The following is a 104,964-nucleotide window of genomic DNA, read 5'->3' on the forward strand; positions in this document are numbered from 1 at the left end:
TATAATTTGAGGATCGTCCTAAACACCCCTATCCAAATCATAATGTCGATAGTCGATACTGAACCAGGCAGTAGGAGTAGAGAGTGGAGAATGTGATCCTACTGAATTTCAAATAGTTTTAAGAATGCTCATCACCTTGCTAAGCACCCGAAAGAAGACCAAACTCTCACTTTTTCACTATAGTTTGGGCTCAATTTAGTTCGCATTTCATCACACATTCTAGAAGTGAGAAGTTCAATATTAAAATGAAGAAAGCAGATAAAATGTTTCGGTTTGGCGAGAAGTTGAGAGTTCTAGTTGAAGTCTTCTTGGTGTGTTATAATCGAATACTCTTCTTGACAATTAATCAATGACCATAAATATTAATTTCTCTGCCATAATTTGTTATGGTATTTGAATTAACATGCGTGGAATGGTATGAATGTTTAAATTAAATTATTGTGTGCTTGTGGCGGTGTGTGGTTGTGGTGGGATGTGTGTGGTGTGTCGTGCAGGTGTGTGTCGTGTTGGTGGTACAGATGTGTGCTGCAAGTGGTGGCTCAGATGTGTGTAGGTGGTTGGGCTGCTGGTGTGTGACTGTGTGGGCTACGATTGTCTTTGCTGGTGTGTCTTGGCATGGTGTGTGATCTTTGCAACCAAGAAAACAGAAGAATATACGCATAAGGTCATTTTTTTTTCTCATCTCTGTTTTATTTGTTTCTTATAATATGAATTTGATTTCAATGCTATGAATATTTGATTTAGTTTATCTTATCTAGGATTAAGATATTTGTGTTGGATGAGTATTGTATGATAGGATTAAGATATTTCTTATAATATGAATTTACTTATTGCTTTAGTTGAAAGAGTGGTGCCTTATGTCAAGTATGAATCTCATGTTCATTCCTTTCACCATGAAAATATACAGAGAACCATCAGAAGCCAAGAAATTCCTGCGACTTGCCAGCTTTGCCACCGCAGGAGGATGAACACAGATGCCAGGAAAGCAATCTTATGCGTCTTAATGGGTGCGGAGGACTATTTAGATGCTTTTGAGAAGCTTTTGAAGTTGGATTTATCCGGGAAGCAAGTCAGCATTCTTTGCCCGTCTTAATCTTCTCCTGATCTTGACTAGCGCTTCAGTTACTTCTTGTTTAAATGAAATTATGATCTCATCTCCACAGGAGAAAATTTTCAACAAGTATTATAGTATTTTGGCCTCCAAATTTTGTAGTCATGACAAGAATTAGAAATTCACGTTACAGGTATCTGATTTCTCGTTATTTCTTTATTTGATGACTATTGAATTAGTATGGAAGTGTTTGTGGAAAGACAAATAACAAATAATATGGTTTCCATAATACTTCTTTTTAACACCTGAATGTTTCACACTGATTCATTGGTGAAGATATTATGACGGAGCCGACAGGCGAAGGGATAATCTTTTGTGAATATTTGGCCACAAAGTTCATCTCGTTCTCTCTGTGATTCTGTATGTGCGTATTGTGAGGATATGTTAGTTGTAAATGTAATCTGACAGAAATTGCGCTTAACCACACCAGATTTTTTTTTTAAAAAAAAGGCTAAACTAGAGCTTCTTTGAACCTTACATGTTCATTGTTTTCCACTGTGTTCTAATTTTTCAGTATTGCTTGTGGGACTATTACAAAGAACTCGACTCAATGGAGCTAATTCAGTTAAAGAACCTTGCGACATTCACTGCAGAAATGCTCATGTCTTTCTCCCTTTCTCGCAGTCTTGAAGGCTGTTGACTTGACTGACCTTAAGCAGCTGACTCTAAATAGAGTTATGCACTTTCAGATGCTTTTCGAGGCCATCTTTAAAAATCCAGAAGCTACTGTTTGGAATATCTTCACACGTGTCGGTGTTACCCCTGAGCTTGAACCTCTACGGAATGGTCTTCAGTTCTTCATCAAGCAATATGTTGTGAATGCCGACCATGCCGATAAAAGCGTCTCCAACAAATTCAAGATTGCTAGAAAGGCCTCGAGTAACATGGAAGGAATTTTGATGTGAACTTTCACTAGACTTTGAAATGGAAATCGATATATTTGTAACCTCTCCCACTCTTTATGGTTACAGTTGCTAGGTGGCCTTCAAGTTTTGTTATTATTGTACTTTTAAGTTACATGTTTCAAATTACATTATTTTAAAACTATTATGTTATGTAAACAGCCAATGAATACGATACTCTTTTGGTAAATTCGAGATATTAGATTAATCTATGTTAGCTCTCTGGGTTAATCATGGGATTTTCACCATGGAATTTCAAGCTATTTTGTGAATTCCTAATATGTACATTTATCTTTCTACCCTGCCCTCCAGTTAGATATGCCCTTTCACAGCCACAAAATCCTAGTTAGCAAACTCTGGCTAAGAAAGCTTAAAGTGAAGCAGGTTCGATAACTTCTCTTTTCACATTTTTTCTGCAAGTCGTTGTTTTTTTAATCAAAATACACTTAAAACCCACAAAATCTAAAAACACACCATCTATTGAAGAGCATAGAGGATCTACAGTCTCAACTAAAATGAAACAAATAAAGGGTAATAGTGCTTGTCAAACAAAACGATTATAGATTAATTGGTTGTTCTGCAAGTTGTTTAGCAGAGGCTTGCGCTTGGTATCTTCCATGTCATAATCAGGATCCTATATCTCATCTGCATCTTCTTCATCTTCATCTGCCTCTAGGAATCTCCCTCGTCTTAATAAGGACCATAGAAGAAATTTCTTCAGCAGCAAAAGTCTTCTCTTCACCCTTGTAATTTGTCCATCATGATCCCTGCAAATCACAGCTAATAACGCATACGAACCAACATGAGTGTTAAGTAGACATTCTGGAGTTCTGGTCCCTCGAAATGGTGAAGAAAATAGGACGCCGCCAGAACTAAGGACTGATCATTAGGGAACTAGTGTTGTTAGATATTTATAACAAAAGAAAAATATACAATTTATACAGGCATGTCAGACTATTATAAAGTACATGAACTGGTATTTTACAAAAAAATTCAAAAGAAATGCCTTAAGCCACTTCGAGAGCATTCAACAAAGCAACAAAGACACCCTTCCCGAAGTTTGAGAAACTTCTCAAATCCGCTAGTCCTATCATTGCTGCTCCTTCATCTGTTTTGCGGGAAGCGTAGTTTTCTGTTGAAAATGAAATATACAAATTTGTCGTAAGGAAGATAATTAGTGATAATATTTTGTAGTCCCCTCACCCAACCTTTAAGAATATAAATAAAAAAAAGACAAAAAAAAAAAAAAAAAAAAATTGGCAAAGTAACATGTTAAAATGGACTGATAAGCTTGAGTACCTGATTAGCCATAGTAGCAAAAATCCAAAAGAACTGCCTTAAATCAGACAAGTGCATTACATGTACCATAATAGCAAAAATCCAAAAGAAGTGGCTTGAAGGTTGTCTAAAAACCACTCCTTCCTAAGATCTTCATCATCAAAACTCAAAAAGATCTCACCCATGTTTTCTTTAGACAACTCGAGACCTTTCAAGGCATCATGAACTTTTTGCATCATGCTAGGAGGTCGCTTCAAATTGTCCGCCATTGCCTTAGCAAATTTCTACGCAAGATGTTGAATGTCTTAGCTATCTTCTCGCCGTTCACATCTATGCGAGTTTTTTTTTTCTTTTGCCCATTCGAATTTTGACGCGGTGATTCTTCTTCAACATTCACCCCTGAGCCTTGGGTAGCATCTCCGGTATTGTCAACATATTCATTTACATTAACGGGGTCATTATCATCAGTTTCATCTATTAAAATAAACACAACATATATAGTTATGAGCTTAGTAGTATCTTATCGCATAAAGAAAAACCACAGATAAAAAACATTTCGCTTTAACGCATTCATCCAATATGGGTATAGCATCAGGATCATGCGCATTAAAGTTTCCACTTCCATTTGCAGAATCATTTCCATATATTAAGTCAAGCATCTCATAGTTTGGAAGCCACTTGGTTTTATAACTTGTTGCAGCTGGGTGAGCCTACAATGATAATGTGACTCATGGTAAGTCCTCTAGGAAGCTAGCTTCCCTTCAATGACAAATATATTAAAGCGAAATATATATAAAATGGCTAAATCAAGATCATTTACCTGAATATACTTCTCCCATACATCAGCATCAGCCTGAATGTACTTAGTTTGATGGTTAAAGGAGAAGCCACTCTGGCCTAGCAACTCTGCAGCAACTGTGTAGGCACCCCTTAATGACCTTAGCCTAGAGCGCACATGATTCCAATCCACTTTTTGAGAACCAGAATTGGTTACCACACTTGCAACTTGAACTAGAGTATCTTTCTTTGGAAACGTTAGAATTCTGAGAACCCTTCCCTTGAACAGTAATGATGTCAAACAAAGTTCCGACAAGGACCTTGTCCATTCCATCGTTCCAACGTATTTGACGCTTCCCCTGAACAACTTCTGGAATTGGCGGAGGCGGGGGTGGAGGACGTGGTGCTTGGCTTCTTGCATTGTTATGTGACATTGTTCTGAATATAATAAACCAAAAGAGAATAATATAATAATCAGTGTTCTATATCGACACGAAACCAAAATGTGATAGTGAACTTCGTAGTGGTAGGACTTGAAACCAAAACAAGGTTTAGATATTCATACACAAATCTAAACAAAGAGTTACTAATATAAGGAAAGCTACAAGGAACCATATTGTCATATAGATTAACAAAAGTCATAAGCCAGAATAATACAAGTATCCCAGAGGCAAAACACATCATTCAACATTAATGCCAAAACAACGACAACAAAAAACATAAAGTTAAACCACTATTGCCAACAACACACTAGTTATTCTTCTCCATTTCATTCATCTCGACGCTCCCACATGTCCGCCGTCAACCCATCTCTCCACATTGTCCAACCATCACTCGGAGTCATGGTTATCCCCACATCATCGCCTACTTCTCCATTTCCTTCCTCTTCAATAGTCGCTCTTTCTTCTTCCCATATATCATCATTATTATCGAGCAAAAAGTTATGCAACCCACAACATGCACAAATTATCTTTGCTTGTGTCTCAACGTCATGGTGTGGAGCGTGCCTAAGATACGCAAATCTTTTCTTCAACACACCAATTGTCCTTTCAACAACATTCCACAAAGATGAATGACAGAAGTTATACATTTCTTTTGCATTCCGGGCATCGTTGTATCTAGAGTTATGTTGTTGGTCACTGAGATGATATCTTACAGCACGATATGGTGTAAGGAAGTGTGGAACTAGCATGAACCCAGTATCAGTGAGATAATACTTACCTATGTGAAAAAATTAATTAGAATGATTGATGAATTTTAATAATACTCCAAAACAGTTGGGATTTGAAATGTTTTAAGGATACGTACCATATGGTACAGTTAGTTTGTGCTCTGGCCGACTCACTGCACATCTCAGCAAACGACCATCATGGGCGGAACCCTCCTAACCAGTAAGTACATAGGTGGATTTCATACCAAATGTACATGCCACTAAGACATTCTGAGTAACCTGGCCCTTTCGATTACGATACCTAACTTGATCTTGAGGTGGTACGTAAGCTTCAAAGTGGGTGCCATCAATTGCACCCACAACATCCTAATTAATATAGCATCATCAGTAAAAGAATTACTAATTAACATTATGTACATTAGATATATAACTAACAAACCTGGAAAAAATGGTGCCAAGATTTAGGTGTTCCACCACAGTCGGCTGGAGAGTTTTCTATGGTGGCAAGTCGTACTTCGTCTCTATGTAGCCTAAGCAGTGCATTTAAGACTCGGTGAAAGTACCGGTTAATTGTTTCTGTTGATCTAAAAAAGTAAACCTCAAAAGTCCGATTCCTTAAATCGTGCCCAATTGTGTGTAAGAAAATGGCTACTTGTTCTTCAACCTTAACGGACCAACTATCAACTAACCCATAACCCCGCAATCGAGTGCATAGACGTTCAAATGTAAATATCCTCATTCTCAACTGTTCGTAGCATATACGGTCACTACACCTGAACATTCGCTTGAAAACAATATTTCTCTAAGCGTCCCAATTTCTAATGAGGGCCTTAGGAACTATAACCCTCCGCTTATTTCTCCTATACCATTGGTACCACATCATAGCCTGCATGATTGTTAGCATCATGGTAACTGCAGCTAATTTACGCTCTTCTTCAGTCGGCATTCTACCTAATTAAATGGACAATCATGCATGAGACGAAATAAGACAAAGCAAAAGCATGGAATGAGCAAAGAATGACAACAATTTAATTTACCAGTAAAGAAACCAAATTCATAACCCAATCAAAAGCATGTCAACTAGATTACTAACACAAGCGACAAAAAAATAACTTTATACCAAATTCAACTACAATGAATCCAAATTTGATGAATTATCCAATTACTTATTAAATTGAACAAAAAGGCAGAAAATATTATTTGGGCATTCAATATTTGACTTTGTACATGAATTAATTATCAAAGTTATTAATTCCCATAGTTTGCAACCCTTCATCTTATTTCAGAAATCACAATTCAGAGTGTTCAATAGTTCACAGTAACATTGTACCATACAAAATAAATCCAGTATATTTTACGATCTATTTTTCATTTCTTTTTCGGAATAAATAAAAACAGAGCCAAATACTCAACAATCATGCACTGAATTAACAATCTAAATAAACAAAAAAAATAAAATTGAAATCATTATATATATTTGAACCCTAACCCTAACATAAAAGAATGAGAGAATGAAAATTAACATGCACACACATGAGAGAGATTGAGAGAGAGAAAGAGATGAACAAACCTCCTCAGTCAAGTTGTGGAAGTCGATGATTATGTTGCTTGTCTCCAAATCAATACACAACTGTGTGAGGAGAGAAATTAATGAGAGTGTGAGAGAAGAAGAGATTAATGGCAAATAGGAGAGAAACTAATGAGAGTAGAAAGAGGGATTGAGAGAAAATGGGAAGAAGACGAACCTGGTTGAGCGCTCCAATGAGAGTGCTTTTTCTTTTCTTTTTTGTCGGGCTCTTTTTTTTGGTGGCAAATTTGTGTACAAATTTGTCGTGGTAAAATTTACTCAGCTCCCCCCAGAGTAAATTTTGCCACCAAAATCATGGCAAATGACAACTTGTGGCAAATCCAAAAAAAATTTGACATGACTCAAAAAACACATCAAACAGTAGTGAATAGTGCAATTTATTTGCATTTGCCATGGCAAATGGGGCTATCAAACATAGCCTAAATCCAATTGTTTTACAACCTAATTATAAAATTCACCTTAATTTGTATGATTTGAATCAACTTACCAATTGATTTATAACCTAATAAAAAAAAATTAAACCTTTTAACATGTTCGCACGATACCAATTGTTTTACAACCTCATATTGAATAAACTAAACCTCGGCCTAGATTCAATTCTCTATCTCTATGTCAATTGAATCTAGACATGTAAAACTACTAAGTCTTCTATCTCTATATGGACTTAACAATTTATAGGATAGGTTATCCTCCTATATCTCTATATTAGCATGAGGAAAACCTTAATAAAACACAAGCATAAACAACTTTAAACAAACCTACTAATTTAGTCCTCATGGAGGCTGCATTCAACGCCCTATTAAGGGTGATTAGCTCATGATCATTGGACTAAAAATAATGTTGGAATGAAAAACATAACTAAATCACTTAAGAAGACAATAATGAAATTTGAATTGAATTAAAACTAAGAACTATTAATATTTTATATCTTAAATCCTACATATGTGGCCAAAATTTCACTCATTTAATTATATATATTTATAGAGAATATAGAGAAGGAAGTACAATGTCATAAAACTTTTCATCCTTATCTTTGATCTTCATCTTCAATCTCTATCTTTATTCTTCATCCTTATCTTATTTTGACTTCTAGAAGGTCCCAAAGGAGGCAGATCGAAACCCTAGTTAGGTCAGAAACCCTAAATAAGATGGGGCCTTGTGGCCCATTTTTGCCGATTTTGGATTTGTATGGAATTTCAACCAAAGGTTCTCCATCAAACACTATCTTGTGATATATCATAACATAGATCTTGTCGCGATGATCATTTTGATAGATCACATGCCTCAAACGGACTTACGATTCAAAAGATAAGCAATTCGGAAGTTTTGTCTCTCTTTTTCACATATTAAGACCAGTTTGACCCGCGTTTAACCAGACTTTTAAGGTTTGACTTGACATTCTTGGGCTTCTCTTTGACTCTTTTGCTCCTAGGCTTAGCCTACACCATCTTCCTTGCTAAAATTCAGGTTTTTGCTTTAATTTCATGAAATGAAGGATGAAACCTAAAAAAGCAAAGAAATAGTATTTATTCATATTATCTATTCATATAATTGGTCTAAATGAGATATTATTAGTAGGGGTGACTTCGGATCGGATCGGATCAGATTAACCTCCTTCGGAATTTTTCCAAATTTTTTTCTGAACCTAATATGCTAGCCAAATCCGATCTAATTTATTTTCGGATTCAAAATATATTTCCAATTTCGGAACTTTCGGAAATTTCAGAATAACTCGAAAATTTCAGAATACTTGGTAAATTTTCAAAGATCTCTTTACTTTCAATTATTTTTGGAATATCATACCAATGTTCATGTAGGGAGAGAAAACCATGTCCACAACACCAATGTACCAACAACAATACGACGACTTGTTTCTCGAGAAAACCCATTTTCATTCAAACAAGTGATCCAAGAAAAACGAGAAAAGAACCGCGACCACCAATAGCAAGCATTGCATTTTGTTGAGGTCTACGATTTGTAATGTTTCAATCTTTTTTTCGTGTGGAAATTGAAGCGTGAAGTGTCTCCGTGATAAATAATGGATTATGGTCTTGGACTTTAAATAGCTTTACATAATATTCTATCTATTGGAATTTGGCTTTTGGATTGGTCCGAAGTCATTGTATGACTCAATGACATTTTTTTTTCATATCATTGTTGTTATGGCAGACGGTAATAATAACAAAGAGTGGTCCAATTCAAGTGGGGAAGTAGCGGCTAGGTTATGTTTTGTTTTGTTTTTGGAAGTAAAAAACTAGAAAATGAATGAACGGTCGAAATCTAATCAAGTGGATAGTGAGAGAAGTATATATTTTCGGAATAAACTGGAAATAATATCGGAAATTTCGGATCGGATTTTAGAATTATATCCAAATCCGATCCAATTTTTTTTCGGAATTTTCGGAAATCGAAAAATCGGAAAATTGGCCCATAAAAACTATACCCAGAGCCAGACCAATTTCGGGTCGGATTTCGGAAAAATCGGAAATTCGGCAAAAAGAGACACTCCTAATTATTAGGGAGCTAAATAGGCACTTTTGGGCACTTATCAATGATTGTTTAGGCTAATGAGTTTTCTTTTAGGAGGATAAGATTTGCTATTCAAAAGAGACTCAGGGTGCAATTTGTGTGGCGCTTGTCACATCCCACAATGTAATTTGTTTATATATCAATAAAATATTCATTTGTCTAAAAAAATAAAATAAAAATAAAAGTCATTATTGTCTTTGATGGTCTTGGATTTGGTGATCTCCAATGGCATCTGTCTACACTTCTATTACGTCATGGTGGTCTCGGCATCTACTGTGCAATAGATCTCATCAATTATACATTTATTTGTAGTCTCACGGGTTCAAAATGGAGAGCTTTAGAACCATAGTCTTATTAGAAGCTGCAGCAATCCCTATGTGGATCTTGTCATTGATAATGTCATTACGGGACTACAATTCTGCCTTCGTAATTTTGACCTTAGTCAAAATTACAACATGTTTTAGCGGAAGCTTACTATGGCAAGATTAATGTCACAAGTTTTTGCAGGGAATTCGAGTTGTCTGCTGTTGCTAATTGCTTGAGGTATGGGTAGGGATGCAAGTGGATATCCAAATATTTGAATCCGATTCGAATTCGTATTCGAAAAATGAGATATTATCCAAAAATTTTGGATTCGGATAATTTTTTATGTATGAACTAGTTTCGTACTGCTATATCCACATCCAATAATATTCGATCTGATTTAAAAAATTAATAATTATTATATATAATTTATTTATTTTTTTTATTGTATAAAATATTATACAAAATCATAAACTAATAATATAAAACTATAATAACAAAATAATAATAATAAATGACAAATATATATATTTATACTGGTTTTTATAGTGGTAAAATAAATTATTCAAATCATATAAAATTTTAATTAATTTTAATTTTCGAATAAGATATTATCGGATATCCGAAATCAGATTCGGATTAAAATTTTAATATCTATCGGATCGGATTCGGGATATTAGTATAAATTTTTGAATTCGAATTCGGATACAGGCATATCCGAATCCGAACCTATCCGTTTGCACCCCTAAGTCTGGGCATCCCAAAGATTTTATCCTTGCCATTTCTATGGAAGGTCATGAGTAGCACATTTCACCAGTTCTGTATCGTGTCACCCACCGTCCGAAGAGGTGATGGGGATGCTGAGGTCGATATATTTGGAAAATATCATATGATATTTTGATAGTTAAGGTAAATGTCGATAAGAGACAATTAAAAAAAACGTTTTATGTGTGTTGATAATTTGGCATTCGGTAATTGGCTTAGTTTGTCTACCAAATGAGCCGATTCAATCGAAGTTCAGTATGAGGCTCGATTCATGTTGCAACATGAATGAACTACCACGTAAATACTCTATTGGGAAAATACTGATTGTTCTGGGTAGAATTGGTGCACCTCGTAAATTCATCAATTGGGTCAAGATATGCATTGAGACTCCTACATAGTACATACTCTATTATGGTCAATGGAGCACCCCATGGTTATTTTCAAGGAAAAAGAGGAATTTGGCAGGGGGATCCATGTCACCCTACCTGTTTGTTCTTGTTATGGATTTGTTCACTGAGATGATGGCACACAATGTGGAAACAGGGCAATACAAACTACACCAGAAGTGTCGAGACCCAGTAATCACACATCTGTCATTTGCGGATGATTTGATAGCATTTATGGGTGGAGATGTACTTTCAGCCACAACTCTGAAGACTACACTTGAGGTGTTCAAAGGGTGTACAGGGTTAGAAGTAAATCTGACAAAGAGCTCACTCTTCTTTTCAGGCATTGATCAAGATACTTGTGATGATATCACTGCCATCATGGGTTTCAGTGTAGGGAACTTACCAGTAAAGTATTTGGGGCTACCTCTCATAACCTCTAGATAGACTCAAGGCTAATGACTGCATTCTGTTGCTCACAAAGGTAACAAGTAGAGTACAAAGCTGGAAAGGAAAGCTTCTATCCTATGCTGGCCGTCTGCAGCTTGTCAAAGCTGTTTTGAACCAATTAAGTGTATACTGGCTATCGGCTTTCATTATTCCTAAAAGTACTATTAAAACTATTAACAGTCTATGCAGGAATTTCCTATGGGGAGGTCCATACTGCACCCAATCACATGCACTCATAAGCTGGGAAGAAGTTTGCTACCCTTACAGTGAGGGTGGCTTAGGCATCAGGGATTTAGAAGCATGCAATACATCAGCCATCATATATGATGGAAGTTGGTCAACAAGCAAGACACTCTATGGGTAAAGTGGGTGCACAACATTCTCATCAAGAAGAAGAATTTTTGGCATCTTAAAGTTCCAAATGACTCATATTGGAGCTGGAGGAACCTTTTCAACTCTAGGAAGGAGGCAGCTGAAATTATAATGTATCAAATAGGAGATGGGCATCAAACAAAATTCTGGCTTGACCCATGGCACCCTGTTGGAATCTTGGTGGATTACTTTCCCCAAGCACTGATTCACAACTCACACTGCAGACTCTCATCAACTGTAAGTTCTCTGATACAAGATGGGAAATAGGAATTCCCCCTCTCATACGCAGACATCTTCCCGATATAGTTCTTCTGATGGAGGATGTAGCCAGCATTATTGGTGGAGAAGATATAAGCCTATCTAGACGGTGGCACTGAAGGGAGACTACACGATGAAAGATACGTATGAACATCTTAGAAGCACAAAACAAAGTATCAACTGGTACAAGTTATTGGTGTGGTTTACTAACAGAATACCACGGCATGCGTTTATTACATGGCTAGCCGTCAAGGAGGGATTAAAGACTCTGTAAAATGAAAGAATTATTGGATGTTGTCTCTTCTGACACTTGCGTGCTTTGTTGGAGGCAACAAGAGACTGAAGCACATCTGTTCTTTGAATGCACCATGGCACAATATATCTGGGCTGCACTTCTAGCACAAGCTGGGTACAATAAACCGAGTCCGAATAGCTGGAACGAGGAAGTTCAATGGCTTATGGATGTCAGTGAAGGGAAAGGGGGTAAACAAGATGCTATATGACTGGTCATGAATGGGTTCATATACTGGATTTGGAGAGAACGAAACTCGAGAATATTTAAGAACAAACATAACAGTGCAGACTACATCATCCTAGAGGTTCTACAAGACACAAAAACCAAACTGAGCTCTTTACATTTCAAGATGGAGAGAGAACCTGAAAGTCAAGAATTCGGCACAAGATAGAACCTAAACATTGAGGATAGAGAAAAGATGCCAGAAAATGTAGATGGGAAACTGATGAAGCAGATGTTGCAATTATGAACACTGACGGTACATTGCAAGGGAATGAGAGTTCTTGGCCTGCAGTTATCCGCAACAAACAATGAGATCGACGTGATTGCTGCAGCACATGGCGCACAAGTCTGGTTTCCTTACCATCGCACTCATTGATCGAGTTACAAGGTGTTGAACAAGGGCTCAGGCTTATTGCTAAGAGACATAATGTCAGTAGAGTGAACGCACAAACTGGCTCCACCAACGTAGTCTCCTTCATCAATAAAGATAGCTACCCTTGGGAAGCAAATGGCCTTATGAGGAGTATTAACGTGATGAAACTTCAGATGGAACTGTTCACTATATCTCACATATTCAGAGAAGCTAACAGGTTGGCTGATGCGTTGGCTTCAACTATACCTAACTTGCTATGTTTTGATATTGATCCTATTACCTTTTCTGAGGAATGTAGGACAATTATTGAAGAACTCGGGTAAAGAATATGTAAGACTATGAGCGTTTGTAAATAACTTTTCTCCCTTTATTTTATGAAAAGGGGTAGGGGACTCCTAAAACAACCTCGCTTACCTATCAAAAAAATAAAATAATAAGAGCAGAACTGGTAAGGATTGCAAAAAGTTGGATATCATAAACCAAATTGTTCAATATACAATTTTTTAAGTATATTATACTGAGACTACAAAAATTATGAAGGATAATATTAACAAGTCAATTCATTATAATGCACAAGATGAAACACCTCTGTGGCTCTATTCACCCATCCAACGCTTCACTTGGTGGCATAGGAATGAGTGCAAACTTGGAGGAAAAACTCCTAATATATGCAATGGGTTCCGCACAGGCCTGCATAAAACTGGAGAATGTGGCTATCTAGCAATGTTTTGCCTGAGGCTGAAAACCTCGAGCTTTTACCTCCTCAGCCAGAGGAGTGGTTACCTCCACCTCCAGGGTGGATTGAATTAAACTTTGGTGTTTGTTATATGTGCTGTGATTGCCAGGGACCACAATGGAACTTACAAGAGGGGCATCTCTCAAGCTCGATCACACGTTCTAAGCAAGGAGTATGCAAAGCTGCGCTTTGACGGCATAAATAACAGTCATCTTTGGCAGACAACAAGGCTTCAACTGTATAGTGTTGGAAGGGGATTCTTTACTTATCAATACCATTATTGGAAATAAGGAATCCTCATGCATCTGGCAATGGAGGACTATTGTGGACAGCATTAGAATAGTCTCCTCATCTTTTGATTCTTGTTTATTCAGAAGCACTTCTGCTTTTGGTAATAGTAAAGCCAATGGATTAGCCATGTGAGCTAAAAACCAATGTCTTGCTGAACTAGTCATGTATGATGGAGATTTCCTCTCCAGTTTTTAAATTAATGAACTACAGTTTCCATTAAAAAATAAAATAAAATAAAATCCAACGCTTCACCATGCCAAAACAAAATTGTACAAACTAGACAAACAAAAACCAAACACGCACCCTGAAAATCATACTAGTAACAACAAATTCAATCTAAGGACGACTAACCATGAGCTTGTTTCAACCATGCTTGAAGCCTTTCAGATAACTACATAATAGCCAGAGAAGCTTCAAAGCACTTCATCTATGTACTGGCGTAGACGAGGCATTCTCCATAATTCTGTTCCCTTGTCTACTTGGATTCGACCGAAGACCTCTAATCATGGGCTTCACGTTTTCAGTAGTCTTTATAATGCCGAAAAACATGAGCCTATATAGAACCACCATCCCTAACAAAACAGATAGATCGACCCATTTAGAATATCCCATCTGCATTTGCCATTCATCCCTCAAAATTGCCTCACCACTGATGGTAGGAGCCCCTCCTATTTGATTGTTAAGAAAAGTTTGTCCTTCAAATTCATTCTTGTAGAGTCCCTGATTTGCATATTTATGGAATGCTATGTAGTACATTGGGTATTTCCAGAATGGATTGGGGAGGTCATTTGGCAATCGAAAGAAACCACCATTCAATATCATGACGCCTTGAATTCCAGCTCCTGTAATGATACCCATGAGGAAGTCTGGTACGATACTCGCAACAATCATCATTAAGCTCTCAACTAACATCGTACATGCGAACAGTACTAGAGCAAAGTACACAAAATGATCAATTCCCTTTGAAGGCCGACAAGGAAATAAGCTATGGCTCCAGGAGTCAGAGAAATTAGGAGCAAGTACGGAATAGAAGAAAAAGTGTTGCCAAAGACGAAAGCAGCAACCCCGTAGTGTCCATTTAATCTTTCACGTTCGAAGATCTGACCAAATAGAGGGAAAAAATGACACATCAGGACTCTCGCTGAAGTAATGATACATTCATACCAGCCCAGGTGTGTTAGAGATGCTATTAGTAAAAAAAATTCACAATTTTATAAAGTTTCAACTGTACGTAACTAGCTAAAAATTCTCTGCATAGATAGGAATAACAAAATGTAGGGATCTAGAAAAGACAGATAATTATACACATGATGAAATGTCTCAATCAAGTCCTATACCTTCATGTCCTCTACGAACGAAGGGAATCCCCGATTGACATGAAAGCCAAGAATGCGGCTACAAACATAAGCATTGATCCTCTGGCCTGGAAATATAGAAATTCAATGATATATGATAGTAAGCTACGGCACTTTAAGTGCTACTAGGCCTTACTCCAACACTAAGGAATAAGCTAGAGTACTATCTACTATTCCATCAAATCTTGTTCATGTCACGGCAAATAATATACCTGAATTGAGCCATAAGAATGACCAATATCATAGAAGATAGTTCCCAAACATAAACACAGAGCGATGATGATTGCAAGGCGCAACCAATAGTACCCTAGATCACGATTCATATTCACCAAGGACCTTCTTGTAAGAACCATGGACTGGGTAGTGAAGCTAGCTTGGCTGCCCTTCTCCAATACTCCCCCTCCCTACATCGAGAAAAGTTATTTAAATTAGTTCATAACTTCTATACATTAGGTGTCAGATTCATACTAGAAATTGCAATAGCATGTTCCTTACATACTAGCTGTAAGATTATTTAAAAAAGTATGCATGTAAGATTAGCTCAATTACCTTCTTATGTATCTCAGCTATTTGTGCACCAAGTTGCTGGCCAATTTGAGATGATTTGTATGAGTTAGCAAGTGAGTTAATTGCTTCCTCAGTGCTTATCGACTTGCCATATCCCTGTTCAATGTCCTAGAGATATATCAAGAAAATTAAGCTTCAGTTACATATTTATCTCGTTAATAGATAGAAGATTGTGCAAAGTCTTGAATTAATGAAGGATTACTGGATCAAAATCTTTATTGATGGTTCTAAGGTAATGATCTGATGGATTCCTCATAGTTGGGCATGGGAAACCATTCAATGAGAAAAACTGCACAAATTGACCAAAAGTTGTATTAGTGCAAACATCTCTTGTAAACATGAAACTAACGCAATGTCTAATTTGGCCTAAAAAGTAAACAGGATTACCTCCTCTGCCGCAGAAGCTGGACCAAAGTACACTGTTTTACCATATGACAGTAGACAAAGATTGTGAAAAAGTTCAAAAACTTCACTACTAGGTTGGTGGATGGCTACTACTACAGTTCTTCCATCTTGTTTAGCAAGACCTACAATTCTTTTCATGATGTGATATGAAGCAGCACTATCTAGTCCACTCGTCGGCTCATCTAGAAACAGAAGTTTTGGTCGCATTAAGATCTCGATACATATACCAACCCTTCTCTTTTGTCCACCACTTAGTCCTTTATTTCCCCATCCTCCTATTCTTGTGTTCATTGCATCTTGTAATCCCATCTCTTTTATTGTAGTATCTGCTCTCTCTCTCTTCTCTGATCTTGACATGGAATCAGGTAGTTGTAGCAGAGCTGAGTAGTAAACAGCTTCTCTTACTGTCAATGTTGTCATTAGAATATCGTCTTGGGTCACATAAGCCTGTTGACAAATAAATGAATTAAAAATAAAAACTACGTTAGATTGACATCAATACCATATTATACATTGGTGTTTTGTAAGTGGTTGAAAATCTTCTTGAACAGAATAGATTTGAATTGTTGAAAAGGCAATCATAGTTTCTATGCGTTTATGTGTGTTCAGGCCACGCATATAATGCAATAAATTAAATCCCCAGTCGCCATTGCTAAAATCAGAAAGCGCGCTTTGATTAATTTGTAGCTTACTTTTTTTTTTCCCGTTTTTTTGGGTAAATATACTTATATTTATTTATTGAAATACCAAACCTCTGTACAAAAGCCTTGAACATCAGACAAGATCATGTGAGATACAAATGATGGACATTGATTCCACCAGAATGAGGTAAAAGGATTGGACAAATGTTTAACTTCCATAGGCTGACCAGGTTGATGAGGAAATAGGTGGCATGGTCGCATGGAACAAGGTATGTAAGCCTGGATCTGAAGGAGGTTTGGGTATCAGAAAGCTGAAAGAGACGAATTTAGCACTCTTGATGAAGCTGGTTTGGCATATGTATAACAAAGAAGATGACTTCTCTGTGTTCATGAGAAGTAAATACTTCACAAGGGATGGTGACCCTATCGGCTACAATACAAAACCCACCATTTGGCCAGGATTGAAAAGGCGTTGAAAGAAGTCAGAACTAGTTGCAAGTCTTCTAACTTTCAACTTCTTGTTCCTGAGTTCAAGTCTTCTCAAGTTCAAGTCTCAGGGCCGCCCCTGACAAGCAGCACGTATTCATCAATTGCCCAAAATCAACACAAACTCAGTGGACTACTTGATTTGGAAGCCATACCAGAAAGGAAAGTTTACAGTCAGCTTAGCTCATGAAGACACCAGAAGAAAGAATCAGAAAGTGTGGTGGCATAAATTCATATGGAATACTTATGCAAATCCGAAAAAAGGCCGCCATGGCAAGGAAGCTTTTACACAGATGTGCAACTACAGAAATGCTTTTAAACAGAAAAAAAAACTTTAAGTTTGCTTCTAGATGCTACCTTGGATGTCACTCAGAGGTGGGAATGCAATTCTTAAAAGACTTGTGGGATTGGTTGTCTGATATGTTCGGCTTTAGTAGAGGCTTAAAGAATTTTAAAGAGGTTATGCTACAGGGAAGACAATAAAGTTCTATCATCAGACACGCTTGGAATGCAACAGTGGCCGGTCGATGGGACAATAGCCTTATTATGGCAACAGAGAAATGGCATAGTTTTTTACAACAAGAAACAAAATCCACTGGCCTGCAAAAATGACATTCGAAGACAAGTACACTATTCTTACCCGCTCTCGAAAGGAACAAGTTGGATCTCAGATTTTGTAGTGCTCGGGACTCGGACTGAAATTGCCAAGAGTACCAAAGATTAAGGAATGTAAGTGGGACCCTCCAGATGAAGAAATTATATAGATAAACACTAATGGTTCCTCTCAAGTAAATCCAGGACCAACCGGATATGGTGCAACTTATAGAAATAGTGAATGTGAAGTACTACAAGTCCTTTGCAAAAATATGTAGCTGAAGTCATGGGCACCATAGAAAGTGTAGAAGTGGCACTGTGTAATAGATGGAACAAAGTTTGGGTCAAGTCAGACTCGAGAGTAGCTGTCACTGCCTTTGGCACCTCAGAACTTCGGTGGGAAGTAAAACCTAGATGGGAAAGATGTAAGGAGAAACTCAGCTATGTGAAGGCGACAAGCACGTGGCGTGAAGTCAATTTTGCAACAAATAAAGCTGCAAAACGACAGTATTAGCTTAAACACACAAGAGTAGTATGTATATCTAGGGACACCAACATGGATTTCTAAGTGGGAATCACCTGATGTAACTTACTACATACTGATTTGAATCCGGTTAGTTGGGAAATGTACTCCTAATTAAGCAACCTTCTTGTAACCTCTTCTTCATTTGAATACAACCTACTAACTTGTAAAAAAAAATGGTGAGCGAGGAACCGGGTTATCCATACATGCATCCTTCATCTGCAGTGTAAAGGAGCGTTTTAGTTTCACCTTTACATACAAGGTAGGAAGGAGAATGGAATTGAATGTGGGGAAGACCGAGTTCGTTGATGAGCAAACTGCCTACGTATCTATCTTTCGATTCTGAGGGGAGAGAAGAATCAGGTCTGGCGTAGTTCATATGGGAGGTATTTATAGATGGTGAAGGTGAATCTTAGCCCAACACGTGTAAAAATTCATCCAAATGTATGGTTGAGATTGAGGAGTATGAGAACGGTCTTGGTAGGAGTACTGTAATGATGGGGATCAGTAGCTGTGGTTAGTAGCTTGTGGTAGTGGTTTGTGAAAGTGCATCTTTGGTAATGATTACTTCTAGAAGATAAGCTGAGTCATGATATAGAACGATCTGTGTAGTGAGGTGCGAGTCGATCTGTTCTAGAGCAATCTCGCAGCTCGTAGAAGTGAGCTGATGATGTAGGTCGCTCTGAAGGTAGTTCGGAGAACTAAGTCAGAGGTCAGTGTGGTATTTCCATTATGCTGCGCGCGTGCTTGATATTCTAGAATGAGAATATCACTCCCTCACACAGCCCCCTCTCAGTATGTCGTATAGCTCATTGAAGCGACCTGCTGAGAGAACATGGTAGCGCGTGTTGAGCATGAATGAAGAGGTGGACTGATGTAGATGGAAATACCCAATGAAGTACCGAGGTCGTCTCATCTTTGTCGAATTTAACGGGTGTACGGTGATAACCAACACATGGATGGCACGTGAGAAAATCTGGCAGCTGTTGAGGAAACGTGTCACCGCGTTTTCCGAATTTGGTGAAAAGACGGGTCCTTGGTACACGTGTGTGGGCTAGGGCGTAGGTTGTAATCATATTGCATTGGGAACTGAAGGGGCGGTTATTCAAAATCAAACTTTGGAGAACTGAAAAGTTAGTTTTCGTTTTCTTCTTTAACACCAAGGCAAGGTAGGGTTTCTCAGGTTAGTGTTTTTGCTACTGCTGCTTTTTTGTTTTTCCATTTCCTTATTCTTGTTCAGGTGTTATGTGTTTAATAGCTAGATTGGTGTTAGGTTTTATTGTTTAATTTTGGGCATTTGATAAGGAAAACACGAGATGTCTGACTCTGATGATACTCAGTCGGAAGAGGTTCGGGAAGTGTCTTTAAGTTGTGGTGAATATGAGGAAGACAAAGAGGATTTGGTGGGTTTTGAAAGTGGACTTGAGGATGATGAGGCTGAGGTTAGGGATGATGAGGATAGGGCACGCTCTGGTTCTATGGGTGCTGTAGCTAGCACTTCAGGTCGTGAAGAGGGGTCGTCCTCTAGTGGGTTGCCCCCTAGGACGGTGGATTGTCTTACCGCGAAGGTGTTCCCCGAACTGAGGGCAGCTTATGGGATAGAAGTAAATGACTTAGAGATACACGACCCAGGCCAGAACGAAAATGTGCGGAGTGAGGAGTACAACCCTCCGAACTGTGGGATAATAATCTGTAAAGAGGCGGTGAGGTATCTGGTATGAAGATATCGTTCTCGAAACTGGTTTGTGACTTTTTAAATTTCTGCTGGAAGTCCCCCTGTTAGTTTGTTGGTAACACTTGGCAACTATTCAAGGTGTTCGATTTACTGAATGCGAGTAGTGAGTACTGCATATGGGTAGGTGATATTATTGAGCATTTTGTGGTGAAGCAATCTCGTAATTTCAATTTTAGCTTGCAAACCCTGACGGAGAATTCTAGTGTGTTGGATGGTGTAAGCAATGAGGCTTGGAAGAAGAGACCGTTCGCATTAGTTGGGAATTCACGTGCTAGAGGATGTAGTTTGCAAACTAGGGTTTGTAATATTGCTGGTGGGTAGGAGTGTATTGCTATTGTCGTTTTGATGGTTGGATTGTTGTTATTTTAACTGACTTAGGCCTTTGTTGTGTTTGCAGAGCTCGCTATAGAGAAGCGAACGAAGCGGCAGGAAATAGAGAAGTTTGCAAGGTTGACTTGGGCTTAGAAACAAGCGAAACTGCCTGAGGTCGTGCATTTCTTTGTGGAAAAAGGAGGTCCCGTGATTAGGGAGAAACGAAGGGGTTAGAAGGAAAGGGCTCGGGGTCAAACTAGTGAGACAGCAATGGATAAGCAAAAGAGTGATCTGGTGACCAGGGAGGATAAGAACCGAGGTTGTACTGCTCCTAGGCGATCCACAGGAGGTGTTGGTGCCTCGGGGTGTGGTGGGCCGGGTGGGCGACCTGAAGGGGGGTCGTTTGGTGCACCTGTAGAGCTGGATATGGTGACCTTCAATCCTCGTGAGCGGAGTCGCTCATTGAAGAGAAAGGCTGACGCACCTGAGCAAGATGCTGAAAAGATTGTCAAAGCTACGAAGCATGTGCTTGGTGAAAGTTCTAGTACTGGGGGCAATTCTGATGGTGGGTGAGTTGGTGGTAATGCCACTCGCAGTACCAGGTCGAGGCCTGAACCCGTCATGGACCTGGAGACTTTTGGGGTCGGGCGGAGTTCGCCCCCTGTATCTCGAAAGCCTACCCCGTTGGCTCAAGGCGAATGCCCCAACTAAGTTGAGTGCGAACTAACTATTATTGTATGTGTGCTAATGCAGCTTGTGAGTGGGTTCCAAAAGCTGAAGGAGATCGCCCAGTTGGCTGAATCAGATAGAGAGAACGTGGTGAAGCTGAAAGACGAGCTGAAGGATGTTCAGGATTGCTTATAGCATAGATCGTCGGGAGTTTGCGGAGGTGAAGAAAGAGCACCAGGTGCTTAAGTTGGTGAAGTTTTTGAAAGATACCGTGGTGGAAGACCTTAAGTTGAAATTACAAGCCGCTGAGGAGAACGTTTCTGCTGCGACTGGAGAAATTGGTAGGTTAAATGACTATGCCCAGCACTGCAAAGAAGTTGCTCAAAAAGTTACTAAAGCATATGACGATCTGGATGCTGATTTCCTTGAGCTAGAGGCAGATTACAAAGCCTTGAAAGAGGAGCATGAACGCGGGGCTCCCAGTACATCAGTTGTACCTGTACAGGGAGATGCATGTGATGCTCCTACTTCTGCGGTATCTGCTCAAGAGGTCATTGAATCCCGAACTGAAGGTGTTACGCCAGATGCGTTTGTGAATTTGGGTGCAGATGGTCGTTCGATTGTGATTGAAGGGTGATGTAGAGGTTGAAGACCCTCTGGCTGTTGAAAATTTAGCTGTACTTCCTGGAGTTTGAGAGTTGTGAGGGTATTTTCTTGATTCTGATGTTTGTAAGTTGTGATACATTAGAGCTGGTTTTCTGGGGTAACCTGGACAGTTCGACTTTCTTTTTATGGTTGTCAAAACACTGAGCGAACTGGCTCCCCGTATTGTTATGGGGAGCTCGTCGTATGATGAATGATGATTAGCCGAGCTGGATTTCCTGAGTAGACTCAGCAGCTCGGCTAGTAGACGAACTGGGCCTGAATTTGGTTGAACAATGCGGCCTTTTGCTTTTATGAAATGCTGGTTTCTGCTTCTCCGCTCTGTTTAACTTTTGTTTGTGTGAATGTATGATTCTTGATATTGTTGTAATGGTCTGTCTGTGTGAGCGACTTTTGGTATGAGTGGGGTGGCTAAGTAGCGTGTGATCCTGGATGAGCGTTCTGATCTTTATGCGTTATTAGCGTTGTAGGTCGTGAGTATCCTTAGTATGTCTTAAGCGTTCTAGGCTTTAGATCAGAAAAACTACAGTGTGTGCATGGCACATGTAGGAATATGAGCGATCGAAGATATAAAATGATGGCTGCCAAGTGGCCTGTCATTTGGCGTCTCGATGTAATTATTGCGTGCCTTGGGAAGGGACATTACTTGAGCATAAGTAGAACTGTTAAGAAAAACTCAAGGGTATTTGCTCTCCTTCGTCTCCAAGCTGCTCAGCTCCAAAGTTCTTGCGCTTTTACCTTTTGATCGACTGAGGTACAAGTTCTTCTTTACTTAGTTTTTCGTTGGATAGGAATGCTTTGCTTTTGTGTTAGTTCAATGATCTTTTGGTTTCGTTTGTAGACTCGAGTATGGCCAGGCGCCATGGAAATTCTGCTGGTGGTGATGAGGGGACGAGGGAAACCTCTCCCCTTGTGATGGAGGAGATGGAGTTTAGACCCCATCCGCATGGGAACCATGGTAAGCGCAAAGTTGTTGGCTCTGGTTCAAAGAAAGGCAACGTGCGTTAAGGTGGAGGGCGAGGCGACTGGAGGTATCGCGGTTCAGTCTCCCGGTCGAGGAGGGGTAGCGACTGAACCGGGGAGGAACATGGCAACCGGGACAAGGTCACAAATCTTTGCGGCTAGCGATTCGTCAAGGCGTCCCCGGTGATGTGGGGAGCAACTTCTTTTATGTTGGGAAAACGGGGAAGAAGCGCATGGTGAAACGTTCTGATTGCAGCTTCCATTCGGCCTCTGTAGCGACCTGCCTCCTGGAAAGAATGGTTCTAGATGGTGATAAAGCTAAGATGGAAGATGAAAGTTTGGAAACGACCCTGAAGACCACAAACTTGACTTGTTGTTTGGTGAGCTTTATACTTGTACTGATTTCTTGTGGTGTGAATGACGACTGCTAACATTGGTGTTCCCATTGCAGTTTTTGGCGGGGTATGATAAACTGAAGAGAGCTGTGAAACCTTCCGATAATGTCGATGGTGGCGCTGCCGAATTTTTGGTTAGGATCGCGATCGCACGGGAGGCTGATAAGAAGAAAATGAAGGCTCTGAGGAAAGAACATCAGGACGCGCTGGAGGAGAAAATTGTGTTGGTTAGTTCAATGAAGGACCTGCGTGAAAAGTTGGCGTCCGTGATTGAGTACGCCAAGCAGTGTCAAATTGTGGCACGAAAAGCGCAAAGGGAATATGATCGAGTTTGTGAAGATTATGATGTGCTGGCGGAACTGTACTTTGAACTACTAGAAAAGGTAGATCGTGAGGCTGAAGAAACTACTGCACTTGTCGTAGCACGCGATGCGAGTAATGTCCCTTCTACCGCCCGCTCCAATCGATAAACATGTTGCCGTCTTTGGATGATGATTGCTGGCCTTGTCTTTGTAAGTGATGAATTTTTTTTTTGGGTGTTTTCTTAGTTCTCCTCTCTGTGAGAGAGTTAAACAATAGAACTGGTTTCTCAAGTTCGCCTTTTTGGTACAAATACATAACGAATTGGTTTCCATGAAAGTGGCAGTTCGCTTTTCACAAAAACTTGTAAGAATGCCGATCTGAATTTCCTGGGTAGACCCAACAAATCGGTGTATTAGTGGACTGGCTTCCTGAGTTTATTCAGGCAGTTCAATTGATGGAAGGTTATGTAATACATGTTTCTTATTTATGCTTGACTGTTTGTTCTTATCGTTTTGTTCATAATGAATGCATTATAAAGGCCTACTAAGCTTGAGATTTAGCTTAAGGCAGTGTATTGCTTATGGATAACATTCTCACTAAGTTGATCCTAGGATTATAGGTCATCAACTAGTGAGAATTGGAGAGGTTATGGAGCATGTAAACTCAAGAGAGCGTGCTGCTCACGGAGAGCGCGCGTGTTAGCTTATGAAAGCGTACTACTCGTTGATAGCGTTCTAACTGAGTTGATCCTAGAAGTATAGGTCCTCAACTAGTGAGAATTGGATAGGCTATGGAGCCTGTAAGCTCAAGAGAGTGTGCTGCTCACGGAAAGCGTGTTAGCTTATGAAAGCGTACTGCTCGCTGAGAGCGTTCTCACTGAGTTGATCCTAGAAGTATAGGTCCTCAACTAGTGAGAATTGGAGAGGCTATGGAGCCTGTAAGCTCAAGAGAGCGTGCTACTCACGGAGAGCGTGTTAGCTTATGAAAGCGTACTGCTTGCTGAGAGCGTTCTTAGTGAGTTGATCCTAGAAGTATAGGTCCTCAACTAGTGAGAATTGGAGAGGCTATGAAGCATGTAAGCTCAAGAGAGCGTGTTGCTCATAGAGAGCATGTTAGCTTATGAAAGCGTACTGCTTGCTGAGAGCGTTCTCACTGAGTTTATCCTAGAAGTATAGGTCCTCAACTAGTGAGAATTGGAGAGGCTATGGAGCCTATAAGCTCAAGAGAGCGTACTGCTCACGGAGAGCGTATTAGCTTATGAAAGCGTACTGCTTGCTGAGAGTGTTGAAACTCATGAGAGTGCTGGAAGTGTGCGTATACTGGTGGTGCTTTCCGTGCGAGTTCGGTGCTTTGTTGATGAGATTGAACGGAGTAGGTTGTAATACAAACATAAGTAAACTAAACCTGAATTTACAGCAAGTAAAAACATGGAATGTACAACACTGCTTTTTATTAATAAAATTTCTTTAACAAATACGTGTTCCAAAAGTGTGGCAATGGTTTTCCTTCTTGGGTCTTGATCCAGTACGCTCCATTGTCAACAACTCGTTACACTATGTATGGTCCTTCTCATGTTGGTGCTAGCTTGGAGTCATCTTGAGTCTTTTTCAGAACTAGGTCACCAGGTTGAAAAGATCGAGGATTTACTCATTTGTTGTAGGACTTCTTCAGAGTTTGCTGGTAAGATGCCACTCTGATGGCTGCTAGGTCGCGGCGTTCTTCTAGTAAGTTGACCTCTTGAGCTAGGACGGAGTCATTATGTCCAGACTCAACGAGTTCTGATCAAGTCGTAGTGACCATAAGTTTGGTGGGAATCACCGCTTCTGGCCATAACATAAAGAGAATAGTGATTCGCCTGTGCTGGAGCTAGCTGTGGTGCGATGAACCCACAAAATGTTTTCTAACTGATTTGGTCATTGACTCTTGTTCTTTTCAATCTTTTTCTTCAAAATCTCCAAAATTACTTTGTTGCTAGCTTCGGCTTGGCCATTGCTTTGAGCGTACTGGGGGGTGGAAAATGCATGACAGACCTTCCACTTGGCCAGAAACTCCTTGACTGTTTTCCCCTTGAATTGGGAGCCATTGTCTATCACCAATGTGTGTGGCAAACCAAATCTAGTGATGATATGAGTCCAGATGAAGTTTCTGACGTGTGATTCCTTGGCATGTGCTAAAGGAATTGCTTCGACCTACTTGGTGAAATAATCAGTTGCAGCTAGGATGAACCGAAAACCGGTACTTTTTTGTGGGATGAACGGTCCCATGATGTCCAAGCCCCACATGTGAAATGGCCAAGTATCGGCAATGTTGATTAACTCGCTGGCCGGCCGGATTATATCATGGGCCAAAAGGTCCGCATTTGATGCACTTGAGTACATACTTTTGGCATCGACTTGCATTCTTGGCCAGAGGTACCCCTAGGAGATTGCTTTGTGAGCCAAAGAGCGACCTCTAGCGTGGTTACCGCATTCGCCCTCATGAATTTCAGCAAAAATTAACTGACCTTGTTCTGGGCTTATACACCTCAAGTGAGGGCCGCCAACATTTGTGGAATAATTTGTCATTGACCAAGCAGTAACGACTTGCCTGGTATGGAATTTGACTGGCTTTGGCACGTTCTGCTGGGAGTGTACCATGTTAGATGAACTCTATGATAGGCTGCATCCATGTTTGGCTCATCTGATCTTCAGAGAGTGGGGACAGGTCGCTGATTTCTAAGATGTGCTGAACTTGGTAAGCAGGTCAGTTAATTACTTCAATGAGTAACTACCTAGGGGCGCAGTTCGGTGTTTGTGTAGCCAAGTAAGCTAAACTATCTGTGTGATGATTTTTGTCACGCAAAAAATGGTGTATTGTGGTTTTCTTGAAAGAAGGAAGTAACTGATAAACAACTTGAAGATATTTAGAAAGGTTACCTTCGTGGGTAGTGTACTCTTTAACAATCTGGCGAACAACCAGTTGCAAGTCACTAAAGACTTGAAGTTCTTGTACACCGAGCTGTAGCGCCATTCTAAGCCCCATGATTAATGCTTCATATTCCACCTCATTGTTGGAGGTCGCAAAGTCGATGCGAACTGATTTCTCCATCATTGCTCCATTTGGGGACACTAAGACAACTTCGATTCCACTACCTCCGGGGTTGCTAAAGCCGTCCACAAAGAGAGACGAGACGGTCTTTTCATTTTTCTTTGTGGATGGGACATATGTTTCTGGTTCCCAATTTAGGTCGTCAACAGGGAAGTCTATTAGGAAATCTGCAACGACCTGCCCTTTCTGAGAGGTGCATGGGGTGAACTCGATATGGTGTTCCCTGAGTTCTTCAACCCATACTGCCATGCGAGTTGTCTTATTCTCCTTGAGAAGAATTTTTTTCAATGGGAAGTCGGTGAGTACCTTGATTGGATGTGTTTGAAAGTAAGGCCTGAACTTCCTTGCGGAATATAAGAATGCGAGTGGTGCTCTTTTAATGTAAGAGTAGTTCTTTTCAGCCGAAGTTAGCATCTTACTTGTAAAATAGATCGGTTTCTCTGAGTTGTTGTCTTCCTTGAAGAGAACCAAACTGATAGCAAAGTCGGAGATTGCCAGATAAAGCCCTAACGTTTCTCCATCTGTTGGTTTTGCTAGGACGGGAGGTGTTGTCAGATATTCTTTGAGGGTGGAGAACGCTTGGTGGCACTGGTCATTCCACGAGAACTGCTTACCTTTTTTAAGAAGTTGTAGGAACGGTCGGCACTTGTCTGACGCTCTTGATATGAATCGGTTGAGTGTTGCCACCATTCCTGACAGCTTCTATATTTGCTTCTTTGTTTGTGGATCGGGCATATCCAAGAACGCTCGTATTTGGTCTGGGTTAGCCTCGATCCCCCACTGTGATACCTGGTATCCTAGAAACTTTCCAGAGGACGCTCTAAAAAGACACTTTTCTGGATTCAGTTTCGTCCGAGTTCGGCGTAACCTGGAGAACGCTTGCTCAAGGTGAGTGAGGTGGTCCCCTGCTTGTTTGCTCTTGACGACCATATTGTCGATATAGACTTCCATGGTATCTCCTAACATGTCCTGAAACATGTCAGTGACCAGCTGTTGATAAGTCGTTCCAGCGTTCTTGAGGCCGAACGAGAGGACATTGTAGCAATAAATGCCCTGTTCGGTTATGAATGACGTTTTCTCTTGGTCTTCTTCAGTGAATGGGATCTGGTTGTATCCACTGTACGCATCCATGAATGACAAGAGATCGTGGCCACAGGTTTGGTCCACAAGTCGGTCGATTCGAGGCAAAGAGAAGCTATCCTTAAGTGTTTCTTGGTTGACATTGGTGAAGTCAACGCAGAGGCGGACTGTGTCATTCTTCTTTGGAACTGCTACGATGTTAGCGATCCAGTCTGGGTAATCGACCTTTCTGATGAAACCGACTTGCTTGAGTTTGTCAACTTCATCATTGATTACTTTTTGAAATCTCAGTGATAATCTCCTAGGTCGCTATCGAACTGGTCTAGCATTAGGGTTTACGTTTAGTTTATGACAGGCAACATTTGGATCTATACCCGGGATTTCAATATACAACCAAGCGAAAACATTTTTATTCATGGATAAAAAGTTTACAAGCTAGGCCTTGAATGTAGGGTCAAGGTTAGCCCCTACATAGACGAATTTAGGATCGTCGTCGGTTCCTAAGTTCACTCGCTGCCTTTCTTAAGCTTGTTCTTTGGCTAGTAGTGGTTGAGCGTCCTTTGGAGGAGTGACTCCTGGAGACGTTTTGTCGATCAGAGGAATAGTGGGGGTGGCCACAGGAACTGGAGCGACCTCTGTGGTTACGACAACATGGGCTGGTGCGATCGCTGTGGTCATGACAACAGGTGCTGGAGTGATCCCCTAAAGTTGTATTGGTTGTATAAGACAAGATGGGGCGACCTCTGGGGTCCTGACATGTGGAGCAACAACTACTGGAGCGACCTCCGGGGTCTTGACTGATGGAGCAATAACTGCTGGAGCGATCTCTGGAGTCTTTTCAGACGAAGAGACTTTCTTGCTGGAACCACCAGCATTCTACTTTGGTGCTTTGTACGACCCTCGAAACCAAGTCTTTGGCCATTAGGTAGTTGGTGGGGCTCGTTCCTTCAGGCCGATAGGTGAGTCGATTGGTCTTGTTATTTGAGAGGATCTGGTTACAATAATAAGCTTCAAGTTGATTGCTTCGAAGCTCCATCATGCCCCTAGGGCCTGGAAAATTGAGTACTTGATGCAGTGTGGATGGTATGGCTTGCATTTGATGAATCCAACGTCATCTTAGGATGGCGTTATAGGATGATTTGATGTCAAGAACGCTGAAATGCATGTTGAAGCTGACTTTGTCCTCTCTAGATCCCACAGAGACTGAGAGTATGATATCACCTATTGAGTCGGCTCTGGAGCCATTAAACCTGTATAGGGGAGCAATTGGATCTATGAAGACTGACTTGGGCAACTTCATCTCTTGGATGGTATGGTAGAACAAAATGTCACACGAACTACCAGGGTCTATCAGAACACGCTTGACCATCCAATCACTGATTTTGACATGGACTACTAGTGCATCGTTGTGCGGGAGGCAAACCTTGTTGAGGTCGGCCTCCATGAAAGTGATATCCCCTGAGCTGCGACCTGAACTTCAAGGGGCAGGTGCTGCTTGTGAAGAAAAGTGGTAAACTTCTTGAAGGGCGCCTACGCGCCTTCTTTTCTTTCTAGACGAGGTAATTGAATCATCTGGGAAAGTGATCATATGAATGGTTCTTTCATTATCACGATCAGACAAGTGCTGGTGTCGATCATGTCGAGAACGGTCTCGGGGACGTCCTCTGCTACGGGAGCGAGCTTGGGCACTGTGGCGATCATGGTGAGGTGGAGATTGACTGCGCACCCTGCGAGCCATGAGCTTATGGCGCAGATCGCCATCAGCGATGTTGGTGTATTTCTTGATATGGCCTACTTCGACGAGATCTTGGGGGTAATGATTGAGCCCCCATCACACGTCGGTCTCGTGACATTTGGCTCAGTGAAAGGCGCAGCAAGGCTTGCCAGATCGATCTTCTAGCTGTCATACATTAGGTCGGTGGTATACAACTTTCTTGATCTTGTTCAATATGTAACTGGGAGATCGTGTGAGAACAGCGAACTCACGGTCACTGTTCGTTCTGTTCCCCGCCTTCCGTTCTTGCTGTCGGGGTCACTTTTTTGAAGCTAGGGGGTCGTCAGAAATTGCTGCGACTTCTTCTTCTTCTGATAGGCCTTGCCTCTTCAGGCCTTCCTATAACTTAATGTATTTGTCTACTCGAGCGTATAGCTCAGACAACATCTCAGGGCGTTCCTTCATCAACGATCTGGGGAGTGTCGTGTTGCGCACATGGCAGGCGTTGGAGAATGCCAAGGTGGCGAATGACTCCTTGAGACCAGTTTTCATGCATAGTAGTTCGACTTTGAACCGACCTAGGAATTCACGAATGGTTTCATCTTCACCTAGGGAGAGCTGGAATAGCGAATCAAGATCAGCTTTTTTACGCCTGTTGTGGACGTATTGACTGTTGGAGTTATCCCTCACATGAGGAGAGAAACCGAGTCGACGTAAACGGGCTTAATCGGCATCGCCGACAAGTCGTCGCAAGCGCTCGATAGAAGCGCGACTTCGGCGCTTCGAGTTCCAAGAACATAGGGCGACCAAAAAAAGTGAAGCGCGCGCCCGGCGCCAGCCTCCAGTCTTCAGCGACTTCGCTCAAAGGGGCGCGCCGGCCAGCATAAATTTTGTGGGCCTTGCTACATTACCCTTCGAAATTTGGTTTTGGAGATAAAAACCAAAAATCAAGGTTTTGGAAAACCTAAGCTAACGTAACCAAACAAGTCGAAGGATTGGAATCCGCACTAAAACAAAAGAGATAACCTTTACGGAGATACAACCCTCAGAAAGAGATAAGAGTGATCTAGTAAGGTGAGAGATCAGAAAAGGAGAGATTGTAATCTTCCTTCCCATTTTATTAAGAACTGGCTCTTGTGGAAGTAGGCATCATTGGCCGAACCACGGTAAATCTTTGTGTTGTGGTTTGTTGTTTAACTGCTTTACATTATTATTTGTTGTTGATAGTTGTTTAGCGAGTTGGGCATGTTAGTATAGGTTGTAGTTGATATTTAGAATTTATCTGGAGTTGAATTGTGTTCATACAAGTTATCTGTGTAGTGGGGAACCGATTGGTATTGGTGTGATCCCCAACAAGTGGTATCAGAGCCTTGGTTAGAATAGCCTAGGTTGTTATCCGAATCTTTGTCAGAAGGTGTTTGACGAAATTCCTGAGAGAAGATTTGAGGTTAAATAACTTGTAGAGATGGACCATTCCGTGAACACTGCATTTGATGAGTCCGAATAGGAAGAACTACACCATCCGGAAAGCCAAGATGGAAGACTTGCTTTTACCGCAAAGGACTTGGCACTTCCCATTGAGAATGAGGGAGTAAAACCGAAAAAGACCGATGAGGCCGAAAGTGGAAAAAGCTTGAAAAAAAGCTATGGGTACATTCGACAATGGATAGACGGCGGTGTCTTTCACCATGTGTCTAAGAGACTACGACCTCGGGCCTATGGAAGAAACTCGAAGACCTTTATGAGAGGAAGTCGGGTGGAAACAAAGTGCTAGTCGTTAAGAAGTTTGCGCACACGGTACCAAGAAGGTTCTTCAATGTCCGAAAGCATCTTAATGAAGTACGTAATATCATCAATCGATGCATTTGATGAAGATCAATTTGGGAGACGAAGTTGAGGCTTTGTTTCTATTAGGCTCTCTACCCGAAAGTTGGGAGACATTAGCAGTTTCTCTACATGGAGCAGCCAAGGATGGAATTGTTACCATGGAGATGGCTACCACGTCTTTGTTGAACGAGGAGACTAGAAGGAGTGCAAGAAGCGCTCTTCTAAACTCGAGAGGTCCTTTCACGAGAAACGGGGAGAGGTGAAGCAGTAAAACCATCTCGCTCTAGAGGTGATGACAATAAATCTAGGGGTGAAGCTAGAACTCCTAAGGCGAGAGAGGCAATGTTACTATTGTGCCACCAAAGGCCACTTCAGATATGAGTGAACGCAAACAATCAAGAGGGATGAGAAGAATAAGCGGTACATGAAGACATGGTGCGAGAGGAACGGAAACACAGCAGAGATACTACCGCACTAGTCGGCGACCCAGTGGGAATTGCGGTCGATTGTGGTGTGTCCGCCCGAAAGTACCTCATGTCGATACGAGTGGGTGATAGATACTGGGGGAGCATCCTATCACGCCACAATCGAGGGGATTCTTCACTACCTACAGTTGTGGTGAATATGGTGAAGTGAGGACGGGTAAATGCTGGCGCCTCAAGATTATAGGCATGGAGATGTTCATGTAGAAACCAATGTCGGCTACACCTTGACACTCAAGGATGTAAGACATGTCCCCCGACATACGGTTAAGCCTAATTTATTTTGGGAAATTAGATGATGACGGCTTTGTAAACTCGTTTGGTAACGGGGGTATGGAACCGAAAGCAGAGGTTCCATTGTAGCAGCCGAGGAAAGAAAAACTTGCTCTCTTTACAAAAACACAGGCTAGTTTTGTAAAGCGGTTTAAACGCGCGTAAGAAGAAGCTTCATCCGAACCGCGGGCACAAGAGACCGTGGTCACATGGGCATAAAAGGGATGGAAGTTCTTGCTAAGCAAAAGGCCATGCCGGACATTAGAGGTACACATTTAAATACATGTACTCATTGTTTGGTAGAAAGCAACACGTGGTGTCTTTCCAAAGATTCCCGTCTCACGAAAAGGACATCGCCCCCTTGAGCTAGTGCAACACGACTTATGTGGTCCTATGAGAGTGAAGTCCCACCGTGGAGTTTTTCGCATTTTGACATTCATTGATGACGCGCCAAGAAAGATATGGGCCTATAGTCCCAAGACAAGGATGAAGTACTTGGCGTGTTTGAGAAATTCCACAAAGATGGTGGAAAGAGAGACCGGAAGTTGTTGAAGTGTATTCGCCGATAACGGGGGTGAGTACATTGGGCCATTTGAAGAGTATTGCCTAGAGTCATGGGATTCGCCATGAGCGCACCGTTCCCAAGACACCGCAATGAGAATGGAATAGCAGAGAGAATGAACCGCACATCATTGAGAGGATAAGATGCATGCTATCTCACTCTAAGCTACCTAGAAGCTACCGGGTAGAATGCGCGCGCATGGTACCGTGCATGTGATCAACCCGTCACCAAAGAAAGCCTCTCGAATAGTGATTATCCGAGAGAGTATGGTCGGCAGAGATGTTGATTATGGATACTTGGTGGTATTTGGGTGCGGGGCATTTGTGCATATTCCGGGCGATGAGAGATTCAAGCTTGATGACAAAGCCAAGCAAATTGCATTTTTCTGGGTTATGGAGATGAAAAGTTTGGTTACAAACTCTATGATCCGATTAACAAGAAGGTAATCCGAAGTCGAGATGTTGCGGTTCTTAGAAGACCAAACCATAGCAGACTTTGAGGAGGGTGAGAAGCTACTGTGCTTTCACCAATGATCTTGTTGATTCGAGAACCGTAAGTTCCTACCGTGGAACGCGTAAGGCATTGAGAATGCAGAGAACCATGAGTTTGAAGCTCATGATGAGAATCCTATTGCTCATGATGGGATAGAACCTATTGGTATAGAAGATGCGCAGATGAGATGCATGAACCACCACCGTGAGCAAGCGTAAGTGTATCCCCCCGAGGCACCGCCAGATGGGGCAAGGAGGTCCGACAGAGGAGAATAGCTTCAACCCGGTATCCACCACATAATGACGTGCTACCATCGGATGGTGGAGAACCTATGTACTATCAAGAGGCACTTGAAGGTACGACATAAAGAAAAGTGGTTGAAGGCCATGCATGACGAGATGGATTCTTTGCATAAGAATCACACTTATGAAGTTAGTCGAGAAACCCACGGGAGAAAAGTTCTCAAGAATAAGTGGATATACAAAGTCAAGCATGAGGAGAACAATCCTCACCCAAGGCACAAAGCTCGCCTTTGTCATGGAAGCGGATTCGGTCAAAGGAAAGGGATCGACTTTGATGAGATTTTTCTCCGTAGTGAAGATGACTTCTATCCGGGTGGTATTGGGTATGGCCGCAAGTATGAACCTAGAGGTTGAAAGCAAAGCTAGATGTTAAGACAGCTTTTCTTCATGGAGACCTTGAAGAAGATGTCTACATGGACCAGCCAGAGGGGTTTGAGGTCAAAGGCAAGGAGCACCTAGTATGCAAGCTGATAAAGAGCTTGTATGGGTTGAAGCAAGCACCGAGACAGTGGTACATAAAGTTTGACTCCTTTATGGTGAAGCAAGGATACAAGAAGTCTGCTTCCGATCATTGTGCGTTTGTTCAGAGATTTCCAGATGGGGATTTCATAGTGCTATTGCTGTATGTGGATGATATGTTGATAGTTGGCCCAAACATCAACAAGATATCCAAGTTGAAGAAAGACTTGAGTAAGTCCTTTGAGATGAAGGATTTGGGTCAAGCAAAGCAGATACTTGGGACGCGGATCACCGTGACGTAAAGAGTGGAAAGTTGTGGCTTTTCAAGAAAGCTACATCGGAAGGTGTCAAGAGATTCAACATGGATCGCCGGCCCGGCCGGTTGTCCGCTTGGTGGCCGCCCGCATGACCAAAGAGATGTGTCCTAAGGGTGAGCATGAGCAGAGTCGATGGAAAAGATTCCTTATGCATCCACAAAGGGGCGCTTTGATGTATGCCATGGTGTGTACTAGACCGGATATTGCTTTCGCCGTTGGGGTGGTAAGCAGATTGGCCAACGGGTAAAGAACATTGGGAAGGTGTTAAGTGGATATTGAGATATCTCAAAGGCACTTCCAAATCATGTTTGTGCTTTGGTGGAAGTAAGCCCTTACTTGAAGGCTACTAACCGATGCGCATTATGGCAGGTGATGTCGACTCGATGAAGTCCACCTCCCAGGTTATCCGGGTTACTTTTGCGGGGGGAGCAGTTTTGGCAATCTAAGTTGCAAAAGTGTGTTGCCCTCTCCACTACAGAAGCCGAAAGTATATTGCAGCCACCGAAGTGTTGCAAAGAGTTGCTATGGATGAAGAGGTTCTTCGACTAACCGGGCTAAAACAGTAAACAGATTTGTAGTTCTATGTGATACCGTGAGCCATCCACTTGAGCAAGAATCCGAAGTTTTCATTCTAGATCCAAGCACATACACGCGGCGCTATCATCGATTAGAGAAGTACTCAAGACAAGCATTTGTGTATCGAGAAGATCCATACCGACAAGAACGGGTCGGATATGATGACCAAAGTCTTACCGAAAGGTAAGTTTGATGTTTGTTGTGCTATTGCCGAATGGCAAAGACACTCCTCCCGCTGATTTGGCAATTGCATTGAGGTAGCCCCCTCACCGCTCGAGGGGAGATTGTGGAGTTATCCCTCACATGAGGAGAGAAACCGAGTCGACGTAAATCGGCTTAATTCGCATCGATAAAGTCGAAGCCACCGCTCGATAGCGACTTCGCCGAAGTTCCAGAGAATAGGGCTTAATCAAAAAGTGACCGGCCTCAGCCTTCCAGTCTTCACTACGCGCCAAAGGGAGCGCCAGCATAAATTTTGTGGGCCTTGCTACAAGATCCGCTGAAATTTGGTTTTGGAGATAAAACCAAAAATCAAGGTTTTGGAAAACCTAAGCTATGAGTAACCAAACAAGTCGGAAGGATTGGAATCCGCACTAAAACAAAAGAGATAACCTTTACGAGATACAACCCCAGAAAGAGATAAGAGTGATCTAGTAAGGTGAGAGATCAGAAAGGAGAGATTGTAATCTTCCTTCCCATTTTATTAAGAACTCGCTCTTGTGGAAGTAGGCATCATCATTGGCGAACCACGGTAAATCTTTGTGTTGTGGTTTGTTGTTTAACCGCTTTACATTATTATTTGTTGTTGATAGTTGTTTAGCGAAGTTGGGCATGTTAGTATAGGTTGTAGTTGATATTTAGAATTTATCCGAGTCAATCAGGTTCATACAAGTTATCCGTGGTAGTGGGAACCGATTGGTATTGGTGTGATCCCCAACATTGACCGGCAAAAAGTCGGTGAGTCGCTTTCGAAGGTCTTATTATCGAAGTCTAGCTCGAAAGTGAAAAAAGAACCGGCCGAGCCCTGCTTTGAGACCGGCCGGAAAAATCGACAATGCTGAAAATGATCGAACTCTGGTGCACTATAAAGTGCAAGACTTTGGATGTAGCGAGCCATATGTTGACTAGGGCATGTGCTGCCATCATACATTCGAAAACGTGGTTGAATAAAATCTAGAGGAGAAGCTTTACTAAGTACCTCAGCAGCGAACAGGGACGCACGGTATGTCTTCAACATCTTTGAACAATCTGCGAAGCGTCTTTCTTGATTGCACTTTGGTCGATCTTTTATGACAGCTCATTAATCTGTTGATTAACCTCGTTGATACCGTCCTCTGCTAAGGTACCAGGTGGATTCTGTGTGTCCACTTGCGCGCATAGTGTGACATTCTCCTGCCTGAGCAGTGTGATCTATTCATTCATTGTACCTAACTGACTTGCTAGACTCTGGATTTGAGCTTTGAAACTTGCCATGCTTCGTGGGCTTGTGAAGTTTTCGTTTTGGTTTTGGGAGTGGTTAAGTGGTTTCTCAAGAAATCAAGACCACAGACGGCGCCAATGTAAAAGAGCATTTTAGTTTCACCTTTACATACAAGGTAGGAAGGAGAATGGGATTGAATGTGGGGAAGATCGAGTTCGTTGATGAGCAAACTGCCTACGTATCTATCTCTCAATTCTGGGGGGAGAGAAGAATCAGGTCTGGCGTAGTTCATATGGGAGGTATTTATAGATAGTGAAGGTGAATCTTAGCCCAACACGCGGTAAAAATTCATCCAAATGTATGGTTGAGATTGAGAAGCGAGTATGAGAACGGTCTTGGTAGAGAAATCGTAATGATGGGGATCGATAAGAGTCGTGGTTAGTAGCTTGCGGCAGTGGTTTGTGAAAGTGCAGCTTTGGTAATGATTGCTTCTAGAAGATAAACTGAGTCATGATATAAAACGATCCGTAGTAGTGAGGTGCGAAGTCGATCCGTTTCTAGAATGATCTACCGGTAATTTGAGCCGATGATGTAGGTCGCCCGAAAGTAGTTCGGGAACTAAGTCGCAGAGGTCGGTGTGGTATTTCCATTATGCTGCACGCGTGCTTGATATTCTAGAATGAGAATATCACTCCCTCACATGCAGCTAGATTGGAAGCATACTCCTTTGTGATCATTCCCTAGTTTTGGACTCATGCCAGGTCTAAATTATCGCCCATTAAGTGTGGCTAGAAGATGAGTGCACTAAATTTCAATAGTTTTCAACCACCGTACCCGTTATTTAATTTTGACTGCAACTTATGTGTTGGAAGCATGCTACTGTAGATCTTTAGGATTTCGGCGACCAACTGGTGCATAAGTCAATGCAAGGCCCAAAATATCGATATCGATGAATATATCGGTATACTCAAAAACCGATATATATCAGATATATCTATTTTTTTGGTGACCAATCCAAACTATTTAAAATATCAAAAATATAATATCAGAAATATCATAAATATATTTAAAAATAGTCAAAAAGTCAACCGATATATATTATAAATATCGGATATATCGATTATATCGGCGATATAAAGTTTTATATCAGAAATTCCGATATATATCGGGGAAAAAAGGGTTTTATATTCGGTGGATATATATTGGAAATATCAATATCGGTGTACTAAAATACCGATATATATCGGATATATCGGCGATATTTTGGTCCATGAGTCAATGACATTAAGAATTAACAGTATTTTGACGAGTTGATGATTTGTTCCAAATCCAATATTAAACTGGAAAACATCGTACTGAATGTTCTACCAACTTGTTATGATTTGAGTCAATTTGAGACAATAGATATATAGAAATAAAAGAAGACCACATTTTTCTCACCGAAGTTCCATAAGCTAGTTTTTGTTTGTGACCGTTTACAAGAATCTGACCCGATTGCCTTGTTTTTGAATCTAATAATCTTCCTGCAATCAGTAAGTGTTCCTTAATTAGTCACAAATTGGCATATTTGCAAAACGAAGCATGCTAAGAAGCAAATGGACTAAAGGGTCGCACACTTGCACCATGCAATTATTTGTTATTTATGTAAAGTGTTTCAAATTAAATTAATGATACTTAATCAATGGAACAAATACTTGGGGCATGCCATGAAATCAGTGGCGGAGTCAAGAATTTGTTCCAGAGTGAGCCAGTGCATCACCACAAATTTTCAACACAACTAAAATATTGTGTTCACGACGCTTATGTTTTTCTGTCTCCGATCCGTTGAATTTTCTATTTCAATTGGAAAGTGTTGGAATGTGGATAACTAATTATGTTAATTATGTTATAGGTCTCATTATATTATCTTATGTTCCAACACTCATTATCTGAAGGAAAAAAAAGTTTATTATAAGATTAAACAAGATAAATATTTATCTAATAAAAAGGTTTGGTGAGGGGGTCGTAGGCTACCATTGTATTTCACAAGTTGCGACATGGCAAATCCAAAATCTTATAGAGTATGTAAAGTTTACAATGTTAATTTGAAAGAGTACTGGATCATTGTTGATTTGGTCGATCAACAATGACTGTTTTGTGGGCTGCACTTTTATCATTCGATTGATTGGGGTTTTTTTGGGCCTAATTTGAAACAGTGTCGTAGAGATGACCTTTATGGTATATAGGTAATACCCACAAAAAAAATTAGAATTGAATTCATTTTCTAGGTGTTGTTTTACTTAGGTACTTATTTTAACTTTAAAATAAGTATGTACATCTAAAATCAGGCCTATATATATATATGTGTGGAACTTTGTCAAAAATAGTGTTTTAAGTTTGCAATTTTATCTAACGGTCTAGAAATAATTTTAAGTTTGACAAGGCTAGAAATATCGAATTGAGCTAATTTTTTGTAGAGATATAATCCATGGTGGGTAGAATATATCTACAAAAAATCAGCCACTAATTCATTGTTGAAATGCACTTTTTGATAGGATGTACAATAAATATGTCATTATAAGGATGTCACTCTAGCCAAGGCGATATATATATATATATATATATATATATATAGAAAACTAAACATACTATACTAAAAAAAAAACTATAAGCTCATCAATTGATCGATATAGTTTTTACAAATAAAGTGTGTAATTGTCTATAAAGCAATATTTTCTACTGTAAAGTTGTAAACTAATAACTATCTCAGCGTTTTTTTTTTCCGATAACATATTTAAATTGAAGCTGGTTTCCCATTTTTGGAGCATGCAAGTATTAAAATCTCAAGCTTACTATGACAGTACAAACTTTCTTTCATTGTATTCCTGACATTTGAATCGGTGTGTACCCTTTTTGTTCCCTGGTGCTAACAATGAAGTTACTGAATGGCTTTTAGACCTATAATATATAGTTCTAATCCTTGCAATAAATTAAATTTTTACTATATAGGCAAAAGAGAGAATTCAAGCAAAAGTGGTTGTGGTGTCAAGTGAAGTACCCTAACCGAGAGAGAGTTTCCCTTTAACAGTTTTACAAATAGTATACTAGTAGGTTTGCCAAAATCCATGGAGAGCCGGGGCGTAACTGGCACCCCACCCCCTGGCTCCTCGCCAATGATGAACTCATGAAATGCTGTAAATAAATTAAATGTGAATGGTATTACCTGCCAAGGCATCAAGTAGTGTAGACTTGCCGCAACCAGAAGGACCCATTATAGCCAAGACCTCACTCGGTTGCACATAACCGGTGAGCCCTTGAAGTATTGGATGACTTCCATTTTTACCAGCTGAAACAGTCACCCATAGATCCTCCCACGTCAAGAACACACCTTCACTTTGCGAACCGAGACCGCCCGCGTCATGTTTAACATAATTTATTGCTTCTCTTGCATTCAAGAGGTTAACAGTCTCAGACCCTATAGGACTGTTAATCTTGTTACCAATCTGTAAAGTTGGCGCGCCTGGAATATATTCAGGTTGAGTTTGAGTATGGTGATGAGGAGGAGGAGGTGCAGAGAAACTGGTAAATTGATAGAACATTGTTGGGATTTGAGAGGGTATATTATGTTCTACTCGAGAGCTGAAACTATTCATCTCAAGATCATCATTTTTCACCTTAGGTGGTGATCTTGTTGGGCTTGCAGAAGGGGTCCAACTAGGAATATTAACAGGCGGTGAATCCATGATGAGCTGTTCTCCTTTTGCAAAAATTGTTCAACCACTTCAAAGTTCAAACTTGTTAAAGATAAATAAAGAAGGTATGAGTGTTTATATAAAGAGAAGAGGTCCGGTTAACCAGAGATCGACAATGAAGAATTGCAGAGACAATGAGGAGTTAATGAGGAGTTAATGAGGAAATGAGAACTAGAAGCTTGTCTTTAAAGCTTTGCTGCTGCCAATTCTTGTCCGGTCGTCGTCCTACACGTACATGGTGTTACACTCACAAATATTTAGCAAGACTTCACTTTCTTTTTAGGGTTATATTGACATACCCCCCACCAGTAGTTGCAATTAGGAATACCCCCCATAATAATTGAAATTAGGATTTCCCCCCCAACTTGACAGTCAATATGAGTCAACTAACAGTTGTCGTCAGTTGACTGGTCAAGAATCATGAATTGTCTTAAATACCTTTTTTCTGTGAAAATTACGAAATTAGCCATTGACACTGTTCAAAACCAACAACACACTGTTCAAAATCGAAATTAGACACTGTTCAAAATCGAAATTTTCCTTAAGCTCATACTTTGAAGTATTAGGTCCAAACTTGATTAAGACCAATAAACGAAAAAACAATGTAAGCACGTAGAGCAGGAAGCCGTTGGTGATTTTAAAACTTTTGCATCAAGGGAGGCGACTAAATCGGAAGCCATTGCGGCATTGAGAGCTGATGAAAACAGCCTTAGTCGGGGATATATGGGATCTTAGGGAGTTGGCAAGACCATGTTGATGAAAGCAAAGTAATGGCCCAACTGAAAAAGGAGAAAGTCTTTGATGAGGTTGTGATGGTTGTCGTGTCTTCTTAGAAGCCCGACTTGGAAAAGATCCAAGATGCTATTGCAGAGAAATTGGACCTGAAATTTACAGGAAATCTCAGGTCTACAAGAAATTTACAGGAAATTAGCCCGACAGTGTCAATGGCTAATTTCGTAATTTCCACAGAAAAAGGGTATTTAGGACAATTTATAATCCTTGACCAGTCAACTGACGACAACTGTTAGTTGACTCCTATTGACTGTCAAATTGGAGAGAAAATCCTAATTTCAATTATTATCGGGGGTAATCCTAATTGCAACTACTGGTGGGGGGTATGTCAATATACCCCTTCCCCTTCTTTTTATAGAAAATCCTACCCCCCTCCCCGGCCCACACACACTTTCAACTTCCATTGGTCAATGGTTAGTTGACCTGTCAAAACGCCAAAAAAAATGAAAAATTTGACCTCGTTAAATCGTGGAGGTTACCAAATATATCTCAAACTGAAACTGACCACTGACACATCAGATTGATCAACACACTTATTAGCACAGAAATATATTGGAACTAGTAATGCCGGTAACCCCTAACTAACCCTAATTATTTTCAAAGTGGCCCCAGCCCCCAAGAAGTCGGACTCGAAACACACAACTGTGTACACGTGGGAGAATTTGGTACAACATTCAAACTCCTAATTCCAAATGTCCCCGGCTGTCTTTTTCACGTACACTCTATTGGGAACAGCGTGGGCCTCAAAGTTAAATAATGCAAATAATATTTGCTCTCTTTACAAATGTAGGTGCAACCTAACCTGTTGGATCATTATGCATCCTCTTTTATCTCCAAGTGAAATTAAAAGAATAAAAGGCCTAAATTCAATTGTTATTACTATCTATAAAATGTATAATAAATTCACATTACAAAAAAAAAAAAAAAAAATTATATTGAACATTAATTATATTAAAAAATGTGAAACTTAAGAAATATTATTCTTCATATAAAATTTTTTTTATAAAACACGCATGGCTTGAATCGTCTAAGTATACTTTAAAGATTTTTGTTAGGAAATTAAAACGTTGGAATTAAAACAATACAAACTACTGAAATTAAATTCGATTTTGTCATCCATTCAAGAAGTGGTGGCGACTCATGGGACCAAATTTAAGTATCTAGCTAACTACTATAGTACGGCTTGATTAGCCAAACAGTACCCATTCCAAATCTTCAAAGAATCGTGATAAGGAGAGATCATTCTCTCTAAATTTTGGAGAGATCAAGCCAAATAGCCGTTGGATGGAGAAATTCCTTCTCGAAATCGAAGTTGTTGTATGACCCACAACTAACAAACCACACCAAACTGTATGATCATGTCATCCAATGGCCGATATGAAGTGCGCACGAAATTTAGAGAGAATAATCTCTTCTTATCATTTGCCATCTTCAAATATTCTCCGTAAATGCTATTAGCAATCTTATAGGAGGACAGTTTGACATTATTCTATTTTTTTAATCTATTGCAGCTTATTCTCAGCTGAAATTAGGTTGACTCAATTGTCACTTGGCAGCTAACAAATGAGTGGGACTAGGCATTGATTTGTGCTGTTAAATGTCAAACAACTGATATACTGGAGGCTTGGATTTTTTCAATACAAATCAACTAAAACCACAAAACTTTGAAGAGCCCACCAATTAAAAACATCATTGTACCACACAAGTCAAGTGGATGAAACCACCAAGTGGGGTGTTTGGATCTCATTTTTTTCAAAAAATTATTTTTTCTTAAGAAATATTTCTTCAAAAATATATTTTTGAAAAAATATTTATTCTAAAAATAGTTTTTAAATAAACATATTTGTTTGTAATTTTTCTTAAAAGCTATTTTATCAAACCAACAGATTTCACACGATATTTCTCGACATATTTTAGCACACCGCGACATTTAGCACTAAAACATCTCAATAGTTCATTTCCCTTGAGCGCCTAAAAAAAAACATTTTTTTAAGTTAAAAAACAAGTTTTTTGGACCAATAAATATTTTTTGGGTGAAAAGCTACTTTTTAGAAAAATGGAGAAAACAATTTTTTCACAAATAAATAAAGAGTGTTTCTACAGCAACACACACTTTGAACCGAATTTGTGAACACCATTAATGAAGAAAGCAGAAAAGTGCCTCGATTTGCAAAAAGACTTTTTGAGAATACACACGCACCCATGCCTGATGAGTGCCACGTCATTGTGTTCACAAATTTTGGTTCATTTTGTGTGTTGCTAAAGAATTGCGGATAAATAAATAGTATCCAAACAACCGTCCCCCGAATCTACCGATGAATTACTTATTTTCTAAATTACAAAAAAAACAAAAAGGAAAAAAAAACTAAATATGAAATCCTTCTCCTTTCTTCGTTAATTGTTCACAATTTAAACTCAAAGAACATCATTAATTGTTCATTGAAGGAATCTCAAACGGGAGATTGATCGCTCATCATACAAAATCTCCATTAAAGCTAAGATCTTAAAAAAACTGGACTCTCCATATTAAAAAACTTCACAACTTAAACTTGTATATGTAAACATTACAAGTACATTGATGAAGACGATATATAATGATATTAACATAATAGGTTTTTTTTTTTTTTTTTTGAAAATTGTCTATATTTCTTGTGAAATAGAAATCCATTGTCGTATTTTAGATGTATTGTTAAGCTTCCTCCGTTTAGCATCAAGCATATATTCCAATTAGGCTTTGAGGGGTAGATGGATGGAAAACACATGCGACATAAACAGACCCACTTATCGGTGAAAAATCTTGGATAATTTAAAGCACTTTAGCACTCTCTCCTTTCGTACAAGTTAAATGAAACAAGACACAACCTTGTCAAAGTTCACAATTTGAGATTCTCCTAATATAATACAGAAAACGTCACTGCTGCAGCAATTAACCTCAAAAGGTTTGAATTTCAAGAACTCAATCCCATCAGCCAAACATGTAGTAGTTATTAATTCGGCGGATTGAGAGACTGACAGTTTCAAAGGAAGACGGTTATCATTGATCTTGTGAGGATGAGTGGTCGATAACGAGTGGAACGATTCGCAGTTTAAGATTTCAAGTTTGAGATTTCTTTATTGGAGATCGTTTTGTATTTGTTTGGTTTTGGGTAGAAGAAGAAGAGATGGGGAAAAAACAGGGATTTCATTTTTTTATTGTTTCATTTTTTTCAGTAAAATTAGTGGAGCTGGTACCTCTTTTGAGACATCAGTTAGATTGAATTAGTAGGTCTGTGTAACTACTCCGATGAAACACCTCAATCTTCGATGGGCTTCCCTTAAAAAAAAAAAAAAAAAAAAAGAAAAAAACTAACTTAAATCTTTTTCATTTCACATGCTCATGGGCCTATTTTACATTAATACATGTTTAAACTCATTACTCATTAGGTTTAATTTAATCCCATGATTATCATGCAAATTAAAATAAGGGTATCCTAAAATATATATGCCCCATTCAAAATCTAGTTAATATTTGGGTTATTAGGTTTTAGTTCTACTTTTTATGGCGTATTTAGGCTTTTGTCCTAAAATCCTAGTTAAATCTGAGCCTACATTTGGTCGGGGTGTTGAACAAGTGTTGAGAGATCGAGCACTGGACTCAAATCTTGGAGCAAGATCAAGTTGTTAGTAGTTTTACTCAAGCTAGCCCATCCAGACGACCAGCTACTCCAACTCTGATTGGTAATAACTTTACTATACTCGGGACAGAAGAACAGGAACCTATGTCACATGTAGTACAAGGTAATGCAATGGCTAAGGTAACTGAGAAAAATGAGAAGAAGAAAGTTGAAAAGAAGAGTAACAAGGCCGGATCACTTGGAAGGTTCTACAACCCATAGGCATGGGACTAGATCTCAAGCAAAGGTGCAAGACAACTCTCTCTATATTTCTAAATGAGGATCTTTTTTTTTGGAATATTAGGGGACTAGTTCAAAAATAAAGCTAGAGATAGACTGTGAGAACTCATTAAGTCTCATAATCCATATATTGTTTGCTTGGCTGAACCTCTAGTTAGGCCACAAGTAAATATTTTTGATTTGTTTGGTTTGAATTGCTTTGAGAGTACCTTGATTCATAACGATTCTCATAATAGGATTGGTAACCTCTGAGTTTTTTTGGAAAAGAGGCATCTCTGCTTCAGTGCTTATGGCATCTGATCAACATATTATTGTTTTGGTGGATGGTTGTTTTATATATTTTGTGCATTAAACTATTGGTTAGGTAATAGAAGAGATTTGTGGGGTGATCTGAGCAGTTTCAACCCCACTATGTCGTGGTTGGTGATTGGTGACTTCAATGTTGTTCTAAGAAATAATGAAAAAAAAAGATCGAGGTAGACAACCTAATAGAGTGGCTATGCAGAAGTTTAATGTTTTTGTCAATACAGCAGAGCTGATGGAAAGTAATTGGGATGGCAATAAATATACTTAGTGTAACAATCAAAGATGTGTTAAAAGGGTTCGTTGCAAACTGGATAGAGCCTTTTATAATGAAGCTTGGAACTTTATATTTGGTGGATGAAAGTGTAAGGCATGAGCGCGACATGCATTTGATCACTCTCCTTTGTTGGGCATGCACCCTAATATTCCTAAACCTAAGAATACTCCTTTCATATTCAATAAAATGTGGCTCTCTCACCCCCACCTTTTTTGAATTAGTGAATACTAGCTGGACACAAATGTTTGAGTGAAGACAACTCCCTCCTCTCCTCAAGGTTATGCACAAGCTACAAAGACTGAAAACTGACTTAAAGAAATGGAATCTGGAGTGAGGTTTTGGGGCACACAAATGTCTCCATAAGAAAAGCAGAGGTTGAACTCCTTCAAATGCTGCAACTGGTTGATCAAACAATGGATAGATGATGAACTTCTTATAGCAAAGGTAATACAGAAAGAGTTTGAATTGGTTACAGCCAGAGGTAATAGGTCTTCTCTATTGAGACAAAATAGTTAAACTTGTTTTGAGGATGAGGGTGACATAAACACTGCATATTTCCATAATATATGTAAGGTCAAACAGGGGGCTTCTATGATCACTGAGTTGGTAACAGAGGATGACAATGTTCTTGATGACCAAGAACAGATTAAACAGTATGTAATAAGTTACTATGAAGAGAAATACAGGGAGGTCCATGTTCAAGAAGATCTAGAATTATTGAGTATTATACCCAAGATGATTAATGAGGAAGAAAACTACAATCTGACAAGAGTGTCATCTTATGAAGAAATTCAAAAGATTGTTTTTAGCATGAAAATGGATAGCTCACCTGGACCTGATGGATTCCAAGGACATTTTCTACTTCAAATGTTGGGGAATCATAAAAGCAAGATGTGTGCTTGGCAACACTACACCATAACAGCTTTTGTAACGGATATACATCCGTTACAAGAAAATATTAGTAACGGTTATCTTGCGTTGACACAATAATATCCGTTACTAATATTTGTCACGATTGTCAAGTGTTACTAAAATTAATTTCAATAACGGATACCCAACCATTACAAATGTATTACTAACGCTTGCTAATTTAGTTTGCAACTGCTCAATTATTGGCAATTATCCATTTGTAACGGATACTCATCCGTTACTAAATCTGGAATGAAGCATCTGAAAAAAAAAAACATTTAGGTTACCTACACCTGCTTCTAGTATACATCCCACATATGTTACACAACCTTTCTATCCCATCCCATTAAAGGCCTGCTAAGCATGCATACACTTCAATACACAATAAGCAAAAAATAGCAAGAAAGAAAAGCACTTAAACCAATAAACCAAATGTATTCCATAATTCATTCATATGTCACATGTCTTAACTCTAATTACATTTTATTCAACAATGAAAAAATATTCAAGAATATAATAACTAATAAAATTCATTAAGCCTTTTGTAAACAAAATATATGGATAGAATAAGTCATCGTAGCTCTCAAACGAAACATTTGATCTCTTAGATCACATCATCTTTCCTCTAGCAATCATGAAAGTCATTGCATTAACACCTGCAACCAGCCCAATGACACCAAATAGAAATGATCAATACATAATAATGAATAAAATTTGTCCAAGTTATATTCATAAAAACAAGACGTTAAGAAACTATAAAATATTAGCCACAAGATATTAACTAGATGTTGGGCAGTCTCTTATGAGATGGTCTGGAGAACCACACATGTTCTATTTACATATTCTCTCTAAGAAATGTCAGATGGAGTAGCAAGGACAACTTGTCCCCAAACGCGAATATATATAATCACCATATAGCTTAGCATAGCATCTATCGAAGAATCAAATGCTTGTTTCACTCCAATATAGAATATCTATTTCTAAGTAGTAAATAAAACATCTATGCCAGACTACCCAAAGTGAATTAGAGCACAAAAAAAATCAGCACAAGTTTTTCAAGACCAAAGGAAGATTGATGAGCTTACCAAGTGAAGTATCTCCTCCTTATATATTCTCCTATGTCCGCAAATATTCTCCCCTCTAAACTTACTGCAACATAAGAACACCCTAAATTCAGTTCATTGGAATATGTCCTAATCCAATGAAATCAAATGCCAAGTTTAATTCGATCTACATTAACTAACTAAGAAAAAGAACCGTACTCGCATCGATTCATTAAGCGCTAAAAATGATATTCAAATCTGCTAGGCCGTAAGGAGAACATTTGGACAACCAAAATCTAGGCCTATAGTCTTATATCATGTAGGAAATACTCATCTAGAAAATACAAGAGGTATAATGTTCCCTTAATTAATAACTTGGGAAGAAAATCAGTCGAGAGATTGGGTTTAATTCCTTAACCCAATCCAATACGTCATAAAAATTCCAAAAGAAACTTCAAATGTTCAACTGATAATCAAAATTGGGTGAAAACAATATATCTAATCAAGTGTATTTTGGATGCTTCTCTACATGAATAAGGAAAAACTAGGTGAATACCACTTGATCTTGACCTAATGAGCGTGAGCGTGAGGTGAAAAAGTCCCGCCCTTAAATTTTCGCCCTCTTTTTCTTTTGTTTTTGTTTCAATTCAATTTTTCGATTTACACTTTAACATTAGTCACAGTTGTATATATATCCGTTAGTTTAAATCTCGATAAACGTCACAAAATAATTCGGGTAATTTAGTGACGGTTAGGTAATAATTCAATCTAGACTAAATATTTAGATAGCTATAAAATAAGGGGCTTTTTAGACTTTGGTCCTACGCATAGTTGGTTTATTAGACTTTGGTCCAGAAAAGCTTGAATATTAGACTTTATAGTTACATTTTGTTCACCGTTAGTCAACTCAGTTGACTAACAAATCAACGTGGTCAATCTGCCTACATACGATCGAAGTTGATTGTTAGTCAACCGAGTCGACAACGGGTGACTAAAACGTAACTAGGACTAAAGTCTAATATTCAAGCTTTTCTCGACCAAAAGTCTAATAAACCAATCTTAGGGACCAAAGTCTAAAAAACCCTAAAATAAGTTAGACCACTTACCTTCGATGGCATATATTACACGAGTTTGGTCTTATCAGTACAGACAAGCTAGCTCGACTAGATCAGATTTCCTTGGGAGTGAACTCCTTTGAACACAGTCTCTCTTCCATATCATATAACTCAACCCTGTTTGTGCTTACTTAGAATGTGCCAACCAACTAAACACCTCAAAATTAAGGGATCCAGTACGGTTAGTTCAAGTATAAGATATTCAAAAGAAATGGAATATGTACTCCAAATTTCAGCAAGGATGGCTACAAGTTAAGGGTGAGTACTTTCAATGCTATGTAGTGAAGATTATTCTAAATCTATATGCACCAGGGAAGGTGCAAGAACAGTTTAATAAGTCCAAGCAAATAATTAACATAAGGACAGACATAAAGTATACATACACTTTTTTGTTTTTGGTACACTCTTCAATTAGCTAAACAAACCTTGGCCATTTAATTAAACCATCTTATTTGGTATTTGGTAGTACGTCAAGTAGACGAATAATCTCCCCCTTTCCACCAGGATCAGTATTATTTGTTACCTCAATTAAGAAATAATCTAATGTCATACATGTATGTAAAAAGAGAAGGAACATCACTTTATATCAAAATCTTGATTCAAAGTTAACCACTACATATATCAAATTAGCTCTCTCAAGAAATGATAAAGAATTTCCATCCAATGTTCTACTACTTAAAAAATAATGAAGGGTAGTAATTGGATCAGCAAGAACAACATCTATTCACAATCCAAACTTTAGTAGTAAATTACCCACAAGCACTTAATTGAAAGAGACATATACTAGACTTCCCGTTTTAATCAACTAACCTTTAACTTACCTTCGAGGTAGACGAATACATGGAGAAGGAATGATATCACAAAAGATGGGTGTTGCCCTTTGTACATAGTCTTTCAGCAAAAAGAATGGGTAGTAGGCTTCCCATTTTAAATTGAGACCCTTCCTCTTTTTGCTTCCTTTTCTTTCCCTTTATTTTTACTGAAAATCCCCCCTCTAGAAAAAACGGTGGGCTTCCTCCTGTTAAGATAAGTTGTGGCCTGTCCCCCCAAAAGAAGAAGTGGCATCAAGGGTAACAACAATTAAGATCCCTAAGAGTTCTCTAGATTGTAAATGAACCCTAAAGCAAAAGACCTTAGGCAGTGGGTTGCCATCAGAAGAAGTTAACTGTTGTTTTGCGGGCGAAGTAAGTAAGCGACAGTAGCACGATTAAGATTTCCCTTTTTTCCTTATTAGTCAAACACATCCCAAATATAAGAATCCAGACATTTGTAAGCTGGGCCTAATTATGAGTAGATGGTTGTCGAATTTTGTCAGCAATCGGAGCTATTGCTCAAACCAACCTCATGAAGTAACTTCTGCAGGGCTAAATGCTTAGGAAAAACTTACACTGTAACATGCTTATTCGGCATTGTGGGGTATGGAAAAGATTCAAAAAAAGGATCAGACACAACTTAAAATGATGACTTTAGACCCAGAATACAAGTTTTAAGCATGCAAGTATCTATCTACGATGCGAAAGAAATTACCAGCAATGGCATGTTCTGCTTGACCATCTCCTCAAGAATGGGCAGACAACTCCCAATAAGATCTGTGACACCATCTTGAGAATTTCTAGTTGCGCTGCCCCAGCAGGGCACAACTCTACAACGAATACCACGCCACTATTCCTTGTCAATCAATTTGTACCTTCAGCTAACCACCTTAAATAAATATGATCTTGGTGCATCTCATAAAAATAGGAAACTAACACACAAGTCTGATATAGCCATTAAATGGAAAAGCTCTTATCTTGTCCGATATTTGAATTAGAACCTTAAGAAACAGAGATAAACATGTTACTTAGAAAACTTAGAAATCAATCTTCAACGAGATAACAATAAAAATCTATTTTTTTCATTTTAAAACAATCTTGTACTAGATTCTTTAAAAATTAAACCCCAACCGTGACCAACAATTACTTACCTCTGTTAAAGAGAACCCTTCTTTCAGTAGATCAAACAATTACGCCAAAATCTCGAAACCTTAGCCATAGAAAACAAAAATCAAAATCAAAACTAACCCTGGCCAAACAAAACCAAAATCAAAATTCAAGACAATTTGTGCAAGGAGGAAAAAAAAAATGAAGAGGAGAGGAGAGGGATGACTCACCGACTGAGGAACAACCCCACTCTTTAGGGCAATCTGTTTTCCACTTTTCCCTTCCTTTCGATGAACGCAAGTGGTGAAAAACTCTTGCTTTTAAGTTTTCTTTTTTTTTACTTTCTTAATTTCTAACGCATAGAGAAACTTCACTAAATATCTAAATAAATGTTACATAGTTATTCAAGTATTTCAGCAACGGTTGATCGTATTTCCAACGGATCATAACTGTGAATAATTTTCGAACGGATGAATAAGTGTTAGTAATGAAAAATCTCAACTGTTACCTAGAGGATTAAATTTGAACTTTATTGCTTTAATTCCAAAGGATAATAATACCAAAAAACTCAGCCAATATAGGCTTATTTGTATGGGAAATTTTCTCTTCAAGATTATTACTAAGCTTCTGCAGCTGCGTCTCAATGTATTGGCTGATGATATAATCACTAAGGAGTAAACTGGTTTTGTACCTACAAGATGCTATCAGACAAGCATTTCCATGGCATTTGAACTGATAAATGAGTTGAAGAAGGATAGATTTGGTGGATCTTTAGCTGTTTAGTTAGACATAACGCAAGCTTATGATACAATGAGTTGGATTTTTCTCTTCCAAGTTATGCAAAGAATGGGTTTCTCAAAAATCTGGATAAATTGGATAAGAACTATTATGAGCTCGATCGGCACAAATCTCTGTGTTAATTAATGGTGGACCTGTTCGTTTCTTTGATATGCATTGAGGGCTTAAACAAGGTGATCCTCTTTCACCATTATTGTTTGCTATTGCTGAAGACACTCTGAGTAGAGCTCTACATTATCTCAGGGACAAAAACCATCTCAAGCCATTGACTATCATTAAGAAAGTGGCAGCACCGAGTCATCTTATTTTTGCAAACGATACCGGCCATTATCTTTGCAAATGGAGAGATAAGAGGGATTAGAAAACTCAATCATATACTGAAGAGGTACCAGAAGGCAGCTGGACAACTTATCAGTCAAGACAAAAGTAAAATTTTCTTCAATAACTTTACTCAGCTGAGAAAACAGGATGTTTTGATAGAATTGAATATGAAGAAAGTCTTTTTGCCACAGAAATATTTGGAAGTAAGTCTACAACAAGGTAGAGTTACTAGGGCCTGTGTGACACCGATCCTAGATAAGATTCATAAAAGGCTTACAAGTTAGAAGGGATAGGGGTTGTCTTTTCAAAGGAGAGTTACTTTGATCAAGTTAGTGCTATGTAGCATTCCAGTTTACACCATGTCCATTTATGAATGGCCAATGTCTATGGTAAAAAAAGCCAAGACTATTATGAAAAAATTCCTATGGTCAGGTGATCCAAGCATAAGAAAAGGTGTCACAGTCAGCTGGGATAGAGTATGTAAGCCAACTTGGGAAGGAAGGCTTGGGATCCGACAAATCAATAATAAGAGCCCAAAATTGTAGTTTAAACCCTTTAATAGTATTTCTATTTAGCCAATTATGTTATTAATAATATAGATTTATTACTAATTACGTGCTTTTGAGTATTTCAGGCTTCGGAGTTGAACAAATGTCAATTCGTTACTACTTAGGTGCTAAAAGGAGCTAAAGTGATTGCTAGGGAAGTCCATGAAGAAAGCCCAAGTTTCATGGAGAAAAAGCTCTTAAAAAGCCCAAGTCAAAATTGTTAAGTGAAAGTCAAACCGGATTAGAGAGTTGAAGAAAAGTTAATAGAACTTTAAAAGGTCATATCTTTGGACTCAAGCCTTGGATTTGGGCCCATTTTATATCAAAATGACCGGCTCAGAAATCCCTTTCCAATGGTCTAGGCCTTGACTCGATCAGAGTATTATAAGTTAGTGAAAACACACACTATAATAATACGACCAAAATTGGAAGTCTTGGATTCAACCAATTGGGTTATGGACTTGATTTATGGGTCCATAACCTAGCCTAAAAGCCCATGCACGAAATTATAAAACTAACCAGTGGCGGAGCCAGGGGGCCCAGGGTACACCCTGGCGTACCCTCAACTTGACCCAAACAAAAGAAAAAGCTATTAGTTATGGCGCAAGTGCTAAGTGGTAATTGGTAAGAGACAAAAAAGAAAAAGAAAAGGGCAGCATGTGCTCATGAGAAAAGAAACAAAAGGGATTGCTAATATCATGTGATGTGTGATGTACTTGATGTACAAATTTGACTCGTTTAATGCAACTGTACCAAAAAAGCAACAGTACCAAAAAAAGCAAATAGAAAACCCAATAGTACTTGTGCTCCTCTTTATCTCGTATTATCCACCCATATATAAACCCAAATAGAAACCATCTTGTATCTATTAAAAAAAATAGAAAGAAAAAAAACCCCTCACGTATTCTACTTCTTTTCTCTTCCATTCTCTATTACTCTGTATTAAAATTTAAGTCTTCTACTTTTCTACCCAAACAAACAACTTTACACTTACCGATTTTGTGGAGGTAACTAGGTAACCCTTATATTATTTAATTTTTTGTCATCTTTTTGTACTGATTCCTAAACCATATTATTTAGATTTTTATATGTTTGTGATTATTATTTTATTTTGTGAACATTATTGGTGGTTTATTTTAATTCGTGCAATTTCAATTAAATTGATTAGTGGTTTATTTTAATTGTTTAAATAGCTATGCTCAAGTATTTGATCAAGGAAAAGTCGTTGCCCGCTCAACCAACTAGTAACACAGATCATGTTGTTAGTGTTGAAGTAGGATCCTCTTCAAAGCGAAGTCACCAAGAAACTGAGAATGGTGGTGTTGAACAACCTACGTCAAAGCGGGTTCAACATGGAAATCGTGAAAAACTTGACTTGTCTAGTCTTCTAGGAGACCCTGGATTGAGGAACAAGATTTCATATTATCATCTTAATGATCATGACTCAGTGAGAAGAACATATTTGTTTAGGGGTCCTTGCCAGCCTAATCATACTTTTCCTCCAAGGACAATAGGCAAGAGGAACCGTTGCTTTCGGAAAGAGTGGTATGGAGAGTTTAGTTGGTTGGAATATAGTATTCACAAAGATGCCGCATTTTGTCACTATTATCTCTTTAAATCTAATTAGGGGGCACAAGGAGACGGGGATGTTTTTTCTTACAAGGGGTTTACTAATTGGGAAAGGAAAACCAAATTAAAAGAGCATATTGGAGGACCAAATAGTGCTCATAATATTGCTTGTAGGGCAGCACGGGCATTGCTAAATCAAGAGCAACATATCGAAACATTTCTTGAGAGACAATCTGACCAAGTTTGAAGAGATTATCGAATACATCTAACTGCAATAACTGATTGTATTAGGTTTCTTTTGAGATAAGGTTTAGCTTTACGTGACCATGATGAATCAAAGGAGTCGATCAGTAAAGGCAATTTTCTTGAACTTATACGATTTTTGAAAGATCATAATGAAGTCATTAAGAACATTCTTGATAATGCTTCTAAAAATCGAAAATTGACCTCGCCTGATATACAAAAAGAGATTGTGAATGCAGCTGCTGTGGAAACTACAAATGCTATTTTAAAGGATTATGGAAATTCATTGTTTGCTATTTTAGTCGATGAAGCACGTGATATATCAATTAAAGAGCAAATGGCAGTTGTTTTGCGTTATGTCAACAAGAAAGGTTGCGTGATTGAGAGATTTCTTGGAGTTGTGCATGTTAAGGAAACTAGTGTAGTAATACTTAAAAAGGCAATTGATGAGTTGTTGATCTCTAAGCATGGGTTAAGCATATCTAGACTGCGTGGACAAGGGTACGATGGGGCCAGCAATATGCAAGGTGATTTGAATGGCCTAGCACTTATAATGAAAGAGAATGAGTCTACATTTTATGTTCATTGTTTCGCTCATTAGCTTCAGTTAGACCTTGTATCAGTTGCAAAGAACCATGAGTCAATTGCTAACCTTTTTAGTATTCTCTCTAATGTAGTAAATATTGTTGGAGCATCATGTAAGCAACGAGCTATGTTACGCGAAGCAATGAAGGCTAGAGTTGTTGCAGCCTTACAAAGCGGAGAAATTTCAAGTGGTAAAGGGTTGAATCAATAGACTAGTCTTAAACGATCTGGTGACACTCGATGAGGCTCACACTATTATACACTTCTTGGCATGATAAACAGTTATGGTTCAGTACTTGATGTGCTTTATAATATAGCAGAAGATGGTTCAAGCTCGGAACAAAGAGGTGAGGCGTACGGATTATTAAGTTCAGTACAGTCTTTTGAATTTATCTTAAATTTGCATTTGATGAAAGCGATACTAGGAATTAGCAATGATTTGTCAAAGGCTTTGGAGCGTGAAGACCAAGACATTGTCAATGTTATAGCTCTTGTTAAAATAATAAAGGTACGCTTACAGACAATGAGAGATGATGGGTGGGATAGTCTCTTGATTGAAGTTTCTTCACTATGTGCCAAACATGATGTGGTTGTTTCAAATATGGAAGAGAGGTATGTGGCTCTAAGGAGGTCTCGACGAAGAGCGGAAGGAAGCACCAATTTACATTACTATCGTATTGGATTATTCTATCACTATATTGATTTGCAACTTCAAGAGTTAAATTAATGACCGGTTTAATGAAGCAAACACAGAATTACTTCTTTGCATGCCATGTCTTGATCCTTGTGAGTCGTTTGTTGCTTTCGATAAGCAAAAGTTGATCCATTTTGCTCGACTTTATCCCGATGATTTTTCAGAGATAGATCAGATGGAATTAGCAGATCAGCTTGAGAATTATATCATTGATGTTTTTTCTGATAATAAGTTTGGTAAAGTAAACAGAATTAGCGGCCTAGCCAAAATAATGGTTGAGACGAAGAAAGACATTGTGTACCTACTTGTGTATTTGTTGATTAAGTTGGTGCTGATTTTACCTGTTGCTACTGCTACTGTAGAGAGGGCATTTTCTGCCATGAATATCATAAAGAATCGTCTGCGCAATCATATGGCAGATGAATGGTTGAATGATTGTTTAATAACATACATTGAAAAAGAAGTTTTTGATAGCATTGATACCGAGTTGATTTTGTAACGCTTCCAAAAGATGAATAAGGGTGACAAAAAAGAAGGGCGCCGAGGACAACTATGAATAAGTATTTGTTTAGATTGAATTGAATTGTTTTTTCTTTTCTTATTTTTTTTATATTACATTTATTGCAATTATTTTATATGATTTTTTTATGTTCGAAATATACTTGTTTTGTGATCGGGTTTGAATTTTTAGTTAAAAAAAAATTAGTGTTTTTTTTTATTTTTTATGCTTGGTTTATGGGTGCCTCACCCTCACTTACATTCCTGGCTCCGCCACTGAACCTAACCCTCTCCTATATAAAGAGGGTTAAGGTTAAACAAAATTTGGCTACTCCCCTCTTTAGTTTAGTTGTAAATTAGGGTTCTCTCTCTATATCTCTCCCTCCCATTAGTTAGAATAATATCTGCTTCTTCCCCGAATTAGTTTAGAGTAATTAGGGTTTAATATTCTTGCCTCCAACTCCATTACACCATTAGTTTTATTAATATAAGTTTAGTTTAATTAATTATGTCTTCTTATTATTGTTTATTGTTAATGAACCCAATGAAACTAGGCTAAAAACTCTATTAGAGGAGTTTTATGAAGTCTATGTGAGAGTTATGATTGTTCTTCTTTACTTTTCTTATTGTCTTATGTGCTTCAAGTTCAAATTCTATAGTTGTCTAGAGATAGAGATTATAGGAGTTGAACTAGAGAAAGGAAACTCTACAAAGAGATTTGTGAAGGAGAATTTCTCTTATGCTAATCATATCTTAGTACAGAGATTGCTAGGATTGGTTAGAGATCAATAAAAATTGTGACTTTTGTTGTTTTGCCTTGTGTAGATTAATAAATGTTAAGATTAAAACATGAGAAACTAGTTAGAATAATCATAGGCTCATAGCTTCACATAGATGGATTAATCCTTCCTCTATGTTTTTCCTATTCATTAAATTCACCTTTTAATTGCTTAGTTTAAATTAGTTTAATTTATAATTAGTTTATTGCATTGTTAGTTTAATTAATTTATAATTAGTTTTAGTTTAAATAAATCACAACACTACTCTCATTGTTCTCACCATTGTTTCCTTTTGTTTAATTAGTTGAATTCGTTAAGTCTAGAGAGTTAAGAGTGGAATGATTCCGTACTCTATATATTGCATGAATATATAATGAATTGAGAGTAAGAATAATATTGATAAGGTAGTTGATCATTAGTTGTTTGTGTTCTTCTATAGACAATTAAACATCAATTTTTACGTTTATCAATCAAGCAGATTAATACTGCGGTGTTAATGAAGTTGGCTTGGGAATTCTTAAAGGGTGAAACTGATTTTGCTTTATTCATGAAAGCAAAATACTTCAATTAAGATGGAGATATTATTCAATCCTACAAACCAACCTCTATTTAATTGGCCTGGGATAAGAAAAGCTCTTGTGGTAGTAACAAATAGAACTCAATGGGCGATAGCAAGTAGTGAAAATGTGGATATATGGAGGGACAATTGGTTGACCGGGCAAGCAATCTTTGAAACTCATGCTCAATATCAACTCACTAGATTTAAAAGGGATGTCGAGCTAAGGTTTGTGACTTGCTTGAAGGTGATAACTGGTGCATCCTTGATGCGTTGCAGGAGATAATGAATAGTGTTCATAGAATCCCAGCTAATGTTCTTAAATGCAGTCCTGCTTTTGAGGACTATGTCATCTGGTGCCTTGATCGAAGCGGAAACTTCTCGGCTAACTCAAAGATATGATGAAATAAGAAAGAGGAGGCCGACCCTTGCATGGAGTAAAAACATTTGGAATAGTTGCATCCACCGTCGAACTTCAACATTGGCATGGAAAATCATTCAAAGAGGAATTGCAACTGATGACCGAATACAAAAAACAAACATCTCTTTATCTTCTTGTTGCTGCTTGTGTGGAATTGCTATGGAATCTAACAAGCATCTTTTTTTGGCAATGTTAGTTTACCCAACAGATATGGGAGTGGGTAAAACAAGTCTTTCATGTAAACATTGTTATTAATAGCTTTCAAGATACAATGAAGATAATTAATCAAAACTGGAGTCCTTTGCTGCATGATCTGTGGAAATCTTGTGTTGTTTCATCTCTGGTAAGCATTTGGAAAGAAAGAAACAAGGTGCAATTTGATGGGAAGAAACCAAATTAAGCTTTGGAACTGCAAGCCTTATGTTCGGTTGCAGATGAAAATCACAGGTAAACTATCAAAGGGCCACTGTTACAACACCCCTTTTGAAATTGGGATCCTTAAGTACTGGAATGTTGATATAAGACTGAGAAAAACACCGCAAGTTAAGCAATGTACGTGGATTCCACCGGAGTCAGACATTGTGAAACTTAACACACTGATGGGGCATCAATGGGGAATCCTGGGCCATCTAGGGTTGGTATCATCGCTTTCAGAGGGAGCATGGGTCAATTCCTACTTACATTAAGCATGAACATTGGTCCTGGTGATAACTATAGAGTGGAGTGCATGTCTATCATTATAGCCGTAAAGACATCCCTTAAAAAAGGTTGGACGAAGTTGTGGATTGAAACTGACTCTGAGGCAGCATCAACGAGAGCTTTTGAAACTGGAGATGTTCATTGGATGCTACAACCTAGATGGATAACATCCACAGAGAGACTACATAGGTGGAAAATTACGACCATCTGGAGGGCAGGAAACTTCACGGCAGATTTGCTAGCCAAGCTGGGCGTAACTTTAAATGAAAATGAGGAGTGTATCACTGTTGGTAGGCCAATATGGCTGCACAAATGGGAAGCTCCGTTCCAAATCTTTTTCAGATTTGTATGAGTTTGTAATATAGTAAGAAATAGGGGGCAGCATGCCCACCCTATACAACACCCCATTTGTACTTTTGTTAAAGTTTTAATGAATTCAAACTTATATTACCAAGCAAATAACTTATATATGCCCGGCTTCTAAAAGGACCTTAAATAAGTACCAAACTACGTACCAAATCTAAAACAACTTACAACTTCACCTACAAAATGATTTAAAACCTAATTTTTTGTGGATATGATCTACTAACTACTAATAATATCTCTACAAAAATTTAACTTGTTTGACAATTAGGTGTATATCCTACTTCCATCTATTAACTGTGAGTCATCTCAGTTGACAATGGTCAAACTGTTTAATCCTCTTCGATTTTCTCAAATGGCCAGAATACCATTGGAGCGTGCATATCACGCGACTTAAAATTGGGTAAAAGTAGGACTAAACTCTAATTTACCCAATTACAGGAGGGATAAATCCTAAAAATGAGATTCTTGAAAATAAAAATGCGACTTGAAATTGGACCGATCAAATCACCTCTTGTCAAGTTATTACCGATTTACAATTTGATCTCAAGGTAATCATATTTTACACTTTAGCAGTTTAGCCACACATAGCAACATTCACAATATTTTAAGTAAAGCTTTATAGGCAAAGTCATAATTTGTACTATTTAAGCAATGCTATAAATCCTACCCCCACCCCTGCCTTCAATGTACATTTAAACATTGTGCGGTAACTTACTAGTTTGTCACTCTTTGCCTTTACATATAGGAGGTTGCAGGTGCGTCCATACACGGAGTTTCTTCAGGTGGGCAAACCAAAACAAATTGCAAGAAGAATTTATTAATTACTAGATTAGAGCGTTAGTTATTGCATAGATTTCAACTTGCTTAATTTCAAGTCAACCACATTTGAAACTGCTTATGATTTTTTTGTCCTTGGTTCTAGCTACAACAACACCATTTCCCTCAGATCGTATCTTGGCCTTAGACTTGTATTCAGTACGTGATTGTAATTGTGAGTGAGGATCTCCCTCACTTTGGGACTGGTGTCCCCATTAGCCAAGGCTTTATGGTAATCCAATTGATAAATTATGGCACATTGCCAGAAAATACGATGGAGACTGTTATGTCGGGAGTTCTTTGATGTTGTAGTTGATCCTATTTTAATAAATCTATTTTTTTTTAAGCAAGGAAGTTTAAGTGAAGAAAAACATGAAATCTAGCCATTCCCAGACAAATGGAGTCCATATAAAGAAGTAGCGACATGTCATCAATTGAGAGCCGGATCAAGGAACATCTGCAGCAAAAACGAAAAGCATGTTCCCGTGAAATCACCACTTGTCAAATGGTAGATAATTTCATCACAAACAACTCGACACGTGGTGATTTCATCGGTCTAATTTCAAGTCGAGTTTTTATTTTCAAGAATATCATTTTTAGGATTTACCCCCTCTTGTACTTGGGTAATTAGGGTTTGGTCCTACTTTTACCTAATTTCAAGTCACGTGACAAGCATGCTCCAAGGGTATTCTGGTCATTTGAGAAAATCAAAGAGGATTAAACAATTTGACCACAGTCAAATGAGACGACTCACAATCAACAAATGGGCGGAAGTAGGATATAAACCTAATAATCGATAATTTTAGGACAAAAGACTAAATACCCCATAAAAAGTAAGACTGAAACCTAAATAATCCTTAATATTTAGAATAGTTTCTTTATGACAATGCTTAGAATAGTTAGGAGATCATATATACAAAAAATTTGACTAATCTAAAACTTATAAATGCCTTTAACGATTTTGAGTTTGTTTTATGGTGCTTTTAATATATGTCCTTAGGACCCCTCTCGTAATCCAATTATGAAACATTCTTTGTTGCCCAACCCGGAGAACAAAACAAAAGTAAATAACTTTCCCTTCCACAACTTTTTATTCCCAATTCTATTTTCCCTCCACGACTTTTCATTTTCCCTCCATGGCTCCTGCAAAAATTGATTAATCCAGAGAGTAAGATTTTCTCTAGGAGTACTCTTTTCTCCAGCCCAACACCATTTAATCTTATCATTATATAGCATTTCAGACGATATGATAAATCTAATCCCTCCCTAATATAGTGAATAAGGACTTTCCCCTAGAACCAAATGGGAACATAGATCCAGGCATATTACAAAATATCAGGATATGGGTATTTATCGATATTCAATTTCTGGATATGTATCGTGGATATATCTCTTTCTTTGGGGATATTTGACATTGTTTCACATGCAAATACTGTGGATATATCTAAAATATCGACAAATATCGTAGATATTGTGGATATTTCTTGATATATCATGATACATTATTTATATTTATTTAAAATATAATGGTAAATATTAAATAATATTATTATATACACAAAATATAACCAAATATCGCAAAATATCACAAAATATTACAAATATCATAAATATCATCGAAATATCACCAATATTTACAGTCGTATATATCTCTGAACATATCGTGATATTTATATATCTTTCTCTAAAATTTGGATAGATATCCCTAAATATCGCGACATATCGGGATATTTTGTACTATGGATCCAGGTAGGGGTGGGAATTTGGCCCTAACAACCCTAACCCGGCCCTGACCGACCCGACCCTAAGCCCTATAAAGCCCTCACAACTAAAGCCCTCACAGAGTTTAGGGCCCGGCCGACCCTAATGCCTTCTAGTAGGGGGTAGGGGCTAAGATTCTAAAACATAGGTTCGAACCTCTAACCAAGCCCTAACCGAACTGTTCATACTTTCACTATAAATACACATACCATAATTGTCCAACTCTTTGTTAAATATTTTCAATTAAAATAACATTGTCTTTTGTAATTTATCACTTACACCCCCGAGGGTACTTCCAATAACTTGTTTTATATAACAAAACTTGTCAACTTCCATGACCTATGAACAACAATGAAAGCACTAGCCTAATAAAAATAAGACTTTATTCCTTTGATCATCAAGTCAAAGTCCATAACTTATTATTCTCAATTTTTTTTCTCACTTATTTCTTATAAATTATATTTTTATTCACATTCAAGCCAAGTCTAAAACTAAAGGTTTCCTTCCACACCATTAAAGCAAAATACGTAGCGGACATTTGTAACATAGAAACCAAAAACACCCTTTGTCTAAAAATGACATTTGTAATCTCAAACCTTTCTCCATCACTTGTTCAAAAGCCAATATTTTCATTTCCATATACAAAGCTTGAATCACTTTTAAATTAGAAGAAAGGTAATATTATATTTGTTTGAATCTATTATAGAAATAATTTATGATATTACAAATAGTTTAACAACTTCCATGACCTTAACCAAAACTATTATGTTTCTTCTTTATATCTATTACTTATTCCTTTAAAATGATAATATAATTATTTGTCTATGTATTTCAATGTTAAATGTAATTTGATTGAGGTTTTGAGTACAAGGAAGAATAAATTCGAACTCTCGATGTCTTGATTCATTAGATTGTGGATGTGCATTTTAAATTTTTGACTTATACAAGATTATTACTAGATTGGTTGGACTTTGAGTTTGTAGATTATTATACATTTTTGTAATATAAATGAGTTTTAAAACCGATGTAGTAAAAAAAAAAATATATAGGCCCTACCCTAAAGCCCGGCCTAAAAGTTCGACCGACTAAAGCCCTTAAAGAGGCTAGGGTCGTGGGTCGGCTTGAGGTTTAGACTTGTGACCCGCCCTATTTTTTTTTTTTTAGGTAGGGCCTAATTCGCCCTAATATCTGAAGGGCTTTAAATGTTTAGGGCCGGGCTAGCCCGACCCGGCCCATTGCCCACCCCTAGATCCAGGTGTGAACTTCTCCCAGACATAACTCCTAGCTCGGTGCTCCGAATTAGACGTTCGACCACTCTATTTGGTGTGTCTCGAAATGTACTAAAAGATGGAAAGGTAATTTGGAGCACCTGACTTATGGCTTGACCATGAGTTGACTTTTATCGGCCTGTGATGTTTGGATAGGTTTGGACCTTCCATTTGGCATATATAAGTTCACTTTTGTGACCCGGTCACATTGGCCCACATTTGGCCCTCATTTGAGGCGGATAAGGGCTTGAGTATTTATGTCATGGCCCTACTTGACCCAGCCCCTCAAGTCATGTGGGGTTTTTGATAGGCTCAGACCAGCCTTTTTAACACCCCTATCTGGGAATTTATACAATCCCAAATTATTTAAACTCTTTCCGCTTCAAAATTTTAAGTGGGCAAATTTATACTTCGCAAATAAAGTGTGGCTAAAAAATAGGAAGTAGATGGCTTATAATAGAATAACTTTGTAGACAGGCTACTATTTGTTGTCCACAAAGTTATAATAGGAAGTATTAGAAACAGAATAACTTTGTGGACAGGCTACTATTTGTTGTCCACAAGATAACAAATGCTGATTGGTGGAGTTGGTGCTCGAGAAAACTGTTTATTCTGCTGTACTGTTTATGTGCCCGAAAATGGTTTGGACCAATGAGAAGCTGCGAATTTGTGGACAAACCTGTCCACAAATTCGCTCTCTATTAGAAAATAATGAAATAAGAAGGTGACTAATTACAATAGGGCAGAGACCTATTGCAAATGCGGATGAGGTATTACTAAAAAAAAGAGAGAGAAATTGCAATGTTCGTCTAGTGAGAGGGGATTATGGAAAGTATGGCAATCTAATAGCATAGCGATATTGTGTGTCACTAGGGGTGCAAACGGATAGGTTCGGATTCGGATATGCCTGTATCCGAATCCGAAAATTTATACTGATATCCGAATTCGAATACGACGGATATTAAAAAATTTATCCGAATCTAATTTTGGATATCCGAATAAGATATCGGATAATATCTGATCTGAAAATTAATATTAATTAAAATTTTATTTGCTTTGAATAATTCATTTTTCTACTATAAAAACTATTATAAATATATATATTTGTCATGTATTATTATTATTCTGTTATTATAGTTTTATATTATGAGTTTATGATTTTATATAATATTTTATACAATAATAAATTAATTAATTAATTATATATAATAACTATTAATTTTTTAAATCGGATCAGATATTTTCGGATGCGGATATGACAGTATCCGAAACCAGTTTGGACATAAAAAATTATCCGAATCTTATCCGATTTTTCGAATTCGGATTCGAATATTTGGATATCCACTTTCACCCTATGTATCGCCCACGCGGTACAGAGTAAAAACTAAAGTGAAAAAACCTATTAAGCGGTGTAGGGTTCGATCCCCAAACCTCTAAAGTGTAAACATATAAACCCCAAAATCAATTCTTTCGAAATGATCCGGAATAACTAACGGTGAGGAATAGAAACTCTCTCCATCGTACATGCAAAAAATAATAATAATGAATTTTCACAAACCGAGACCCTTCTTAAAACCTTCAAGTAGCATCTCATGGGTATGTATCATAACTTGAGTATTATTATGTTTTCTAGTCGAATTGTTTTGCTCTATTTTTGTGGATGCGCTTAACGTTTGACGGTCTTTACAATCTCTACACTATATGATAGCCGGGTTTGTAGGAGCCACACTTTTCAACCGAACAGTGTATTTCTAATCTCCCTATTTTAAGATTTTAGAGCCACCTCCCTACGTTTATTTAAATTATATCTCTCCTATTTATTAATTACAATTGGCTCCCTGATCTCTATTAAAATTGAATCACCTCTTTCTTCAATAATTTTAGGATAGTCTTCTTAATTTAAAAGCTAAAATTTATGTATAGAAATTGTATATCTTTCCCATTTTTAGAAAATTGTTTCTCTTTTCTTAGTGAGAAAAACAACTTGGCGAACTAATGCTTAGCACAGAACACATGCTAGTCATCATAGTAAAAGAGGCTCTTGTTCTCTCGATCAAGCGAGAATATGTTCACTACTGGATTTTGGGTTTCATACTTTCCCACTAAACAAATACATTGTTCTTGGCCCGGCCCATCTACACCTCAAGGATAAACGGCTGGCAAAGAAATGAGTCAAAAGTGAGAAACGAAGCCAACAATCGCGACACACAAGTCCAAAACACTTCTCATTAATCATTATTATTATTCACTTACCCTTTTCCTTGACACTTCTCTTTTTTCGATTTCGATCTGAAAGAGAAGAGAAGAGAAGAGAAGAAGAGAGTGTTTGGAAGTAAAATGTCGGGGTATGGGGATGCTGCGGGTGGTCAACAGAAGATAGACTACGTGTTCAAGATAGTACTGATTGGTGACTCAGCAGTGGGCAAATCACAAATACTTTCTCGTTTTGCTAGAAATGAGTTCACTTTGGATTCTAAAGCTACTATTGGTGTTGAGTTTCAGACTCGAACTCTTGTTATTCAACATAAGAGTGTTAAAGCTCAGATCTGGGACACTGCTGGCCAAGAAAGGTAGCATTTTTTATATGATTGTGTAATGCTTAGTCCATGCATTGTGTAGATCTTTAGTCCTTATGGATGGCTTACCAATTGTCGATTTGGTAAAACTACTATAAGTATGGGGAATTTGAAAGTTGAACTTTGTTAAGATACTTTGATTAGATATAATTATTTCTACTTAACTAGCTCATTAACAAATATAATATGAGATAGGCCAAGGGACCCCTTCTTGGTTGTCAGTGGTAATATGTTGTGTAAGCCAACTGTATTTGAAAAAGTATCAGTTCTCACTGCTCATGGTTTCTTAAAAACTTTATTTTTCCTCAAATTTTGTAACATTTCCATCATATTACCAAATATCTCTTACATACCAAAAAAATAAGTACCTTCTATATGCTATCAAAAATGTTGATTATGAGTATCTGTAAAGAGTTCATCTTCTGATTATGTTTCTTTTCTTGGTGAGCAGATATAGAGCAGTCACAAGTGCATATTATAGAGGCGCTCTTGGGGCCATGTTGGTTTATGACATAACGAAACGTCAGACCTTTGATCACATACCTAGGTGGTTGGAAGAGCTTCGTAGCCATGCTGACAAAAACATTGTCATAATACTTATTGGGAACAAGAGTGATCTGGAGAACCAACGAGCTGTCCCCACTGAGGATGCCAAAGAGTTTGCTCAGAAAGAGGGGTTGTTCTTCCTAGAGACATCAGCACTAGAAGCGACTAATGTGGAGAATGCCTTCTCAACTATTTTGACTGAGATCTTTAACATTGTAAACAAGAAGACCCCTTGTTGCAGGAGAGGAGCAAGGCAATGGAAACCAAGCATCTCTAGCTGGAAAAAAGATACTCATCCCTGGCCCTGCACAAGTGGTTCCAGTCAAGAGCAAATTGTGTTGCAGTTCATCTTGATTATATTAGATACTTGTTTTCAGGTTGTGAATTTTGGGTCAGTTTCTACTTGTTATTTCACTTATTTGAGCCGAGTATTTTGTATTCTTGTTGTATATCTTCCATATCTTTAGTTGACAGAGAAGAGATACATTGCATGTTCTGATGTTCAGAAGGTAGATAATGTGATTGTGGAATGATTAAAAATTTGTTTCATTTATTTTCGTGATTATGTTGGAATGTTTACTGGTCTTTAATTTCTTTTATTGACTTTAAACTTACTCAGTCCTCTGTCCTCACTTAGAGCATTTGCAATGCAAGTCATAACTTTCACCCCCTCTATCACCGCCACCTCCTCACTTTTCACCCCCTCTATCACCAACCCGGTGATAAACAAGGTGAAGCTGTGCAATGCAAAGGTGATAAAAAACATCTCGGACGGGATGTTAGATTCCGTCTGGAGTTTTTTTATACGAGACGGAATGTAACATCCCGTCTGATATTTTATAACGAGACGGGATGTAACATCCCGTCTGATGGCTCAATACCAACAGACGCTTAACAGCTCCATTTTCACTTCATTTCCAACCAAAATTCGATTTTGTAGCCTCCATTCACAACCTTTGAACACAAATTTCCATTCATAATGACTTCTCCATCCCCCAACCCATCCCCACCAACCTCACCACATCAAGAGCATTCCCGATGGTTTGAAATGTCAAAATTTCCAAAAAAGGGCAAAAAGGAGGATAAATTCGCCGAGAACGCGTGAATGTAATGGCGAGGAGGACTTAAATTGAACTTGGGTTTAATTTTCCAAGCACACAGGAAATCGAGGACCACCCACCATTAGCGTCAACATCGGTCCGAACCGCGTAGCAAATCGAAGTGGCGGAATCTCAAAGTAAGTTTTTGATTTTTTTTTTTTTAAGTTAATTATTATTATTTATGTTAGTTTATATCAAGTTTGTTGTTGTTTGAATTTGTCGTATTATTTTAGTTTGAATTTGTATTAGTTTATATTAGTTTATTTTAGTTTGAATTTGTCGTATTATTTTAGTTTGAATTTGTATTAGTTTATATTAGTTTATTTTAGTTTGAATTTGTTAAGTATTATTTTAGTTTGAATTTGTATTAGTTTATATTAGTTTATTTTAGTTTGAATTTGTCATTATTATTTTAGTTTGAATTTGTATTAGTTTATATTAGTTTATTTTAGTTTGAATTTGTCGTATTATTTTAGTTTGAATTTGTATTAGTTTATATTAGTTTATTTTAGTTTGAATTTGTCGTATTATTTTAGTTTGAATTTGTCGTATTATTTTAGTTTGAATTTGTATTAGTTTATATTAGTTTATTTTAGTTTGAATTTGTCGTATTATTTTAGTTTGAATTTGTATTAGTTTATATTAGTTTATTTTAGTTTGAATTTTATCGTATTGCGTGTTTGTTGAATGTAGGAAGTACACTTATGGAAAGTCGTTGTGCACTTTCAAATGTCGCGGTCGTGGTGGCGTTGTATGAAATAAAAACGGATCTTAATTTTGTCACGGTTACCGATATTATATCCGCCACACCATTTGGGAGTTTTTTAATTCTAATTTGGGACAAAATGATCAGCGTTGTTGTTTGGGATAGTTGGCGGTGGTGGCCAACTACCCACACATTTCATTTCCCATGGGGTGAAGCTTGGGATTACCCTCTTGATTTCACAATGCTCACGGGTATCCCAATTGGTTATGGAGATGATTCCTTTTGATGAAACTTTAGAGGTTTTTACGGTGATGAAGTTTCTTTGAAGGTTTTGATTTGGTTGAAGATGATGAGCAAGACGAAGTTTTGAGATTATCTACCGAAAGCGGTTTAAGGGAGGAGCTATAAATATGAGTTGGTTTACTACGAGATATTTGAATAGACTCAAGGAGAAGTTCAAAGACTATCATATATTGGTGAGGAGTCGATCCACGAGTATGTATGTAATGCCTTCCTCTTCTACTTTGTCAGCGGTATTATTTGGATATCCGATAGTTATTTACGATCGGGTGGATGGCATTTGCCTCGGACGTAGAGAGGATGTGGGATTATGACCGGGTCAATCCATCTTAGCATACCTTTACCGGGCTAGACCTCATGATTGAGACGAAAAGCCGCTAAAAGGCAATTCCAGCGGCTTTGTTTGGATTATACCGGTAAGTCTTATTTATTAAGTTATTGTTTCATTTCATTTATTTATCTAATTATTAATGTTGACATGTTTATATATATATATTGATATTGTATTTTATCTATCGATGACAGATTGGTGGTACGAGCATTTTCGCGGTGATGCATCCCCGTGTTGAAGAGGTTGGAAGAGGATGAGACTCATGACTGATTCCAATTATTCAAGCATGGGGGCTTCATCGTGGTGGAGGGGTATGGGGACCTATCACATAATATTCATAACACTCGCCAGATTGAGCTTTTAGGAGCTAGTCGAATTGAGTGGCAACCCCGGGCGAGTCCTTCATCTTTCGGACCCTTTACGCGGATATTCCGGATGTTCCGGAGAACGGTGAGTACCGTAGACTATCATATATGTGTCATAGAAGCAAGGTTTCTTTCTCGTGAATGATACTTATAGGTCGATCTACCACGATGGTACCTTGGGGACGATGTTGGCGGCAAGTATCCGAGAGATTGTTATACCTTACCCACCACCTATGGATATGATGGCCTCACGATATTCTTCCCGGCCGTGTTCTTTCACACTATAGAGCAGCAAAACCCAAATGAGTGGCCGACGACGATCGCCTTTTTTTTAACTATGACTTATATTGGAAGAGGGTTGGTCGAGGTCTCTTGCTAGGTGCGTTATACTGGGGCACCAATTTTGAAGGGTTACTTCGGAGCATTGAGGCCCGACATTCATTTCCCAGGAGGATGAGGAGTTGCCACGATCCGCGGCCGGGGGGTGTTTCATGATATTCGATGCCGCAAAGAACTCCACGATATTTGATGATGATGACCTTTGGCATTGGAGCATGATTACTTCTCGGGGGCAAGATATGAGAATACCTATTCCACCAAAGATGCCGCAGATGGTAGCAGATTTGTCAAGATACGATTCGGCTTATTAGCGAGGTTAGTATGATTTGAATTTATTTATGATTTGTTATTATTAGTATTCACTATAACCCCTAACTTGCATTTGTTTTGTTAAACAGATGAAGTAAGGTCGAGCTCCTTAACTCTGACTCTCTCACTTACGCCACGCGTGAGTCCTTCATGGAGTCCCTCGTCGCAGTTTTGAGTAATTTACAAGAAGAACGTGAATCGAACTTTGCCTTTCCGCGAGACGTGCAAAGAGTTGGAGAATGCCGGAAGTGGAGTACCTCAAGCTCAAGCTCAACCAACAGAGGCTGCATAACGACGTAGGGGAGAGCTCTTCGGCCGGCCTTCGTAGGGGAGGAGGTCTCGATAGATATTTTTTTTTGTAGTTTGTAATAATAACCGGCGCCATTACTTGTCTTATGGCGTTTGGGATTGTTGTTTGTAATGAATTTTTGATTAGCAGTTTTTCTTTGACGAGTTTTGGATATGAATATGTCATTAAACAAAGGAGGTTATGTCCAATTTTTTAAGAAATTATAAGTTAGTTTTTTACCGAAGTTTTACGTGTTAGACTGGGTGTTGTTCATGATTGTTGTTTGTCTTCTTTATTATTTTCAAAGTATATTAGCAGGTTTTATATGAATATGTCAATAAAACAAATGAGGTTATGGCCAAAAAAATTAAAACTTATAAGTTCAGATGTTTCCAAAAATGGAACATTCGTTTCGCTTCACATTTGTTTCACTCATTTCTGTCATTGTTGAAACAAAGAAATTTTTAGTTTGGAATATCACTCATTTTGCTTGGTGGTTTGGTTCCGATGTGTTTCGGATGGGAATAGTGTATGGGGATACCGAGACGAATGTAACATCCCGCTCGGGTTTTTAAGCCCTCCTCATCGCATTATTTTACTATTCCAAACAATGCAATTATGGATGGGGATGGTGGCCCATTTGGAATTATTGAGGGGCACATGGATAGACATTTGATACAATGTTGTCACTTGGAAGTGAACAAAAATCTAATAAAATGTGTTGTCAATTGGTAGTTGGACTAAAATCAAAGTATCACATGTGACCTTATCATATGTGACCTTTACTTTCATATTTCGCTTTTACTCTTCTATCTTTTATATCAAACAAACAACATAGCCATCTTCTTCCCCACAACCAAGCTAAAAATAGGAAAAATGTCTAGAAGAAAGAATTACATATAACCAAAGGTTACGGGGAGGATCTAGTAGTAATAGTTCGCCTTTCGGTTTCACCGTCAGTCTTCCGTACTTCAATAAGATGACTACATGGAAAAAGTAAAGAGATGAGCATAATGATATGATGAGGCGAAGAGAGGAGGAGGTTGCGCTTATTATCCATCGTTGGGGCATTAATGACTCCAAGCGACCATTGAAATTGAAGATGTGGATACTGATAAACGCCGTGGATCCGTGCAGGCGTGCAGAGTACACGCTACGTTTAGAGATGGTGGTGATTTCAAGAAACAAAAGATAATGAGGGATTACTTCACAACACCTTGTAGGTGGCCTCCTCATAAGTTTAGACGCATGTACGGGATGACAAGAGAGCTTTTTATGTATATGTTGCATAATTTATTTGCATCATTCGACGATTACTTTAAAGACAAGGTGGATGGATCGGGCCGGCAAGCAATTTCTCGGTTACAAAGGGGAGGACTAGCTGCGGTTGCACAATTAGCAACCGGTTGTTCTTCCGATTCAACGGATGAGTATTTACAAATTGGAGATTCCACAAAGAAATGTATCTATGGTTCGTTGGTGCAAGGCAATTATCACGCGCGTTTGAGGAAGAGTACTTGAGGCGACCAAGTGTGAGCGCGCATTAATCGCTAGGATATTAGCTGAAAATGCGCCAAGGGGTTTTCCAGAATGCTTGGATCAATCGACCGTATGCACCGGGTGTGGAAGAATTGCCCAAGTGGATGGCCGGAACACATGTAGGGTACAAGAAGGAACCAACTTTGATACTTTGAAGCCGCTGCGCATAAACATTGTTGGATCCGCATTGCTTCTTGGCCTACCAAAGTTCGCAGATAATGACATTAACGTGCTTCATCGTTCTCATGTTTTGAATCATTTAGAGCAAGGTGAGGGTTCTGCCACAGATTTAATGTGAATGGTAATGACTATGATATGGGATATTATCTTGCTGATGGTATTTACCCAAAATGGGGCACATTTGTTCAAGCCATTCAATTGCTATCCAAGAAATAAGCATGAAAAGATCTTTACTCAACGCCAAGAAGCCGCAAGAAAGGATGTTGAAAGGACGTTTGGAGTTTTGCGAGCACGATGGCATATTGTTAAGGCTTCAAGCGTTGTCATAGTGTTGTTGTTCTTGGAGATATAATGAAGGCATGCATTATAATGCATAATATGATTGTTGAGAATGAAACGAAAGTGGAGTTTGGAATTGGAAAGGTCGAGGAAAGAAACAATACCGCGTTTCTTCAAAGAAGATGATGGTTTTCATTTTGTCTATCGATGATTGAAGCAAGAAATAAGATCGAGAAATGAAGTTACACATACTAATCTTCAAAAGGACTTAGTTGAACATGTTTTAATTGGACCGGCATTGAAGAAACAAAGCAGATCCGGTACCAATTTATGATCCAAATTGGTCGGATCCAGATGAGGGAGAAGGAGGCTTAAAATTAAAATGGAAATGAAAATGTATTTCCTATGTATTTCCTAACGTGAACTATTAAGTTCCAACGATTTCCTATGTATTTCCTATGTATTTCCTAACGTGAACTATTAAGTTCCAACGTATTTCCTATGTATTTCCTAATGTATTTCCTAATGTATTTCCTATGTAGTTCCAACGTATTTAATCAGCTTGTATTTTAATGAACTATATTACAATGTATTTTAATTTGATTGGTAATTGTATTTCTATGAAAATAATTATATTGGATGTAACATACATAGTGCATTAATTAAAAAAACAGGTTAGATAAAAATACATAGTTCATTAATTAAAAATACAATGAAATTAAAATACATAGTGCATTAATTAAAAGACAGTGAAATTAAAATACATAGTGCATTAATTAAAATACATAGTGCTTTAATTAAAATAAAATACTAGATAATTAAAATACATAAGCTTAGTTAGAGCTAGAACCACCTCTAGCCCTTCCCCATTCAAAGACGATTTCAGCTTGTTGTTGCTTTCGATTATAAAAGCGGCATCGGGATGGAGGACACTTGTATCGGTCGCTAAAATCTTAGCTTCATATTGCATCTTTTTGAAGCCATTTTTTTCCAATTGAACCCGATTTTTTTCTGCTTGAATCTGATTTTTTTCTTCTCTTGCCATCGGTTCTTTGACCATATGCAAGTTCCCTTTCCCTAAGTTCTAAGCATTTTTGTGTTTCATTTGCATCCTGTGCAAATGTATCCTCTAAACGATGTAAAGTAACCCTCCAACATACCAAATGATTTTTCTTGGTTCCTTTTGACTTGGCTTTCTTCGATCCAAGAGGACGCTTCCATTTCTTTTGGACGCTTCTATTTTTGAGAACCCTCCAATTCAACTCCACCAACACTTGGTGAATTAGAAGTTGAATCTTCACCATCATTTTACGACCTTTTCCCTTTGTGGGTTTTGACCTTGCCTCAAAAAACGTTATCTCCACTTTGGATTATCCTTGAGTATAACGTAACAATGATCAAGTGAAAAAGCGATTTTTCTTGTAGTTGGTACGCCATCCTTGCCCTCGGACAACTAAAAAAAAAAAAATGGTGGTAATTAGACTAAAATAATCACTAGGACTAAGATAATTAAACTGCAATAATAATTAGATTAAGATAATAATTAGACTAAGACTAAAATGGAAATAATAAATACACTAAGATAATTAGGACGAAGACGGAAATAATTAGACTAAGACTAAGATAATCAATAAATTCCAAATTGACAACGTTGTAATTACCCGGCTTTGTATTGTTGTACCACTTGCATGTCGAGCCTCCACCAACGATTCACAATTGCAACAAATTTGTTCATCATTTTGAAATATATTTCCACCTTCCGCTAATTGAATCGGGAGACCTATCCAACCCGTGCTTGATTGAACTCGTTTGTTACACGATTCCAAAATCCTTTTGCATTTTGGAAAGCACCAACAATAGAGTCTTCACTAATTTTTATCCAAGCAAGACATAAGAAACTCTTTTCTTAAAGATCCGTACTTCACACGTGACATTAGATTTATCACATTTTTTCCATGATATAAACAGGAAAGTATGCCATTAGGGTAGGCCTGCCCTTTTTCTATTTCTTTTTCAAAATCCTAGAGTGTGTGGTTGCAAGCACCGAACCTTAGTCCACAAAAACTATACTTTAGAACCCGAAAGTATAAATGTCTTCGTTAATCGAAAACGTGGCCTCTCCGGTAAACAATGGGTACCAAAAATTTCAACTACTTCCTCTCTTCCCTTTTCTATTCTTCCTCGTGAACTTCGCCCTCATCATTTGGTGTGTAAATCTTTACCCATCTCAACAGGTAATGGTCGTGAGTATTTTGCTCGAAAAGCAATGGGCTAAAAAGACGGGGTGGTGTATGAATTAATCAAACACATTGCCCAAGTCTTGATCTACTATCCGGGATATGAGCCGGTATATGGTATATTATTGTCCAATACACCAGCTTACAGGATAAACTTTGTCGTCACATCCCGCTCCTCCGTTTACGTGATGGGATTCGCCTTTGAGGATCTCGACGCTAAAAAGACTCACATTCGGCTCTCGGTGGATCCGGACGCTAAAGCGACTCCAACTTGTTTATACTGCGCCGCTTTATTTTCACTCTTCCTTTGCACTAAGTGTTGTGCACAAAGAGAGTCGCGATATGCAACATCGGATGGTCCTTCGCTCGCGACGGCAATGGATTCCACCCGTGCCAACCCCGATCGGGTTTCTATGTGATCGATTTGACTAAATTTGAGGCTATACTATATGCATTTAAGGGTAATATTATTATTGACCATTCCACATTGGTCGGATGGTACCGCCCCCAACGCTAAGCCCCCAAAACATAAAAAGTTAAGCCACAAATCGGGCTCGGATCAGTTCGCCCCGAGCCGGCACATGAAAGTCACCGATTTAAGCCGGCGGATGTTTTTTTTTCGACTACCAAGTTGTTGACACGCTCCTCTAGAATTGTACACATTTGTATATAAAATTTGTAAATAAATAAAAACTTAAAAATAAAAATAAATATAAAATAATAATAATAAATAAAAATAATAAATAAAAATAATAAAAATAATAATAATAAAAATAATAAAAATAATAAAAATAAAAAAGGTTTGAATGGATTTTGTCATATTCTAGTGGATGGCATTTTAATGCCGACGCTTTGATATCTCATCCGCTCAATTTGAGTTGAAAACAAATCGAATTCCACGCTTGAAATTTCGACATAAGTGGGAATTTATGGAAATCATATGGGCTTGGGCCAAAATTGACCTGACCCAAAATCACGGACCCGGGTCACAAAACCCACACCGCTGGGCATCACACGATCCAACCTCACATTTCTTCCCACCACAACCGATCTTGGTCCCCATAAAAAACCTCACAAGACGCTGCATCTCAAGCCTACATTTCACCAACAAGACGCTTAGCACAACTCCACCAATTCAAACCCCTTAATACACAAAGACCATCTCCTCCAACACTTAGCAATTTCCACCCTCATAAAATCATCTAGACCCCTATGGCAAAGATGAAGACGTAATCACGCTTGAGAGGAATTTCCAAAATCTATTCGATTGGTATGTTTCATCCCTTTTTCAATGATGAAATTATTGCAAATAGGGAGTGGGAGTATCCTCGGGTAACAAGCCGCTAATTACTCGGAAGATTTGGTTTTTAAAGTTTTACAACAATGGTGGTTTCCGGGTGATGAATTTTGATTACGGCGGAGGGTTTGAACGCGGAACTCACGCTGGAGTTGGCCATCGAATACAAAGATGCATTCCGATAAACTCGTATAGTCCGACCATGAAAGCATACGAGTATCCAACTACGATGGACTTAATGTTTAACACGCTTTCCTCAAGGAGAGTATAATAATGGCTCGAATCAACAAGGTACCAAAGACTCACTCAGATGAAACCAACTAGCCACTCAATGGTTGGCTTACAACGCTATTGGAACTTCAAAGACGCCCGACGTGAACAAGACATTCTTGCACCTGCCGTGGATCCTCCAGAGAAGAAGAATACTTTCAGATGGTCCATTTCTTGGGTCATGTTTTACGACCGCCAAACGTGTCAGCTCCTCTTGTCCGTGATCTTGTTACTCTCACCTTATGCTTAACTTAGGATTCCAATCACATCTCTTTCATTCCAACAAGGTCTTTCAAGAATTTTGGAATTTCGAGACTTGTTTTATGGACCACTAGGACCCCAAGAGCTAGAGATGATATTGAGCATGATAACGCATCTCCTCCTCCCTCCTTCACCACCCAATGCTTTTTAATAAGGATATCATAATCGAATCAGACTTATGGAAGCTTTAAGCACACATGAATACCAAAGATTTAATAGGATGTTTTTTCTTCAGAAGAGATGCTTACTTCCCAAAATGACTTCCAAAGAAGAAAGCAAAGAATCGCCAAGGCCGCTTCCAAAGAATGATATGATGATGGCAAATCAGCAAAAGAATTCCAAGATCAATCGCCAGCTTTTTGGGCCACATTCCGCACTCCACCACCTTAGTTGCGAGTTCGCCGAGTTTATTTAAGTAGAAACCTTGGTTCATCTTCTCGCTAACCCCGAGGGATTCCCAAGAGTCGCTTATTTCCATTGGCTTAGAAATGACTATGTCATTTATTTCCCTTATGCATTGCATTTTTATTTTCCTAGTGATAAAAATTATATATCGCTTTTGATTTTCATAATTTTGTATCTCCAAACGGTTTGAATGAGAAATTATTTATGTTATGCAATTATTGTACTTCTTAATATATTAGTTTGTTCCTTGATGCATTGGGCCAACTCCTCAAAGCCCAACGGTCGAACTCCAACGGACTTATCCAAACGGGTCGATGCCCAACGGTCGAATTTAATTATAAATACAACTCTCCTTTTCCACTTTCACTTATCCCTTTCTCTCACTCTTCACAAATTCTCATTTTTCAAACATAATGAATCCAATCGAGCGTGTGGGAAAAGGAGCAACGCTAATGGGCTATCACAAGATTCATGATAACAAGTGTTTATCATTGTTCCATCATCACCATGCATAACATGATCCGTAACATCTAGATCTATGTAACCTACATCTCTTTTTCCGTCCGTCGCTTTGTATATATTAGTATGGTGTGTTAAATAATTCTCACACATTTGTACGGGTTAGGTATTAAATGAAGAAGTTTCGTATTAAATATTTGTGTATATTAGTTGTCTTTTCTTATAAAAAAAACAAAAAAAAAAATAATAATAATAAAACAAACCATAACAAAGAAAACACCATCCAAAACTCACAAAAATAATTAAATCGATACTCATGGTGTTGAGAGAAGATCGCGCACGCTACAAGGTACGCATTACACTTGTCACACATGCAACTCGATTATTCTATCCATATGCTATTACTGAGGTCTGATCATCATTTCTGAAATTACCCGTAAGTCTAACTACCCTGTGAAACTTTCCTCCGTATTTTCTAACATTGAAACATCTCCTTAATTGTTTTTGGAAATCTGACATGACAAGACTTACTATGGATCCCCATTGTTGATGTTCATAATCACATGGGTCATTAACTACACTTGGAATCCAGATTGGTACAGACTCATAGATTGGCTATAAATATCTTCTTTTCAGCCATTCTCATTTCAAACAATTTTCACTATCCTTCCCTCCGTAATAGTACCAAATAGATCAACCAAGAAAAATAATGTCCGAGAAAGACTACCTAAAAGTTTTTGAAGATGGCCGGTTTTCTCCTTATTTTGACAATTAAATTGTATGGCCGGGGATAGATTTTTTCTTCTATATCATTCAAGAAATGTTCGGTTATTCCCTTTCAGAATTGGTTTTGATGTTCTACCAATTTATAGACCTCGAGAATGGAAAATTCTACTGATGCTTATGGACGACGCATTGAATTGACTAGGGAAATTATCTCCCTACATACTTCGTGATCCCAATGAATTCCCGTGAGTTCCTTTTTTTTCCAGAGTCATCATTTGATTCCGGCCAAAAACTTTACTAAGAGTTACCGCGATCTCATGCATAAGCTGGAAATAGACATCACGCTGTTCTTCAATGCTCTTTTTGAAACAGAATCAACGAAGTTGTGCTCCAATGGGTTGGGACACAATGTGATAGGTACATCTCACCAATCGTAAGTCACAAAGTCTTAACTTCACCTACTTTGGGTTTTGGCACTCAAAGGGATGATTTTTTGTCTAATCCAACACCTCGAACGCGGATCACCAAGAAAACAAGAAAGTCAAGACTTCTACCTCTACCTACTTTAGTCACGCTAAATTATGATGCTGGGGTTATCCAAAGAATTTCTCCGTAAAACACCACTTCAAAGAACACATATTAGTGTACTCTAAACAGACTACTCCATTGGTTTTGACTCCCCGATACTTTGATAGATGAACGTAATCCACTCCAAGCTCAAACCCCTGGCACCATTTCTTTTGATGAAAATGCCATGCTAAATTTTTTTAATCCCATGGAAGGTATTCAATTTCTTCATCACGGCATGCGGAACTATACTGCCGTAATATCATCATTACAATTTTAAGGAATTCCAAGAACGCCAAGCAATGCATGATGTTGAACAGAGGAAATCTTGGATAATCATTCTCAGCCTTTGAAAAATCACGCCTCCTAATGGAGAATCAAACTACACTCTCAGCCACCTAAGGGGACATTCAGATGCAACTCGCATAAACAAATTGAAGAACTAAACACCGCGGGCTACGACATATGCACCTTCAATAGTTTCATAATAATCCATGATTTTCTTATTGAATAAAATGGAATAATGATACTAAGTGAATAAATAAATAATCGTGATATATTATTACGCTTTTCGTCGTCAGATATTAATTTGTTCTTATCTTTGTGTCTTCTTTTGTACCTAAATGGTTGCTAGAATTATTTTACGCTTTGTGACTAACTAATTTTAACATGTCATTTCAATGTCATTACAGGAGGGTTTATTTTCTTCCATACTCATTTATCCATCCAGTTGCCTTTCTCATTGCCCATTTCTTTACTTCATCCACCATGACATCTTCATCAAACATTGCATCTTCATCAAACATGACACCTCAAAAACTCATTCCCCGAAAGCAATCCTTTCAGTCTATGATGGATTCCAATACTTATGGTCATCTCTTCCATGACTACATCACTAATATTGGGTGGTCTTCCCTAGTTCTTCAACCCGACCAAACTTATTCTCCGAAGTTTGGTCGCATACTTTTATGCTAATATGGAGGACACACCAAGATTCAATCATGCACATAGCTTCTACTTAGACAGTTCAAAATCCTAGTTGGTGACACACATCATATTTTTTCTCAACAACAAATTTCGCCTCTAACTTTGATCTTCCATATCACTTAACCGCCGTGATCATGGCATTACATCTATCATAATTTTACCATTCCTTTCATGGGCAAGTGTTTCAGGAAACTTATGGTGATGGTCTTGAGATTAAACGAGAAGGAGTCCGCCATGTGCCATGGCGACATCACCATTCCCTTAGCAAGCATGACCATGAACATGGGATCGCGATGTTGTTTGTACTCCCCGAACATCATGGAGATTGACATTTTTATCGCCAATGAGGCTGCCTCGCTTAGTATTGCTAAAGGTAATCGCTCAAGGTTATACATTATTTAACATCTTAGGTTGTGTTATCTCCAACTCAAACGAGCTTGCACTTTTCAGATCAAGATATTCTTTTACTCAGAACCGCTAGGTTTAATCATGAAGACACATTTCCCACAGCTTTGCGCCTACTTTTCATGATCGGGTCAAGGTAGATTCTATGTGCCCAACAAACAGAATCATTCGCTCATTAAGGTTTAGGCAATGGAAGCATCCCATCTTGCACTGGAGGCATGTTCGTTGTTACCCAAAGGATGAAAATATGAAGAAACATTTGAGGAAACCGAGACAAAGAATGGGTAGAAATTTGGCGTGACTATTATCTTTTTTAGCGATGCTAAGGAAATGCATTTCCTTATTAAGGACGCCAGACATCTACACATCCTAATGGATGGTAAATTTGAGCTTGTCATTGTACATATATCTAGCTAAAAATTATGTTTCGTGTACTATTAAACATTTTATTGTTTCTTTCTGAATAATATATTATGTTCTCCAACCTTTCGCTCCAATTAATCTAGCCCTAATTTTTGCTCACGGCTTCTCGTGTAATTTCTCTCTTTATTTATTGATACTTCGAGGACTAAGCATCATTCCGTTTTGGGGGTATTTTTTAAACCTCAGAGCAAAAAATTAGGCATATTGTAACCCCAGATATAGTTTTTATTTTCTTGTTAATAATTGTACTTAGTGACAAAGTCTTGTTTCCTTTTCAATGATGAAAATTGTCTAGAAATCTCACATTAGTATCCTAAGTAGGATTTGTTTTAAGAAACTTAAGATAATATGATGCAATAGTTTATACATCTTTTCATGAATATTCATGCACCGAGTATCATTGATTGTCATAGCAAGAAGCCCGGGAACCAACGGTTAGTTACTTAAACTATAAATCCTGTGAGAATCTAACCAAAAGCCTTGACATGAGTGATTTGTGTGTGATGACATAGAAGAGTAGTTTTTCCGATTAGAGAAAATCATGCCTACTTACTTGATCACCATCCTAACCCTAGGCTTTAGAATTTAGGGTTTCTTTGGATCGACATAGCTAAAAATTCTTACCTATTACAAATTTTACCGCTAGTCACTCCACTGAACCTTTCATCAAACCTTTCACTTTCACCAAAAATTCCTTAGCTATCTATTAAACCAAATAAAAGAACCTACCTAAGTGGGGAGTATGAGAAATAGGATGAAATGTGGAAAAATAAAGAGAAAGACTTGTCCCAAATAAAAGTCAATTACTTGCTTCAGGATAGAAAAATAGAATCATGTTCTTAAGCAAAAAAAAAATCATCAGTATCCAGAGGATTAAGAACAAGGTTGGAAAACTCAGTTAGAAGAAGGAAAGAAAAACAAGGAATTCTCTAAGATAAATATCTTAAAGACCCTATTCTCTCATACTGTGAATTTTGATTATCCATTTCCATTTTCTTGTACACTATCACCTAAGCCCCACAATACCTAATAAAGACCTCTAAATTTCAATTGGGGAAAAAGGTGGTGTGATAATAATTTTAGTAGCACTACACCAAAAAAGGCAATTACCAACATTTATATCTGTTACTTATATTTTACTAACACTTATATCCATCATCGGGTGTTACAAATACTTAGACAAAATTTAGTAACAAATATATCCGCTAATAAAGTGTTGTTAGTAATAGATATATTCTGCTACTAATAGCATTATTAGTCTAATATATACGTTAGAATATATAATGATACATAATTGTTGATTGTTTACTGAAATTGTTCATTTATAACGACATAAGTGTTACTAATGTTTTTGCCATTTTCACAATAACGCTTTAATAATAAATGTGTAACGGATATATCCGTTACTAAATTAAAGTGGAAAAAAAATTTAATCGGGCCACGTACCTACAATTATATTTCAATCTAGCACATCTTATTATTCCATCTTTCATAGATATCACATTCCACAACAACTCAATCATAAATTGAATATCAAGAGACACCAACCACTTTCCAACTAATTAAACATTATAGAAATAACCTACCAATATAATTACTAATTTACAAATCTAACATGTAAGAGGACATCATACAAAAACGGAGAAAATGGTGGCAGGAAATCCACTAAAGAGCTTCCTCCAACCATGGAGGAGGGACATGGATACCAACACCTAAAAAGGCCAAGTACCATGCAATGGAAGTAGCAACACCACATGCCCCTTACATTCCCTCACGGGTGCGATAATATACCTATTTTTTTCAACAAAAAAAGGTCACCTTAGTCTCATACATCCCACATAAAAAAAGGAGACCATAAGATATTGAAGAACCCCAAATTGTAGTTTATACCAGAAAATCATGTGACGAAAGCATGCATGTTACCTCAATGATGGCATTAAGATCCAATACTTCTATTTTGCCAATCTCAATGCACTCTAGGTAATGACCTTCTCTCACAGCGTAGGTTTGAAGAACTCTAGTAAACTACATTCAACGCTACTTGAAATCTCAACTTTCATGCCTACATCAATAAAACAGACATGAGGCTTTTCCTGATAATACTAGACAGGCCTAGAGTCAGACGATTATTGATAGAACATTTCAAAAAAAAAATTGTTGCCTAGTGAGTGTACCTTTGTCTAACTCTAAAAATCACTCCACCTCGATAGAATCAAATAGGGTAAGAGCATGTAGACCCCAAGCATATGCCCATTGAGACACACATAATACTTAATACAATCGTCAGAAGAACCCAAAGTGCAGCCTGCACTTCAAACTTTAGAAAGTGGAAACGACTTGAAAACTCCCCGAAAAAAATCCAACATCACTTTCCACCCCTTGGTCAAGATGCTCACAAGGATCTAAAACATATATACAACACATCTATTCTGCACTGGGGGTAAAAGAAAGCTTTTCCCAGATGTCCTAGAAAAACATGTTATATAAACAAAGTGGCCTGTGAATTTGATTAATGCTACCAAACAGGCCACCCTTGGTGCAACCTGAACAGTAAATGAGAAGCTTCCCAAGTGCTATAATCGGTGTTAGTGTGGTCCGAGGCCCATGACAAGGCACAAAGGCTATGGGATAGCAACTCCACTTTCAATAGATCTTCCATATCTCAGATAGTTCAAAAATTGATTTATTTTAGCAATTGGACCCACCAAAGTATGTTAATTAAAATTTTATGAAAACTGAAACTCAAAGAGGACGCTTGAGTGATGTAAGGGTTTTCTTACACAATAAAAACAGAATTGACTGTCAACACGTATTGACGGATTTGGACCATCTACTTTGGTCAAGGGACTCAAAATGAACACCTCTTCCAGCTTAAACTTAACCAAGAGACTAGTTATTAGGTAGCCATGCAATACTTTTTTCCTCTCTTTTTCAAATTATAATGAGGGTGGCATCTAAAATTCAAGCACTTCTTTCATGGTGTCACAACATTACCTACATGAGCTAAAATAATGTTAACAAAAAGATACAACATTCCAAATCTCAAAGAATCCAATTTATGACAATAACCCAAAACGACGTCAACATTTTAATAGCTTTTCATTGTAATGATAAAACAAGTTTCAAATCAGCAGACACCAAGCAAATATCCAATGTTAATTCCTCATGAGCTCTAACATCAAGAACTCCTATCAATATTGATGCCTATAATGCGAAACAGGACTAGAATTGGATCATTATATTGATAAAACATTTCAACCATCCTAGATGATGATAAATGCAACAAAGCAACAACAATCCACGCAAACCCAAAATCTTACCATTCACCTTCTAATCTCCCCATTATAATGCACTAGAAAATTTAGCTAAATAGAGACATTATTCAGAATTCAAAAGGGGACGATTGGGATCAATCCCGATCATTCAAAAAGTTCCAATTTCTATAATTTTTTATCAACAACCAATTCCACAAAACTGAATTAAAAACTCAATCGATCAATGAATAACAAATCTAATAGATTCACCAAAACAAAAACAAAAATTTCACACCTCATCTTTAATATTCCCCATAAATTCCAACAAAGGCGGACAGTCCGTCTGTATGTACATTTGAAACAAAGATTATATTTTTACATCAAAAAACACCAAATTAAATCGATCAAAACAACAAACAATCAACAATAAAGAGAGAGAGAGAGAGAGAGAGAGAGAGAGAGAGAGAGAGAGAGAGAGAGAGAGAAAATTACCTGGACTAAGTGTTGGGGGTGTCTCAGCATATATACCAAGTTATTTTCCTTCTTCGTCAGCGAGGGTTTGACAGAGGAGACAGGGGATATTGTTTGATTGAACAAACCCATGAATGAAAAATCCCCCCCCTCACCTTTATTAAACCTAGGTTTGATGGAGGCGACTTGGGGGAGAAGAGAGACAAAGACTAGCACGGAGGATCATCGGGGAGAACCTGTTTTCTTTAGTTGTAGCCTATTTTCCGTTAGTTTCGTATATACCCTTTTGCTCTTTATGTTAGTTGTTTTCTATTCGTTTCTAATAGAAACAATTGTTACCAAACAATAAATTGATGTTTTAAAAGTAATTAGAAAAATAAATTGAAATATACTAATGGATACAAGAGAACCTAACAGTTATGTCTGTTAGACAAGTAGTAACAGATATAAGTGTTACAAATGAAATATTTGCTCTATTACAAAATGGCCATTCCGTGTAGTGTAGACATGATTGATCGACATTAGCTCCTCTAACTGTCATTGAGATGAGGAAATGTGTGCCCACCGCACACCGGAGTTAACAAAACTTGAGTGGTAAAATTTTGAGTGGAATTGTGTTTCGACACATACCGCGGAGAACCCATTTAGGCACGCTCCAAAGGATCCGTAAAACGGCCCCGCTATTACATTTCAAAGCAAGTTCACTGTATGTATTATCATATGTAGATGTTTTAATTATTGGATGCATATTAACTTGAGTTTCAAAGAAATCAATCCTCGCTCCTCGCTAAGGAGATGTATGGATATCCGAGATTAATTTAGGAAACGAAGTTTTATCACCGAAATCATTGTAGTATAAATGAAGTTTGTGAGTATCTTCTAGAAAACTCTCAACGAGGTTATAACTCGGTCCACTAGGGGAATTCCTAGTGGTTTAAGGCCTTGTTGCATATGGTCAATGCAACCCTCACTCGCTAAACGAGAATTAGTTAGGACTACACATTTTTGGCCACTTATCTGTTTTAATGTTTCTTCTTTGCTTGAGGATAAGCAAAGTGCTGTTTGGGGTAGTGTGATAAGCACCCAAAAGTGTATTATGAAACCCCATTGAGACATATAATTTGGTTAATTATGTGTTTAATAATCATGAAATAAATATGTTTTCATACTTTTGCAGGTATTCGCAGTAAACATGGAAATATTGGTTAAACCTGCGATAAAGCACGGGGAACGACGTATATATGAATTCTTCCAAATTCGCATAGAAGCATCAAACTTTCGAAGCTCCTACCTCTTGAACTAGGACTCCGAATGCGACAAGTGAGATGCTTAGACAATCAGGGAGATGAACTCTACGCATAGGCAGAAAGTTGTAAAATTGCCCAAAGACCGGACCGCCACTGGACTGCACATAGACCCACTATACAGGCCCGCAAGATTGGATATGTCATCAATCATGGAGCATGTCAAGACAAAAATGACAAATTATTGGTGCAAAGTTGACACCTTGCATGTAATTAATTAGATTAGGTGTTAATAGTAAAAAAAAAGGCAAGGTGTCATTTTGTTTTAATGTGGTGGATAAAAATGAAGTAAATGTGGTTTGATGTTTCACGTAGGAGGAAATGAGATTTCTCTCAAATGGAGAAGAAAACAAAACAAGGGGGGACACTCCATTTACTCCTTTGACTTCTTTTCCTTACCTTGTATTATTTTAGTTCCTTAGTCTTAGATTTTTATTTAGTTTTTATTTTGGTAAGAAATAGCTTGTAATAGTTTTAATGGATCAAGGAAATCTTGTGTTCCTCTTGAAAAATTCTAACTTCTTCATGTAAGTGAGTATATAAATAAATAGTTTTCTTCTCTCTCTCTTTTACATTCCACACTTGTTTTACTATTCTCCCAAGGATCATGAGCTAACTTTTTCCTTTGGGAGTTAATAAAACTCATGTGAGGGAAAATCTTTGTTGTTTGGTTTAGTAAGTTGTTTAGGAACAACAACTAGACCTACATCCTATCCCAAAATGATAGTTGGTGTAGTTTCTAGTTATGAATCAAAGTGATGAGCTTAGAGATAAGTCATTGCTTTGGTTCCACATGCTAGCATGTATGAGCTTAGAGATGAGTCATATATGTTAGGGATCAAGTTTTCTTTTATTAGGACTTGTCTATAAGTTCTAGGAAGATAATAATGAACTTATTAAAATCAAATAACAAAGGTTATCTTCACATGAGGAGGATTAACTCTCCACCTTTGTTTTTAGTAAAATTTTATTATGTCTTAGTTGCATGATTTTGTAACTTAATGTTTTTAATTTTTTTGTGTAGTAAAGAAACCAAGTATTTAGTATTAATATAGTCATATTTAAACTTACTCACTAGTTCCCTAAAGAGTAAAACAACCAAGTTGTAGTTTGTCCTAAGCTTTAGATTGGTTCAATCCTTATCTAACTATATGAACACCTAAGATCGTGAGTAAGGAAAAACTTTGAATTCGTGACTTTCGCCAAAGAAGAGAAGAAATTCTCTAACATAGCAAAAGGCAAATATCAGTAGAGTAAATGTAAAATCAACGCCAACCTAATCAACAAATAAACAAGTGGGTACACAATGTCTTTCTTCGCCTTAACCATTTTTTTGCTAGGCCAATTCCATTTATTTCACTAAACTTAGTATCAGAACGTACATCAATGATATAATTCTCAAGCTGATCCGCTAATTCCATCTGATCTATCTCTGAAAAATCATCGGGATAAAGTCAAGCAAAACGGATCAACTTTTGCTTATCAAAACCAACAAACGATTCACTATGATCAAGACATGCCATACAAAGAAGTAATTCTGTGTTTGCTTCATTAAACCGGTCGTTTAACTCTTGAATTTGCAAATCAATGCAGTGATAGAATAATCCAACACGATATTAATGCAAATTGGTGTTTCCTTCTGCTCTTCGTCGAGACCTCCCTCGAGCCATATACCTCTCTTCCATATTTGGAACAACCACATCATGTTTGGTACATAGTGAAAAAACTTCAGTCAGGAGACTATCCCACCCATCATCTCTCATCGCCTGTAAGCGTACCTTTGTTATTTTAACAAGAGTCATGGCATTGACAATGTCTTGGTCCTCACGTTGTAAAAGCCATTGACAAATCATTGCTAATTCCTAGTATCGCTTTCATCAAATGCAAATTGAAGATAAATTCAAAAGATCAGACCAATCCAATAATCTGTGAAGCCTCACCTCTTTATTCCGAGCTTGAACCATTTTCCGCTACATTATCAAGCACATCAACTACTGAAACATAAGTGGCTATCATGCCAAGAAGTGTATAATAGTGTGAGCCCCATCGAGTGTCACCAGATCGTTTAAGACTAGTCTCTTGATTCAACCCTTTGCCACTTGAAATTTCTCCGCTTTGTAACGCTGCAACAACTTTAGCCTTCATTGCATCTCGCAACATATGCCGTCACTTACATGATGCTCCAACAGTATTTACCACATTAGATAGAATACTAAAAAGATTAGCGATTGACTCATAGTTCTTTGCAACTGCTACAAGGGCTAACTGAAGCTGATGGGAAAAATAATGAATATAAAATGCAGACTTATTCTCCTTCATTACAAGTGCTTTTAGGCCATTCAAATCACCTTGTATATTGCTGGCCCCATCATACCCTTGTCCACGTAGTCTAGATATGCTCAACCCATGCTTGGAAAACAACTCATCGATTGCCTTTTTAAGTGTTACTGCACTAGTTTCCTTAACATGCACAACTCCAAAAAATCTCTCAATCACGCAACCTTTCTTGTCGACATAATGCAAAACAACTGCCATTTGCTCCTTAATTGATATATCACGTGCTTCATCAACTAAAATAGCAAACAATGAATTCCCATAATATTTTAGAATAGCATTTGTAGTTTCCACAAGAAATTTAATTCACAATATCTCTTTGGATATCAGACGAGGTCAATTTTCGATTTTTAGAAGCATTATCAAAAACTTTCTTAACGACTTCGTTATGATCTTTCAGAAATCGTATAAGTTCAAGAAAATTACCTTTATTGATCGACTCATCTGATTCATCATGACCACGGAAAGCTAAACCTTGTCTCAAAAGAAACCTAATGCAGCCAGTTATTGCAGTTAGGTGTATTCGATAATCCCTTCGAACTTGGTCAGATTGTCTGTGAAGAAATGTCTCGATATGCTGCTCTTGATGTAACAAAGCATGTGCTTCCTTGTAAGCAATATTATGAGCACTATTTGATCCTCCAACGTGCTCTTTTAATTTGGTTTTTCTTTCCCAATTAGTAAACCCCCTGTGAGAAAAAACATCTCCACCTCCTTGTGCCCCCTTATTAGGTTTAAAGAGATAACAATATAGACAAAATGTGGTATCCTCGTGAATACTATATTCCAACCAACTAAACTCCTCATACCACTCTTTCTGAAAGCGTCGGATTCTATTACCTCTTGTTCTTGAAGGAAAAGCATGATTAGGCTGGCAAGGACCCCTAAGCAAATATGTTCTTCTCACCGAGTCTTGATCATTAGGATGATAATCTGAAATCTTTTTCCTCAGTGCAGGGTCTCCCTGAAGACTAGACAAGTCAAGTTCTTCACGATTTTCACGTTGAACCCGCTTTGACGTGGGTTGTTCAACACCACCATCCTTAATTTCTTGGTGACTTCGCTTTGAGGAGGATCCTACTTCAACACTGACAACATTATTTGTGTTATTAGGTGGTTGGGTAGGTTGAGCGGGCAACGACTTTCCTTTGATCAAATACTTTAACATATTTGTTTAAATAATTAAAATAAACCATTAATCAACTGAATTGAAATTGCACTAATTAAAATAAATATCAATATTATTATGATATTCACAAAATAAAATTAAATAAAAAATATGTGGTTTAATGAATTCACAAAAGAATACAAAAACATGGTTTAGGAATCAACTTAACATGAAAAGATAAAAAAATAAGACAAGAAATTTAATAATATTAGGCTTACCTAACAAACTTTAGAAATTAATCAAATTATGGATAGCTAATTAAAATAACAGAGAGAAAAGTGAAATTGTGGAAAAGTGGGTAAGTGGGGGCGTGGGTTTTGTAATTTTGTATAACTTTTTGATTAGGCAAAGAGTCAAACTTGAGTAAGGTATTGGGGTTTTTTTTTTTTGTTTGGTTTCGGTGTGTGTGTTGTGCTTTTATTTTGTTTTTTGTCGGTTTTTAGTTCAAGTTCAACACTGTTGAGTCATGGTCTAAATTCTAATTCAAGTTTGAATACTGTTGAGTCACGGTAAGTCGGTAATAGTCTAAAGTGTCATAGTCTAAATTCTGAAAGACACTGCTGAGTCGTTAAGGACTGTAGTATTTTATGTACTTTTGTCATTTAGTTAGCTGTGTTTTTCAGTTTCTACAAACAATAAAACTACTTTTTTTTTTTGGTTGGAAAAATTGAGGGTGAGCCGTGGTGTACCTCGGCCCCTCGGCTCCCCATCGATTAGACATAAAATAAGTATAATCAATCTTCTTTTTTTTTCGATAAATAAACTGTATAACTCAATCTAAGCATGCAGTTCAACACACCTAAACTAAACTATTATTCTATCTTATTCCTAATCAAATAATTTGAATCTATCACTCTTTAAAATATCAATTGTAATATGGATATGGAGTAAAAGTTATCGAACACTCTATAGTATGGTAAAAGTTAACACTCAAGTCATTAAGAAAAAAAAAAACAATGAGAGTTGGATTTGATTGGACTTATACTACTAAGCAAAATAAACTAAGATGGATAAAGATGGGTAAGGTAATGGAGAGAACTCCACCGCCCGAGATTACTTCATTAATAGACTAACTTAAAATTGTTTGCAACACAAATAACTCATTCTAAGGCTGTGTTTGATAGGAATTGTGGTAAATGCAAATTTTGTCATCATTTGTCAATGAGAAATTTGCTAGATGACAATTGCAAATAACTATTGGCAAATTTAAATTTGCACCTGTTTGATGATACTGTGGCAAATATCATTTACCATGATGATGATTTGTAACAATTTGGTGTTGTTTGATTGTCAAAGTTTTTGCCGCTCGCTGCAAATTTTTCATTTTGTTTTAAAAAAAATTTGCCGACAAATAATTTTACGTTTTCTTTTATCGGTTCCACCTTCAACTCATTCGCTTCTCTCACTCTCTCTCACTCAAGGTTAGCCACCGAAACTCTCTCCCCCTCTCTCTCTTTAAATTTTATATATATAAAAAGAAATTATTTTAACTTTGATTGCAATTTCAATTTGAGAGATTTGGGGAGGCAGGATTCATCTCTTTCTTATTTTAATTTGAATCAAGGTGAGAAATTTAAATGATTTTCACTTTATCTGTTAAATTTCCAAATTCGACTTTGGGAGTAAATGATGTAAAATAATCCAACCGAGATTTGCAATCAAATGCTGGTTGCAAAATGGAATCTGTGGCAAAATATTATCTCATCTAAAATAGGTATTGTGTGTTTGACTGTTTCATTTGAACAGAAGTATAATTTGAGGATCGTCCTAAACACCCCTATCCAAATCATAATGTCGATAGTCGATACTGAACCAGGCAGTAGGAGTAGAGAGTGGAGAATGTGATCCTACTGAATTTCAAATAGTTTTAAGAATGCTCCTCACCTTGCTAAGCACCCGAAAGAAGACGAAACTCTCACTTTTTCACTATAGTTTGGGCTCAATTTAGTTCGCATTTCATCACACATTCTAGAAGTGAGAAGTTCAATATTAAAATGAAGAAAGCAGATAAAATGTTTCGGTTTGGCGAGAAGTTGAGAGTTCTAGTTGAAGTCTTCTTGGTGTGTTATAATCGAATACTCTTCTTGACAATTAATCAATGACCATAAATATTAATTTCTCTGCCATAATTTGTTATGGTATTTGAATTAACATGGAATGGTATGAATGTTTAAATTAAATTATTGTGTGCTTGTGGCGGTGTGTGGTTGTGGTGGGATGTGTGTGGTGTGTCGATGCAGGTGTGTGTGTCGTGGTTGGTGGTACGTGATGTGTGCCGCAAGTGGTGGCTCAGATGTGTGTAGGTGGTTGGGCCGGTGTGTGATGTGTAGGGCTACGGTGTCTTTTTGGTGTGTGCAAAGATGGTGTGTGATGCTGCAACCAAGAAAACAGAAGAATATACGCATAAGGTCATTTTTTTTTCTCATCTCTGTTTTATTTGTTTCTTATAATATAAATTTGATTTCAATGCTATGAATGTTTGATTTAGTTTATCTTATCTAGGATTAAGATATTTGTGTTGGATGAGTATTGTATGATAGGATTAAGATATTTCTTATAATATGAATTTACTTATTGCTTTAGTTGAAAGAGTGGTGCCTTATGTCAAGTATGATCTCATGTTCATTCCTTTCACCATGAAAATATACAGAGAACCATCAGAAGCCAAGAAATTCCTGCAGCTTGCCACTGCACAGAGGATGAACACAGATGCCAGGAAAGCAATCTTATGCGTCTTAATGGGTGCGGAGGACTATTTAGATGCTTTTGAGAAGCTTTTGAAGTTGGATTTATCCGGGAAGCAAGTCAGCATTCTTTGCCCGTCTTAATCTTCTCTGATCTTGACTACGCTTCGCCATTTTGTTTAAATGAAATTATGATCTCATCTCCACAGGAGAAAATTTTCAACAAGTATTATAGTATTTTGGCCTCCAAATTTTGTAGTCATGACAAGAATTAGAAATTCACGTTACAGGTATCTGATTTCTCGTTATTTCTTTATTTGATGACTATTGAATTAGTATGGAAGTGTTTGTGGAAAGACAAATAACAAATAATATGGTTTCCATAATACTTCGTTTTAACACCTGAATGTTTCACACTGATTCATTGGTGAAGATATTATGACGGAGCCGACAGGCGAAGGGGTAATCTTTTGTGAATATTTGGCCACAAAGTTCATCTCGTTCTCTCGTGGATTCTCAGATATGTGCGTATTGTGAGGATATGTTAGTTGTAAATGTAACTGGCATTAAAATGGCGCTTTAACCACACCAGATTTTTTTAAAAAAAAGAAGGCTAAACTAGAGCTTCTTTGAACCTTACATGTTCATTGTTTTCCACTGTGTTCTAATTTTTCAGTATTGCTTGTGGGACTATTACAAAGAACTCGACTCAATGGAGCTAATTCAGTTAAAGAACCTTGCGACATTCAACGCAGAAATGCTCATGTCTTTCTCCCTTTCTCGCAGCCTTGAAGGTCGTTGACTTGATCGACCTTTAAGCGGTGACTCTAAATAGAGTTATGCACTTTCAGATGCTTTTCGAGGCCATCTTTAAAAATCCAGAAGCTACTGTTTGGAATATCTTCACACGCGTCGGTGTTACCCCTGAGCTTGAACCTCTACGGAATGGTCTTCAGTTCTTCATCAAGCAATATGTTGTGAATGCCGACCATGCCGATAAAAGCGTCTCCAACAAATTCAAGATTGCTAGAAAGGCCTCGAGTAACATGGAAGGAATTTTGATGTGAACTTTCACTAGACTTTGAAATGGAAATCGATATATTTGTAACCTCTCCCACTCTTTATGGTTACAGTTGCTAGGTGGCCTTCAAGTTTTGTTATTATTGTACTTTTAAGTTACATGTTTCAAATTACATTATTTTAAAACTATTATGTTATGTAAACAGCCAATGAATACGATACTCTTTTGGTAAATTCGAGATATTAGATTAATCTATGTTAGCTCTCTGGGTTAATCATGGGATTTTCACCATGGAATTTCAAGCTATTTTATGAATTCCTAATATGTACATTTATCTTTCTACCCTGCCCTTCAGTTAGATATGCCCTTTCACATGCCCACAAAATCCTAGTTAGCAAACTCTGGCTAAGAAAGCTTAAAGTGAAGCAGGTTCGATAACTTCTCTTTTCACATTTGTTCTGCAAGTCGTTGTTTTTTTAATCAAAATACACTTAAAACCCACAAAATCTAAAAACACACCATCCATTGAAGAGCATAGAGGATCTACAGTCTCAACTAAAATGAAACAAATAAAGGGTAATAGTGCTTGTCAAACAAAACGATTATAGATTGATTGGTTGTTCTGCAAGTTGTTTAGCAGAGGCTTGCGCTTGGTATCTTCCATGTCAGAATCAGGATCCTATATCTCATCTGCATCTTCTTCATCTTCATCTGCCTCTGGGAATCTCCCTCGTCTTAATAAGGACCATAGAAGAAATTTCTTCAGCAGCAAAAGTCTTCTCTTCACCCTTGTAATTTGTCCATCATGATCCCTGCAAATCACAGCTAATAACGCATACGAACCAACATGAGTGTTAAGTAGACATTCTAGAGTTCTGGTCCCTCGAAATGGTGAAGAAAATAGGATGCCGCCAGAACTAAGGACTGATCATTAGGGAACTAGTGTTGTTAGATATTTATAACAAAAGAAAAATATACAATTTATACAGGCATGTCAGACTATTATAAATCAACCGTAAGTACATGAACTGGTATTTTACAAAAAAATTCAAAAGAAATGCCTTAAGCCACTTCTGAGAGCATTCAACAAGCAACAGGCAGCACCCTTCCTGAGTTTGAGAAACTTCTCAAATCCGCTAGTCCTATCATTGCTGCTCCTTCATCTGTTTTGCGGGAAGCGTAGTTTTCTGTTGAAAATGAAATATACAAATTTGTCGTAAGGAAGATAATTAGTGATAATATTTTGTAGTCCCCTCACCCAACCTTTAAGAATATAAATAAAAAAAAAGACAAAAAATAAAAAAATAAATAAAAATAAAAATGGCAAAGTAACATGTTAAAATGGACTGATAAGCTTGAGTACCTGATTAGCCATAGTAGCAAAAATCCAAAAGAACTGCCTTAAATCAGACAAGTGCATTACATGTACCATAATAGCAAAAATCCAAAAGAAGTGGCTTGAAGGTTGTCCAAAAACCACTCCTTCCTAAGATCTTCATCATCAAAACTCAAAAAGATCTCACCCATGTTTTCTTTAGACAACTCGAGACCTTTCAAGGCATCATGAACTTTTTGCATCATGCTAGGAGGTCGCTTCAAATTGTCCGCCATTGCCTTAGCAGCTTCTACAAGATGTTCGAATGTCTTAGCTATCTTCTCGTCGTTCACATCTATGCGAGTTTTTTTTTTCTTTTGCCCATTCGAATTTTGACGCGGTGATTCTTCTTCAACATTCACCCCTGAGCCTTGGGTAGCATCTCCGGTATTGTCAACATATTCATTTACATTAACGGGGCCATTATCATCAGTTTCATCTATTAAAATAAACACAACATATATAGTTATGAGCTTAGTAGTATCTTATCGCATAAAGAAAAACCACAGAAAAAAAACATTTCGCTTAACGTACCATCCAATATGGGTATAGCATCAGGATCATGCGCATTAAAGTTTCCACTTCCATTTGCAGAATCATTTCCATATATTAAGTCAAGCATCTCATAGTTTGGAAGCCACTTGGTTTTATAACTTGTTGCAGCTGGGTGAGCCTACAATGATAATGTGACTCATGGTAAGTCCTCTAGGAAGCTAGCTTCCCTTCAATGACAAATATATTAAAGCGAAATATATATAAAATGGCTAAATCAAGATCATTTACCTGAATATACTTCTCCCATACATCATCGCATCAGAATGAATGTACTTAGTTTGATGGTTAAAGGAGAAGCCACTCGCCTAGCAACTCTGCAAAGAATCGTGTAGGCACCCCTTAATGACCTTAGCCTAGAGCATTACGATTCCAATCCACTTTTTGAGAACCGTAATTGGTTACCACACTTGCAACTTGAACTAGAGTATCTTTCTTTGGAAACGTTAGAATTCTGAGAACCCTTCCCTAGAACAAGTAATGATGTCAAACAAAGTTCCGACAAGGACCTTGTCCATTCCATCGTTCCAACGTATTTGATTTGACCCTCGAACAACTTCTGGAATTGGCGGAGGCGGGGGTGGAGGACGTGGTGCTTGGCTTCTTGCATTGTTATGTGACATTGTTCTGAATATAATAAACCAAAAGAGAATAATATAATAATCAGTGTTCTATATCGACACGAAACCAAAATGTGATAGTGAACTTCGTAGTGGTAGGACTTGAAACCAAAACAAGGTTTAGATATTCATACACAAATATAAACAAAGAGTTACTAATATAAGGAAAGCTACAAGGAACCATATTGTCATATAGATTAACAAAAGTCATAAGCCAGAATAATACAAGTATCCCAGAGGCAAAACACATCATTCAACATTAATGCCAAAACAACGACAACAAAAAACATAAAGTTAAACCACTATTGCCAACAACACACTAGTCGTTCATCTCGACGCTCCCACATGTCCGCCGTCAACCCATCTCTCCACATTGTCCAACCATCACTCGGAGTCATGGTTATCCCCACATCATCGCCTACTTCTCCATTTCCTTCCTCTTCAATAGTCGCTCTTTCTTCTTCCCATATATCATCATTATTATCGAGCAAAAAGTTATGCAACCCACAACATGCACAAATTATCTTTGCTTGTGTCTCAACGTCATGGTGTGGAGCGTGCCTAAGATACGCAAATCTTTTCTTCAACACACCAATTGTCCTTTCAACAACATTCCACAAAGATGAATGACAGAAGTTATACATTTCTTTTGCATTCCGGACACCGTTGTATCTAGAGTTATGTTGTTGGTCACTGAGATGATATCTTACAGCACGATATGGTGTAAGGAAGTGTGGAACTAGCATGAACCCAGTATCAGTGAGATAATACTTACCTATGTGAAAAAATTAATTAGAATGATTGATGAATTTTAATAATACTCCAAAATAGTTGGGATTTGAAATATTTTAAGGATATGTACCATATGGTACAGTTAGTTTGTGCTCTGGCCGACTCACTGCACATCTCAGCAAACGACCATCATGGGCGGAACCCTCCCAACCAGTAAGTACATAGGTGGATTTCATACCAAATGTACATGCCACTAAGACATTCTGAGTAACCTGGCCCTTTCGATTACGATACCTAACTTGATCTTGAGGTGGTACGTAAGCTTCAAAGTGGGTGCCATCAATTGCACCCACAACATCCTAATTAATATAGCATCATCAGTAAAAGAATTACTAATTAACATTATGTACATTAGATATATAACTAACAAACCTGGAAAAAAAATGGTGCCAAGATTTAGGTGTTCCACCACGGTTGGAGAGTTTTCTATGGTGGCAAGTCGCATTCGCCTCTATGTAGCCTAAGCGGTGCATTTAAGACTCGTGAAAGTACCGGTTAATTGTTTCTGTTGATCTAAAAAAGTAAACCTCAAAAGTCCGATTCCTTAAATCGTGCCCAATTGTGTGTAAGAAAATGGCTACTTGTTCTTCAACCTTAACGAACCGACTATCAACTAACCCATAACCCCGCAATCGAGTGCATAGACGTTCAAATGTAAATATCCTCATTCTCAACTGTTCGTAGCATATACAGTCACTACACCTGAACATTCGCGTGAAAACAATATTTCTCTGAGCGTCCCAATTTCTAATGAGGGCCTTAGGAACTATAACCCTCCGCTTATTTCTCCTATACCATTGGTACCAAATCATAGCCTGCATGATTGTTAGCATCATGGTAACTGCAGCTAATTTACGCTCTTCTTCAGTCGGCATTCTACCTAATTAAATGGACAATCATGCATGAGACGAAATAAGACAAAGCAAAAGCATGGAATGAGCAAAGAATGACAACAATTTAATTTACCAGTAAAGAAACCAAATTCATAACCCAATCAAAAGCATGTCAACTAGATTACTAACACAAGCGACAAAAAATAACTTTATACCAAATTCAACTACAATGAATCCAAATTTGATGAATTATCCAATTACTTATTAAATTGAACAAAAAGGCAGAAAATATTATTTGGGCATTCAATATTTGACTTTGTACATGAATTAATTATCAAAGTTATTAATTCCCATAGTTTGCAACCCTTCATCTTATTTCAGAAATCACAATTCAGAGTGTTCAATAGTTCACAGTAACATTGTACCATACAAAATAAATCCAGTATATTTTACGATCTATTTTTCATTTCTTTTCGAATAAATAAAAACAGAGCCAAATACTCAACAATCATGCAATGAATTAACAATCTAAATAAACAAAAAATAAAATTAAAATCATTATATATATTTGAACCCTAACCCTAACATAAAAGAATGAGAGAATGAAAATTAACATGCACACACATGAGAGAGATTGAGAGAGAGAAAGAGATGAACAAACCTCCTCAGCCAAGTTGTGCAAGTCGATGATTATGTTGCTTGTCTCCAAATCAATACACAACTGTGTGAGGAGAGAAATTAATGAGAGTGTGAGAGAAGAAGAGATTAATGGCAAATAGGAGAGAAACTAATGAGAGTAGAAAGAGGGATTGAGAGAAAATGGGAAGAAGACGAACCTGGTTGAGCGCTCCAGTGAGAGTGCTTTTTCTTTTTCTTTTTGTTGGGCTCTTTTTTTTTGTGGCAAATCCACTTATTTTGGTGGCAAATTTGTGTACAAATTTGTCGTGGTAAAATTTACTTAGCTCCCCCCAGAGTAAATTTTGCCACCAAAATCATGGCAAATGACAACTTGTGGCAAATCCAAAAAAAATTTGCCATGACTCAAAAAACACATCAAACAGTAGTGAATAGTGCAATTTTTTGCATTTGCCATGGCAAATGGGGCTATCAAACATAGCCTAAATCCAATTGTTTTACAACCTAATTTTAAAATTCACCTTAATTTGTATGATTTGAATCAACTTACCAATTGATTTATAACCTAATAAAAAAAATTAAACCTTTTAACATGTTCGCACGATACCAATTGTTTTACAACCTCATATTGAATAAACTAAACCTCGGCCTAGATTCAATTCTCTATCTCTATGTCAATTGAATCTAGACATGTAAAACTACTAAGTCTTCTATCTCTATATGGACTTAACAATTTATAGGATAGGTTATCCTCCTATATCTCTATATTAGCATGAGGAAAACCTTAATAAAACACAAGCATAAACAACTTTAAACAAACCTACTAATTTAGTCCTCATGGAGGCTGCATTCAACTCCCTATTAAGGGTGATTAGCTCATGATCATTGGACTAAAAATAATGTTGGAATGAAAAACATAACTAAATCACTTAAGAAGACAATAATGAAATTTGAATTGAATTAAAACTAAGAACTATTAATATTTTATATCTTAAATCCTACATATGTGGCCAAAATTTCACTCATTTATATATATTTATAGAGAATATAGAGAAGGAAGTACAATGTCATAAAACTTTTCATCCTTATCTTTGATCTTCATCTTCAATCTCTATCTTTATTCTTCATCCTTATCTTATTTTGACTTCTAGAAGGTCCCAAAGGAGGCAGATCGAAACCCTAATTAGGTCAGAAACCCTAAATAAGATGGGGCCTTGTGGCCCATTTTTGCCGATTTTGGATTTGTATGGAATTTCAACCAAAGGTTCTCCATCAAACACTATCTTGTGATATATCATAACATAGATCTTGTCGCGATGATCATTTTGATAGATCACATGCCTCAAACGGACTTACGATTCAAAAGATAAGCAATTCGGAAGTTTTGTCTCTCTTTTTCACATATTAAGACCAGTTTGACCCGCGTTTAACCAGACTTTTAAGGTTTGACTTTGACATTCTTGGGCTTCTCTTTGACTCTTTTGCTCCTAGGCTTAGCCTACACCATCTTCCTTGCTAAAATTCAGGTTTTTGCTTTAATTTCATGAAATGAAGGATGAAACCTAAAAAAGCAAAGAAATAGTATTTATTCATATTATCTATTCATATAATTGGTCTAAATGAGATATTATTAGTAGGGGTGACTTCGGATCGGATCGGATCGGATCGGATTAACCTCCTTCGGAATTTTTCCAAATTTTTTTCGGAACCTAATATGCTAGCCAAATCCGATCTAATTTTTTTTCGGATTCAAAATATATTTCCAATTTCGGAACTTTCGGAAATTTCGAAATAACTTGAAAATTTCAGAATACTTGGTAAATTTTCAAAGATCTCTTTACTTTCAATTATTTTTGGAATATCATACGCCAATGTTCATTGTAGGGAGAGAAAACCATGTCCACAACACCAATGTACCAACAACAATACGCGACTTGTTTATCGAGAAAACCCATTTTCATTCAAACAAGTGATCCAAGAAAAAACGAGAAAAAGAACCTGCAGCCACCAATAGCAAGCATTGCATTTTGTTGAGGTCTAGGTATTTGTAATGTTTCAATCTTTTTCGTGTGTGGAAATTGAAACGGAAGTGTCCGTGATAAATAATGGATTATGGTCTTGGACTCTAAATAGCTTTACATAATATTCTATCTATTGGAATTTGGCTTTTGGATTGGTCTGGAAGTCATTGTATGACTCAATGACATTTTTTTTCATATCATTGTTGTTATGGCAGACGGTGTAATGACAGTAGAGTGGTCCAATTCAAGTGGGGAAGTAGCGGCTAGGTTATGTTTTTGTTTTGTTTTTGGAAGTAAAAAACTAGAAAATGAATGAACGGTCGAAATCTAATCAAGTGGATAGTGAGAGAAGTATATATTTTCGGAATAAACTGGCAATAATATCGGAAATTTCGGAATTTTCGGATCGGATCGGATTTTAGAATTATATCCAAATCCGATCCAATTTTTTTTCGGAATTTTCAGAAATCGAAAAATCGGAAAATCGGCCCATAAAAACTATACCCAGAGCCAGACCAATTTCGGGTCGGATTTCGGAAAAATCGGAAATTCGGCAAAAAGAAACACTCCTAATTATTAGGGAGCTAAATAGGCACTTTTGGGCACTTATCAATGATTGTTTGGGCTAATGAGTTTTCTTTTAGGAGGATAAGATTTGGTATTCAAAAGAGACTCAGTATAATTTTGTGGCGCTTTGTCACCTCCCACAATGTAATTTGTTTATATATCAATAAAATATTCATTTGTCTAAAAAAATAAAAGAAAAATAAGAGTCATTATTGGCTTTGATGGTCTTGGATTTGGTGATCTCCAATGGCATCTGTCTACACTTCTATTACGCCATGGTGGTCTCGCATCTATCAGGCAATAGATCTCATCAATTATACATTTATTTGTAGTCTCACGGGTTCAAAATGGAGAGCTTTAGAACCATAGTCTTATTAGAAGCTGCAGCAATCCCTATGTGGATCTTGTCATTGATAATGTCATTACGGGACTACAATTCTGCCTTCGTAATTTTGACCTTAGTACTCTAGCGTCGAACGTTGCCGCCCACCTACAAACCACAACATGTTTTAGCTGAAGCTTACTATGGCAAGATTAATGTCACAAGTTTTTGCAGGGAATTCGAGTTGTCTGCTGTTGCTAATTGCTTGAGGTATGGGTAGGAATGCAAGTGGATATCCAAATAATTGAATCCGATTCGAATTCGTATTCGAAAAATGAGATATTATCCAAAAAATTTGGATTCGGATAATTTTTTATATATGAACTAGTTTCGAATACTGCTATATCCACATCGATCCAATAATATTCGATCCGATTTAAAAAATTAATAGTTATTATATATAATTAATTTTTTTTTATTGTATAAAATATTATACAAAATCATAAACTAATAATCTACTATCTATATACTAAAGCAGAGACCTTTAAAGAAGGATTTTCTCTCTCCTATGTGGCACTCTAATATGAGAGTTAGTTTTTTTTTCTATCTTATGTGGCACTCTAATATGAAAGATAATATTTTCTAATAGTCTCCCCACGTACATGGAACTCTTTGGAGAGTTTGAGTGTATTTCTAATTCTTATATTTTGAGAGTTTAAGTATATTTTCAATTCTTATATATTTGATCAAATAAAAAAAAAATACTAAAAAAAATAGGTGATTTGTAGAAATACGAATCAAACACTTTTAGTGTTCCAATTCTTATATATTTGATCAAATAAAAAAAAATGCTAAAAAATAGGTGATTTGTATAAACTAATTTCCTATTACAAATCATACAATTTTTAGTATCTATGATAAAACATCTAACTTATTTGAATATATCCTTAACATGGCTTCAAAACATAGTTAAAACAATTATATAAAATATATAATAGAAAATGAAAAAAAAAATAACGGCAAAGCAATAATGATAAATATTTTAAAATATATATAATATTGAATGAAACTAACGACAAAAAACAATTAATGAGGAACGGAAAACTGGATGCAAATGCATCGAACTAACCTCAAATAATATTTAACGGAAAATCGAAAACTGGATGCAAATGCAAGCATTAAACTAATCTTAAAAAGTAATTAATAGAAAATCAAAATATGGATACAACTGGATTAAACTAATCTCAAAGAATAATTAACAGAAAATCAAAACTTGGATACAAATACATCAAACTAACATAAAAAAATAATTGTCGGAAAATCAGAAACTGGATGCAAATGCATTGAGCTAACCCTCAAAGATTAAATTAACGGAAAATCGAAAACTGGATGCAACTGTATTGAACTAACCTCAAAGAAAAATTAATTATAAATTGGGAACATAATGCAAATGCGTGTAACTAATCTTAAAAAATAATTAACGGGAAATCGAAAATCGGATGCAACTGCATTGAACTAATCTCAAAAAATATATTGGATGCAAAACCTCAAGAAATAATTAACGGGAAATTGGAAACTGCTGGATGCAAACTCATTGAACTAACCTCAAACAATAATTAACGGGAAATCGGAAACTAGATGCAAATGCAACTTTATCAAATAATAAACACGAGAAATTGAAAACTTGATGCAAATACATTAAACTAATCTCACAGAATAATTAACGGGAAATCAAAAACTGGATGCAAATGCATTGAACTGACCTCAAAGAACAATTAATAGAAAATTGAGAATTTGATACAAATGTATTGAACTAACCGAAAAGAATAATTAACGATCAATCAGAAACTGGATGCAACTGCAATGAACTGATCTCAAAAAATAAATAATAGGAATTGAAAATTGGATGCAACTGCATTGAACTAACCTCAAAATATAAATAACGAAAAATCAGAAACTAGATGCAAATGCATTAAACTAACCTCAAAACATAGTTGGGTTATATGTTGTGGAAATGTCTCGATAAGTATAGTTTTGCATTTAAAATGATGTTTATCTTATCTCTTTCCGTATGATTAGGAACTCCTTGCTATTCAAGTAGCTTCAATATATATGAACTTAGCTTTATTAGGCAATCTCACAAAAATTCAATTAAACTTCTATTATTAAACAAAACAAATGAAGTTGAAGAATTTTATCAAAGGTGAGTTTTTTTTTAATGGAGAGTGAGGTTTTCACGTTATAAGAAATTTGGTTGAGTGATCAATATAATATTAATATATAATAGTTATGCATATTTGCAAATATTTTTAGAATAATTAATATAACAACACCCATTCGTAGATAATCTTTGAAGATTCCACATAGTGAGTCATGCATAATTTAAAGAATAATTAACGAGAAATCGGAAACTAGATAATCTTCGATAATCCCACATAGTAAATTAAGCATAATTTACTTTTTATGCCATGTTTTCAAGGACACTACAGATGGATCAGTAGAAGTTGGTATTATATATCACATTGGATAATTATAAGGAAATTGGAAATTTGATTCAAATATATAACTGAGCTCAAGGAGTAATTAATGGGAAATCATAAAGTTTATGCAAATTGCATTAAACTAATGACAGAGAGTAACTAACGGATAATTAGAAATTGAATGCAAATCCTTGAAAAATATTTATCGGAAAATCGAAAATGGTATGCAAATACATCAAACAAACCTCAAATAATAATTAATGAGAAATCGGGAACTGAATGCGAATGCATTGAACTTTACTCAAAAAATAATTAACATAAAATCAAAAACCGAATGCAACTGCATTGAACTAACCTCATAAAATAATTGGTGGGAAATCGAAAACTAAATGCAAATGCATTGAAATAACCTCAAAGAATAGTTAACTAAAAAAATAAAAACTGGATATAATTATATCGAACTAACCTCAAAGCATAAATAATCAGAAACTAGATGCAGATGTATTAAACTAACCTTAAAAAGTTATTAACGGAAAATCGAAACCGGATCCAAATGCAATGAACTAATCTCAAAGACTAATTAATGAAACATTAAAAATGGATGAAACGCGACCGAAACTAACCTAAATGAATAATTAACGGAAATTATAAATTTGATGTAACCGCATTGAACTAACCTCAAAAAAATAATTAACCGAAATCGAAACTTGATGCAAATGCATTGAACTAACCTCAAAGAACAATTAATATAAAATCTAAAATTATATGCAACTGCATTGAACTAATCTAAAAGAATAATTAACGGAAAACTAAAACTGGATGCAACGCATTAAACTAAAATCAGAGATTAACTAACGGAAATCAAAAATTGGATGCAAATGCATTGAAATAAATATAAAAATGGTTAACTAGAAATCGGAAGTCGGATGTAACCAGATCGCACTAACCTCAAGGCATAAATATCCACTTTTTAGCCTTTCATATGAATAATTACAAGTAATTATGAACCCAAAATAAAAGTGAGTTTATAAAACACTCTTTACATGTATGCAAACCGTGATAGAAATTGTAAACTATCGAACTAACCTAGAAAAACAATTAACAGGAAATCAGAAACTGGATGCAAATATATTGAACTAACCTCAAAGAGTAATTAACGGGAGATTGGAACCTGGATGCAAATGCAATGAACTAATCTCAAAGACTAATTAACGAAACATCAAAAACTGGATGCAACTGTACGTACTAAATTAACTTTAATGAATAACTAATGGGAAATCATAAAGTGGATGTAATTGCACTGTACTAACCTCAAATAATAATTAACGGGAAATCGAAAACTTGATGCAATTGCATTGTACTAACTTCAAAGAATAATTAATGAGAAATTAGAAACGGGATGCAACATACTATATTAAACTAACCTCAAAGAATAATTAATGGAAAATCATAAACTTGGTACAAATGCATTGAATTAATAACCCTAAAACATATTTGTATTTTATGTAGGGGGAATAAATGTCTCGACAAATATAGTTTTGCATTTTAAGCAGTGTTTATTATAATTATTTTTATTATGATTGGGAATACCTTGCTATTCAAGTATCTTCAATATTATCTTCGCCGTATTAGGTATTCTCACAAAACTTTAATTATTAAACCAATCAATAAAAAAAATTTAAAAAAAAAAAAAAAAAAAAAAATCGATTAGTTTTATCAAGATTTGGTGCTTCCTTTTTATAGAGAGTGGTGCAAGAAATTTAAATGAGTAATTAATATAATTTTCATATCTCATAACTATGCATAGTTGCTAATATTTTTTAGAATAATTTAATATAACGGCACCCGTTCGTAGGACACGTTCATATGATAAATCTTTTCAAGTGAGAGTAGTGTATTATTTGAGGATATGGAAATAATCAATCTGTTTTAGTGATTTGTACACATTAGTACGTAAGCCGAACGGTGATGATTTACCGCTAAATCACCATAAATCTAATAAACCTATTATACAAGCTAGATCGAGTTTAAAATAATTTTATTTGAAAATTATAGATTAATATTATAAACCACAAAGTGAATAGACTATCTCAATTTGATCCCTTAGTTTCCAAGTACTTATGCACCATAATCGATGTTCATTAACGTATTTCGGTTTATTTTCAATAAAAATATATTCTGATTCAAAAATTTGCCGCTAAATCACCATAAATCTAAGAAAACTATTATACAAGCTAGATTGAGTTTAATATAATTCTATTTGAAAATTATGGATTAATATCCTAAACCACAAAGTGAATAGGCTATCTCAATTTGATCCCTTAGTTTCCAAGTACTTATGCATCATAATCGCTGCTCATTAACGTATTTCGGTTTATTTTTAATAAAAATATATTATGATTCAAAAATTTGCCGCTAAATCACCATAAATATAATAAAACTATTATACAAGATAGATCGAAGTTTAAGATAATTCTATTTGAAAATTACGGATTAATATCCTAAACCACAAAGTGATGAGGCTATCTCAATTTGATCTCTTAATTAGTTTCCAAGTACTTATGTACCATAATCGTTGGTCATTAATGTATTTCGGTTTATTTTCAATAAAAATATATTCTGATTCGAAAGTGTGTGTGAGACATTTTGTAAAGCATTTTCAGCCCACAAAATATTTAATAGATCCCGGGCGTATGTCCGGGTCCAATATCTATCTAGTATAAAACTATAATAACAAAATAATAATAATAAATGACAAATATATATATTTATACTGGTTTTTATAGTGGTAAAATAAATTATTCAAATCATATAAAATTTTAATTAATTTTAATTTTCGAATAAGATATTATCGGATATCCGAAATCAGATTCGGATTAAAATTTTAATATCTATCGGATCGCGGGATATTAGTATAAATTTTTGAATTCGAATTCGGATACAGGCATATCCGAATCCGAACCTATCCGTTTGCACCCCTAAGTCTGGCATCCCAAAGATTTTATCCTTGCCATTTCTATGGAAGGTCATGAGTAGCACATTTCACCAGTTCTGTATCGTGTCACCCACCGTCCGAAGAGGTGATGGGGATGCTGAGGTCGATATATTTGGAAAATATCATATGATATTTTGATAGTTAAGGTAAATGTCGATAAGAGACAATTAAAAAAAAAACGTTTTATGTGTGTTGATAATTTGGCATTCGGTAATTGGCTTAGTTTGTCTACCAAATGAGCCGATTCAATCGAAGTTCAGTATGAGGCTCGATTCATGTTGCAACATGAATGAACTACCACGTAAATACTCTATTGGGAAAATACTGATTGTTCTGGGTAGAATTGGTGCACCTCGTAAATTCATCAATTGGGTCAAGATATGCATTGAGACTCCTACATAGTACATACTCTATTATGGTCAATGGAGCACCCCATGGTTATTTTCAAGGAAAAAGAGGAATTTGGCAGAGGGACCCATGTCACCCTACCTGTTTGTTCTTGTTATGGATTTGATGGCACACAATGTGGAAACAGGGCAATACAAACTACACCAGAAGTGTCGAGACCCAGTAATCGCACATCTGTCATTTGCGGATGATTTGATAGCATTTATGGGTGGAGATGTACTTTCAGCCACAACTCTGAAGACTACACTTGAGGTGTTGAAAGGGTGTACAGGGTTAGAAGTAAATCTGACAAAGAGCTCACTCTTCTTTTCAGGCATT

The 104,964-nt window shown here is 37.3% G+C and overlaps 5 protein-coding genes, 2 long non-coding RNA genes and 1 pseudogene across 10 annotated transcripts; 4 read left to right on the forward strand and 4 right to left on the reverse strand.

Annotated features, from left to right (window-relative positions):
* Window positions 1–4,837: 4,837 nt before the first annotated feature.
* On the reverse strand, window positions 4,838–6,185 carry LOC147501904 (uncharacterized). The gene is made up of 5 exons (XM_086604412.1): window positions 6,106–6,185; window positions 5,679–6,012; window positions 5,546–5,605; window positions 5,377–5,452; window positions 4,838–5,289 (listed from the first exon to the last, which is right to left on the reverse strand). The coding sequence occupies exons 1-5, from the start codon at window positions 6,183–6,185 to the stop codon at window positions 4,838–4,840; spliced, it is 1,002 nt and encodes a 333-aa protein (XP_086460538.1).
* A 4,712-nt stretch (window positions 6,186–10,897) lies between these two features.
* LOC147501905 (uncharacterized) lies at window positions 10,898–11,624 on the forward strand. Its single transcript, XM_086604413.1, has 2 exons — window positions 10,898–11,218; window positions 11,295–11,624. The coding sequence occupies exons 1-2, from the start codon at window positions 10,898–10,900 to the stop codon at window positions 11,622–11,624; spliced, it is 651 nt and encodes a 216-aa protein (XP_086460539.1).
* Window positions 11,625–13,970: 2,346 nt separating this feature from the next.
* LOC147501906 (ABC transporter G family member 1-like) lies at window positions 13,971–39,892 on the reverse strand (annotated as a pseudogene). The gene is made up of 8 exons (XR_015221509.1): window positions 39,212–39,892; window positions 37,450–37,532; window positions 16,117–16,581; window positions 15,932–16,018; window positions 15,712–15,837; window positions 15,375–15,566; window positions 15,145–15,230; window positions 13,971–14,907 (listed from the first exon to the last, which is right to left on the reverse strand). The product of XR_015221509.1 is annotated as an ABC transporter G family member 1-like (transcript).
* Window positions 39,893–46,357: 6,465 nt separating this feature from the next.
* LOC147501907 (uncharacterized) lies at window positions 46,358–50,513 on the reverse strand. 3 transcript variants are annotated; one of them, XR_015219901.1, is made up of 5 exons: window positions 50,222–50,513; window positions 50,036–50,094; window positions 48,064–49,885; window positions 47,000–47,063; window positions 46,358–46,570 (listed from the first exon to the last, which is right to left on the reverse strand). It is a non-coding gene; the product is annotated as an uncharacterized LOC147501907 (long non-coding RNA). The 3 variants fall into 3 exon arrangements; XR_015219900.1 differs by having other exon boundaries at window positions 48,064–49,110; window positions 49,600–50,094; XR_015219899.1 differs by having other exon boundaries at window positions 48,064–50,094.
* Window positions 50,514–52,853: 2,340 nt separating this feature from the next.
* On the forward strand, window positions 52,854–55,248 carry LOC147501908 (uncharacterized). The gene is made up of 5 exons (XM_086604415.1): window positions 52,854–53,105; window positions 53,286–53,397; window positions 53,536–54,033; window positions 54,307–54,667; window positions 54,780–55,248. The coding sequence occupies exons 1-5, from the start codon at window positions 52,854–52,856 to the stop codon at window positions 55,246–55,248; spliced, it is 1,692 nt and encodes a 563-aa protein (XP_086460541.1).
* Window positions 55,249–64,171: 8,923 nt separating this feature from the next.
* LOC147501909 (ras-related protein Rab11D-like) lies at window positions 64,172–65,600 on the forward strand. Its single transcript, XM_086606913.1, is given in 3 exon segments — window positions 64,172–64,483; window positions 64,941–65,265; window positions 65,267–65,600. Coding segments are annotated over 3 exon segments (681 nt in total). The 5' UTR covers window positions 64,172–64,250; the 3' UTR covers window positions 65,390–65,600.
* A 19,636-nt stretch (window positions 65,601–85,236) lies between these two features.
* On the reverse strand, window positions 85,237–87,340 carry LOC147501910 (uncharacterized). The gene is made up of 5 exons (XM_086604416.1): window positions 86,599–87,340; window positions 86,035–86,408; window positions 85,813–85,977; window positions 85,513–85,700; window positions 85,237–85,270 (listed from the first exon to the last, which is right to left on the reverse strand). Exons 1-5 carry the CDS (start codon window positions 87,338–87,340, stop codon window positions 85,237–85,239), a joined length of 1,503 nt encoding a protein of 500 aa, XP_086460542.1.
* A 1,361-nt stretch (window positions 87,341–88,701) lies between these two features.
* On the forward strand, window positions 88,702–89,253 carry LOC147501911 (uncharacterized). Its single transcript, XR_015219902.1, has 3 exons — window positions 88,702–88,761; window positions 88,857–88,904; window positions 89,087–89,253. It is a non-coding gene; the product is annotated as an uncharacterized LOC147501911 (long non-coding RNA).
* Window positions 89,254–104,964: the final 15,711 nt, after the last annotated feature.

Source organism: Coptis chinensis, chromosome 4 (genome assembly GCF_015680905.1).
Source record: "Coptis chinensis isolate HL-2020 chromosome 4, ASM1568090v1, whole genome shotgun sequence".
NCBI lineage: Eukaryota > Viridiplantae > Streptophyta > Magnoliopsida > Ranunculales > Ranunculaceae > Coptis > Coptis chinensis.

Excerpts from the sequence above, each read along its gene's own strand:
- LOC147501904 (XM_086604412.1), bottom strand. The coding sequence starts at position 6,185 with ATGCCGACTGAAGAAGAGCGTAAATTAGCTGCAGTTACCATGATGCTA. Across the intron at positions 6,013-6,105 it reads GCTATGATGTGGTACCAATG|GTGTAGTGACCGTATATGCT; the intron begins GTATAGGAGAAA and ends GCGAATGTTCAG. Across the intron at positions 5,453-5,545 it reads ACGTACCACCTCAAGATCAA|GAGGGTTCCGCCCATGATGG; the intron begins GTTAGGTATCGT and ends CTTACTGGTTAG.
- LOC147501905 (XM_086604413.1), top strand. The coding sequence starts at position 10,898 with ATGTCACCCTACCTGTTTGTTCTTGTTATGGATTTGTTCACTGAGATG. Across the intron at positions 11,219-11,294 it reads TCAGTGTAGGGAACTTACCA|GTAACAAGTAGAGTACAAAG; the intron begins GTAAAGTATTTG and ends TTGCTCACAAAG.
- LOC147501908 (XM_086604415.1), top strand. The coding sequence starts at position 52,854 with ATGCTCAAGTATTTGATCAAGGAAAAGTCGTTGCCCGCTCAACCAACT. Across the intron at positions 53,106-53,285 it reads ATCTTAATGATCATGACTCA|GGGGCACAAGGAGACGGGGA; the intron begins GTGAGAAGAACA and ends AAATCTAATTAG. Across the intron at positions 53,398-53,535 it reads TAGTGCTCATAATATTGCTT|GTTTAGCTTTACGTGACCAT; the intron begins GTAGGGCAGCAC and ends TTTTGAGATAAG.
- LOC147501910 (XM_086604416.1), bottom strand. The coding sequence starts at position 87,340 with ATGTTAAAGTATTTGATCAAAGGAAAGTCGTTGCCCGCTCAACCTACC. Across the intron at positions 86,409-86,598 it reads AGATGAGTCGATCAATAAAG|TTGATGAAGCACGTGATATA; the intron begins GTAATTTTCTTG and ends TTGCTATTTTAG. Across the intron at positions 85,271-85,512 it reads GTTCCAAATATGGAAGAGAG|AGATAGATCAGATGGAATTA; the intron begins GTATATGGCTCG and ends ATGATTTTTCAG.